Below are 144179 nucleotides of genomic sequence, written 5' to 3'. Positions count from 1 at the left end.
GGAGTTTCTCTGTGGACAATATTAAAAACATCACGCATTTAAGATAGCGCTAAATTAAGAGAGCCACAATGAGTAATTTTATCAACACAGTAAAAACTAATATTTCGTTACAATATGAGATAAGAAAATCACACAGAGCGTCGCTAAGTGTTCATTTCTGACAGTCAGTTCCCGATTTATCTGGATCGCACTGTCGTCGACTTTGCCACTCCGATTGTGAAGTTAACTCCCTGTAAGAGTTCTGGCCCACCATGCCTGCGATCATTGTGGGGTAGTTAAACAGACAGCACAGTCTCCTAACAGGTAAGCATAGCTAAGAAAGTGGTTTGTACCTCTTTTTTTAATAATTTCTCAGAAATTCCTTAACATATTTGTGAAATTTCGTATCAGATCCTATTTTACGAGCCTAAGTCTCTTGGCTGCACATTCAGTGGAGATGGGTCTAGATTCTAATGGCTCCGTATTTTATCTCACCGTATACGAATTTGCTTTTTTTGGAACCTTTTACTCTTAGATGGAGTAGGAGACGGGGAAGTGTGAAATATCGTTGGGCTCAGGAATTGTTTAGTCCAGGATTATTACCATTTTTAATTTTGTATCAGGCTAATAAATTTTTGTGCGTTGGTATGGATGGTGCAAAGAGGATTCTTATCCATTGCAGCTTTTGCAATTTTATGTAAATTTAGCAGCTTTCCTCAACCTAGGAACACCCACATTTTATTTCACTTAAACAGCGAAGAAATAGCCTAAATGAAAGTTATAGCACGCGTTCTACTGATATAAAATAATAGGTTGTTAAGAAGTAGTCGCAACATGTTGTAATTCTTACCAGACATTATTGACGGATGTTCACAGTATTTCATGACCTCAATATAATCGTTCCGCATCTGTATCAGATTCCCTCAGAAAGACGGAAGGCGTCAGCATGTCATCTTTGATTATGTCTCTTAAGGACCGCCCTATGACACAGCTGATGTCATCTCTTGTGTAGTCTACAGCTCGTGGTTTAGCTGCTAGCATTGCTGCCTCTAGATCATGGGGTACTGGGTTCGATCACTGGCTGGATCGGGGATTTTCTCCACCAAGGGACTGGGTGTTTGTCTTGTCCTCATCATTTCATCAACCTTCGAGAAATTGCCGAGACTGCAGTGAAAAGGTCGGGACTTTGTACGGGCGCTGATAATCGCACAGTTGACCACCCCACAAAAAAATACCATCGTCATTGTTGTCATCTTGTTCCAAACCACTTCAAACACAACAATAAGGGCTACAGAGAGGTGAGTTAACTGTAGTCCTATTAAAGCTGAACAGGAGCAGATATGATTAGTGAACAAGTAATACAGCAAACAGAAGGTTTACTCCAGGAGGGTAGGACGTCAAACGGGCCGACTTAAAGCAAGAGAGGCACTACAGGGCATTTTATTTTCCACTGTCTATAATTTAACAAATACAATTCATAAAACTTTGTCAGGATGACCAGGAAGGATTCAGGATTCAACTCATAGCAGTGAAAGTCCAGAAACATAACAAAATAAACAAAATTTTAATGTGAAATTTCATCCTTTTTTCACTTGCTGCTGGCTGCACTTGTTGCTATAGGTGCACTTTTCTTTATAGCTAAGAGAGATTCTTCGATGAATTTTACACAGCATACAAACTATAGTTACAGGTGTATGTAACTCTATAACTTATGCAATTTATGCAATTTATAAAAAAATGAATGAGCTGTTACATTTTAAACTTCATATTTAGAAAAAAATCTCTAACTTTATTGTTAATTATCTCAATTTTTACCACAGTTTTTAGTATATTTGGAAAATTCTAGAGTTTTATACAACTGTAAGTATGGTTTGAATTCTGTGCATAATGCATCGAAGAATCTCTCTTATTTAAGAAGATAAGTGTACCACCGGCAACAAATGTAGCCAATAGTAAGTGAAAAGTGGTGAAATTTCACGTGTAAAAAAAAATTATTTTGTTGTTTTTGAACTCCCACTGCTATGACTGTGAATCCTGAATTCCTCAGCCGGCCATTGTGGCCGAGCGGTTCTGGGCCCTTCAGTCCGAAACCGCGCTGCTGCTACGGTCGCAGGTTCGAATCCTGCCTATGGCATGGATGTATGTGACGTCCTTAGGTTAGTTAGGTTTAAGTAGTTCTAAGTCTAGGGGACTGATGAGCTCAGATGTTAAGTCTCATAGTACTCAGAGCTATTTGAACCTGAATCCTTCCTGGTCATGCTCACAAAGTTTTACTAATTTGTTTGTGAAAGTATAGACAGTGGAAATTAAAATGTCCTGTGGTGCCTCTGTTGCTCCAAGTCGGCCCGTTTGACGTCCTACACCCCTTAAGTTGCATTTCACACAATGAAGGCATTCACGACCCGATGGTACTGTTGTTGATAATTCTTCCGGGTTATATGGGCGTGGTCCATGGAATTCTTCTGTTCCTAATATTTCGTCCAGTATTACGTTGGACATCCTCAGAGGTATGGCTGGTCCTGCTGAGTCCTGCCGACTGACTAGTCGGGCGTCGGAGAGCGGCCTAAATACCGAGGAAAGTGGGCGTGGTCTAGCTTGCACGTAGCAGCAGAGAGAAAACTAGTCAAAGATAAAATGTAACTATCGATAATAGTCCGACATAGATAAAAATCGCTTATCGATTCTGTAACGCCACTGTCCATATGTCGCTTAATTTCAAGGCCTCTTCTTTTCTATTAAAATTATCTTCCTGTTTATAAATTTCAATAGCCTCCCTCTGCAGTCGTGGATAATAGTTCGTGGTAGCACTTCAAACTGTAGTATCAGAAAACTTAACTACATGGTCACCTGACTGAAGTGCATGTTCGGCAACGGCCGATTTATCTATTTTTCCCAGTCGGCAAAGACTTTTATGCTCCTTTACCCTCGTATTCACACTTCTTTACGAAGAACCAATATAGACCTTGCCACAAGTACACGGAATTTTATGCACACCGCTAGATGATAATGGTGGCCAATCTTTAACAGAACGAAGTACTTGTCCTATTTTTCTGGTAGGTTTGAATACCGGTTTCACTTTGTTTCAGCAAAATTTTGCCGATTCGACCTGTAACCTTAAGTTCCATTTCTCCAACCATACGAAGACTCAGTACAAAGACTGCATAAAGAAACAGAGTCCAGCTATTACAACAGCAACGATTATGGTGACAGAGACATCACTAGGTGGCTTCTGCATGGCTTCCTGTAGTGAAGTGGCTCCGAACGCGAGCGAACTGAGTCACTGCCCCAGCTGTGCTATATCGCGGAAGCAGAGGGTGCTGGAGGTACTTAGCTGCTAAAGTGTGGCTCAGCGGGTGTGCCCCACTGGGTCAGCTGGATACTGCACGACGAGCACTGCCGTCCTATGGAAACTTGCAATTCCGTTGCTATGACGCCCATGGGGCGGTATCGATACGTGATACCACTTCTCTTCTTTTGTACCAAGTGCTACAAAGAAGTTTCTTCATTTTGGTGAACAGGTTTTAATCATAACGACTCATATTGGGTGAAGCGGTGGATGTGCCATTATCTCCCATCCTCAAGTACACAGGAGCTCCTGCATGGGGTTCCCCTTGTGGCGTGGTGCATCGACATGCAGGATGGTGGGATGCAGTGTCGGAAGTTGCCATCACTTTCTTCTGATGACGGGGTGAAGGTGATGTCGCAAGATATGAGGCTTTACCCTCGTGTCTCACAATGAGACTTAAAAATGTTAGAGGTTTCTCAAAGGTGCATCGAGAATTTAACAATCTGCAAACGGTGCAAACAGAACAGCTGTGACACCCATTGAGGGTGGACAATAATTTTACTAAGAAGCGCACAATGTGGTGTGTGAGAGGGAAGTTCCCTGTTTTTATGGAACAATTTACCTGATAGAAATCCACCCTCGTGTAGTTTATTTGCACATCCGAGTGGTATTAGGCCAGCGAGTAGACTGATAGACGTCATTGTTCGTAAATGGAAACCAATCAGATCGGCTCAGTTTTAATTGGAAAACATTGTATGCATCCGAAATATGGCCTGAATAAATATCTCAGGGGGTTACGGACCCTTAATTGAAAAGTAATTGACGAATGGGCTTTAATTACTCCTGCCCGCTGCAAACCTAACCTACGTTGTGCTGCAACCTGTCGTAATCGCAACGTGAATGATTAAGAGACAAGGTAGTGGCTTGATTCAATAACGGGACTGACACAACAGAAAGATTTAAATAATCTTTATCGGCCAGATATATTGACAACTACGAAACTTACATTTACGCAGTTTGAGGTCCAAATGACGAAAGGCGATGACACAGAAGGAACATAAAAGAGCAGCGATCCTTCATTTATGCAATGTGTCTTTGCAGTCACCAGTTTTAGAACTTCCCGAAACTCTGGTATGTTAAAAGCAGTCTTTGAACTTGCACGGAGGTCACAAAACTCATGGGATAGCGATATACAAATATACAGAAGGTGGTAGCATTGTGTATACAACGTATAAAAGGGCACGTGATTCATGTGGAAAAGGTTTCTACCTAATTATGACTGCACGACGGGAATTAACAGCCTTTGAACGCAGAATGGTAGTTGGAGGTAGACACAAGGGACATTCCAGTTCGGAAAACGTTAGGGAATTCAATATTTCGAGATCCAAAGTATCAAGAGTGTGCCAAGAATGCCAAATTTTAGGCATTACTGAAGTGATGTCAGGTGTTCCCGAGGGAAGCGTCCTGGGACCTCTGCTGTTCCTGATCTATATAAATGACCTGGGTGACAATCTGAGCAGTTCTCTTAGGTTGTTCGCAGATGATGCTGTAATTTACCGCCTAGTAAGGTCATCCGAAGACCAGTATCAGTTGCAAAGCGATTTAGAGAAGATTGCTGTATGGTGTGGCAGTGGAAGTCATTAAAGCAAAGACGTTTTTCGTCGCGGCGAGATCTATTTACGAAATTTCAGTCACCAACTTTCTCTTCCGAATGCGAAAATATTTTTTTGAGCCCAACCTACATAGGTAGGAATGATCATCAAAATAAAATAAGAGAAATCAGAGCTCTAACAGAAAGGTTTAGGTGTTCGTTTTTCCCGCGCGCTGTTCGGGAGTGGAATGGTAGAGAGATAGTATGATTGTGGCTCGATGAACCCTCCGCCAAGCATTTAAATGTGAATTAAAGAATAGTCATGTAGATGTAGATGTCGATTACGTCTCACTCCAGACAACGCAGCGGCCAACGGACTACACTTAACGAGCGAGAACAGCGGCCTTTGTGTGGAGTTGTCAGTTCTAAGAGACAAGCAACACTGGGTGAAGTAACTGCAGAACTCAAAACGTGCTACATACGACAAACGTATCCCTTAGGACAGTTTTGAGTGTGTGGGTTTTATTTTTTCAAGATGCGCAATGGATTGATCCAACAAGTACCCATTGGCTCCTGCAAGAAAAAATTTCCACCTCATACTACTACAGAAGTCAGACAGACACTCCTAATGTACTGCTTGATAAACATCCAGTAACAAATCTCTTCTGGAGTCGTCCGCTGTAAGGAAACGACACAAAAATATTCTATGTATTCTTACGTAACTAGTGGATTACTTGGGTACTGGAGTATTGCTAGTTAGTGTAACAAAAACATTAAACCAACGAAAAATATCATTTATTGCAAAGCAATTCTGAGAAATCAAGTGAAACTTTTTCTTATAAATTAATAAATTTCCGGGTTCTTTTCGGAACAGTAGATTGCCTCTTATGGATATGAATGCTATTAATTTACAAAGTACAGAAAGGTTCTTTTCTCCCTTTTCTTTCAGAACGTTATTTACTCGGCAGAATGGCTGAGAGTTGCACCTACACAACTTGAATAACTTTTCTAGGTACAGTTAAGGCTATCCTGTGAGAAATGCAATGGAGTGTACTGTTATGGAGGAGAGATGGGGCTTGCATACATACGCTGTTGCGGACAAACCATCAGCTGCGAGGACTGCTGCCTGGACTTTCTATCAGGATTGACCTTTGCCGCGGGCCGTAGTAGCCGAGCGGTTCTAGGCGCTTCAGTCTGGAGCCGCGCGACCGCTACGGTCGGAGGTTCGAATCCTGCCTCGGGCATGGATGTGTGTGATGTCCTTAGGTTTAAAAAAATGGTTCAAATGGCTCTGAGCACTATGGGACTCAACTGCTGTGGTCATCAGTCCCCTAGAACTTAGAACTACTTAAACCTAACTAACCTAAGGACGTCACACACATCCATGCCCGAGGCGGGATTCGAACCTGCGACCGCAGCAGTCGCATGGTTCCGGACTGCGCGCCTAGAACCGCGAGACCACCGCTGCCGGCTGTCCTTAGGTTAGTTAGGTTTAAGTAGTTCTAAGTTCTAGGGGACTGATGACCTCTGATGTTAAGTCCCAGTGTACTCACAGCCATTTGAACCGTTGACCTTCGCCAATCAAACTCTCCCTACGCCTTGATGAAGTCAAGGACTCCCTTCCACCCCTAGGCTAACTATTGGCGTGGTACACCGGTCAGATATCCAGTCCACTGTGATGCGACTCAATATTCGCTCGCAGGCGTTTAACTAGTGCTCTGTCCGTGTTCACACTGCGCAATAAGTGTGACAGCGAACACAGTGAACAACGCTTAATCGAGAGCGACTCAATATAATCACTCCGATTCGCTAACGACAGAGGTACTCTCCCATTGAAGTACTGAGGAGAGACTTCGTTCCTCGCTCTTTACGTACACGTACGAGCACACTCGCTCTCGTTACATGTTCCTGATCCGAGAGTGACAACAGTACAGCCCCTTTTTCTGGAAAAGTTGCAAGGGTACATCATTCGCTGTCTTCCCTCACTCATTTGGCTCTTTGCGTCAGAAATATTCTACCAATCAGCATTGCTCTTTTAAACAGGAGACTGACGTTTCGTTTAAGACGACCAATGCGGAAAGATGAAGCATCTCCATTTTGCGTATACTGTCCTCCTGTTAGAATTCCGTAACGAAGCAGTCGGTCCGTCGAAAAATGCGTGTTCTCAGCGTTCCCACAGAATGTAGCGAAATTTACTTTTAAGTCGAACACGGGAGTTGTTGTCCTATCGCTCTGGCAAAATATGTCCTCTCTCTGGACGGTCTTTCTGGCCGAAGTAGGTGTACACTGACCCACCCCTCTGAAGGGACGGGTCTCACAGCACGCCAGCCGCATCTCTAGAACGAAAATTCCTGTGGCCATCATGTTGCGTACGCCAGCCTCGGTTTTTTCAACATCGTTGCGCTCTTGTGTTTTACTTATTAGATTTGCATTTCGCTTACACGGATTCATACAAAGTTTACTCTACCTTATCGAGTTTGGGTTCGAATGAAGCGTCTTGATGTGCAGAATACGACTGTGAGGACAGAATATGTAAGAACTGAAGGTCAGGAGACCACGAAACCTTACCACAGTGTGGCGAGATTTGGTGTTAATATGCTTTGCCAGCAGACGATAGAAACGAGTGCCTTTGCTAACAGCACGACATCACCTGCAACGCCTCTCCCGGGCTCTTGACCGTATCCGTTGGGTCCTAGACGACTAGATAATCGTGTCCTGGTCAGGTTTCAGTTGGTAAGAGCCGATGGTAGAGTTCGAGTGTGGCGCAGACCCCAGGAAGCTATGGACCAAAGTTGTCAACAACGTGCTATTAAAGCTAGTGGTGCGCCCATAATTGTGTAGGCTGTGCTCACATACTGCGAACTGGGTCCTCCGATCCAACTGGACCTGTAAACGGTTATGTTCGGCTACTTGGAGACCATTTGCAGCCATTCATGGCTATCATGTTCCCAAGCAACGATGGATTTTTTGTTGATGACAATGCAACATACCACACGGGCACAGCTGTTGGGTGTCAAGAACATTCAGGACAGTTTGAGCGAATGATTTGGCCACTCACATCGCCCGACATGGTTCCCATCGAAAATTTGTGTGATATAATCAAGACGTCTGTTGGTCTCAAAATCCTGCGCCGGTAACACTGATAAGGAGAAGGGACAGGATGATAGGACATCTATTAAGACATGAGGGAATGACTTCCATTGTACTAGAGGGAGCTGAAGAGGGCAAGAAACTGTAGAGGAATACAGAGATTGGACTACATCCAGCAAATAACTGATGACGTAGGTTGCAAGTGCTACTCTGAGATGAAGAGGTTGGCACAGGAGAGGAATTCGTGGCCTACCGCATAAAACCAGTCAGAAGACGTGTGACTCAAAAAAAAAAAAAAAAAAAAAAAAAAAAAAAAATCTCTCCACCCACAACGCGGAGGCCGACAGTCTTCATTTAACAACCAAGAGCAGGGGCGCTTTGAGTAGAGTTGTCAGTTCTAACACACAAGCAACATTGCGTGAAATAACCGTATAAATCAATGTGGGACGTACAATGAATGTATGCGTTAAGACAGTGCGGCTAAATTTAGTGTTAATGTGCTATGACAGCAACGACCAACCCAAGTGCCTTCGCTAGCAGTACGAAATCGCGTGCAGCGTCTCTCCTCAGTTCGTGACAGTATCAGCTGGACCCTAGAAGACTGGAAATTCGTGGCCTTGTCAGATGAGTCTGGATGTCAGTTGTTAAGAACTGATGGTAAGGTTCGAGTGTGGCCTAGTAACCACGAAGTAATGGACCCAAGTTGTCAACAAGGCACTGTGCAAGCTGGTGGTAATTCCATAACGGTTTGGACTGTGATTACATTATTAAGAGTTAGTCCTCTGGTACAACTGAAGGGACCGTTGACTGAAAATGGTTGTGTTCGGTTACTCGCAGACCATCTGCAGCCGTTGATGGACTTCATGTTGCCGAACAACGATGTACCACGTCACCGGACCACAACTGTTTTGAAGAACACTCTTAACAGTTCGAGAGAATGATTTGGCCACCTACATCGCCCGACGTGAATCCCATCGAAAATTTGTGTGACATAATGACGAGGTCAGTTCGTGCACAAAATACTGCACCGACGACACTTCCAAAATTATGGACGGCTGTAGGAGTAGCATGGCTCAGTATTTCTGCAAAGGACTTCCAAATTCTTGTTGAGACAATGCCACGTGGAGCTGCTGCAGTACGCCAAGCAAGAGAAGGTCCGACATCATATTAAGAGGTATCCCTTGATTTTTGTCACGTCAGTATATAGCGTTTACGTTTTTCACAAACATATCTATTACAAATGAGATAAGCCATTACTATTATACATTACATTACCAATTGAAGGGAAGGCAGTAAGGTGGAATGAGTATATAGAGGGTTTATACAAGGGCGATGTACTTGAGGACAATATTATGGAAATGGAAGAGGATGTAGATGAAAACGAAATGGGAGATAAGATACTGCGTGAAGAGTTTGACAGAGCACTGAAAGACCTGAGTCGAAACAAGGCCCCTGGAGTAGATAACATTCCTTTAGAACTACTGACGGCCCTGGGAGTGCCAGTCATGACAAAACTGTACCATCTGGTGAGCAAGATGTATGAGACAGGCGAAATACCCTAAGACTTCAAGAAGAATATAACAATTCCAATCCCAAAGAAAGCAGGTGCTGACAGATGTGAAAATTACCGAACTATCAGTTTAATAAGTCACAGCTGCAAAATACTAACGCGAATTCTTTACAGACGAATGGAAAAACTGGTAGAAGTGGACCTCGGGGAAGATCAGTTTGGATTCCGTAGAAATACAGGAACACGTGAGGCAATACTGACCTTACGACTTATCTTAGAAGAAAGATTAAGGAAAGGCAAACCTACATTTCTAGCATTTGTAGACTTAGAGAAAGCTTTTGACAATGTTGATTGGAATACTCTCTTTGAAATTCTGAAGGTGGCAGGGCTAAAATACAGGGAGCGAACGGCTATTTACAATTTGTACAGAAACCAGATGGCAGTTATAAGGGTCGAGGGGCATGAAAGGGAAGCAGTGGTTGGGAAGGGAGTGAGACAGGGTTGTAGCCTCTCCCCGATGTTATTCAATCTGTATATTGAGCAAGCAGTAAAGAAAACAAAAGAAAAGTTTGGAGTAGGTATTAAAATTCATGGAGAAGAAATAAAAACTTTGAGGTTCACCGATGACATTGTAATTCTGTCAGAGACAGCAAAGGACTTGCAAGAGCAGTTGAACGGAATGGACAGTGTCTTGGAAGGAGGATATAAGATGAACATCAACAAAAGCAAATCGAGGATAATGGAATGTAGTCAAATTAAATCGGGTGATGCTGAGGAATTAGATTAGGAAATGAGACACTTAAAGTAGTAAAGGAGTTTTGCTATTTGGGGAGCAAATTAACTGATGATGGTCGAAGTAGAGAGGATATAAAATGTAGACTGGCAATGGCAAGGAAAGCGTTTCTGAAGAAGAGTAATTTGTTAACATCGAGTATAGATTTAAATGTCAGGAAGCCGTTTCTGAAAGTATTTGTCTGGAGTGTATCCATGTATGGAAGTGAAACATGGACGATAAATAGTTTGGACAAGAAGAGAATAGAAGATTTTGAAATGTGGCGTTACAGAAGAATGCTGAATATTAGATGGGTAGATCACATAACTAATGAGGAGGCATTGAATAGAATTGGGGAGAAGAGAAGTTTGTGGCACAACTTGAAGAAAAGAAGGGACCGGTTGGTAGGACATGTTTTGAGGCATCAAGGGATTGGAGGGCAGCGTGGAGGGTAAAAACCGTAGGGGGAGACCAAGAGATGAATACACTAAGCAGATTCAGAGGGATGTAGGTTGCAGTAAGTACTGGGAGATGAAAAAGTTTGCACAGGATAGAGTAGCATGGAGAGCTGCATCAAACCAGGCTCAGGTCTGAAGACCGCAACAACAAACCAATTGAACAAAAATTATGCAAGAAAGAGAAACGATAATACAAAACGCTTTAAACTACAGTATTAGGCTGCAGTAACCATCTTCCGCTGCCGTACAACATTATGTAGGATTAACCCATGGATACCGTAAACCGCAGTACCCATCGCATTGGAACCAACTGGTTCACGGCGCACGCTCTGTGGCTCGAAGAATCAGGGCATTTCCTTCTCATTGCATGGCAGCGTTAGTCGTGGTTCATAGCATCGAGTTGACGATGCCTCCATCCAAGTCTACTAAATGCTATTTCAATATTTGAAAAATAGTCCAGTTACGATTTGAATTACCAAACATAACCCCTACAGCCTCTCGGTGGCAGCAATTGACGAATTCCTCTCCAAGTACATAACAACACCATTGTCGCACCTCGCTCATTGCGTGCGACACTCAACGCGAAAGACGGTTTGTTGTTTGTGATTGTCATTCTATTTGGTCGCAGGTACTGTGCAAGGCCTTCAGCCGCTATTGTCTGTTTTACGTTTATTATATGACCTTCAGCCGAACTTTATGACAACTATTTTAAAGATTAGGCCTTCATTCGTGTTTTATTTGAAATTCTTGTTGCTCTGTTTTTAGACCTTCCGCAGCATTTGTTGCAGGATCTGTGATTTTAATATGTAACTCCTTGTCTGCAAGGTTTCTCTTTAATTATCTTGAATTCTTGAAACGGCCTTCAGCCGTGTTCTGTAAATGTTTATCTTAAGGTGGTCATTAATTATTCGTGACCAATTGTTTGGGCCTTCAGCCGACAAAATGCTTCAAGTTTTCTTAAGAATTTTTCTGTTGTACTGTGTAAAAGCTTATCTTTAAAGCCTCTCTTTTATTATGCAAAAATCTTTTTATTGGGCTTTCAGCCGAAGAATTAATTTGAATTTTCCTTAATATGACATTAGCCGAAATTTGTAAATGCTTTTAAAAAATTTCCTTAGCTGATCTGAAATATTACTCCGGGCTTTAGCCCAGAAGATATTGCAACTATTCTTAAATAAGGCCTTCAGCCGTTACTCTAAATCCTGCTATTTTAAAAGGAATCATTTAAACTCATTCTGCAGAAGTTACTTAGGCCCTCAGCCGTGAATTGATCTTTGTTGGTTTAAGGAATAAAGTTGTGTGTGTTTTTGTATAACTAACAGTAACTGACCTTGGCCCCTTTCCGCAACCTGATCCGCTCTGTGCTGCAAAACCAAATTTCACAGAACTATTACATATGTCACATCGGTTAATCCAGATACGAAAATTCCTGGTGGTTTAACTATGTGCCCTGAAATAGTACCCGATCCCGGATGTTTCAAGTCTGTGCACACTCGGCTACAGAGTGAAAATTCATTCAGGAAACAATCCTATAGGGAATTTTTTTTGGCGGTATCTATTCTTCCAGGAATGCCAGCCCCTCAGGGTACCGTATACAGGAGAACTTGTGTGAAGTTTAGTATTCAGGAGAACATGCTGCAACATCTCAAGAACGTCAGGGTGTTGCTGTTTGTAACAACCTGACATTTCGTATGGGCGTTGCAGGTGTACACATAAACGTCAGGCACACAACGCTAGGGTTCTGTTTGCTCAACTTACATATTGCAAAGAAGGGTCGGCCAGGGCGTGCCAAAACGCACGCAAGCACTGTGACTTGCACGTGTATGATTCGAGGCTCGAGAACCTCGGCTTTTTTCGGTTCTTCTCGGTACTACTCGGTAAATCACAACATTTGATGTAGGATTCCGATGCGGCATTCTTCTGTCAGCATAACATTGTCCAGTTCGGTAAAATCGTGGCGTCAGCACTATTCACTCTTTGCGTGTTGTTCGTGGTATAAAAGAATTTCAGTAAGTGCACTAAAAGAGGCAATATAGCAAATTATCTTCACAAGCCTATAAAAATGAAAGAGAATGACAGAAGAGGAGAATTGTCAATATCTAATACGCAGTCGCATAATCGACGGATACCACAAATTTGCTATTAATCATTACAACAGGGCATTACAACACCCTGGACAGAGAATTTTAAGATTTAATTGATGATGAAAGAGCAAAAACTTATAATGACTGATTTATTGTTCTGTTCACCAAGGAACACTTTGTCCTAAGTTTGAGGGCATGGGACTTCATGAAATTATTGGTATGAGTAGCAAATTTTTTGTAGTAGGACGCATTATTCCCGTAAGTTACAACGGTTTGCGGTGGAGCTGAACGAATACAATGAATACTTGAGGTAGGTTCCAAATTTTAAATTGACAAAGCAGAATAACTCTAATAATAAGCTCCACACGAAAAAATGTGTAGAAACCAAAGTTGCTTATTTTCGAGAGGGACATCTGCTGGTGCTAAAATTAGCCCCTAGGTGTGGGGCGGGAGGAAACTTTAAAATTTCAAATGGCAACCTCCACTTTTTATTGCAGAATCAGATTCTACATAAAAAGCTACGTACATTTGGTCTTAAACATTTGTTTTGATTCTTGGTAGCTGGCGCTGTAATTCAAGAAAATGAATGTTTTCATTTTTGGATGGAAAATGGTTACGGTTAAATAAAAAAAACATTTACTTCGTAAATTTTGATTCGCTAAAACTAAAACTCTCCCTCTCTCCCCATTGGGCGGGGTTTGAGAGACAGGAATTAGAGTTTAGAAATGTTGACCGAATCTGCGGAAAATATTAATATGTGGGTCAACATTTTTAAAACTCTAATTCCTCTCACTCAACCCTCACCCTATGGGAAGAGAGGGAGAGTTTTAGTCTTGGCGAATCAAAATTTATGAAGTAAATAAGTATTTCTTATTTACCCGTAACCATTTTCCAAGCAAAAATGAGAATATTGATTTTCTTGTACTGCAGCGCCAACTACCAAGAATCAAAACAAATGTTTAAGACAAAATGCACATAGTTTTTATGTAGAATCTGATTCTGCAATAAAAAGTGTGGGTTCCCATTTGAAATTTTAAAGTTGTCTCCCGCCCCAACCCCAGGGGGATCGGTTGGCGGCCTAACGTTAGCACCGACAGGTGTCCCCCTCGAAAATAATCAACTTTCGATTCTACACATTTTTTCGTGTGAAGCTTATTTTTTCCACTTATTCCGGTTTGTCAACTTAAAATTTACACCCTGTATATTACTCCATGGCACAATGGTTGAGTAAAGTTCCATACATAGGAAGATACTAAGATTTGAAACCGGCTACGTTTGAGTTTGCGAAGGGACAAGGAAAGTAGGACTGAAAATTACAACATTCGGAATGGATTGCAGATCTCGCATTTGAAGTGGACTTCACTGCACACTGTCCACGGTAAGTCACTGCGAGGTATGAACCAAATTATTTTTAATTTGATGTGGATGCATTGTAAAAGGGACGCATTCCAACAAGCTCTGTTCACTTCCCTAAGCTCACTGACATTTAAGAAAACGCAAGGTTTCCAGAATTCATTGTGGGCTTGAAAGAATTCCAAGGATAGTTTTCTAAACGTTTAGAGGACACTACCAATCTTACATCTATTCCCGAGGCCATTTTGTGCTTCAGTTGAAAGCACTGCTGCGCGTGTGCAGCTCGAACTGATTGATCTTCAGTGTAATTCCCGTGTGAAAGGCAAATTCTTTTACGTTGAAACTGTAGATGAGTTCTACAGTGTTTTCCTCAGGAAGAGTTTCCTAGTCTTCGCAATGAGGTTGCAAACGTGATAAAATATTTCAATCAACAAATATGTGCGAAACGCTTCCTCCAACCATAAAACTAAATAAGTCACGATTAGGTGGGAACCTGAGTGCGAAAATCTGTGAAATTATCTGACTCTCTTCTTTATGCCTACACTTAGTACCAGATGAAAATTATGTTATGACTTCAGTGCGCCAAAAATGGTTGAATAATACCGAAAATTTGTTTTGTTGGTGATCTATGTTGTTGAGAAGTATGAAATATGAAACGAAGTCATACGCAGTGCCGCTGAATTGCTATCTAAATGCAGTATATACGCAGTTTTCCCCTTTCCCTCCTCCCCACATTCTGACAGCAAGTGTGGTGGTGGGGGTGTGCAACCAGGGCGGGAAAGTTATGGCATGCTGTAACAAGCACTGCTCTTTACTGTCCGTGTTCTAAAGGTTTGTACTTCCTGGGGAATATCTCGCATGGTCGTGGCTACAATTATGATTTGACTCTGTTAATCTGTTACAGGATTGTGCAGGTCCACGTTCCAGTAATACGCGCATAATTTTTATGGGATGCCAGGAATTTATTTCGTGATTGCAGTGCTTGATACAACACTTATCACAATTGCTGGTGCAGTCACAATTAGAAGCTGCTGCACATTTACATTTGGTTGGTGATGAGCTATTGTACAACATTACAATTTGCACCAGAATAATCAACCATAAATATTAGGAAGGAAGTAAAACTGTGTATGTAGGTTGTGTGTCATGCCTAGACAGCTCAATGTGTGTCGTGTTTCATGTCTTAATTTTATTATGTATACATTTTAGTTAACGATAGTTCGGACACATTACCTTCACCTGTAACTAATTCGTACAAATCACTGTTATAGTTAACATAAATATCACATATACACTTTTTGACAACACATGTGAATGTCTTATTTAAAGATAACTTGAATTCTTTCACAGTTGTTAAAATTCTACTGTTTAATTTCTTTTATTTACATCTAAAACTAGTTCAAAGTATATATGAGCACATAATAGACATATACATATAAATACATACAAGGTTGTTGTAGTTTAGGTGCAGCTCTTCACAGTGAGGGATGTCATTATCGTATGGAAGCCAGACTTGGTAGATAGAATAATGTGTTAATGAGAAATCGATTTTTTTTCTGGAAAAAAATTAATTCCAATTTTGGCCACTCACTGCGAATGTGGAGCTTTGCAAAAATATCGTCGACGTCTCCGTTGCTCATACTGAACAAATTACGCAAATGGCGATTAATAATAACATCAACTTCATGCCTTTCTCACTTGCTTGACCTTGTTTTGGCCCACGCCCTGTTGCTAATCCACTACGCATGGAAAAATTTCTATATGTCTCTCTTGCTTTCACAGAGCCAAAGCTACACCTGGCTGCTAAATTGGAACACATTTTTTCCAGCGTAAATCGGTTATGCATTACTGCACATGAATATCTACCATGTTTCACAGCCATATCTTTATTACAACCCAGACTGGGCCTCTCTGAGTAGCTATAGTGTAATTTTAACCATCTAGTTTATATAATTCTTGTGGATACAAAATTTACAGTGCTATTAACTCTTTCTTACTTTGTGTAAAGAGCCCGAAATCTCTGTTACTAGTGTTAAAGCTTTGCATTCACATCTCTTTGATACTGTAGTTTACTATAATCCATTGCAATAAAGCTTTTTTTGTTGAAAGAAGTTCCTGTCTGGCACACAGTTTTTGCATACCATTAAGTTTCAAATCAGTGCACACTCTGCTGCTACGTGAAAAATCACTTTGGATAATATTATTCTTAAATTCTTGCATACATTCTACGTGTTTTGGCACTCTGATTTTACTGGTTTTTAACTTTTAACCTCTTACCTTCTATTTTACAGGCTCCCACTGCTCAATGATCGCCTGCTGTCCTATCAGGGGCAGCACATCGCCTTCCGCGACGACTTTAGTGCACAGTTTGAGGAGCAACAGCCAGAGGCATCAGTAACGATCGGTCTCACAGACACGCTGTACGCATTCTATCGTCGCCACTGGTCCAAGGAACTGCGGACGTACTTCCCTTATTATAAATATGGAGAGTATGGCGCGTTACTCTCACAACGACGTCATCTTGTCCTTATAAGTAAGTTTAATAGTGGGCCTCATCCACTGCAAGTTTATGAACTTGCGACTGTCGATTGTATTTAACTGTAACAGTGAGGTTCAAAAACTCCTCTGCATATCCAGGTTCAGTTTTTCCGAGATTGTCTGTGTCTCGCTACATAATTGCTAGCATTCATTCTCAATTTTTGTCTTGCTGGCTTCTCTCCATACATATCTGTTACAAGCTAACTACTTCATTTCAAAGTGTTATTGACTTCTGGTCTATTCTGTATGTAAAAAAATACCTACACTATATTTTGGTGGTTTTAGGGGAGATCTAAGAAAAACTTTTCTATGTGACGAAAATTGCAGTGCTTCCGCTCTAAGGGTCCGTGAAGGTTCTGGCGCTACTGATATTGCCAGATTGTGTTCAAATTTCCGTATAATGTACATTGTGGTGTGTTTACTGCTGAAAATGTCGTCGGTTTAAATCAGTGTCCAATTGACATGACTGTCTAACGTGCTCAAAAGAAATACACGATTCACGAAAAAAGGCTAGCGATTCAGCTCTTCTGGAATGTCTATCGTTATCCCACATGCCAAAACCTTCGTCTCCTGCCATTAAAGAAACCCATAGGAGATCAGCAACACATCTAAAGTAATATTCATCAACAGCAGTTTCAACATTAATGACGTCCAAACCTCCATGGATCGCTAATGGGAAAAGGGACACCTGTGACGTTTCTGACATGTAAAGGAAGTGTCTCTTCTTATCTCTTCGAAACACTCTAAAACTATATATAGGCAGTTTCATCACAGTCTGTAGCCCTTCCTCTTGCTCTATTATTTGGTTGGGACTGTGGTGCATGAACCGATATAACTCTTTCTGAGCATATGTGCTTCTACTTTCTGATTATTGTTTACTTGTATTATTTAAGATAACCCCTCCATGTTTGCTGATGCTTTTGCTACGAGTAATTTACTAACATTGGCCTGATTTGACTAATTAATTACTGATACAAAATGAGTTTCATAATCTCAGTTATTAAATACTCAACAGATAACGCTCCCTGGAGTTATCATTAACGAGCGCAAGTCAGTACATAGGCAGTAGTGGATTGTTCGAATCCACAAACTAACTAATAACAACTCATCTCCCATTATTAGTTTCATTTACAGGTTCTGTTGATTCGATACTGATTCCTAGTTGAGATTTCTTTGGACATCAGAAGTTGCGTCACACTATAAGGTAGCAGGAAGGTTCTATTGTATGTGATTTCATATCATGAAATAACTTCGCATTCACTTCGCAGGAAGGTGTACAAACTATGGCTCAACAGCTACTGTACTAGTTATTATTGAAATAAGTAAACGTTGGGAGGTGTCAGTCAACAAAAAACGTTACACACTGGTATTAAGGGACAGCCAAATGAATTTAGCCTCCAGCAGACATGTCAAACAAGTCGCGTAAATACGGGTAGTGGCTATAAGATCAGTGTTGTGGAGTATTTTCATTTGCTTAAAGCTAGTAACAGAAATTACCTGAATTGTTACTTCAAATATGGCAGACCCTGTGGCACTCTGCAAAATTAATTAGGAGTAAATCGTGTCTCAGTTAAAATTAGAGAAACTGCCACCATATCATCAAGATTTTATCGAGGTCCAAACCAGTTACAATCAAGGAAAATTCTTCCTACATAAATGATTTTATAGCGAACTGTATAACTAAAATATTCATTACAAATCAATCAAGCAATGCTCACTGACCTTGTGTTTGCCTTGGAAATTGTTATCATTGTAAATGTAGTAATATGAATTTAATATAAAGTAAGCAAGCAAAATCAAAGAATGTAAATACAAAACAAAAAAGATCATGCACATTAAGCAATTATACGAAATCAATAGGTTCATTACTCACAAAAGTCTGGTTTTATTCTATAAAATGTATTTACGAGATTATTAATAGGTTGGTGGTGGCTTGTCATTTCTCCTAGAGCTATGTAGGAACACTATACAACTTAATTAGATTACACTGAGTCAGATATTGTTCCAAAGCCACGCAGAATCTGTTTATTAACCGAGCTTTATGTAACCTAACAAACAACTCACACAGCAATCTAACAAACAACACCGACATAGATGAGATCCACATGGACTGAACAGAGTTTTTCCAAAGAGGTATGTTCATGTGGATGATTACAGAAATGGCTATCACCACATATGGACGCTGTAGATGAAGTTCCACTCCAAGGGCCCTTCCCCAGATGGCGTTGGTCAAGGTCTATCTACATCTACTCTTTCCTGTCTTCTTTTATTCTTGTATTAAATTATACCATCAATTTATAATTTCCTATTTCCAAATTCGTGTATTTTTCTTTAAAAAGTAAGTGTAATTGCTATAAGTTAATAAGAGATAACAGCAAAGTGCAGGCGAATTAACAGTTCACAAAATGGTTCAAATGGCTCTAAGCACTAAGGGGCTTAACATCTGAGGTCATCACTCCCCTAGACGTAGAACTACTTAAATGTAACTAATCTTAGGACATCACACACTGCCATGCCCGAGGCAGGATTCGAACCTGCTACCGTAGCATGAACGCGGTTCCAGGCTGAAACGCCTAGAACTGCTCTGCCACAGCTGGGCAACAGTGCCTGTGGTCCTTTGGTCTCAACTGCATAGCTCAATTTTGTTGCGTGGTGGTGGCCATGGGTTTTGGCGAAGAGATTTGTGTGTAGTACTACAGCCAGCATAAAGTAATAGGATGGCAAGCCTTAGTAGTCATAATGCAATTTTTAAAAAAATCTGTTAAACGTTTAAGAAACACACACGCTAAACCGTAATTACTTATCCCTACGTGCTACTTCCGGAAACTGGCGCCAAACATATGGATACAGGTAAACTACAAAGAAAACGACACTAAACACAGAAAACATCATACAACAGACGCTTTAACTCAGTCTAAACACCCTATAGCAAGATTAGAAGAACTATAAACCCGCGTAGTATAATAAATTTCTGTACCTCACTTACGCAATTGGCGCGATCCTTTTCATCACCAAATCACCAATAAATGCCACAGAATTCCGAAAAAGTCCTAACAAACTTACTGTTACTGATAGCAATCACTAAATATCGAGAAACAAGCGCGAACTTTGTATTTCGCTTGCTTAAGACTCACTTACTTACACCTTCATCGCGTACTTGCGCTCGGCGCGAAGACACGAGAAATGACCATAAAAATCAAATGAAATTCACACAAACTGTACATAGAAATACAATATACCATCTGTTCTCTCAACTGAGCAGATTTTAAATACTAACATTCGCAAACAGAGGAGCTAAACTTATGACCAAAACAAAGTTGTAGCGGTTTGTAACCACATTTACTGCAATCTCATTTAATTTGTCAAAACTACCTTCTACCAACCTCTGATTAGTTTTACTACGCAGAACTCTCATGGAGGGTAAACAGGGCATGTAAGATGTGTGACAAATAAAGAATAAAACACGGTTGCACGATTCACAGATCCAGTGGCCATGGCATGTGAAAATTAAGTCGACTAACTTTTCCTTTAGCTATGCACAACTGCGATGATGAACACAGTCATCCTCTTATGATATAAGCCGGCAAGGCTTAAATGGAGTGTACTAACAGTACCGTTTCAACCCTAAATGTGGCTTGTTGTAAAAATGACGGAGTGTGTGATACAACTTTTTGATAATATGGTAACTGGTGGAGTGTTCTAAATTTTTGATACGTGAGCTGCATATAATGTTTATCATATTTCTTACTTACAAATTTCCACAGATGTTCTAGAAGTATTGCACACAACTGGAATTTCTTGAGCGTTTCCTTGGCACTGTCGCACTAAATAAATAAACTCGTGTTGAATGTGCTATGTCACTTGCCTTAATTCAGCGTAATGAGATAACTAGACTGGCAAACTAAAACTTAATTATTGGGAGATGGAACATTCAGAAACTACACTCGTTCACGCAGCCCACCTGAAAAGTCCTCGAACCACTTGACCAAAATAGAATATTTTATGTTGCAGCATTTAGATATAAAATACAATCCTGGAAATGGAAAAAAGAACACATTGACACCGGTGTGTCAGACCCACCATACTTGCTCCGGACACTGCGAGAGGGCTGTACAAGCAATGATCACACGCACGGCACAGCGGACACACCAGGAACCGCGGTGTTGGCCGTCGAATGGCGCTAGCTGCGCAGCATTTGTACACCGCCGCCGTCAGTGTCAGCCAGTTTGCCGTGGCATACGGAGCTCCATCGCAGTCTTTAACACTGGTAGCATGCCGCGACAGCGTGGACGTGAACCGTATGTGCAGTTGACGGACTTTGAGCGAGGGCGTACAGTGGGCATGCGGGAGGCCGGGTGGACGTACCGCCGAATTGCTCAACACGTGGGGCGTGAGGTCTCCACAGTACATCGATGTTGTCGCCAGTGGTCGGCGGAAGGTGCACGTGCCCGTCGACCTGGGACCGGACCGCAGCGACGCACGGATGCACGCCAAGACCGTAGGATCCTACGCAGTGCCGTAGGGGACCGCACCGCCACTTTCCAGCAAATTAGGGACACTGTTGCTCCTGGGGTATCGGTGAGGACCATTCGCAACCGTCTCCATGAAGCTGGGCTACGGTCCCGCACACCGTTAGGCCGTCTTCCGTTCACGTCCCAACATCGTGCAGCCCGCCTCCAGTGGTGTCGCGACAGGCGTGAATGGAGGGATGAATGGAGACGTGTCGTCTTCAGCGATGAGAGTTCTTCTGCCTTGGTGCCAATGATGGTCGTATGCGTGTTTGGCGCCGTGCAGGTGAGCGCCACAATCAGGACTACATACGACCGAGGCACAAAGGGCCAACACCCGGCATCATGGTGTGGGGAGCGATCTCCTACACTGGCCGTACACCTCTGGTGATCGTCGAGGGGACACTGAATAGTGCACGGTACATCCAAACCGTCATCGAACCCATCGTTCTACCATTCCTAGACCGGCAAGGGAACTTGCTGTTCCAACAGGACAATGCACGTCCGCATGTATCCCGTGCCACCCCACGTGCTCTAGAAGGTGTAAGTCAACTACCCTGGCCAGCAAGATCTCCGGATCTGTCCCCCATTGAGCATGTTTGGGACTGGATGAAGCGTCGTCTCACGCGGTCTGCACGTCCAGCACGAACGCTGGTCCAACTGAGGCGCCAGGGGGAAATGGCAAGGCGAGCAATTCCACAGGACTACATCCAGCATCTCTACGATCGTCTCCATGGGAGAATAGCAGCCTGCCTTGCTGCGAAAGGTGGATATACACTGTACTAGTGCCGACATTGTGCATGCTCTGTTGCCTGTGTCTATGTGCCTGTGGTTCTGTCAGTGTGATCATGTGATGTATCTGACCCCAGGAATGTGTCAATAAAGTTTCCCCTTCCTGGGACAATGAATTCACGGTGTTCTTATTTCAATTTCCAGGAGTGTACATACATCCAGGGGATCTGTACGTGGACTGTCGTACCTTTCAAACAAATCTCAGAGATGTATTTGTCTCTATTAGAGATCCGAAGTGGAGTCAGTGACAGTCCAATGTTTCTTTCTAAATTTTCTAACCTTTTTGCCAGATTAAGGGATCTGACATTCCTCGCTCCGATCGGTAGTGGGAGTTATTGAAGTTCAGTAGCTGGACGAACACGAGTTCTGTTCGGGTGAATACATGGTTATAAATGCAAAATCAAATAGAGATAATCCAGGAGTAGGTTTAATAATGAATAAGAAAATACGAACGCGGATAACCCGCTATGAACAGCATGGTGAACCCATTATTGTAGCCAAGACAGACTCGAATCTCACACCCATCACAGTAGTACAAGTTTATATGTCATCTAGCTCCACAAATGATGAAGAGATTGAAGAAATGCATGATGAGAAAAATAAATTATTTACATAGTTAAGGAAGACGAAAATTTAATAGTCATGGGGGACTGGAATGCGACTATAGGAAAAGGAAGGGAAGGAAAGGTAGTAGGTGAATGTGCACTGGGTGTAAGGAATGAAAGGGGAAGCCACCAGGTAGAATTTTACACAAAGCAAAACTTAATCATAGCTAACACTTGGTTTAAGACTCATTAAATAAGTCTGGGTACATGGAAGAGGCCTGGAGACACTGGAAGGTTTCAGATAGATTACATAATTGTAAGACAGAGATTTAGGAACGAGGTTTTAAATTGTAAGAACATTTCCAGGGGCAGATGTGGAGTCTGACCACAATTTGTTGGTTATGAGCTGGACGTTAAAAGTGAAGAAACTGGGACGTTAAGGAGATGGGACCTGGACGAACTGAAAGAAGCACAGGTTCTAGAGAGTTTCAAAGGGGGCACTGGGCAACGATTGACAAGTACAGGCGAACGGAATACAGTAGAAGAAGAGTGGGGAGGTTAGAGGTGAGACAATGAATGGAGCAGAGGATCAAGTGGGTAAAAAAATGAGGACTAGTAGAAATCTACATCTACATTTATAATCCGCAAGCCACCCAACGGTGTGTGGTGGAGGGCACTTTTCGTGCCACTGTCATTACCACCCTTTCCGGTTCCAGTCGCGTATGGTTCGCAGGAAGAACGACTGCCGGAAAGCCTCCGTGCGGGGTCGAATCTCTCTGATTTTACATTCGTGATCTCCTCGGGAGGTATAAGTAGGGGGAAGCAATATATTCGATACCTCACCCAGAAACGCACCCTCTCGAAACCTGGACAGCAAGCTACACCGCGATGCAGAGCGCCTCTCTTGCAGAGTCTGCCACTCGAGTTTGCTAAACATCTCCGAAACGCTATCACGCTTACCAAATAAACCTGTGACGAAACGCACCGCTCTTCTTCGGATCTTCTCTATCTCCTCCGTCAACCCGACATGGTACGGATCCCACACTGATTAGCAATACTCAAGTATAGGTCGAACGAGTGTTTTGTAAGCCACCTCCTTTGTTGATGGACTACATTTTCTAAGAACTCTCCCAATGAACCTCAACCTGCTACCCGCCTTACTAACAATTAATTTTATATGATCATTCCACTTCAAATCGTTCCGCACGCATACTCCCAGATAGTTTACAGAAGTAACTGCTACCAGTGTTTGTTCCGCTATCATATAATCATACAATAAAGAATCCGTCTTTCTATGTATTCGCAGTACATTACCTTTGTCTATGTTAAGGGTCAGTTGCCATTGCCTGCACCAAGTGCCTATCCGCTGCAGATCTTCCTGCACTTCGCTACAATTTGCTAATGCTGCAACGTATCTGTATACTACAGCATCATCCGCGAAAAGCCCCATGGAACTTCCGACACTATCTACTAGGTCATTTATATATATTGTGAAAAGCAGTGGTCCCATAACTCTCCCCTCTGGCACGCCAGAGGTTACTTTAGAAATCTGGCAAAGAGAGTCAATCTAGAGTCTCCGACTGTGGTATCCAAGCTGTAATCTCCACGATTGTTCCCTTCAAAGGTTTGTCTTCATTGGACACCGCTCTAAACCAAGTGAACAGTTGTCGACCTAGAATTTTGCGGATTTTACGAGATGATCTGAGACCGACATTGTAATACACGGGCTCATTTCTACTTTTATTAATTTTTATTTGCAGTCGTGGGCCAGTGTATCCATGACAGACACTACCTGTGCTGCAGATATCAGGAAAGCGTTGGCTCACACAAAGACCACCTGTGTGAATTTCCCCGTAACCAGAGGTTTCGTCACAGTCCTTGGCCAAGTTAAGAAAACAATGTAATGCACATGTCTCTTGCACCCAAAGGATTTAATTCTTCGAGAATATCAGTACTGACAGGATATTGTTCAGGCTGACGAAGTACAAAAACATGACGGAAATGTGAATAATGTTTATTGGCCTACGTGTAGGGAGTACAGCCAACTTTCACGTCACAACATCGATATTTAGGGGGGTGTAGTATAAATGTTTTCTAGGTACAAAAGTCAGTACTGCTTTTTGAAACATTTTAAATATGTTTTCGTGGCATAATTTGTACCTTATCTTCAAATGCTTACCAAAAGAGGTTTTCAATATTTCCGTGATGCTCTTCCTTGAGGCAAACTAGCCTGTGACATTAATCCTACGACTTGAACTGAAGGGTGCTTAAACCATATATGCGAGGACTGACGTTCCCTATGCTTGGGGGTCGATGAAAATAAGTTATCGTCCCCCCATTCAATGATGCCACAAATCCATCTTCTGGAAGTCACCATTGTTATTTGATGAATTGAACTGGCTGTAATCAATTTGGTGTATCTGGTTTTTGCAGCTATGTGTCATTAAATACAATAAGATAAAAATTTCTTCATTGCACAATATATACTCAATCAATGTTTCTGAAAACAAATTGTTTGTAACATTTGAAATGCGACATGTTTTCGCACTGTACCCAACCTACATCTGGATGGCATTCATAGCAATTAAAAGTAATGCAGCTCTCTGTGAACTGCCTTTTGGACCTCTCTGACATATATTTACAGACATGCCTTTCCTCGCCAGGAATGTGAGATCCCAAAAACCAAGCAAGAACATATACTGAATAACAGACATAAACAGCTTCAAAGTGAGCTCTATTTTCATTTATGTTAGTATTAACTTAAGAAGTTATTGCTTTGCGCATTTGTTTGAATGTGTTACAATGGTAGGACACAGACATGAGTTCACTACTTTCACTAGTCTTTCCACAACACTGTTTGCGCCTTAAAAAAATTGAATGATTGTATTTCTTTCGCGAAATTTTAAATAACTGAGAACTGACTTAAAAAGTGTCCCATCTTAAAGGGATTTTCGTGCTGATTCCAATAATGGTCTTATAGTTTGTAAGTCTGTAATATTTCTGAATTTGTGAAAAATTTAGTATTACGTTTTATATTTCAGTAATATTAATTCAGGTGATGTATTTGGGTTGAAGCTGAGTCCGCAGCTCGTGGTCGTGCGGTAGCGTTCTCGCTTCCCACGCCCGAGTTCCCGGGCTCGATTCCCGGCGGGGTTAGGGATTTTCTCTGCCTCGTGATGACTGGGTGTTGTGTGATGTCCTTAGGTTTAAGTAGCACTAAGTTGTAGGGGACTGATGACCATAGATGTTAAGTCCCATAATGCTCAGAGCCATTTGAACCATTTCGGTTGAAGTTGCGTTTGCAAACATTTTATTTTGTGCTCCAGCGTATGTACCCACAGATTTCTTTGTAATTGCGTGATACACAACAAAGTAATTTATCCAGAGTAGGTGGGACAGGATGAAATCTGGATTACCAAAAATCTGGATAATCCAGAAACTACTAAATGCAGAAATTATAATATATACCGCAATATACACACAAACCTTACATTTTGTCACTAACAGCAAACACCTTTTTACCATTTAATTCATGTGCCTACTGTTGTCTCGTCATGTTCATTTACTGAAATGGTGTGTAAGCTTCTTTTGTTTCAGACGTGTGCGGTGTGTGAGAGCACCACGACTGAGCAGACACTTCACCAGCATCAGTTTGATGGGAGTTGTTTCCAACTGATATTCTAGATAAACCGTATGTTTTTCCTTGTGTGCCTCCTAAAACGCCACTTCTATTTTTCATCCTTTTCTGTGTCTTCTAATTTGAAAGGTAGTGTTTTACTGGGTAGCACCAGATAAAAAATGTCCAAATTCATCTCTACTCTAAATATGTTGTAGGGTTACGTTTTCGGAGGATAAACTTCTTCAGATTCTTTTTAGAAGTTTTCTGCTGCCACTTTACGCCCTGACAAACTTTCACCTGTCACTTACAACGGCCATGTCCCACGATGAGCTTTCCATATTTCCATCTTTCCAACCATCTTTCTCTGACTGTGAGTTAGGATCGCCATCAGGTAGGTCGCTGTTTAAGTTTAGCACCTTTTCCTGCTGGTTTGCACTGGGTACTGGAAAATAGTGCTCTCTTTTCTCGCTGAACTAAACGAATAACACTCCATCCAGTGTTATATTTCTTGCTTTTTTATTGTGCTGCGGTTCTGCTGACTGTTTTTACTCATTATTTTGAAGCAGAAGTCTTCACTGCAGTCTGGAACAGTAGAAATCTCTTCATCATATTCTGCAGGTATCTTTCAGCAGTTCCCCTTTGCTACTCCTTTTAGTGTTTCTAGTTTTTGTCTATCGAAACAACCAATTCCTTTTATTCTAAAACCATTTCAGTCATGAGCACCCAGAATTCAGAACAAAAGAACAATATTGATAGGCGCAGCTTCTTAATTCTGTACACAACAGTTCCACACGGATCACAGTAATGTTAGCTGGAAGCATAGGGCCAGCGACCTCTTTGCTAGCTGTGGTTCTAAAATAACAACTGTACATATACTGTACCATATCAGCTTTGTATTTACACATTGCCATATTCAAAAAATGGACACAAAAAATAAATATGGACAAATCAGTAATCTGGATTAATGAGGGCTGGATGAATGAAGTTCTTGAGAACAATTTTGGAAATAGCTAAATCAGTAGGTCCCCTACAAACCCTTTTCCTTGTTATGGTATTAGTTATTATAATCCTGAATTCATGGTAAGAAAATACTGTGTGATGAATTAAGCATGTTTCAACATTCAAAACATGAATAGGTTTAAGGAAATGCAAAAATAAAATTTCAGAAGGATTATTTGTTATCTATGCAATCAGGAAGCAAATATTGTGCTGTTGCTGTAAACGTGTCTTGTATTTGAGAAAAATGGAATTCATGTGATAGAAATGTAGATGAGGCTGTAAAAGTTTGTTGCTAACCTTCCTGACTGTGCTTTGATAATCCCCCTGGCATTGGACACTCAGTGATGAAGTATGTGTAGAATTCTTTTGATAGGCTAATATACGAGGGTCAGTCAAAAAGTAATGCCTCCTATTTTTTTTCTACGTTTAATTGTCAGGAAATTTAAATGCAATTACATAGGTTGAAAACCACAACATTGAGGATCATTTTGTCATTTTTCAATGTAATCTGCGCCCATCTCTACAGTTTTGGTCCATCTTTGAACAAGGGCATGTATCCCAGCACGGTAAAAATCACAGCTCTGCTTCCTAAGCCATTGACGCACGGATGTTTTGACGGCCTCCTCATCTTCAAAATGAATCCCACGATGAGCTTCTTTTAGTGGCCCGAACAGATGGAAGTCTGATGGTGCCAGGTCAGGGCTGTATGGGGGATGAGGCAAAACTTCCCATCCAATTTTGACAATTTCGTCAGAGGTGTGACGACTGGTGTGTGGTCTTGCATTGTCATGCAAAAGAAGAACATCTGCCATTGATTTTGTTGGGCGAACTCGCTGAAGACGTGCTTTAAGTTTTTTGAGGGTTGTGACGTATTGAACAGAATTTATTGTGCATCCCTGCTCCAAAAAATCAACCAGAATCACACCCTCTGTATCCCAGAAAACTGTTGCCATAACTTTCCCTGCCGACCGCACAGTTTTGAATTTTTTCTTCCTCGGCGAGCTTGTGTGACGCCACTCCATTGACTGCCTCTTTGATTCGGGTTCAAAAAAATGCACCCATGTTTCGTCCCCGGTCACAATTTTTTTCAGAAACTCATCTCCCTCCAAACGGAAGCGCTGCAAGTGTTGGGAGGCTATTGTTTTCCTTGCCTCTTTATTCTGATCGGTTAACATTCTTGGAACCCACCGTGCACAAACTTTTGAGTACCCCAATTGTTTAATAATCGTGATCACACTGCCTTTACTAAGAGAAATAATGCGACACACTTCATCTGCAGTCACCCGACGGTCACCACGAATGATGTCATCAACTTGCTGAATGTTGTGTGGAGTCACTGCACTCACCGGCCTGCCGCTCCGCTTTTCGTCAGTCAACGGTGTTTGCCCTTCAGCTTCCTTACAACGACGAACCCATCGTCTAACAGTGCTGACATCCACTGTCACAACACCATACACCTTCTTCAGTCTTTCATGAATGCGTATGGGCGTTTCACCTTCTGCATTCAAGAATTCAATCACACAACGCTGTCTCAAACGAACATCGATGTCGGCCATCTTACAAACTTCTGCTGTGCTGCCACCTGTTGACACAGAAAGTTACTACTGCAGTGGATTGCAGAAGAAGGTTGGAGGAATGGCGCCAAATTGAAATTTTTCACTTAACTTAATTTTTTTAAGTAGAAAAAAAATGGGAGGCATTACTTTTTGACCGACCCTCGTAATTTCATTTAAGAAATTATAGATCCACACACACACACACACACAGAGATATATATATATATATATATATATATTTTGTAATTCTCTCTTGTGTTATCTCAAGATGAAAAAGAAATTTAATAGTTTTTTGCTGGATTATATGGACATAAATATAATTAATGTGCATTCAAGCTAAATATTATTATAAGCTGGAGCATACAAGATTCTGGAAACTAAACTTTAATGATGTGTAAAGTCTACATTATATCTATTGTGTAACACTGTATTATTGGATTCTCACTATGTGTTAATAGTCCCATCTTGTTCTGTGAGCTCACTCTGTAGCACATACATTTCCTTACTTGGACTATTTTCAAGTTTGGTTTTTCTTAGAAAACAAAAGTGGCTTTCACTAACAAGTCAATAGTGGCACCAACATAAAATTCAGAGTAAGCCTATGTCTTTTAAAAGCATCAAAGAGTGAATGAGGCAATATAACAAACTGATTGTCAAGAAAGAAATTCTTTTTTTATTATTATTTTAGTTGGCTTCAAGAATACAGTGACAGCTTAAGGCCTAGACAACTCTCTCTGGTTGTGCTGCAGAGTAGATTTTACAGGTTTCCTTGTATGAAAAACAGAAATGTCATAAATACTCACAATGTAATATAAAACGACATGTGTATTTGACATTTAATTGAAAAATAATGATAGGATTAATTAGCAAAATGTAGTGAATAATTGGTACCATACACATAAATTTTGGATTTATCTTTCAACTATGTTTCAGTTCACAATAGTGGCTTCTTTATTTTAATGTACAGGTTTGCTAATCTAAGAAACATAGTTGTTCTTTTTTTATTTGATCCCTGATGATGCACTTGTAAAATACATACTTTAACTACGAATATTAGACAATACTCAACATGCAATATTATTTTTATTCATATACAAACAACAATGGATATTTGTTTGGTTTTACTAATACTGAGCAAACCATTTCTCGTAAAGAGCATTCATTTGTTAACTGCTGTAGTCCTCATTACTTGTTTCACATACAATATAATATAATCTGATCAATTAGATAATGTGAGAAAGTAAACAACTCATGTTTTGATAAGTAAGGCCTCTTTATATGGCTTTAACTCAGTAATGTTTTGGAGCTTAAATGGTATTTTAGATTTGGGATATACAATTCTATATGCATAGGCATATAAGTATCCTAAGATTACAAACGTTCCAATGTACAGAAATTTTGTGAATTTTGTAGTCATCTGTAATGACTTTTCTCGAGCTTTTATAATTAATGGATGTTTGTTATTATTGTATTATGGCTTGTTATAGTGATAGTAGATTTTCCATAATGTTTTTTACTTTTGTTTCCCCGTCTTCACTTGACATGGAAGTGTATCGAGAGAAGTCAGGTAATTGTAAAATAAAATTATTGGATTGCTTGTTGAGGACAATTTGAAATAAAAGCATAACTCTGGAGATATTTAGGGATTGGATCTCTTCAACCCATAAACTCATAACAAATGTCCTCTAGTTTCGAAGATCAGACGCAAAATCATTGGCTATTACACACTTTCAAATACTTCGTGACTGTTTTGAGTGGTTTCTCAGGTTTCCATCACACACTGATGTAGAGTTTTGGCATGTGGATGATATGCTGAATAGACAAATTGTTTAAGCTGCCCAGATAAAATAATCCAAAGTCAAGGGAAACGTGCAGGCCACATGTCATGATATATATCACCCACTGCATCCTGAACACTGAGACTGAAAAGTAGTTGGGCTCCAGCAGGCATAAACCACATGTTTCTTGACGAAATAAATCTCGGGTGAACAGCCTGGTATAAGTGTGCATAGGACACAATATTTCCGCAATCGACCACGTTGCCATCATCAGGTGCGCTGATGTACTGACTGGCGGTGCACCAGCCCTGATGATGGCAGCGTGGTCGATTGCCGAAATATTGTGTTCTGTGCACACTCATACCAGGTTGTTCACCCGAGACTTATTTCGTAATAAAATACGCTTGGAGAACTTGAAGAATCACATCACATGTTTCTTCTTATTTCAAGGGGTACATCTTTTGGAGGGTGTTTTGAATAAAGTCCCTCTAGACAGCAACTGTAAGAACTGCTGGCAAACGTATTGCCCTACCAGATAGCCACCTACAATTCCACTTCACACAGTGATCTTAAAATGATGCTCATTTCTATCCTATGCTGGAATATGAGGATTTTGCGATAAGGCCATATGTGTTGGTTGTTTAGTTTCTTATTCAATTTTTTACTAAGTGATGAGGTAAACAATGGATTGGCAGTTTATGCAACAAATCATTTGTAAACGTTCTCCTGTGGGGGTGACTGGCAGGTGTAAGCTCCTGTACACATTGAAGATGATGCAGGTACATCAGTTGTTCATGACATAGCCTCTTTGATGAACTTGAAGATGTGCCGCATACCAGGGCCACTTCCCTTGCACTGATATCTGGCCCTTCTTCGACAACCTGTAGTGTGTGCTGTTCTCGGTCTCCAGTAGTCTGTGGTGCTATCCTGCCTAGGAAATGCGACGACACACAGCACTGAAGGTTGGATGACTCGACTGTCTTTGGTCTGGAAATACTGTCTGATGAGGTCGTGCAGCGTCAGGTTCAGTTCCATTCAAGTGGAACATAAAAATCGTGTGTACCTGCTCAAGAAGTGAATATCCTGCCATGTGTGAATGGAGCAGGTAACTCACTACCTGTTACCACATGTACACGATGGCCACAATGAATGACGGATGGAAACGATTTTCTCTAGCAACGCAAACAGACTGGTGCACAGATAACTGAAGTGGTTGGAGTGTACCTGGAAAGCTGTTGAATGTCAGCGTTAATTATTTACTCAAAAGCGAAGGATTTTTCAGACATAGCAACAGCAACTTCTTCAACAATTTGTAGCGCTATAGGCTGCCGGCCTCTCGCAGAAGCAATTCCCAAAGCGTCAATTAAGTCGAACTTCCGCGTCTTTTTCTTCAACTCCGTTGTGGAAAGATGTCTTCTCCGTGTTCCTTTAATGCGTCGATAATCACGAACAGCATCAGCACTAGTGCAGCTGTTTTGAGGGGAAACAGCTTTAGGAGTAAAGACATGATCACCTCATCCAGGCTCATGATGACTGTCTGCAATCGTAATACAAACTAATGCCTGTGTTTCAACGACACGTCGCCGTACCAGAACCGCCCCTAACGGCGAGACCAAATGAGAAGCTGGTGGAACAAAGAAGGAGCGGAATCACCAGGATTAATTTATTGACTGGTGGCATTGGCCATATGTCCAACGATCATAGGTCGCTCCTCGTATTGCTTACGAAGCAACTAAAATATTGGCTGCTCATGGCAACAGAGGGGGGTGAGGGAGGGGGGGGGGCTGGAGGTACCGAAAGGAACAAAATGGAATTTCGCAGAGTGAGATAGAGGTGACAGATGAAATATTAGTGTTTTTGCAAGATGAGTAAGTGGAATGTGTGGTGTCGTATACGCTAGACTGAGCGGACAATGTACATGAAGAGTGCAGTGGTGCTGATACGAGCTTAGCAAGTGAAAGCGATAATGAAACAGGTGTCGAACCGTACAGTTCATCACCCTTGTAGGACAAGGAGCCAAAGATCCCTTCTCTAATGAAATGTATTAAAGGACGATCGTTATCCAAGGACTGGCTACTAAATTTTTTTTTTTTTTTTTTTTTTTTTTTTTTTTTTTTTTTTTTTCATGTGACTAGGGTCTCCCGTCGGGTAACCGTTTGCCTGGTGCAAGTCTTTCGATTTGACGCCACTTCGCTGACTTGCGCGTCGATGGGGATGAAATGATGATGATTAAGACAAAACACAAATCTTCGACCCAGCCGGGAATCGAACCCGGGCCCTTAGGATTTACGTTCTGTCGCGCTGACCACTTTTTTTTTTTATTATCAGATTGACTTGGTATATTTCACGAGAATTCAGACAACCATAGTCAAATCATCATTTAATATTAGCTGCAAAAAGAAAATCAACAAATTAGGTGAAACACAAATAAAACATTTCTTCTGAAGGGGAAGACCAACCCGTTACCCCACCCGTATGAATTTTGGGTGTATATATATACATGCAAAATAGAGAGAGAAAAAAAAATTACGAAAAAATACAACAAGGGAGGGGACTCGAGCTCAGGGAAGAAACAGGAATCACAGGGGAACTTAACCAACCCCTTGACGGTTAAACACAAGAAAAAGCATATTCGCAAAAAGCGTTCGGTATTGTGGTAACCGCTGCCATTTCCAATGCGCAGTTGAGAAATAATGGTGAAAAACGCGGGGATCTGGGTCATTACCGCCTTCAATGACGTAATGGACATAGTAACCCAAGAGCCAAACAATCGTGTTCGTTTTCGTCTGAGGAAAATAAGAGATGTCCGGATGTAAGAAGATGTCGTCTGGGAATGCGGTTTCAGGCCCTCTAGTAAGAAAAGCTAATTGACGGCGGACCCAGAGCCAATGATCCCGTCCGCAAGCAACTAGCCTCTGAAGTAAGGTGTCAGTTTGATGACATTCCTCACACTGATCAGTCGGACGAAGGCCAATACGAAAAAGACGATCACCAGTAGGTATCAGACGGTAAATGACCTTATACCACGTTGAAACAATCTCCATCGGCAAAATGGGAAGACTAAGATGAGACCAGACCGTTTTCCATGACGTTGACGGGGAAGCAAGTTCAACAGAAGAAGGGAAACATGCTGTACCCCAACGGATTTGTAGCATGTTGGTAGTTATATGCGTCATAGAAAGTATATCAGCACCCAGAATACCGACAAGTACAAAGTATTCACGAATGTGCCGCAATTTAGGATTAATCCGTCCAACATCAACAGGAGGGGTCAGACTGGCCGGCCGGAGGCGGGAAAGTAAACGAGAGGTGACTGAATGCGGAGCCCGCGTACAGGTTAAAACATTGCGGCGGGCAAATAAGATGGACGTCTTCACTTTGATATCTGAAAGACCCAATCCTCCAAGCTTCCGAGGCCTGGCCACAACTTCATATCGGACACGGAAGACATGGCGGCGCCACAGAAATCGACTAGACAGCTGTTTCAGCCTGCGGGCCATCATCGCGGGAAGCGGGAAGACCTGCGCAACGTAGTATATTTTACTGAAGACATAGGTCTCTAAAACCCGTGCCTTGTGAAGGAGGCTAAGGGAACGGCGGTCATGTTCAAGGATCGCCCCGTGAACACGACTCGTAACCTCACGCCAATTTAGTGCCGCCATTTTGATCGGATTACGATCCACTATGATCCCCAAGGTCTTATGGCGATCGACAACCGTCGCCCAAGGAATGACGACATGATCAAAGCCTCTCAACGGCAGGAACGTGCATTTGCGATCATTAATGCGAGCACCAGCAAGACCACAAAATGAATCCAAGGTATCCTTAAGTCGCGGTATATCCTCGGCATGTCGTACTAAAACCATGACGTCATCGGCGTATGCACGGACTGCAAAAATTTCCCCCAATATATTCCAGCCACGTAAGTGCATGGTGAGATGGCGAAGTAAGGGCTCTAAGGACAGAACAAAAAGTGACATGGATAAGGGGCTTCCCTGGGGTAACCCCCGTCTGATCGATATCCGGGGGGTAGGGTGACCGTTCACAATCACCGAGACACTGATACCGGTAAAAAGATTAGTTAAGACTTGTCGAGCATCATTATTAAAGCCGACAGCGGTGAGCACTCTCGATAAAAAATCATGGCTGACGCGATCGAACGCTTTTTGGAAATCTAGAAAAAGCAAAGCCCCTGGGATATTAGCGGCAGCCGCCACCGAGATTACATCGCGACATTCGAGAACGGAAGTCAGTATCGTGCGTCCAGGCACACAGCTTTGGTGGGCGGCAATAATGGTATCGAGCAGCTTAGAGAGACGGATATTAATTGCTCGAGCGACAAGTTTATAATCAAAGTTAAGGAGAGTAATAGGACGGAGGGAATCAATTGCAGGTCGACCTGTGGATTTCGGGAGGAGGACCATTCTGCCTTCCTGAAAAGGAGCAGGAAGTGAGACTCCCCGCATCACTTCATTTACCATTGACGTTAAGGTGTCACCAATGAGCGGCCAAAATTGAACATAGAACTCCTTAGGAATACCATCTAATCCAGGCGACTTGCGGGACTGCGATCCTGCAACAACATCATATATGTCATCCTTCTGAAAGGGACACAGAAAGGCGTCGTTTAATTGAGGAGTGACGACGCGAGGCAGCAAGGAGGTAAAGTCGTCAAGAGAGGTTTCCGCCGGGACATGAGTATCGTACAGATCAGTAAAATAGGTGTAAACGAAGTCAGAAATGTCGCGGTGAGAGGTGAACACGCGGCCGTCAGCGGTTGTGAGGGAGGCAAGGCACCCACGTTTCCGGCGCGACCGTAAACGGACTAGATGGTAGAGTGACGTCAGTTCCTCTTGTAGAAGGGAACGTGGTTGAGACCTCGTCCGCAGGCCCTCCATTTGAATGCGTTTGAGCTGCAGCAATTTGGCTTTGATGCGCTGTATATCAGTAACCCGGAGGGGAGCATGCGTAGCACTATCGTACAGTTGACGTAAGACAGAATAGTAAAATTCTTGCGTTCGTCGATCTTCTGCCACCTTCGCAGCCCCAAAACGCATGAGAGCCCTACGGATGTGAGGTTTTGCATACAGTGTCCACCATGCCACGATAGACGGGTACCGGTCCATAGTACGAGAACAACGTGTCCAAATGTCCTCCAGGACGATACCAAGGGAGGTATCTTGCAAATACGCGATATTGAGCATCCAAGGAGGACGAAACAATTTTACCGGTTGTCGCTCGTAATTAAACGTAACGGCTACAGCGCAGTGATCAGTAAAACAGGCTGGTATCACATCAACAGCCAGAAGTTGCCCACACAAGGAATCGGAAAGGTAAAAGCGATCGAGGCGACTGCTAGACGTGGGAGTAAAGTAGGTATGTCGCACAAGTGTAGGATAGCGAGAAACCCACACGTCACGCAGGTGCAAGGAGCGCACAAGGTCGTCGAGTTCTTTACTGAAATTAAAATTAGGAGACTGATCTACCGGCCGTAGAACACAATTGAAGTCCCCACCTAAAATTATCTTTGTCGGGGATTTACGAAGCAGGTAAATGACTTCTTCTTTATAGAAACTCGAGCGTGCGGTAGTACAACCCGAACCAGAAGGGGCATAAAGAAGGAGTAAACTGAGATCATAAAACGTGCACCCGATCCCCCTTCCACTGTCAAGTACTTCGAAATTCATCAACGGAATGCCTTCTCTATAAAACAAGGCAGTGCCCGTAGAAAGTTCGGAAGCGACATTAAAAAACGTCGAGAACCCAGGAATGGAAAACTGGTCGAATAGGACTTCCTGTAAAAAAACAACATCTGCCCCAGACTGATAGATAAACTGTCGCAAAGCGGCGAGCCGAAGCTCAGAACGTATTCTGTTAATATTCAGAGTAAGAAATGTATATGCTTGCATGGAACTTCAACCTACAAAGAAAAACAAAGATCGGTAGAGAGCCGTCAGCTGACGGAGCAGCATACAAGTAATCATACCAGAAACAAGCGCTGAACCACAGAGAGAAAAACTACGAAACAGAACCCTCATCTTCCCACTGCTTTTTCTTCGGCCGTGACGCGGCTCTCCGTGGCTGTTTACGGATTCGACTGCGGCTCCGCGGTGCCGACGCTGCAGCGTTCGGCTGCGTAGGAGCATCATGTAGACATTCCGTGTCAGATTGCGAGAGAGAGGCCTCTACATCCCACTCGTCCGCAGACATGGGTTCACGGTGGGACAGGTGGTGAATAACAACGGGATCCACTGGCTCTGGAGAATCAATCAGTTGTTTGATGGGAGGAGGCTGTGACCCAGAGGGGGCGACAGAAATTCCAGAAGGGGGATGCGAAACAGAGTCAATAGGAGAAGTGTCAGAGAGCACCGGAGAAGACACGTGGCAACCAGAAGCAGGTTCCGTCACGGGCGTCTCCGAAGAGGCTGCCGCGGTAGTAGGAACAACGTCAGATAAGGTGTCAGGGAGCTTCTGCAAAGGCGTGATAGCACCTGTGGCTTCCTCATCCACAATTTCCGACTGAGAAAGAGAGTCCTTTACCGGAGGCCCATCGGAAGGGCGAGCCAATAAGGAAGATTCATCAGCCGCATCATCCTGTGTTCGCCGACGCTTGTTGTGAGAAATCAGCGCGGGAACATCGGAATTATGGGCAGCAACATCCCTACTCAAGGACAACGGGGGAAAATCACGGCCGTTGTCGGGTAACGGATCACTGCGTCCCTCAGTAACAGTGAGCGATTCAGTCCGAGATCCTTGCGGGAGAAGATCAGCTAAAGTCAATTTTTTACGCTGTTCGTATGTAGGTTTTAATACCACCACACGCCGCGGACAATTAGTACGGAAATGACCAGTTTCATTACAATAATAACATGTTCCTTCCTGGCCACTGTACGTGATATGGACCCTATAACCACATACCTGTAGGTGAGAAGGAATAGGTTTTTTGACCACCATTTCCACCGACCGAATACCACTATATACCTGTAAGCGGTGCTGAGCAGACCAGCGTTCCTTTCGAATATGGCGTACGTCCCCATAAGGAAGCAAAACGGACTTCAGAAAAGAGTCGTCAACCTCGGGCGGAAGGTTAAATACCCGAACATTCGTATATACCACTTCTGCATTTGCCAAGAGAACCATACTAGTGGAACCATCACGGTGCGTAAAGGGTACCTGAGAACCATGACGAGAAAGTAGCCTATCAACCTGGAGCGGGTCAAGAAACTTAACAAAAAACACATATAATTCGCTGTCGAAATATGCGGTATGCACCTGATCAGTAGTGACCTTAACTGTATCGACTAACCAGTCATGTATCTCCAAAGAACCGGGCTGGACGTGACGCGTGGATTTGTCAAAGGTAAAACTGACTGTACCTGTACGCGGAACTTTCGTGGGAACCATGGTGGACATCACGGCGAGAGACGACGCCGCGACAGGAAGGGCCGCACGAACACCAAACACCAGCCGACAACCAGCGATGCGACGCGCACGGAGACCAACACGGCACTAAACTGACAGGAGGAAAACACGCTGCGCTACGGTAGAGGCGGAACTAAGAGCACGACCTAGTCGACCGACGCGCGAAGCGAGAATAACCACTCAGCTACCGGGGACGGACACTAAACATTATTATGTACATCGATGACCAACGATAGCATAGACAAAAAAAACAATTTCGAATAAGCTCACAGGAATATTACCGTGTAGTGCGGAAGAAAAGCTACCGATATTAAAAGGACGACAAGGCACACTTTTCACAAAGAAATGGTGTGTATGCATTTGAAGGGTGTTCGATGCAATTTACGTGATGTGCGTGATGGTGACCTACTAATTTATGTACATGATGTTGTGCGCGACATACTTCACAGTGATTGGAATGGGTAGCAGTGGATGGTTGTTTAACTTCAGACAGTGCTACAGATGTAAGATAGGGAAATTTCAAGTAAAGCGTCAACTTGACGATACGCTGCGAACTGTGGAATCACATCGTTCACAAAGGAATTTGAGATATGAAGAGGAAACGCATATGATAGGAACTTTGGAAATTTCTGGTACCAAGAGAGTTGTGTCGAGGTCAACTAACGTCAGTGCCTTAACGCATACGTATACAATTAAATCCGACTGTTAATCTGGATGGTAAATTGCCCGGGAAGTTATTTATTGTACTTCCGTAAGTTGGATGTGCTCTGCCCTTACGATTTTTAGTCGTGTACGTGATCTTGCAAAGGCAGTAGGGAATATTTACGTCACAGCAAGCAAGAGTGGGAATATGGCCGCAAGAGATGTACAGCTACGGTAAGAGCGCTGATTGGGGGCCGATAGTTGCTCAAAATGACTTGATTTTGCCCGATTCATGGTCTACATATAAAAAAATACTTCTTTAGAGCAACGTATTCCTCCATAAAAGTTTGTGATACTGCAGTTCATATCACTGGACAAATTAAGCCTCGGAATGTATGTTTCTCCATGCCTATAAAACATGTTACTGTACTATCTGCAGCTACGCTTGAAAGGATAGCCACCATCATGATAAGCTCCACAACAGACTGTTCCGTATTCGGTTGCATGCCATCACAATCTATCAGTTCTCATCATCCCGTTACACTAATATGATTCAATATGCATTCTTTAAGTATGGGTATCTAGCTAAACGTCTTGGACAGATTTTAACATCAAGAAGTTCGCCTTCGATTTTGTTGGGACGAACGTTTCTGCCACTATGGCGCCATTTTTCATTCGGTGGTCATGGTGCAAGATAATGGTTTGGTTTGAACATTTCATCAACGTCGACGATGTGTATTTTGTGAAGTGTAATACGTGCATCCCATAGAAAATTGATCCGTGCACCTCTAAACACTCATTTCCTGTCGGCCTCATGATGCACATGGCGAGTCTTTATCAGCTAATATTTTTCTGTCATAATTGTTAACACATGACTCTTACTAAAGACTGAACTTGGGTTCTCAAGAGTCAAGGGATTCGTCGTGAGACTAGTTTTGAAATCTTCATGAAAATTACAGGATGGTAATAGTTCACTTTCTCTATTAGAGACAGTGTAGATGGGAAACTATTTACCATATGGGTACCCAACTTTATAAGCGTGCGGTTCAGTGCATATGCAGCAGGTTTTGCTTTGTTAGTTGTGTTACTGTGATGACTCGCCTTTAGGCTGACAAGATTGCTTACAAGGTTGTGGAAATAATAGTCAACTCAAGTACAGCCATATCAATATGCATTCAAACAGATTAAATATCAAAGAAACAACTTAAAAAAGTTGGTACTAATTGAAACTGAAACCGCTTTAGTCTTCAGTCAGCTTATTTCTATTACTGAATATATGGTTTTATTTGGATTTTGAGACCTCACATTCGTTATCCTTTGTGTCCCAACAATACGAAATAAGTCAGCTTTATTATAATAGAAAGCAATGCATGCGAGAAGAAGTACTGAAGAAGTAAACAGTATATATATAATTTGGCCAAAATTTGCCCAAAATTAGCCTTGTGTGAAGCATAATTCATAAAAGAATGAAGTATACGCTTAATTTGTTTGATTTTTGTGCCTATTAGCGATAAAGTATGAGTTATGTAATGGTTTATACTTATTTACTACAAAATATTGAGAAAGCCCACATGTTCGCAACATAAATATTAACTTATTGTCAAGCAAACGTATCACGATTCTCTGCAGTCCATTCTCATTCTACCCTCTGCATTTATTTTAAGAAAAAATCAGAAAAAAACCGGAAATCTATTAGAGTTTTAAGACCTGGAATTTTTTGTGTCTCCTGAAAAGTCAGCTTTTTCGAAATGTGGGGTTTCTCTATAGTCCCATTCGTTTAGAAATTCTGAGAGTTGTTTCCTTCATAAGATCATATACGAGAGTATCACCCCCTTTCTGAAACCAACATGACGGTTTTTCTTCTTGCATTCTGAAGGGCTGCTTCTTGAAATTTTCCACTGAAAAATTCGCTACAACTGCACTCAGTGGGTTTCTCATATCCACACCGTGAATTTTCTCGTATAATTTATTGTCCCATATTCAAAATAAATTGTTGGGAGGCAATGTTCTCAAAAATATTTCCCAACTGTGATATCACCTCATTAACAGGAACCGTAGTAAACTGTCCTTAATATCACTTGTAATCAACCTGAATGTTCTTAATTTTTTGGGGGTTCGGGCGGCTCCTCCGTCGTAGGTTCGAGTCTTCCCTCGGGCATAGGTGTGTGTGCTGTTCTTAGAGTAAGTTGGTTTAAGTTAGAAGGTGAAGTAGTGTGTAAGCCTAGGCACCGGTGGCCTCAGCAGTGTGGTCCCGTAGGAACTTACCACAAAATGGTTTGGGTAAAATTAGCAGAATTTTTAATATGAGAGTCAGTTTTTCCTAAACTTTAATGTAGGAGAGTGGCTGGACAGGTGCGCCAACGATTCGTCTTAACAGAACGCAGTGTTTGTGAATTTCTGGTAAACTATACTGTCTTCGTTGATCTGATGTGACGTTTCCTCTCAAAGGGAGAAATCTAAGAGGCCTTTATTGGCTTATTTAATATCCTAAGAAAGAAGTTATGGGATCCCCGTTAAGTTCTCGTTATTCTAACAAGTATCAGTTAATAGATAGAAGGAGCAATTCGATAGATTTCCTACTTTCAGATATGAGTCATGCTATTATTGATAATTTTCACAGGGTTCTATTTATGCTGCGACGTGCCTGCCAAAGAAGGAAACTAAGTGGTTGCACCTTCTAGAGGGTGAACTGTAGGGACGGATTCCTGACGGGAAATGAAGCAAAAAAAGTCATAAAAAAGTATCCACAAATTGATGGTGTGCATGCAACGACAGCATGTTATCCTGAGACAAGTACATCGCATCTACGTCACAGACGATGTTCAAAGTGGGATGCAATACACGCATTCACACGTCGCATCATGCATTGCCGCATTCTTTTGCAAGTTCCGGCTTCTCTCCCACAGCGTCACAGGGGTTGTGAACATGCTGTTGAAGGACCTGCACATCAGGTACTGGTTCAGCATACAAAACGCTTTTCAGATGCCCCCACACTTAAAAATCCCGGGCTTCAAGACCGGCAGTCTAGCAGCCCTTGCCACGTGGCCTCAAGCCATATCCAACGTCCAGGGAAGATGTTGAGGTGTCGGCGAACAGTAATTCGGAAGTGGGGTGGTGGTGCTCCTTCATGCAGAAACCACATAACTTGTACCACCAAAGGCACATTCTCATGCTCTCAGTAGAAGTTTAGGAACGTTCCTCCGTCGACGCATTGTGGAATAGAAAACGACTCAAATATGAGAAGACCAAGAGCCCCATCGCAGATACTGATACTTAACGGATGCTGACGAGACGACTCAAACATTCTAATGTTTCTGAATTTTATTAGGATTGGGTGCGCTTCTACGTTACTCATGTTGGCAGCTGTTCTCCATTCGAATTCTGGAATATTTACTTCGTCTTCTTTTGTGAAGGTGTTTCGGAATGCTGTGTTTAGTAAATCTGCTTTGGCAGCACTGTCTTCAATAGTATCTCCATTGTTATCGCGCAGAGAAGGCATTGATTGTTTTTTGCCGCTAACATAGTTCACATACGACCAGAATCTCTTTGGATTTTCTTCCAGGTTTCGAGATAAAGTTTCATTTTGGGAACTTTTATAGGCAACTCGCATTGAACTCCGCGCTAAAATTCGAACTTCTGTAAAAGATCGCCACTCTTGGGAATTTTGTGTCTGTTTAAATTTGGAATGTTTGTTTCGTTGTTTCTGCAACAGTGTTCTAACCCGTTTTGTGTACCACGGAGGATCAGATCCGTCGTTTGTCAGTTTATTTGGTAAGAATCTCTCAATTGCTGACGATACTATTTCTTTGAATTCAAGCCACATGTGGTCTACACTCAATTTATTAATTTGGAATGAGTGGAGATTGTGTCTCAGGAAGGCGTCAAGTGAATTTTTATCTGCTTTTTTAAATAGGTATACCGTCTGGGCAAGATGCCTTCCTGGCGTCTAAGGAACTTAACTGTTTTACAATCCCAGATACACTAAACACTATGTCAGCCATCCTTGCGTTTGTTCGATAAATGAAAGGGGCGAATGGTGCTGCAGTCCTCTACCGTAAACGAGTTTTTGAAATCTAGGTTTAGAATTTCGGCCTGTTTATCATCTGCCGTTACATTACCCGTACTTTCAGCAAGAAAAGGTATTGAATTATTTGTTTGACTCTGGTATGGCGGCATGCACAGAATAGTTTTTCCCTCGCTCTATTTGCGAGTGGAAAAGAAATGACTAGTGGAGCTACAAGGTACTCTCTGCCACTCACCGTACGGTGGCTTGCGGAGTATGTATGTAGATGAAAATGTAGATGTCTTAAGGAACACAAGAGAACTTGTCACCTGTGCAATATGGATGAATCAGCAGTAGCAATCGTTGGCTCAGACCAGAGTACCATCAAATTCGTTTCTGTGATACTGTGGTTTTTGCAAAAGTAATCATTATTATGCAAGGATGTGTGGAAAGAGACCAAACAAACAGTTCCTACACTCTCCCACTGATATATTCGTAATATACAGGGGATAGGCAAAATAATGTGAACACCTGTACTTATTTGGGGATGGTTTATCGACAAGGGGTTGGACCACCATTTGCCCCTAATATAGCTGCGATTCATCTTGGAACATTGGCATATAATGATTGTATAATCTCCAGTTGAATCTTGTGCCACTCTTTGATCGGAACCTCTTCGAACTCCTGTAGTGACGAAGGAGGCGGAAATTTTCTCCGGAGTCTGCACTCCAATACTGCCCTCGACGATTCGATAATGTTGAAGTCCGGGGACTGCGCCGGACAGGGAATACGGTGCAGTTCAGTTGCGTGCTCCTCATACCACGATTGTACTGTATGAATGGATGCATTATAGCCCTGAAATATGGCATCATTGTTGGGGAACAACATTTGAATCATGGGGTGCACCTGATCACCTAAAATGTTCACATAATCATTGTCTGTATCACGGCCTTTGAGGCTAATGATGGGAGAATACCATGATATGGCTGCCCTCACCATCACACTACCATCTCCATGCTTAACCGCTGGAATCAAGCGATCAGGACTGTAGGCGTCTTTTGGCGTTCTCCAGAAGTAACCTTGGCCCGATGTTTGAAATAACGAAAACGTTGGCTCGTCGGACTGTATAACGTGTTCCCACTGATCAGCCGTTCAAGATTTAGGCTCCTGACACCATCTTTTAAGCATCCTTGCGTTGGTTTTGTCGTCACTAATAGTTACGATATAGCAGCTCGTCCAAGAATATTCGCTTTATGGAGTTCTCGGCGGACAGTGTCGATAGATACGAGTTCTCGACAATCGCTATTGAGCTCTGCAGTCGCTTTAACAGCCGTAGTTTTTGTGTTGTTTTGACAGAATTCGTGTTAGCGTTCGACGATCTCTGTCATTTAGTACTGATTGGTGCCGACTATTATTACGATGATGTTTTCCCATGTTTTGTGTAGGCTGTCATGACTATTGAAGCAGTTGCTCTTTCGACATTTAGTAAGTTGGCTGTCTTGGTTACTGATGCTCCAGCTAATAGGGCCACCACAATCTACCCTCTTTGGAACTCTTTTAGGTCTTTCATTGACTGTGGCCGTGAGGTTATAGGCGCTTCTGTCCGGAACCACGCCGCTGCTACAGTCGCAGGTTCGAATCCTGACTCGGGTATGGATGTGTGTGATGTCCTAAGGTTAGTTACGTTTAAGTAGTTCTAAGTCTAGGGGACTCATGAGCTCAGATGTTAAGTCCCATAGTGCTTGGAGTCATTTGAAATCTCTCATCGAACGTCGACGTCGGCCTCTGAATGCAAATACGAAGTGTGCACTATTCGTAAACAACGTGCCCTGATGCTTGGTCCGTACAGTCCAGTGCGACACCTGCCTTACTGTGTTGTTAACCGCCAGACACAACCAGCACATTATTTTACCTATTCCCTGTATGTCAGCCTGATTCCACCATCTTAGGCAGCTGTCTGATGAAGCCACGAACCAGCCGTTACGTTGATATGTACAAACAGGTCGGTTTCCGACTTTGACCACAGCCTCGTGCCCATAAAATGAAAGTTACTAATCTGCCAGTGGTCAATGTAGCTTAAGTCAGTTCGTTTCCCCATTTTCAATACTTACTGTTGCTAGATTAGATCTCCATTCGTGTCCGCTCCGCTTGTTGGGGTTCCATACCACAGTCGGGGATCATTTTGCTGTCCGTCTGTCTGTATGTCTTTCTGAATGACTGTTAAAAACTCTTTTTCTCGGGAACGTACCAAATTGAAATTTATGTCACATACTGTCTATGGTCCCTTGGTAGTGTAACAAAGTAAAGCTTGTAAGACAATGGAATCAACAGATACGGCAATAGAAGTAACATATTTTGATACGTGCAAACTCATTATTTAAAACCAATATAGTGCTTTCCGTCGACCCCGAATTATGAAATTTGGCAAGAAGGAAAATTACACAGTGCAAGAAAAGGAAAAAAAAGAAAGTTTCTAATACTTAATTATATAATAAGAAAAAAAATATCACTCTCCACGTTTCATACCTGCTGATGTAGCCTTGTCTAGTACTAATTTTATTTTATTAGTTTTGTTTATTAATAGAAACTGTTATGTGGGTATGCTATTCCTATTTTGTATTAAAGGTTTTCCTGTTTGCTCTATTGTTATCTATGTACTGTTCAATTTTTACTTTTTTATTGCATTACCACCACACTCTCAAAGATGTTACTGATGGAATGTTTCTACTTCAGTCTGGACGTGTTACTTCTCTTCCAATTTTGTTTGCAAACATTGTAACTTCTTTGGTGATAGTACTCAGTAAATGTCTGAAGATGGCCTTGTAAGCCGAAAACTGGTTAACAATAAAAGTAATATTGTGTAACAAAAGGAAACTGGTGCTTTTCATTTATTACAAAAATATTTCTTTCGTCAAAACCAGTATCTTGTCTCCCACCATCCAAACTTCACAGAAGCTCTCCGGCGAAACTTTCAGGACTAGCACTCCAGGAAGAAAGGATATTACGGAGACATGTCTTAGCCACAGCCTGAGGGATGTTTCCAGAGTGAAATTTTAGCTCTGCAGCGGAGTGTGTGCTGATATGAAACTTCGTGGCAGATAAAAACTGTGTCCCCGGATGGAGACTCGAAATCGGGACTTTTGCCTTTCGTGGGTTCAAAATGGTTCAAATGGCTCTGAGTACTATGGGACTTAACATCTGAGGTCATCAGTCCACTAGAACTTAGAAATACTTAAACCTAGCTAACCTAAGGACGTCATACAAATCCATGCCCGAGGCAGGATTCGAACCTGCGACCGTAGCGGTCGCGCGGTTCCTGACTGAAGCGCGTAGAACCGCTCCACCATTCCGGCCGCACCTTTCGTGGGAAAGTGCCGTATCGACAGTGCACTTGCCCACTAAAGTAAAGGTCCTGAGTTCGAGTCTCCGTTCGGGACACAGTTTTAATCTCACACGAAGTTTCACATCAGCGTTCATTCTGCCACAGAGCTAAAATTTCATTCCGGATTTCTTTTCGCATTTATTATCCGACTTCAGACTTTAAACTAAAATTTTCTGGAAAGTCGCGGAATTCCCGGGACCTACATCAGTAAAGACGCCAATAACAAGCAAAAACCGTCGGGATTCTCCTCTCCCGGTATGGGTCAACTGTCTATACATCTAATTGTGGGTAACGCACAGAGCTCATGTAATATTCGCATCTGGGCACTTTTTGTTTATTTTTACAACAATAGCTATTACCACCCTGTCTCTCATTTCCTAATTCGGAACCAATGAGTAGCAATCGTGCAGATTTTTTGTGCCGGAATACAGTATTAAGCCATCGCTCCTAGACATAACCCACTAGTCTGTAAGGTGGCTATAATTCCGCACCTTACAGGCACTCATCCACATACTTTGCTGTGATCTATAACCACAATTAGATGTTGTTTGATAGGTTGTACATCGTATATATGCATATTTAAAGGAGACTGACACTGTCACGTACGCCTTGTAAATATTTGTTAACGTTTATTGCATGAAAGGTGACGGAGTGTCCATATTATCAGAACGGCATAATGAATGATTGCCTATACTAGTAGAGGTTGGAATGCCAATGGAGATGAAACAGCAGGTGAAACTCAAGCTCTGGGTGGAAGGTCCTCACAGGTATTGGTCCCGCTTAAAAACAGGAAGTAGCTGGACAGATGTCATGGCACCTGAGCTCTGGAGCACAATAGAGTGGCGGCCAGCCGCTAATGTAAGTTAGAGGAACAAAAAAGCGGCGCCTCGGATTATTACTCAGAAGCACACCATTGTACGAGTACAGGTTTTTCCTCGCAAACATTCCGCACTGGACGACAAAAGACTAAAATATGGTTGGTCGGCGTTCGGAAGAACTGTAGAGAGGGAAAATATTCCGTGGTTTTGGGAATATAATTCGTTTTCGGAATTACGAGGGTGGGGAGCCGAGCCTTGCTGGTAAGCCAGCGGTGGAGAGACGAAGTCTTCCGTTGTGAGCGCCTGTGTGTGACCGTCGCTCGGTATCAGCTTTATTGGTACGGACGGACTTGCTGTCTTTGCTCTCAGGAGAGTTAATAGTTAGAACAGTCGTGCACTGTAATGTTGCGAACCTATACGATTCTGGACTTCACCTCAGGGTTGGAAGTCGTCGTTGAGTACGCAGTGTTCAGTGATTGAGAGCACTTCTTCTGCCTATACTTATGTTGAGACGTTATCTGCTCCGTCTTTGTGGCTCGGACATAGCGTTTCTCGTCTGTAGAACACAGAGAGGAGAAGACAGTATTAGACTATATTTGTGAGAGGACCGCCTTCTACCGTCCTAGTGTTTGAAGGAGTTTATTTTGCGGCTGGATTTCTTCTATCGTCGCAGTCGAGTACGAGAACCATCACTTCGATGCATCAGATGCAGTACATTCGGTTATGTCGCAACTTGCTTCGGCTTATTAGAGCTATAAAGCTAAACAGCTGTGATCACGTTAGTTTATTTGCACTGAGGTTCCACACCACCGTAGATCATCTTTGAAAGTAGTGTCTTCTAGTGTTTGGTACGTAGATAATGTCAATCATTACGCATTATTTATGTTATATCGTGTGGCCATAAAAAAGGGCAGAGTTGGGCAATTGATTAGTAATTTTACTTAGGAAATATTGACATTTGTAATAAAGGGTGTTTTTTCAATCTATAATACATGTATGATAAGAAACAACGTTTATCATGTAGTAGTGATAGTTGCCTTAATCATTCATTTATGTTTAGATTCTAATTTATATGATAAAAAGAATTAAGAGTTCCTACGATCTTTATTATTATTTTCAGCCATAATGTTATACACACAACACAAGATGGCGAACTGTAGAATGTGAGTCTGTACGATTATCGAGGTTTGTGGACTGTGATTGTGTGGGATAATTATTTATTTCAAGTTTCTGCTAACAGGCACTTTTTATTTTATTTTATGGTTACTCTAACATAATGCAACGCTTTTCGAACATGTTCTGTTCATTTTCAAGCGTTAATACATATATACATACATACATACATAGAGAAATATTACTTAAAACTAAACAGTCTTCAACTAGATTAGTCTGGAACACTTTGTCCATTGTTTTTTTAATTTTTTATTGTAGCTGCTGGTGTGGCATTTGGGAGCGGGGGGGGGGGGGGGGGGGGGAGGGGGGGGGAGTGTATATCTAGAAATCGAAATCAGTGATGTCTTCTGCTGGTTTCCTTCTTTGTGGTTGAGTATGTATATCACAGCCTGTATCGGAGGCAGATAGATTTGCATCAGTTGTGTGTTACGAAAATAGTGTGAAAGGCTTTTATATGACAGTTGATCACTTACAATTTCATAATCTTGCTTCTTCACTCGCATCACTGGTGTAATGGCGGAGCTGTTGATTGACATTACACTATTGCACATTATATTTCGTCACTGACTGCCACTGCACAAATTGCTTCGATGTTATGGACACAACAAAAGATGGCGAACTGTGGCATGTGAGTCTGTACGATTATCGAGGTTTTGTATCGATATTCTTGGTTCTAGTCAAATATTTACTTTGACATTTCTTGAATCTATTGACTTAGAATTGGCTAAAAACTGTTGAAGACTTTTCAGGCCGGCCGCTGTGGTCTAGCGGTTAAAGCGCTCAGTCCTGAACCGCGCTACCGCTACGGTCGCAGGTTCGAATCCTGCCTCGGGCATGGATGTGTGTGATGTCCTTAGGTTAGTTAGGTTTAAGTAGTTCTAAGTTCTAGGGGACTGATGACCACAGATGTTAAGTCCCATAGTGCTCAGAGCCATTTGAACCATTTTTGAACTTTTCAGTTTTTGAATATGGTTATTTCATTTAGAATGTTATCTTCAAGCTTTGTGTTATGCATGAAAATTTCCATTTCTTCCATGATATCCATTCTTTTACTTTTTCCCACTTTGTGTAAAATTTCGAGGTTGCGTTCGATTTTCAAAGGGTAGCCTGTGTCCTTAATTTGAGTTGGTACTGCTGATTTGTTACATTTATCAAGCCTGTAGCAGTCTAAGTGATCTTTGAATCGGATTCTGAAATTTCTGCCTGTTTGGCCGATATAATATTTATTACATTGGCTACAGGTAATTTTGTAAATGCTAGATGCATCAAGACTTGTATCGGGTGGTTTTATATTGTGAATAAGCTTCCTACTTAGGTTGTTGTTGGTGCTGAAGCTAATTTTTACTTCTGTGTTTTTGGAATAGTTTTGCTAATTTGTCGCCGGCCGCGGTGGTCTAGCGGTTCAGGCGCTCAGTCCTGAACCGTGCGACTTCTATGGTGCCAGGTTCGAATCCTGCCTCGGGCATGGATGTGTGTGATGTCCTTAGGCTATTTAGGTTTAATTAGTTATGAGTTCTAGGGGACTGATGACCACAGATGTTAAGTCTCATAGTGCTCAGAGCCATTTGAACCATTTTTTGCTAATTTGTCAGAGACTGTTCCAAGATACGGCATTTTTACATATTTGACTGCTGGGGCACTGTCAGTTGTGAGTGTAGTTTGAAGTTGTTTGTTCAGCTTATTTTTTCTGTTGTCATGGTATTAATTAGAGAAGGGTCATATCCATTCTTTATTGCAGTATATGTTATGGTTTCTACTGTATTTCTTGTTGGAGTTCTGTATGTTGAAGCGGAAATTTGTGTGCTCGGTACAGCATTGATCTATAAGCAGCTTTTTTGTGGGAGGAGGGATGTGTTGAGGAGTTTGGTGTAGTGGTGTCAGTGCCAGTAGGTTTTCTGTAAACATTTAAAGCTACCTTTTGGTTCTGTTTTGATATTTTTATGTCAAAAATAGGTATGGTCTTCTTGCTGTTCAAGGGTGATGTGAATATTTTTATGTAGGCTATTGATTTTGTTAAAGATATGCTTCAGGGGGTAGACAGACAGGGCCAAATCATCATTGTAGCGTTTATCGTTTTCCGTTGCGCACAGTAATTTTACACCTGCTTGGAGTAGCATCTTGGAACTGTTTCAGTGGATCTCGCTGTAGAAAACGTGCGGCAGAAAAACGCATAAAACGGAGTATTTTCCTGTAACGTCCCTGAGCTGGCAACTGGTCTCTCTGACAGGAAAGAGGCTCCGGAATGGAGACATCACACTTCCTGTGGTCCCGCTCATCCTGCGGAAAAGACGTCCGCTTCGCGTTTCCTTATACCGGAGCCTGGCTCCCAGCAGTGGCCACTGTGCGTGTTTCCACCTCAGCCTCGAAGTCTTACGATGCATCCAGCCGGCGTCGCTACGTCGCTGCTGGCCATACTGGCTGCAAATGGCACGGCAGTACTCGACTGCGTGTGTACCCACGTCCAGCGCCGCTACGATCACTACGGCTACGTTGGACAACTAATATACGGAACCTACTGTCGAGAGTTCAGTGAGTACTCATTCGTCCAGTACGTGTTCACACTACGTTATCCACCTTGCTGTTCTGAACAACTGAGAGGTAGCTATAAAATAACGGGACAGGTGGTGTGAACGACTGATAGAACATCAAAGCTACAGTCGCTGTGCCTGCAATTCAGTGTACATATAGTTTGATCCGTGACGATTTACAAACAATAGCAGGAAATTTAAGGGGGGGAGTCACTACTGTGAATGGTAAAATACCAGTGGTTACAGGTGTTGGAGCAGCACCTTTTTTTTAGGACAGGTAAGACAGAAAGATGTCAAGTTCTACGAGAGGTCAGGTTTAGGAAAGAAACTAAACAGCACAATTCTAGCACATTGAATCACCAATCACAGCTGTCAATTATAAATTTTCACCAATCACCAGAAATTTTATCTCCACCAAGTTGTATCTCAGTCCTAGGTAATTGCATTGATGAATTAAAGTCGCCCAACCCAGTTGACATAATCTGCCTCTCTGAACACCATGTGACCACTGGTATAGGAACTAGGCCTAAGCACAATGAGAAACTCAGACAGGAGAGTACTGCAAATGTTAGAATAAGGAAAGGTTCTCATAAAAGTAAATTAAAAATAATGTAAGCATATTTCATCAAGATATTGGGAGTTTAAAGAATAAAATAGATGAGCTTCTGGTTTGTTTAGAAGATTTAGAAGCTCAGGATGAAATAGATATACTATGCCTTTCTAAGCATCACATTGTTACTGATGTGGACAAGGTAAATGTAAGTGGATATAAGCTCTCTGTGCATGTAATTAGAAAAAATATGGAGAAAGGAGGAGTTCACATATATGTCAAAAGCTATCATTGTGCAAAAAGTATAGCAAAAAAAAGTTCTGTGTAGAGAAACAGATAGAAGGATGTGCCTGTGAGCTTAAATTAAATAAAGGTACATTTATAATTGTAGCTGTATATAGGTCCCCATTGGGAAAGTTTCATATATTTCTGAAAAATTTGGACTCCTCGTTGTGCTATCTGTCAGACAGGGGGAAGCAAATTATTATTTGTGGGGACTTCAATGTAGATTCTCTAAAGAGGGTAACAGGAAAAATGACCTTAAACTATTACTCGGTTCTTTCAATTTGACACCCATTACTGATTTTCCTACTCGGTTGGTAAAGGATAGCAGCTCACTGATAGATAACTTCTTTATAGGCCAAGATAATTTTAACCAAATAAATGCGGAGCCTGCTGAGAATGGTCATTCTGATCATGGTGCACAGCTAGTTACAATATATGACACAGCTCCATTCAGCAGTACTAAACAGTTCTCCAAAGTAGTACCTTCAGTCAACGATTTAACAATTGCAAATTTCAGGGAAAGCCTACAGCAGTTAGACTGGGATGATGTGTACCGTGAACCCGATGCCAATTGAAAACATAATTTATTTCATGACACTTTTGTAAATGGATTTGAAAACTGCTTCCCGAAGAAAATAGTTAAATATACTCGTAAGAAAGCGTGTATCAAACCATGGCTCACTAAGGGTATAAAAATATCTTGTAACCGGAAAAGGGAAATGTATCTAACAGCAAGAAAGAGTAGTAACCCAGAAACTATCAAACATTATAAAAACTGCTGCGCTATATTAAGAAAAGTTATTAAAAATCCAGAAGTATGTGTATCATTTATGAAATCAGCAACTCTGAAAATAAAATTAAAACAATTTGGAATATTCTTAAAAGAGAAAAAGGTCAACCAAGAGCACAGGAAGACAGTTGTACCAACAAATTGAATGAAAGCTTTACGAACAAAAAGTCAGAAGTTGAAAATATTTTTAATAATCATTTTTTAATGTTGTGGATATAGTAGGATCCAGGTGTTCATTAGAAGATGCTAGGCTGTTAATGGTAGGGGCCATACATATGCAATTTGATACAATTGAAATCTCACCCACTTCTCCCTCTGAAATTAGGAAAATAATAAACTTGCTTAAAAGCAAAAACTCACATGGAATTGCTGGCATTTTCAGCAAAATACTAAAAGCTTGTTCTCAACAGATAAGTAAGATTCTCAGCCACCTGTGTAATAGCTCTCTGGAACAGGGCATTTTGCCTGATATTTTGAAATATGCTATTGTTATACCTTTGCATAAAAAAGGGGATAGATTTGATGTCAACGATTACCATCCAATCTCCCTTCTAGCAGATTTATCCAAAAATTTTGAGAAAGTAATTTATTCAAGAATAGCCTTACGTATCTGTAAAAATGAATTACTAACAAAATGTCAGTTTGGTTTCCAGAAAGGTTTTTCAACAGAAAATGCCATATATGCTTTCACCAATCAAATTTTGAATGATCTGAATAACCGGACACCACCCATTTGGATTTTTTGTGATCTCTCAAAGGCTTTTGATTGAGTAAATCATGAAATTCTGCTAGACAAGCTCAAGTATTGTGGTATGAGTAGGACAGTGCACAAATGGTTTAATTCGTACCTAACTGGAAGAGTGCAGAAAGTTGAAATAAGCAGTTCTCATAATATGCAAAGATGGGCACATTCCTCAAACTGGGGAACTATCAAGAATAGGGTTCCACAAGGGTCGGTCTTGGGTCCTTTGTTGTTCTTAATATATATCAATGTCTTGCCATTCTATATTCATGAAGAGGCATCTTTGCTGATGATACAGGCATAGTAATCACACTTGACAAACAAGAATTAACTGATGAAATTGTCAATAATGTCTTTCAGAAAACTATTGAGTAGTTTCTTGTAAATGGACTCTCACTGAATTTTGATAAGACACAGTACATACAGTTCTGTACAGAAAATGGTATGACGCCATTAATAAATATAGATCTTAATCAGAAGCATATAGCTGAGGTAGAATATTCAAAATTTTTATGTATGTCCATTGATGAGAGATTAAATTGGAAGAAACACACTGATGATCTGCTGAAACGTTTGAGTTCAGCTACTTATGCAATAAGGGTCATTGCAAATTTTGGTGATAAACATCTTAGTAAATTAGCTTACTGCGCCTATTTTCATTCATTGTTTGCATATGGCATCATATTTTGGGGTAATTCACCACTGAGGAATAAAGTATTTATTGACAAAACCGTGTAATCAGAATAATAGCTAGAGTCCACCCAAGATCATCCTGCAGACATCCTGCAGACATTTATTTAAGGATCTAGGGATATTCACAGTAGTGTCTCAGTATATATATACTATCTTATGAAATTTGTTATTAACAACCAAACCCAATTCAAAAGTAATAGCAGTGTGCATAACTACAATACTAGGAGAAAGGACGATCTTTACTATTCAAGATTAAATCTAACTTTGGCACAGAAAGGGGTGAATTATATTTCCACTAAAGTCTTTGGTCACTTACAAAATAGTATCAAAAGTCTGACAGATAACCAACAAGTATTTAAGAAGAAATTAAAAGAATTTCTGAATGACAACTACATCTACTCCATAGAGGAATTTTTAGATATAAATTAAGAAAAAAAGAAAAAACCAAACAAAATTTTTTAAAAAAACAATAAAAAATAAAAAATTAAAAGTTGTTATACTAATTATGTTGTTAAATTAACTTAATTATGTCATGTATTGGAAAATTTGACTCGTTCCACATCATTACGAAATATCGTATTCATGATCCATGGAACTAGTATTAAACTAATCTAATCTAATCTAATCAAAAATTCAAGGATGGAGGAGACGGATAAATGTATCAATTTGAGTCAAGGGTCCTTGGCTCGGAAACGAACGAGTCGAAAGTTACAAGCGAAAACCGTTCTGATACCTCTGACAGTGGAATACATGATCGGCACTGTTCTTGCTAAGACTGTAGGGCAGGCAACTTTCAGAGCGGCAGTATGGACTAAAAGAAAGAAAAATGGCCTTTAAAATGCATCCGTGAGGAGCCATGAGCACATGTTCACCTTCGCTACTGTGAAACAGTGTCCTCTATTGAACAAGTGCTCATAGCCCTTAAGGTATGCATGTTAGAACCCATGTTTACTGTATATTTTTGCTTTTTTGATCCTTACCACTTCGCTGAAAGTTGCCTTACCACCAACAACAATGCCGGTGCATGTATTCCATTGTCAGAGGTATCATAACGGTTTTCGCTTGTAACTTCCCACTCCTTCATTTCCTGTAGAGGTATTCTTACCTCAAATTGATACATTCATCCTTCTCCATCATGGGCTCCGACGTAAAACTTCATGTATTAAGTCCCCGCTGCAACATCGAGAAGTGTGTAACATGAAGTGTGAAACACCTACTTACACAGGAAGAAATTATCATCACGATAAAATAAGAGAAATCAGGGCTCCCACAGAAAAATTTAAGTGCTCGTTTTTGCCGCGTGCCTTTCGGGAGTGGAACGGTAGAGAGACAGCTTGAAGGTGGTTCATTGAACCCTCTGCCAGGCACTTTATTGTGAATAGCAGAGTAATCACGTAGATCTAGATCTATGGAGTGAACATAGCCTACTGCGTGTGTTCTCAACATCAAACCGGGCTACTTATGTGATTCTGGGTCAACGTTGCTTGTCTTCAATTTGCGGTGAAAGCGAAACTTGAACATTGCTTTGACTGACACGTTTCTGCACCTCTGAGTTTTAGTAACAAGCTATGATGCAGTCTTGTTGTTGTTATGAATATAAAGAGAAGTACGTGAAAGGACGAACAGCTACTTCTCATAGGTATGTACAACAAATGTATAATTGTAAATGTCATATTGAGATGAGTCACTTTACATGTTGAAAAATATCGAGGCAAGGTACTATAAAGTCTTGTAGTCTACAGACAATTTCTGCGACCTTATGGCCATACGTTTACGAGACAGGTGCTAGATGAATTTGCAAGTGTGTTTGGTAAACTGCCAGGCAGTGTACACATTTTGGTGCTATGTTCATACGCAGATAAAATTTATACGTGACAGTCTAATTAATTACCTTCGATTTACGCAGGTTCTCAAAGCCTTGTGTGTAACAAAATATTTCTTAATGAGACACTACCATATACAGTGCCATTATAATTTAATTAAATAAAACACAGTCAGCAATATTAATCAGTGCAGTAGAAAACCTAAAACGACGTTGTTGGCTGTCACTTCTTTTATTGTTCCAAAATTCGGGCACTGATCTTTTTTTCTGCTTAGTGTATGGTTTCACTTTACTGATGAGGTGGCGAAAAAATGTTGCAGAAATTTTACTTGTCTATGACACATAGAACGTTAAATATAGAAAAACTAAAAATAAAAATAGACAAGCATGTGGAGCAAATCGGTTGTTGTATGTACAGTGACAATTTCATAGTTCCAAAAGTAATGTTTTTTCGTAACACTTTGGTGCCGTGTACATACGCTTTGCCACGGAGTATGGGACCTCATCATCATCATCACAGTGTCACTACAATGTAATCAATCAGAGGTTCGACAATATGAATAAGTGCAATGGTAAACGTAAAAAATATTGTTGTGTATCACTTTTTTCTATTACCGAAAAAACATGCATAAAGTGGAATATGGGCAATGATATTGTGGCGAAGAAGTACAATGCCATTGCTCTTCACATCTTTAAGCCAAGTTGAGTTCCTGGCACCAAATTGTTAAACTGTCTGTGAAACGCTATACGGGCTAAAATGAGCCGCCCAAATACCACGTGACTTGACCTGAAGAGATGTTGAGTTCTGCTCATTCGAGTGCTCACCCCGTAAATACCATATTCATGCTCTACGAGCGTGAAGCCTTTTTAGTTGAACTTCGCACCTCTGTTGTAAGTAGACAAATCACTGTGACGGTGGCCCTCGTTTTTGTAGGCGCTGTTATTTTGTTTTGGCGGAATAATGTTAAGTGAAATAATAAGGCAGCGAATTGTCGTAAGGTTCCACATAAGACACGCAAAAACCTCTACTGAAGCCTGCTATTAAAAGAAGTGTGCAGCGAAGATTGTTTATCACGTACGTGAGTTCTTGAGTCGTTGAAGCCTTTGCAAGGTGGACTAGAAGTCGTTGAAGATGACTCACGCCCGGGACGCCCTTCATCATAAAGAACGGTTGTAAATGTCAATGAAGTACATAATCTGATTCTATCGATAGGTGAAAGTGTAGGAATTGCAAAGGATTCATAAAGCAAATTTTACAAAACCAATTTAACACGACAAAAGCGCGATACAACAAAAAGAAGCCCCTTGAAAACGTTTGTATTGACATTTTTAATATAATGAAAATAATCCTAATTTATTGGAAAGAGTGATAAAATGTGACCAGTCTTGGTTTTTCACATTTGATCCGCAAACTAAGCGCCAGCACACGCACTGGAAGCAACGAACTTCACCGAGAGCGAAAAGAGCTCGAATGAGCAAATCAAGGTTCAAAGCCAAAACGATTGTTTTTCTTTTCACAGTTCAGAAATTTTGTATCTTCACTGGGTTCTTGAAGATCAGACTCTTAATAAACAATTATACCTTCAGGTTGTTGCTCAGCTCCGTCAGAAAAAAGGAAGAAACGACCCGAATTGTGGAAAAACAGGTCATGGTTCCGCATGAAGACAACGTACCGGCTCACCCCGCGTTGTCTGTTACGAGGTTTTTAACGAAGTGCAGCATCTCAGTGTTAGACCACCCACCTTACGCGCCTGACCTAGCACTACTCCCCAAGGTCAAATTTGCATCAAAAGTAATGAGACAACAACGTAAATATTGCAACATGTAATGGAGTTGCAATATTTTCGTTGTTAAAAGCAGTGTCCGAAGAAACAGTTGTATCGAGTGGCAAAAGAACAATAGTACACCGCATAAAAAAGGAGAAACATGGTGAACGGTGTGAAAAAGATCAGAACTCAAAGTTGTATATGTCGATAATTAAGTGGTAGTGCAACCACCAGGCCAGATGAGAGGAAGCGCAGATCAGCAAATCGTAAGTAATTACTTTTTTTACATAAAGAATCGCGACGTGAACTGTTCGATAATCTAAAAATAACAAAACTGTATCGTTATACATCCCACTGATGATACCTTAGAACAAGAGAAAGGCGAAACGGGTCTGGGAAAATAAATTAAGTGGTAGCAGGAACATGCGATTTTATTTACAAAACAAGTATTTCTATGCTTGCTGCGGAGGATGTCCACGCAAAAACAAACTTGTTACAGGAGGCATAAACTGAAGCTCTATACAGGGTGCCCCTTTTATCTTGATCACCCTAAAGAACTGTTTGTCCGGATGAAAATTACAAAATGTTTCAAGCAAATGTTCTTTTGCCGTCAGGGGGACATCAGTCAACATGATTGCCTCCATTGCCTCCTTTGTAGCTTTGTTTTTTACAAAGATATGAACAGCGGTATGACTTTTTTAAATGGCCCCCTGTATTTTTTTATTCGGTAATTCATTTCCTCTCCTTAATAACTATTCAAAAATGTATCATAGTGCAGCATTAACTGAAACATAACGTTATTAATTACATAACACAACACTGACAGGAAACAAATGAAAACCAAGTAAAAACTTAACACAAAATTGACTCTGACTGTCCTGTACCATTGCCCAGGAATAGAACATTCCAAGGTGCTCAAATTGGTGATCCTGGCAGGATACCTTCCGTTCAGAACACGACGTGCACGCAAGGCATTACGTGCTGGAAATCCATCGTGTTGATACCACAAAAACATTCTGGTTCTTAGCGGCACTTCATCCATAGGAATTTGGCATACGCTGTGTCGTTTAGACTACCATTGATGAAATAAGGACCAGTTAATGTAGTACCAAGCATCCCACAGCAGACGTTAACTTTCCATTGACGCTGATGTTAAATCTGTCTAAGCCATTGGACCAATAGGTCTAATGCATGTTCCTTGTATTTACCTGTCCTCTGTTTTAGAAGGAATATTCATCGGTATATAGAACATTGAAGTTCGGGTTGGCGAGGATTTGCTGCTGTGCCCACTGACAGAACTGAACACGATCTGGAAATCACTCCCATGGAATTCTTGATGTAGATGTACATTGTAAGAATGGAACCGGCGACGTGTAAGAATACGATGTGGACTGATTTGAGGAATGTCAATCTCGAGTTCAAGCTGTCGTGTGCTCACATGTGGATTCATAGCAACGGAAACGAGAACAGTAATTTCGGCAGCTTCGTCTGTGCGAGTGCTACGACGATTGCCTTGTCGTGGGTTGAAACTTCCTGTTTCCTGAAGCGTCGCAACAAGACGAGAAAACATCCGTCTGAAAGGCGAGTTCTTGTCAGGATATCGCTCTCTGTACAGTTCCGCTGCCTGTGTAGCATTTCGCCTATCTTCAACAACAACAATAAAGGAAACGTTACGTGGATGCAATTTGTAGGTTCAAAAATGGTTCAAATGGCTCTGAGCACTATGGGACTAAACACCTGAGGTCATCAGTCTACTGACTGGTTTGATGGGGCCCGCCACGAATTCCTTTCCTGTGCTAACCTCTTCATCTCAGCGTAGCACTTCCAACCTACGTCCTCAATTATTTGCTGAATGTATTCCAATCTGTCTGCCTCTACAGTTTTTGCCCTCTACAGCTACCTCTAGTACCATGGAAGTCATTCCCTCACGTCTTAGCAGATGTCCTATCATCCTGTCCCTTCTCCTTATCAGTGTTTTCCACATACTCCTTTCCTCTCCGATTCTGCGTATAACCTCCTCATTGCTTACCTTATCAGTCCACCTAATTTTTAACATTCGTCTATAGCACCACATCTCAAATGCTTCGATTCTCTTCTGTTCCGGTTTTCCCACAGTCCATGTTTCACTACCATACAATGCTGTACTCCAGACGTACATCCTCCGAAATTTCTTCCTCAAATTAAGGCCGGTATTTGATATTAGTAGACTTCTCTTGGCCAGAAATGCCTTTTTTGCCATAGCGAGTCTGCTTTTGATGTCTTCCTTGCTCCGTCCGTCATTGGTTATTTTACTGCCTAGGTAGCAGAATTCCTTAACTTCACTCTTCGTGACCATCAATCCTGATGCTAAGTTTCTCGCTGTTCTCATTTCTACTACTTCTCATTACCTTCGTCTTTCTCCTATTTACTCTCAAACCATACTCTGTACTCATTAGACTGTTCATTCCGTTCAGCAGATCATTTAATTCTTCTTCACTTTCACTCAGAATAGCAATGTCATTAGCGAATCGTATCACTGATATCCTTTCACCTTGTATTTTAATTCCACTCCTGAACCTTTCTTTTATATCCATCATTGCTTCCTCGATGTACAGATTGAAGAGTAGGGGCGAAAGGCTACAGCCTTGTCTTACACCCTTCTTAATACGAGCACTTCGTTCCTGATCGTCCACTTTTATTATTCCCTCTTGGTTGTTGTACATACTTTATATGACCCGTCTTTCCCTATAGCTTACACCTGCTTTTTTCAGAATCTCGAACAGCTGCACCATTTTATATTGTCGAACGCTTTTTCCAGGTCGACAAATCCTATGAACGTGTCTTGATTTTTCTTTAGCCTTGCTTCCATTATTAGCCGTAACGTCAGAATTGCCTCTCTCGTGCCTTTATTTTTCCTAAAGCCAACCTGATCGTCACCTAGCGCATTCTCAATTTTCTTTTCCATTCTTCTGTATATTATTCTTGTAAGCAGCTTCGATGCATGAGCTGTTAAGCTGATTGTGCGATAATTCTCGCACTTGTCAGCTCTTGCCGTCTTCGGAATTGTGTGGATGATGCTTTTCCGAAAGTCAGATGGTATGTCGCCAGACTCATATATTCTACACTCCAACGTGAATAGTCGTTTTGTTGCCACTTCCGCCAATGATTTTAGACATTCTGATGGAATGTTATCTATCCCTTCTGCCTTATTTGACCGTAAGTCCTCTAAAGCTCTTTTAAATTCCGATTCTAATACTGGATCTCCTATCTCTTCTAAATCGTCTCCTGTTTCTTCTTCTATCACATCAGACAAATCTTCACCCTCATAGAGGCTTTCAATGTATTCTTTCCAACTATCTGCTCTCTCCTCTGCATTTAACACTGGAACTCCCGTTGCACTCTTAATGTTACCACCGTTGCTTTTAATGTCACCAAAGGTTGTTTTGACTTTCCTGTATGCTGAGTCTGTCCTTCCTACAATCATATCTTTTTCGAAGTCTTCACATTTTTCCTGCAGCCATTTCGTCTTAGCTTCCCTGCTCTTCCTATTTATTTCATTCCTCAGCGGCTTCTATTTCTGTATTCCTGATTTTCCCGGAACATGTTTGTACTCCCTCCTTTCATCAATCAACTGACCATGATGTAATCTAATTGAAATCTTCCCGTATATCCCGGCCTTTTCCAAGTATACCTCCTCCTCTTGTGATTCTTGAACAGGGTATTCGCTATTACTAGCTGAAACTTGTTACAGAACTCAATTAGTCTTTCTCCTCTTTCATTCCTTGTCCCAAGCCCATATTCTCCTGTAACCTTTTCTTCTACTCCCCCTACAACTGCATTCCAGTCGCCCATGACTATTAGATTTTCGTCCCCCTTTACATACTGCATTACCCTTTCAATATCCTCATACACTTTCTCTATCCGTTCATCTTCAGCTTGCGACGTCGGCGTGTATACCTGAACTATGGTTGTAACACACCTTCTGCCCTACCTTCCTATTCATAATGAATCCTACACCTTTTATACCATTTTCTGCTGCTGTTGATATTACCCAATACTCATCTGACCAGAAATCCTTGTCTTCCTTCCACTTCACTTCACTGACCCCTACTATATCCCCCTACCACGTTCCAGCTTCTGACATTCCACGCCCCGACTCGTAGAACGTTATCCTTTCGTTGATTATTCAATCTTCTTCTCATCGTAACCTCCCCCTTGGCAGTCCCCTCCCAGAGATCCGAGTGGGGGACTATTCCGGAATCTTTTGCCAATGGAGAGATCATCATGACACTTCAACTACAGGCCACATGTCCTGTGGATACACGTTACGTCTTTAATGCAGTGGTTTCCATTGCCTTCTGCATCCTCATGTCGTTGATCATTGCTGATTCTTCCGCCTTTAGGGGCAATTTCCCACCCCTAGGACAAGAGAGTGCCCTGAACCTCTATCTGCTCCTCCGCCCTCTTTGATAAGGCCGTTGGCAGAATGAGGCTGACTTCTTATGCCGGAAGTCTTCGGCCGTCAATGCTGATTATTTATCAAAATTTAGGCAGGGGCGGGGATCGAACCCGGGACCGAAAACGTTTTGATTATGAATCAAAAACGCTACCCCTAGACCACGGGTTCGATCCCTAGAAATTAGAACTACTTAAACGTAACTAACCTAAGGACATCACACACGTCCATGCCCGAGGCAGGATTCGAACCTGCGACCGTAGCAGTCACGCGGATCCGGACTGAGCGCCTTAACCGCGAGAACACCGCGGCCGGCGCAATTTGTAGGAAGGACAGGCTTTACTGTATGCCTACTCTACACAACAGCATTTTAAAGGACTGAACTACTGTGCTACATGTACCCGTACATAAGAAAACAGTATTGCAATTACTGTTCTGCTAACTTACATTCCCCACAAATGAGTGGCATTTCTACCTTCTCTTCGTTGGTGTACGTTCTGCTCACACAACTCTTCAACTGACGATGGTTGATGGATTGACGGGTGTGCAATCTACTTATGTTTACGTTCGTCCTCTGCCAATGTCAGCACGTGAATGTGTGTCATTACCCAGAGTATCTGCACTAAGGCCGGCCGGTGTGGACGTGCGGTTCTAGGCGCTATAGTCTGGAGTAGAGCGACCGCTACGATCGCAGGTTCGAATCCTGCCTCAGTCATGGATGTGTGTGATGCCCTTAGGTTAGTTAGGTTTAATTAGTTCTAAGTTCTAGGCGACTGATGACCTCAGAAGTCAAGTCGCATAGTGCTCAGAGCCATTTGAACCTGCACTAAGAGCTGGGAGCATCAACGTCAGTCTTGTGTTGTGTAATTAATAACGTTGTGTTTCAGACAATAGTACACTGGCATACGTATTTGAATACGTCTTTAGGAGAGGAAATGAATTACTGAATAAAAAATAATGGGTGCCATTTAAAAAAGTCATACCGCTGTTCATATCTTTGTAAAAAACAAAGCTACAACGAAGGCAATTATACTGATTGATGTCCCCCTGACGCCTAAAGAACATTTGCTTGAAACATTTTCTAATTTGCATCTGGACAAACAGTTATTTAGGGTGAAACTTCCTGGCAGATTAAAACTGTGTGCTCGACCGAGACTCGAACTCAGGACCTTTGCCTTTCGCGGGCAAGTGCTCTACCATCTGAGCAACCGGGCGTGAGTCGTGAGTCGTGCTTCGGTAGCTCAGATGGTAGAGCACTTGCCCGCAAAATGCAAAGGTCCCGAGTTCGATTCTCGGTTGGGCGCACAGTTTCAATCTCCCAGGAAGTTTCATATCAGTGCACACTCCGCTGCAGAGTGAAAATCTCATTCTGGAAACATCCCCCAGGCTGTAGCTAAGCCATGTCTCCACTATATCCTTCCTTTCGAGAGTGCTAGTTCTCCAAGGTTTGCAGGAGAGCTTCTGTAAAGTTTGGAAGGTAGGAGACGAGATACTGGCAGAAGTAAACCGGTGAGTAGCGGACGGGAGTCGTGCTTCGGTAGCGCAGATGGTAGAGCACTTGCCCGCGAAAGGCAAAGGTCCCGAGTTCGAGTCTCGGTCGGGCACACAGTTTTAATCTGCCATGAAGTTTCATATCAGCGCATACTCCGCTGCAGAGTGAAAATCTCATTCTGGAGTTATTTAGGGTGGTCAAGATAAATGGGACACCCCGTATAACCAGTCGATCGACGATGGAGTGTCGATGTAACATTACTAGCTACACTGTAGCGAGGTCTTTGCGGGTTTACTGAAGAAAGATAAGTATTCCGTGATTTCTAGACGTTACAGCTATTTTTTAAATTAAATTCTTCGCCAAACTGTTTCTTACATCACCGAGTCTCAAAGAGACTCCAGAATTTCGACACATTTAAACCGTACAGAGTGTCGAGTATGGGTGCAGTGCTCTGTCATAGCCGATTTACTGGGCTGTAAGAGCCGTGTCTATACTACGGTGTCCCATGCATCTTTCCTGGACTGCACGAGAAAGGAGTAAGTTTAGAAGTCCAAAAATGGTTCAAATGGCTCTGAGCACTATGGGACTCAACTGCTGTGGTCATCAGTCCCCTAGAACTTAGAGCTACTTAAACCTAACTAACTTAAGGACATCACACACATCCATGCCCGAGGCAGGATTCGAACCTGCGACCGTAGCAGTCGCACGGTTCCGGACTGCGCGCCTAGAACCGTGAGACCACCGCGGCCGGCTAAGTTTAGAAGTCATGCACCCCGTGCACCTTAAACGAATCTGAGAGGAAGAAACTTTGTATGTTCACGGTAAATGATAACAGCCAGACAGTTGCAGGGTAAAGATTTATTGAAATCCTTGACCACGGTTTCGGTATATCTACATATACCTTCATCAGAAGCAAAAATGCACCTGAACAGCAAGACACCTTCATTAGCAAAAAACTTAGCACCACAATTGAGATAGAAGAAAAAACAAAACAATAAAAAAACACGGTTACTTATAGATTTAAGTAACCGTGAAAATTGCCAAGGTATTACAAGCACAAAAAGTTATAGTCGCTTACTAAAATCACATCCTGCCGTGGAGATACGTAAAACAATAGTGTCAAAGGCGTCGTCAGTAGTTAAAATTAAAATATCACCTCCATCTGTAAAGTATAAGTATGAAGAGAAGGTCGATGCGAACACGGCATATTATCAATACTTAGCCTGTGAACTAGCGTGAAGAGGGTGTGGAAGCCCTAAGGCAGCCAGTTTCACCGAGAGAAAGCACTTGTGGTATGCGCGAGACACTCGTGCAGACTAAACCCAGGGATACATACTCATGCGCATCAAAATTTTAAAGGTTATGTTAATTCAAACCCTCTGTCTTAATAAATGAAATATATCAGAACCATTTAAAACACCTACATACAATAGAAAATACGAAACCAATTTGCCTGTGTTCTAATGCCAAGTAGGTGAAGCTTACGCTAAGGAACACATCTAACGAGAGAAGGCACCAGTGTTAATGCGCGAGAATCTCGCGCAAATTAAAGACTAGTGTACATACTAGCGAAAACGAACAAAATGTTGTAGTAAATCGAAACCATCTGTCGTTGTGAATAAAAAACATAACAGAATAATTTAAACCACACATACACATCGGAAACCGGGAACAAGAAGTATAAAAAATACGCAAAATCGCAACAAGACAGTAAAGCAGCATCTCACCAGCATCAACAGACAAGAAAACTAGCTTCTAGTCAGCCAGACTATATTGCGTTAGATCAAGGATGGGTTTGTCATCTTAGAAACAATAGTATCTTTAGCAAATCACAGTTTGGGTTTCAGAAGGGTTGCTCTACTGAGAATGCCATTTGCATGTTCACTCACCAGATTCTACAAGCATTAAACAATACAGTCGCACCGACTGGTATTTTCTGCGACCTATCTAAGACATTTGACTGTATGAATCACGGTATTCTGCTGGATAAATTAAAGTTTTATGTTATTGACGGTAAATCGAACCAATGGACATTGTCATATTTAACCTTAAGAATGCTGAAAGCTTTACTTAGTAATTCTAGCAACAAAAATCAGGAATATGAGTCTGACGAATGAGGTCCCTCAAGCTTCAGTCTTAGGTCCACTACTGTTCCTCCAACATGTAATCAAGCTTCCATCTATATACAACAAACAGAGTAAGTTCTTTTTGCAGATAACACTAGTAATGTAATCAATTCAAGAACACCTACACAAACAGTAGAAATTGTAAACAAGGTTCAATAAAGTATCATCAACTAGTTTTCCACAAATGATTTCACCCTCAGTTTTATGTAAAAAGACACATCTACAGTTCTTCTCGTCTAGGGATACTATGCCAATGACTAGTGTAAGACGTGGTGAGGAAATAATTAATGTGAATCACCTAATGTAACTGAGTTACAGTGACAGAAGCCTCCTCAGCGTGTCAGGCACCATTCACGTCATCCAAATGATGCAAAATCTGAAGATGACTCGTAATTAAAAGGCCGCCGATCAGGAGTTAACATCGGCTGCGATCAAGACTGTCTTTAAATAATTTTATAATAGCTTTTCTGTATTTTTATATCACATATCTCTGACAATATTCGCATTGCAAATAAAAAATTGTGAAGGAACTTATAAAGTTCTGTGATTTGCTCCTCCAAACTGAATTTATCGTCAAGCTGTAATCCCAATAACTGAACACCCTCAGCTTCTTCTGGATACTTGTCGTCATATTTTGTGCATTAATGGCAGGAAATCTCTTACAACTTCAGAACTGCATATAGTGTATCTTTACAAAGTTTAGTGTCAGACTTGGCTACTAAACATTTACGAATGTTTGTAAGAATTTCATGAAGCGATCGTTCTAAGACCATAATTGATCTGTGATACTATACTATTGGGCATTAAAATAGCAACACCACGAAGATTACGTGCTACAGACGCGAAGTTTAACCGACAGGTAGAAGATGCTGTGATAGGCAAATGATTAGCTTTTCAGAGCAAGGTTGGCGCCGGTGACGACACCTACAACGTGCTGACATGAAGAAAGTCTCCAACCGATTTCTCAGACACAAACACCAGTTGAACGGCGTTGCCTGGTGAATCGTTGTTGTGATGCCTTGTGTAAGGAGGAGAACTGCGTAGCAACACGTTTCCGACTTTGGTAAAGGTCTGATTGTAGCCTATCGCGATTGCGGTTTATCGTATCAAGACATTGGTGCCCGCGTTGGTCGAGATCCAAAGACTGTTAGCAGAATATGGAATCAGTGGGTAAAGGAGGGTAATACGAAACGCCGTGCTGGATTCCAACGGCCTCGTACCACTAGCAGTCGAGATGACAGGCATCTTATCCGCATGTCTGTAACGGATCGTGCAGCCACGTCTCGATCCCTGACTCAGCAGATGGGGACTTTTGCAAGACAACAACCATCTGCACGAACAGTTCGGCGACGTTTGCAGCAGCAGGGACTATCACCTCCGAGACCATGGCTGCGGTTACCCTTGACGCTGCATCACAGACAGGAGTGCTTGCGATGGTGTACTCAACGACGAACCTAGGTGCATAAATGGCAAAACGTCATTTTTTCGGATGAATTCAGGTTCTGTTTACAGCATCATGATGGTCACATCCGTGTTTGGCAACATCGCGGTGAACGCACATTAGAAGCGTGTATTCGTCATTGCCATACTGTCATATTAGCCGACGTGATGTTATGTAGTGCCATTGGTTACACGTCTCGGTCACCTCTTGTTCGCACTGACGGCACTTTGAACAGTGGACGTTACATTTAAGATGTGTTACGACCCGTGGCTCTACCCTTCATTCGATCCCTGCGAAACCCTACATTTCAGCATGATAATGCACGACCGCATGTTGCAGGTCCTGTATGGGCCTTTATGGATACAGAAAATGTTCGACTGCTTCCCTGGCCAGAACATTCTCCAGATCTCTCATCAATTGAAAACGTCTGGTCAATGGTGGCCGAGCAACTGCCTCTTCACAATACGCCAGTCACTACTCTTGATGAACTGTGGTATTGTGTTGAAGCTGAATGGGCACTTGTACCTGCGCACGCCATCCAACCTCTGTTTGGCCTAATGCCCATGCGTATCAAGGGCGTTATTATGGCCAGAGGTGGTTGTTCTTGGTACGGATTTCTCAGGATCTATGCACCCAAATTGCATGAAAATGTAATCACATGTCAGTCCTAGTATAATATATTTGTCCAATGAATACGCGTTTATCATCTGCATTTCTTCTTGGTGTAACAATTTTAATGACCAGTATTGTATTTTATTAATGTTAGGTCTTGTGAACTTCGCTGTCCTTAATGATGGGTTCCTAATTACTCAACTAGCCACAAATACTTTTTAAATGTTTTATTTTAGTGACATAGTCATTTTGAACTACCCTGCCCAACTTCAGATGCATATTTTCGGCAGAGCGATGTTTTTTGAAATAGGCGACATGCTGTTGACCAAGCCATCTATGTAACGAAAATATTAGCCATCTGAAGACGCAAATGGTATCCTGGAACTGGTTATGGCACTAAAATAAAACATTTAAAAAGTGTTTGTGGCTGGTTCCTTCATTCACCAACTATAATTGATTTGCTATTTACTGTAGTGTTGATTTCAGATGCAAACAAATTAAATTTGGAATCTGGTAATGTTACAGATGAAAGAAAAAAGAAGAGACCTAAAATGGAAACTTGTGGAACACCACATGTAATTTTGTTTTAAGTTGGGTCACGCCCTTGCCTTCCCTTTGTTTCCTATCAGAGTTATAGGATTTGAACTATTTTGCAGATTTTCCTTTACACCTTCATTCCATATTGACGTTTGTTGGTTGCCACCATCACGGTGTTTCAGCGTCAGTGGCTAGTTGTGTCGATGTAGACGGAATTTCTTACTAAAAGCTAGTCTGAACAGTGTATAAAACCTCAATATGACTGAAAGAACCTTTTGCAGGACAGTTTGACGTTTCTCTAAAGTGCGAGACCCTCCAGCAGCCGTCCATCGCGGTGAAAGCTTTGCTGCGTGTTTTACCAAGCTGGACGTTGGGACAGCAACGTCTCGGCTTCGGGGAGTGCGTCGATGCACTGGCGGCGATTCGCGGACTTACCAACGACACGGCAGAGCCACAGTTCAGCAGAGACCTCTGGTGCTTCATCGCTGACGACTGTATTGATTCCTGTTCTGTGCCGGGGTATGTACGCCACGGAAGGCACCAGCCACCTATCTTATGTTGTTGTTGTTGTCTTCAGTCCTGAGACTGGTTTGATGCAGCTCTCCATGCTACTCTATCCTGTGCAAGCCGCTTCATCTCCCAGTACCTACTGCAACCTACATCCTTCTGAATCTGCTTAGTGTACTCATCTCTCGGTCTCCCTCTACGATTTTTACCCTCCACGCTGCCCTCCAATGCTAAATTTGTGATCCCTTGATGCCTCAAAACATGTCCTACCAACCGATCCCTTCTTCTAGTCAAGTTGTGCCACAAACTTCTCTTCTCTCCAATCCTATTCAATACCTCCTCATTAGTTATGTGATCTACCCATCTAATCTTCAGCATTCTTCTGTAGCACCACATTTCAAAAGCTTCTATTCTCTTCTTGTCCAAACCAGTTATCGTCCATGTTTCACTTCCATACATGGCTACACTCCAAACAAATACTTTCAGAAACGACTTCCTGATACATAAATCTATATTCGATGTTAACAAATTTCTCTTCTTCAGAAACGCTTTCCTTGCCATTGCCAGTCTACATTTTATATCCTCTCTACTTCGACCATCATCAGTTATTTTACTTCCTAAATAGCAAAACTCCTTCACTACTTTAAGTGTCTCATTTCCTAATCTAATTCCCTCAGCATCACCCGATTTAATTTGACTACATTCCATTATCCTAGTTTTGCTTTTGTTGATGTTCATCTTATATCCTCTTTTCAAGACACTGTCCATTCCGTTTAACTGCTCTTCCAAATCCTTTGCCGTCTCTGACAGAATTACAATTTCATCGGCGAACCTCAAAGTTTTTACTTCTTCTCCATGAATTTTAATACCTCCTCCAAATGTTTCTTTCCTTTCCTTTACTGCTTGCTCAATATACAGATTGAATAACATCGGGGAGAGGCTACAACCCTGTCTCACTCCTTTCCCAACCACTGCTTCCCTTTCATGCCTCTCGACTTTAATAACTGCCATCTGGTTTCTGTTCAAATTGTAAATAGCCTTTCGCTCCCTGTATTTTACCCCTGCCACCTTTAGAATTTGAAAAAGAGTATTCCAGTCAACATTGTCAAAAGCTTTCTCTAAGTCTACAAATGCTAGAAACGTAGGTTTGCCTTTTCTTAATCTTTCTTCTAAGATAAGTCGTAAGGTCAGTAATTAATTACAAAACAGTGTACATAGCAAAGGCACAATTGTTACAAGGTAGCCCGTTTCGATCATCTTCAGACCTTCAAAGCCGTACTGATGGACGATGGCTAAGTTTTGACCAGGAACCTCTGAATGACGATAATGAACTCCTCTTTGGTTCAGTTGTTCCTGCTCCATGCACAGCCATTGTCCATCAATATGCTGTTGAAGGTTCGAAGATGATCATGTGATGATCGAAATCCGTCACCTCGTAATAAACGTCTTTGTGATCTAGTCTCCTTAACGTCCGGCCCCAGTAGCTGTAGGGTGAATCCTAAGGGCCTGGGTTCGATTCTCGGCTGGGTCGGATTTTCTCCGCTCACGGACTGGGTGTTGTGTTGTCCTAACCATCAGCAATTCATCCCCATTGACGCGCAAGTCACCGAAGTGGCGTCAAATCGAGAGACTTGCACCCGGCGAACGGTATACCCGACGGGAGGCCCTAGTCACACGTCGTTTACATTTTAGTCTCTTTTACGAGGGTCGTTCAATAAGTAATACCTCACTTTTCTTTTCTCAGAACCTACTTATCGTTAAGAGTCAGAATTTGGTGACAATATACCTCAACATGTCTATCTCTCCATCTCGTTCTATGGCCGTACGCCAACGTTGTGGAAGGGCAAGTATCTCCAGCTGCTAAAAGCTCTTGTCCTGTATCATAAACAATGTTTTCACTGCATGACTGACAGTCCCTTCATCTTCAAAGTGTATTCCTGTGTAGAGAATCTTTAAGCGGCCCAAGGAGATTCCGAGGGCCCCAGACAGAATTAGGTCGTCAGGCGTTGCTGCCAGATAAACTCCCACTCAGTGGTGGCCTTTTCTAACCAATATTCTTCCCACTAATCTGAGAACCAAAAGTGAAGAAGTGGAACTTCTCATAAGAACTCAGTTATAAAAAGCGTTTCACAGGCTGCAGTAACTGTGTGCCTGAAGTCATGAAGGGCCACTTTGGCTTGAAGTTCAGGCAATAGAAGATTTAGATACCACAGAGAAAGGGAAAGAACGATGGAATTAAGAGCCAACCCGGATGCCTATCTAACAGACGCATAAGTTTGCAGAGTTTGGTCTGCCACGTTGTGAATACTCAAAGCAAAACCGCATCCAAACGAAAAGGGTTGTAACGAAAGGTGCATGGGTCTGTGGTGTGACAGAAGAGACCGTGAGGCACGTTCTGGAGAACTATCCGCTCCAAGGTTTTAAACGTGGTGTGGAAGAGCACAACGTGACACTGATTGCCATGATCTGACGCTGTGGATACATTGTGTATGTACAGCGATCTGCCAGAACATTGTGACCACCGACCTACTGTCTAAAAAAAAAATACTTGTCCAGGCGACAGCAGCGTCACCTGGCCAGCCAGAAACGCACGATGCTTGTATGCTGTGAGCGTGCTGTCCATGTGTAGAACATTTTTCCAGCTGTCTCCATCGAGGTGTATCAACAACGCCTGTCGGCAGCTGAGGGTTTCAATTAATTATCATTTATTTCTAGAGAAGCTGCACGGTCATCAATGGTATCTGTTCTTTCGGGAAAAGTTACTATCTTCATATATAGTTGAAAGGCGACGGCCGGTGTGGCCGTGCGGTTCTAGGCGCTTCAGTCTGGAGCCGCGTGACCGCTACGGTCACAGGTTCGAATCCTGCCTGGGGCATGGGTGTGTGTGATGTTCTTAGTTAGGTTTAAGTAGTTCTAAATTCTACGGGACCGGTGACCCCAGATGTTAAGTCCCATAGTGCTCAGAGCCATTTGAACCATTTAGTTGAAAGGCTACCCTGCCCCATTGACCTTCGTGTGCGCGTACGCCCACAGGTTGCTCAAACTGTTACGGGAATCGTCACGTTAGTGTGCGCGAGCAATGAGTGGATGGACAAATGTCTATTAGGAACATTACGTATGTACGTTGTGGACAGTTGGGAATGCTGGTCTCATGGGGGGGGGGGGGGAGGGGGGGTCGTACGAGGGATAAGTCCCTGCAGTCGCGCTTTGCATCTGTGTCCTCGGTGGCTCAGATGGACAGAGCGTCTGCCATATAAGCAGGAGATCCCAGGTTCGAGTCCCGGTCAGGGCGCACATTTTCAGCTGTCCCCATCGAGGTATATCAACAACACCTGTCGACAGGTGACGATTTCAATTAATCATCATTTATTTCTAGAGATGCTGCACGGTCATCAATGATATCTGGTCATTCGGGAACAGTTACTATCTTCATATACACTATCTCAGTTTGACTGAGGGTAGATTGTGATGGCCTGGACGTTCGGTACGAGCATTTTAGGAACTGTACGACTTGTCATCGGGTGTTCGAGGAGTGTTGCGGTGTGTCGTCAAAATATGGCGAAACCAAGACGAGAGCACGTTCAGACGTCGTCGGGTTGGACTTCCACCCCTCGTTACAGATGTCGGACGTGGTAGGCTGGGCACACTGGTGAAACAGTACAGGCAGCGAACTGTGCCCGAACTAACAACAAACTTCCTGGGCAGAGTGCAGGTGTATCGGAACACACAGTGCACCGAACAATCCTAACGATGGGCCTCCGCAGCCGACGACTCACGGATGTGAGGATGTTAACAACACGACATCGGCAACTACGACTGAAATGGGCACGTGACCATCGGCACTGGACACTGGTGCAGTGGCAGAGCGTTGCATGGTCTGATGAACGCCAATACCTTCTTCATCATTCCGATAGGTGGCCACGAATCAGTCATCTTCCAGGGGAACATCTCCTTGACAGAATGAGATTTTCACTCTGCCAGCGGAGTGTGCACTGATAAGAAACTTCCTGGCAGATTATAAACTGTGTGCAGGACCGAGACTCGAACTCGGGACCTTTGTCTTTCGCGGGCAAGTCTAGGTTCGCAGAAGAGCTTCTGGGAAGTTAAGGTAGGAGACGAGATACTGGCAGAAGTAATGCTGTGATGACGGGGCGTGAGTCGTGCTTGGGTAGCTCAGACGGTAGAGCACTTGGCCGCGAAAGGCAAAGCTCCCGAGTTCGACTCTCGGTCCGGCACGCAGTTTTAAACTGCCAGGAACTGTTGGACGGAGACAAGAAGGCGGCGACTCAATTAAATTCTGCGTAGCATTCACGTGCGCATCTATGACTCCAGTGGAGCTACGTACATCCCTACGTGGCGACGTTTCCTCACGGCAAAAGGATTTTTCAGCAAGATAATGCTCCTTTTCACAAGGCCAGGAGTGTGGTGGAGTTGTTCGAGGAACACTGTGGCGAGTTCCAGTTGATGTACTCGAAGACCAATTCGCCAGATCTGAACCGTATCGAGCACATTTCGGATGTGCTTGAACGTGACGTCAAGCTCATCAACCCTCCCATCCCCTCCTCGGAATTTGCGGGAATTACGATACATGTGTCCGCAGATGTGGTGCCAGCTCTCTCCAGTGACCTACCACGCCCTCATTGCTTCCATGCCACGGCGTTTCAGCGTTGTCATCCATGCCGAAGCTAGACATACCAAGGTAGGTGGTCATAATGTTGTGGCTGATCAGTGTGTATGAGTTTGTCCTGGAAAACTATAAGATAGCAATTATGCTCCTGTGTTAGAGCGTCCGAGCATGTCATAGTTTTGGGCAGAAGTGTGCCCAGGCATACTTGCATTTCTACAGACATTGTTCGCTTTACCAAAATGTGGCAGCAGATACGCATACCACTTATAACTTAGAGCGCAATAACTCATTCTAATATCGTGATTCATTTCCAACTATCTATGCACGAGGAAACGAGAGAAGGGGTGAGTTGGATTTTGCTTTCACCATTCTGTTGCACAAAGGGTGAGTCAAATGAAAACCTTAATTTGTAATAACAAATCGAAATTTCGCGCCGTTATCCTGTAAGATGGTAAGCGTGCTACAAACGGCGTGCAGAATGGCCTGTAGGTGGCCGCATAGTTCAGATGCCCACATACCGTCGCAGTATCAGTATAAAGATGGCGGCCCCACTTGCGATTTGTCACCAGGGAAGAACAGCGTTCTGTTATTCGGTTTTTGCGTAGTGAAGGTGTGAAACCTATTGAAATTCATCGACGAATGAAGGTTCAGTACGGTGTTGCATTTTTATCACAGCAGCAAGTCTACGAATAGAGTAGGAAGTTCGCAAATGGTGTGACTTCAGTGGAAGATGATCCTCGTCCAGGTCAGGCACAACGAGTTGTGACTCCACACAACATTGCAGCAGTTGACGCCATAGAGAAGAAAAACCGCCGAGTGACACTGAATGACATTGCAGCATGTTTACAGATTAGTCATGGGTCAGAACACCACACTGTGCATGATGTGCTCCACTTTCACAAAATGTCTGCAAGATGGGTGCCACGGCAGCCGACTCCTGAAATGAGAGAACGGCGTGTTGGTGCTTGTGAAGAACTTCTTCGGCGGTTTGAACGAGAAGGCGATGGCTTCCTTGCAAGAATCGTTACTGGGGACGAAACCTGGGTACATTTCCACGAACCGGAAACGAAGAGAGCGAGCAAGGAATGGCGCCATTCCTCATCACCAAAACCAAAGCAGTTTCGAACAGAACCATCAGCAGGGAAGGTTAAGCTGACTCTCTTTTGGGACGCAAAAGGCATCATTTTGGAGCGTTACATGCCTAGAGGGACCACTGTCACCAGTGCATCATACACAGATCTCCTAAATAATCATCTGCGGCCTGCAGTCAAATCAAGGCGACGTGGATTGCTGTCAGCAGGTGTCCTTTTGCAACATGACAATGCAAGGCCCCACACTGCCCGTACAACAGTTGCAACAACCACAGACCTGCAATTTGAGTGACTTCCTCATCCACCACACTCACCATACCGCGCTCCAAGTGATTTCTATATGTTTGGACCACTCAAAGACGCAATGAGAGGAAAGAAGTTCCGTTCTGATGAAGAGGTACGCCACGCGGTGCATGAGTGGTTGCGCGGACTACCAAAAGAATTCTTTTCTAACGGAATTTATGCACTTTGTAAGCGCTGGAGGACTTACATTAAGCGTGAGGAGATTATGTTGAAAAGTGATACAGCTTTGTACTACTTCTGCACAATAATGATATTTAAAAAAAATTTAAGGTTTTCATTTGACTCACCCTCGTACAAAATATAATCAAGATTAAAAATATCATTTGCTACATCAGATGATTCTGTTGAATGTTAAAGATTGAACGGCACGGATTGGAACGTGGAAACCCTGGGAACTGATCACCTGAGGGAGCCCGTCCTCTCCCAGTTGCTGCACGCTGTTCGGCGCATCACGAAAGCCATAAAAACCAGGAGACGGTGTGCCGAGGGGCATCAGTGGAATTTTCTTCACCAGTACGTGAACAAAACTGGTGAGTGGCTTATTTGGGAGTATGTTCCTTGGAATTTCACGCTTTGTCGGCGAATTTCATTTAAGTAACCTTGTCGGTTTATCAGCGAAGATGATAAATAATACACTCATTTAAACGTTGAGACAATGTGACGCCATGATTCTCCTGATAACGCGAGAAGTTTTCACGTAGTATTGTTAAAGAAAGTGTAGTGTATACATAAGCCTCCTAGTACCACTGTGGTCAATATGACCCCACAAGCACAATGGAAAAATATAACACTCTTAATTTCTTAACTATTATTTTCAAAATATGTTACTTTTTTCCTTCTGAGTCAATTTTATCCAATATGTTAATTAGTACATTTACAACATAATAAAATTTGTTCACGGCTTTTGCACTAAGTTTCACTGGAGTCGATATTAACCCAAAATTAAACTGTTTGTTCTTTTTTATTTAACTTTTACGAAATTGAATGACATCTGTCACGTTGACCAGCTGTTATACTAAACACTTGGAGCATTCAGAATATTATTTTTGTACCCATTTTAGGGTATCTTTCCTCAGCTGTTGTATCATTCCTGGTACCAAAGGGGTCAATATAATCCCATAAACGCATTGGAACTCTGTATCTCCCTTGTTTTCAAAGCTATTAGTTTCCAAATATGTGACTTTCTCCCTCTGATTCGATTGTACCGAAGATGTTGATGATTAGTGGTTTGCCGGCCGGAGTGACCGAGCGGTTCTAGGCGCTACAGTTTGGAACCGCCCGACCACTACGGTCGCAGGTTCGAATCTTGCCTCAGGCATGGATATGTGTGATGTCCTTAGGTTAGTTAGGTTTAAGTAGTTCTAAGTTCTAGGGGACTGATGACCTCAGAAGTTAAGTCCCAAAGTGCTCAGAGCCATTTTTGATTGGTGGTTTAGTGCGCTAAAAGCGATGTAATTTTGAGAAATAAAAATTTGGCCCACAGAAGGTGACACATAGGTGTCGAAACATTTCAGGGTAAATATAAAAATAAACTAACTGTGTTTGTATAAGCTGATTTTCAAAATGACTCAGTTTATAATCGCAACTACGGAAGATCAAAAATAGGAGCTTCAAACCTTAATAAACTGATTTACAAAATCAGTCTAATCGCATAAAATGACCGAGTCAGTTTTATGACTTTTTAATTAATGATCAATCTGTTCTGAAATTATAACCAATAAACTCCAAATTTTGGAGACAATCCCTGTCCGTGGTTGTAAGTATGAAACTTATTTTATTTGGCCCTTTTTTCTGCAATACGCACGGACCTTGACGGACCCTCTAGCCGCACAATGCACGTATGTTTTCAAAAAGTATCCACGTTATGATGTCCTGAAAGCATCCCTTTAGCATCTTAACAGATATGCCTGCACTAAACCTTTTGTACTCCTCTGTTGCTGCCAATTTCTGCATAAAGCACCCAACAATTTCTAAACCGTTCAGATCCAATTTTGGTGCTGAAATGTATAGTTTGTAAGGTTAATGTGATACCAACGTTGCTAGTGTGGCCAATTTCAATCCCATCCAGTTTATATCTTATTTCCTGAAGCAGGAAAGCAAAAGTGAAATGTGAAAAGTTAGTTGGAATGTTGCTGCAGGACGCTCTTTATTTGTTTTCATGAATTTTCCCTCCAAGTATGGGCAACTGTTACTTGCAATGGTCAAAGAATTTTGGCGAGGAACGGTTATGTTCATCTCATAGTTGTTCACGAATGTTAAAGGCTTGTATGAGAAGTATTTCTGGAAAATGATTCATTGTCCAAATTTGACTGGAGTGGCTGTGTTCAGTGATGACTTAGTTCTTGAGTGGTTTGAAAGTTAAGAATTTAAAGAACTGAAGATCCTTCGGCGTTAAGACGTCATGTTTCCACCGTAACATGAGATTCTGTTATCTGCATATGCTGCTTTCATATCGCACAGCCTTACCACTTCAGATACAGTTGTATACGTTTTCTTACCCAGAAAGTCGACGAGCTGATTGTTTTGACCCATAATGCGCCACTTAAGATGCCCTAATATCTGAACAGTCACTGAGAGGTAACTGGCGTTGCTTGGGATCTCTAAAAAAAGTATCTTCTGGCCTGACTTTAGAGCAGAATCAGTGACGTGTATGATTTAGTTTGTCACTGAGAAATGAACGCATTGCGATAGAGAATCGTTCAATGATTTTGAAAGTAAGAGTTTGTCAACCGACCTGAGTAAAAACCCTAAGAGATTTTGGTCATATGTAAAATCAGTAAGTGGGTCAAAATCGACTATTCGTTCTCTCAGCGACCACACTGGCAACGAAACGAAAGATAACTGGGAGGAGGCCGAAATACCTAATTCAGTCTTCCGAAGTTGTTTCACGACGGAAGATCGTAACACTGTCCATCCTCTCAATCGTCGGGAGAACGTCGAAATGGCGGATATTGAGATAACCGATCGCGGAACTGAAAAGCAACTACAATCGCTTAGTAGTGGAAAGGCTTCAGGACCAGGTGAGATACCTATAAGACTCTAAAGAGATTATGCGAAAGAACTTGCTCTCCTTCTAGCAGAAAATTATCGTAGATCGCTGGAGCAACGAAAGGTAACTAACAACTGGAAAAAAGGGCAGGTCATTCCCGTTTTTAAGAAAGGCCGTAAGACAGATCCACACAATTATAGACCTCTATCGTTGACGTCAGTCTGTTGTAGAATTATGGAACATGTTTTATGCTCAAGAATTAAGACTGCTTCTGGAAAATGAACATCTCTATAAAAATCAACATGGATTCCACAAACAGAAGTCCTGCGAAACTCAGTTCGCTCTGTTCCTCCATGAGATCCACAGCGCAGTGGACAACGGCGCTCAGGTTGATGCCGTGTTCCTTGATTTCAGTAAGGCATTTGACACCGTCCCGCATCGACGTTTAATGAAGCAAATACGAGCTTACGTGGTATCGGAGCAGACCTGCGATTGGCTTCAAGACTTTCTTGCAGATAGAATTCAACACGTCGCTCTTAAAGGAACTAAATCGACAGGTGTATTGATAATATCTGGAGTACCACAGGGAAGTGTGATAGGAACGTTGCTGCTTACACTATATAGAAACGATCTAGTAGAAAATGTCATATACCCTCTAAGGCTATTTGCAGATGATAAAGTTGTTTACACCAAAGCAGCAATGCCAAAAGTTTGTAAGAATTTGTAGAACGACCTGCAGAGAATTGATGAATGGAACAGAATCTGACAGTTGACCCTGAACATAAATAAATGTAACATATTACGCATACATAGGTAAAGAAATCCACTACTGTACAGCTGTACTATTGATGACAAACAACTGTAGATAGCATCTGCCGTACGTAACTATCCTGAGCGACCTTGAGTGGAATGATCATGTAAAATAGGTAGTGGGAAAAGCAGACACCAGACTCAGATTCATCGGAAGAATCTTAAGGAAATGTAACTCATCCACGACAGAAGTGGCGTATTAGGCGGTTGTTCGCCCAATGCTTGAGTATTGTTCATCTATCTGGGATCCTTATCAGGTAGGACTGACAGAGGAGATAGAGAAGATCCAACGAAGAGCGGCGCGTTTTGTCACGGGATCGTTTATCTGGCGAGAAAGCGTTGCTAAACAAACTCCACTGGCAGACGTTACAAGAGAGGCGTCGTGCATCACGGAGAGAGTTACTATCGAAATTTCGGGACAGCACTTTTTAGGGGGTCAAGGAACATATTACTTCCCTCCACATACATCTCACGTATTGACCACGAGGAGAATACAGAGGCTTACCGACAATCATTCTTCCCACGCACTATTCACGAGTGGAACAGGGTTGGAGGGATCAGATAGTGGTACCGAAAGTATCCTCCGCCACACACCATTAGGTGGCCTGCGGAGTATGATGTAGATACAGATGTAGATTTTACTCAACATGATCGTTCTGCAGAATTTCATCATTTGAGAAACCTATTCACGATCCTATGGAATTTTCTTTTTTTAAGCCTATTCCTTCCTCAGTCGTTCTTACATCTGTTTTAACTACATAAAACTTCAAGCGCACCTCAAAATCTGGTACTGTCTGTTTCAAATATGCATTTAAATCACGAGTGTCGTACACGTTACGGGATTCTTGCATAACTTTACCACCTCATAGATGCAGATTGCAGTTCAGTGCTGTGATATTAGAAACAGTGTAGTACGTTTCTAATCCATTTAATACAACTCTCAGACCTCCTCTAGTCAGTTATGCTGGTAGAAAGTAACTCACACTTAGTACTGATGACTGATCTTTTAAAACTAAAGTATATGACATCACACCTCAACCTCACTGTAGAAATGTTGTGCATGAGTATAATTTCTATGTTTTCATCTTTGTAGCTGGCAGCATAAACAGGAGAGGTAGGTTCAAAATGGTTCAAATGGTTCTAAGCACTACGGGACTTCACATCTGAGGTCATCAGTCCCCTAGACTTAGAACTACTTAAACCTAACTAATCAAAGGACATCACACACATCCATGCCCGAAGCAGGATTCGAACCTGTGACAGTAGCAGCAGGGCGGTTCCGGACTGAAACGCCTAGAACAGCTCGACCACAGCGGCCGGCTAAGACATAGGTGTTGCGAGAGATGTGTAATGAACTTCTTGTAGCGTTGAATATCGTAGGATACATTGTTACCGACAAAGTAATGATGCAATTCTTCTTGTGTTTGTAAGTCACCAAATGAATCAGAATAATAAATACTACACTCCTGGAAATGGAAAAAAGAACACATTGACACCGGTGTGTCAGACCCACCATACTTGCTCCGGACATTGCGAGAGGGCTGTACAAGCAATGATCACACACACGGCACAGCGGATACACCAGGAACCGCGCTGTTGGCCGTCGAATGGCGCTAGCTGCGCAGCATTTGTGCACCGCCGCCGCCAGTGTGAGCCAGTTTGCCGTGGCATACGGAGCTCCATCGCAGTCTTTAACACTGGTAGCATGTCGCGACAGCGTGGACGTGAACCGTGTGTGCAGTTGACGGACTTTGAGCGAGGGCGTATAGTGGGCATGCGGGAGGCTGGGTGGACGTAAAGCCGAATTGCTCAACACGTGGGGCGTGAGGTCTCCACAGTACATCGATGTTGTCGCCAGTGGTCGGCGGAAGGTGCAAGTGCCCGTCGACCTGGAGCCGGACCGAAGCGACGCACGGATGCACGACAAGACCGTAGGATCCTACGCAGTGCCGTAGGGGACCGCACCGCCACTTCCCAGCAAATTAGGGACACTGTTGCTCCTGGGGTATCGGCGACGACCATTCGCAACCGTCTCCATGAAGCTGGGCTACGGTCCCGCACACCGTTAGGCCGTCTTCCGCTCACGCCCCAACATCGTGCAGCCCGCCTCCAGTGGTGTCGCGACAGGCGTGAATGGAGGGACGAATGGAGACGTGTCGTCTTCAGCGATGAGAGTCGCTTCTGCCTTGGTGCCAATGATGGTCGTATGCGTGTTTGGCGCCGTGCAGGTGAGCGCCACAATCAGGACTGCATACGACCGAGGCACACAGGGCCAACACCTGGCATCATGGTGTGGGGAGCGATCTCCTACACTGGCCGTACACCTCTGGTGATCGTCGAGGGGACACTGAATAGTGCACGGTACATCCAAACCGTCATCGAACCCATCGTTCTACCATTCCTAGACCGGCAAGGGAACTTGCTGTTCCAACAGGACAATGCACGTCCGCATGTATCCCGTGCCACCCAACGTGCTCTAGAAGGTCTAAGTCAACTACCCTGGCCAGCAAGATCTCCGGATCTGTCCCCCATTGAGCATGTTTGGGAATGGATGAAGCGTCGTCTCACGCGGTCTGCACGTCCAGCACGAACGCTGGTCCAACTGAGGCGCCAGGTGGAAATGGCATGGCAAGCCGTTCCACAGGACTACATCCAGCATCTCTACGATCGTCTCCATGGGAGAATAGCAGCCTGCATTGCTGCGAAAGGTGGATATACACTGTACTAGTGCCGACATTGTGCATGCTCTGTTGCCTGTGTCTATGTGCCTGTGGTTCTGTCAGTGTGATCATGTGATGTATCTGACCCCAGGAATGTGTCAATAAAGTTTCCCCTTCCTGGGACAATGAATTCACGGTGTTCTTATTTCAATTTCCAGGAGTGTATTTTGGATTCTTCTTCTGACATACGGCGCCTACTGAATTACTGGTCCTCCTACAATGTATAAATTTACAATTCCGCATTCACTGGATTTTCTCATTGTCATAGGTGAGCTGGTGCGTTGTTGGAGCCAATCGATTGTCATCCCGGTCGTTGTGAGTCGATTTTCGATGCCTGCTTGTCTTCTTCGCTTCTTTGGCGGACTGCTATTTAACTACGGTGGGCGCGCTCTGCAGGGGCTTGCGTTCGGGTATCAGCTGTGCGAGCGACAGTGAGGTGTGGCGCTGGCGAGTGGCCGAGTTGGTACGACGGACGAGCATGGGCAGCTGCTGCGGCGTGTTTGGCCGTCTGAATGCAAATCTGCTGCCGACAGTGATTGGGATTTCCTTGAGACTTGAAGGACAGATTTCCTTCGCGTGTGTTACATCTTACTCCAAGTTAATGAACTGGAATCGTCGAATTGTTCCTTGGTGGGTTCTGTTCATGTTAATTGTATATCGGAGTACACTGAAAACTATCTTGATTGTTTCATTTACTAGTCACTCTATTTGGTCTGCCTTCCTGATGCTATATACAGGGTATTACGAAAAGGTACGGCCAAACTTTCGGAAAACATTCCTCACACAGAAAGAAAGAAAATATGTTATGTGGACATGTGTCCGGAAACGCTTAATTCTCATGTTAGAGCTCATTTTAGTTTCGTCAGTATGTACTGTACTTCCTCGATTCACCGCCATGATTTCATACGGGATACTCTACCTGTGGTGCTAGAACATGTGCCTTTACAAGGATGACACAACACGTGTTCATGCACGATGGAGCTCCTGCACATTTCAGTTGAAGTGTTCGTACGCTTCTCAACAACAGATTCGGTGACCGATGGATAAATGCTCTGAGTAACCGGAAGTCACCCGTTGGTAGTTTTTATGATTCATCAAAGGCTTTTGATTATGTAAATCATGGAATACTTCTAGATAAGCTCAAGTACTGTGGTATGAATGGGACAGTGCTCAAATGGTTTAAATCATACCTAACTGGAAGAGTGCAGAAAGTTGAAATTATCAATTTACATAATATGCACAAAAAAACTGGTGATTTCTCAAACTGGGGAACAATCAAGAATGGGGTGCCGCAAGGTTCGGTCTTGGGTCGTCTGTTGTTCGTAATATATATTAATGACTTGCCATTCTATATTCACGAAGATGCTGAGCTGGTACTTTTTGCCGATGATACAAGTATAGCTATCACACCCAACAGACAAGAATTAACTGGTGGAATTGTAAACCAGGTTTATCAGAAAATCATTAAGTGGTTCTCTGCAAACGGGCTCTCATTAAACTTTGACAAAACACAGTATATACAATTCCACACAGTAAATGGAATGACACCATTAATAAATATAGACTTTGATCAGAAATTGGTAGCTAAGGTAGAATATTCAAAATTTCTGGGTGTCTGCATTGATGAGGGGTTGAACTGGAAAAAACACACTGAGGATCTGCTGAAACGTTTGAGTTCAGCTATTTATCCTATTAGGGTCATTGCAAATTTTGGCGATATACATCTGAGTAAATTAGCTTACCACGCCTATTTTCATTCTCTGCTTCCCTATGGCATCATATTCTGGGGTAACTCATCATTGAGTAAAAGAGCGTTCATTGCACAAAAGCGTGTAATCAGAATAATTTCTGGAGCTCATCCAAGATCATCCTGCAGACACTTATTTAAAGAGCTAGAGATCTTCACTGTAGCCTCACAATAAATATATTCACTTATGAAATTTGTTACGAACAATCCGATCGAATTCAAAAGTAATAGCAGTGTACATGGCTACAACACTAGGAGAAAGGATGATCTTCACTACTCAAGGTTAAATCTAACTTTGGCTCAGAAGTGGGTAAATTATGCTGCCACGAAAGTCTTTGGTCACTTACCTAATAGCATCAAAAGTCTGATAGCCATATAGCATTTAAAAGGAAATAAAAAAAAATTTCTTAACGGCAACTCCTTCTACTCATTAGATGAATTTTTGGATATAATAAATGGGCAATTTCCCCAAACCTCACAAAAAAAATTAAAAATGTTAAGTGTCATGTAATATTTTCTGTAATGTAATATCTTGTATAGACACCTTTTATTAACCTGACACGTTCCACATCATTATGAAGTGTCGTATTCATGATCAATGGAACAAGTACTAATCTAATCTAATCTGATATGTTGATGGGATTTAAGGGAGTGCTAGCTACGCACATCGATCAGACACGAAGCCCTGCTTAATGCATAGCTAGAGGTCATCCTACGTAGTACGTAGGTCTGTGCCTGACGTTCAAGAGTGGGTCCAAATAATTTTTGGTATTCATTATTTTATCTGTTTGTCTAGAGAATTGGCTAATAAAATTTTAAGAGCCGTTACTGGGCAAGTGGTCAGGTACGTTAGTTCTGCTTGGGTTCATTTGTGCAGTGTATAACTGGAGGTTTATTTATAACAAGTTAGGAAGAAATGTATTGTGTATCTGATGCGCCAGAATATTGTCTGCCGCTGATGTGTTTATGTTTCAGATAATTGGCAGTGGTCGACGATAGCAAACACCGCAAACATCTATCGCACTATCAATATAATGTTTATCGATATCACCACCAGTATTTTCTACTTCTTCTTCTTCTGCTCTTTATACCTACAAGAATCGTTTGACAGATCCTGCAACAGGTTTAAAAGTTTCTTTGAGTGACTGGTCTCTTTCCAAATGCCCTAACCTCGCCACACACCCTCCGCCACACAACGTCAGGTGGCTTGCGGAGTATGGATGTAGATGTAGATGTAGAATGGTAGTTTCCTCCGGAGAGTCTTGCAAACTTCAACGAGTTCACAATTTTCGTGTCAGTGTAGGAAGTTTTATATACATAAACTCCTGAAAGTTCTCCAATATCGACCATCACTCAGTTGCCTCGTTTTATCGATGACCAAAAATCTGTAGTGTGAATGATTTCCATAATCTCCAAAAAAATGGTTCAAATGCCTCTGAGCACTATGGGACTTAACTTCTGAGGTCATCAGTCCCCTAGAACTTAGAACTACTTAAACCTAACTAACCTAAAGACATCACACATATCCATGCCCGAGGCAGGATTCGAACCTGCGTCAGTAGCGGTCGCGCGGCTCCAGGCTGTAGCGCCTAGAACTGCTCGGCCACCCTGGCCGGCTACAATCTCCACATGAAGTTGTAATTTCTTCGAATGTCATTTAGATTCCTACAAGTGCCTCATAAATGTGTTCTAATTTCATTTTATCCCGTTTGAAAGCAGTCATAATTTTTACATTACCTCTTATCAGTTGCTTTGACATCCAAGAATATGTCTGACTTAGCTAGAAGACGTCAACCTCTCTATGTTTGCCAAAGCAGAAGTATTTTCGTATTTGATCTTGATTTTCCATTGTGACATTGTCGAATAAAAACACAGCATTAGGTTTTACCCTATCAGGTTGTGGTATATTGCCACTTTCGGCAATAGGTTTATATGTAATATTGTATTTGGCGTTGGGATTCCATGTTTTTGAAAAGAAATAAACATTTTTAAAGCAAACACCATCAGAATCCACTGGTCTGACACATTTGTCTGCCCACAACCCATCTGATCAGCAATTATAGTTCTGATGATGTGTGGCAACAGTGACCTATTTTTTCCATTCTGTTGTTCTCCCATATTCTTAGACTAATAGGTAACGTGGGTGTTACGTCCTACCATTCATGGTGATTACTACACGGCTACACTAGCATACATGAGTTTATACAGGAAAAAAGAAATCAAATGTCACCCCACCCCCACCCCCACCCCCACATACACACTTTATTTCTGTATATAGGCAGATACATACGTATGCACAAATAAGAATACAATTTTATGCCAACATGAAATGTTGTAATCCTGTACATAATTGTGGGCATTGATGAGCAATAGTCATCAGAATATTGAGCCACATCTCCCACAAGATTTGGACTTTCCTGCGACAGTTATAGCAAATTGGTCTGCAAGCTGTAAACGTAAGGCAGCCAGATCAATCTCATATGGAGTGCATGTTGAATAGCATACTTGGAGTACATTAAATTCTTCAGGGATTATTCCTGCATGTGAGTCGATTGTATTTCTTTAAAACGTTTGAACTTGTGAGCACCTGTACCACTGTAAGTGTTTGAGCATTTCGAGGAAACTTGCCACAAATCACAACTGAGTTATCAAACAGTCTACATCACTCTGTGGGAGACAATATTACTTGAATGCCTCAATAAGATGGGTTTTCAAGAATCTCAACATGACTGAATCCGCCATCAGACGGCATTACAATCATGACATTACTTGAGCTTGACTGAAGATGAAAACTGTATTGTAAATTGTTATATGATGCTGCTGAGACGTCTTCCACAATGGGTACTCGACAACATTATCTGGAAAAAGAAAACTAGTTAAATCATGCACACATAGCACACTATGTGCGCACAAATACAGAAGTACAGTGACGAGACTTACAGCATGGTGGCCTTTTAGTCTGACAGTTCATGGTGGCAAAGTTACCTCTTCGATCACACATTGCTTATTGGTGGTATTACACTATTTTTGCAATGCAGTGTGGGTAACATCATAAAAGTAGTGTGTGGTCATTGTACTGCATTTAGCTGTGTAGAAAATACTGTTTGAATCTTTGGTGGTACAGAAGGTCTAAGGTATGCATATGTGGAATGAACCTGCTACCACATCTCTTTGTGGTACCTACCATGTTTACTACCTCGACCACAAAGTTGTAGAATCTGCAATAAAGGAGCATCGCTATGATTTCTACGCGGTGGTCTTAACGCTCTTTTCACATCAGCGAACGAATAAACATTCTTGAGCAATGCGTTAATGAGATGTTTTAATTCTGCATCAAGCAACTCTGGGTTACAGATTTTTGTTGCTCTATCCGCCAACGTTTTTATGATGCCTCGTTTTTGTTGTAAGTGATGGTTCGGATCCCGGTGTATGTAACGGCCTGTGTGCGTGGTCTAACAACCCCACCACAACAAAGGTCAAAATTTTAATAATGATTGTGGTGTTGCTCACGCTGCTAAATACTGCATTTTCGGGCAACAACAAAGTAATTATTTGGCAGGTGTCATTAGAGCACAGATAATAAAGCCATTTCATGTAAGAATGAATAAACTAGGAATTCATCTTTTCGTGTTTCCCACGCTGGTCTCGTTGTAAAATCATGGCTCAATCGTCGAAAATTTAGATGGTGATGATTCCAAGCTCGGATGCAAAGAGGCCTAGGTTTTATTCTGCGATATTCAAAAGTTTTGTGGATGCGCTTCACAAACCATTCTTGAAGATTAAACTTTTGCAAGTTAGGACAATGGTGATGTAAAAAAGTAATCAGCACTCCGAATTTAAGTTACACTTCTTTTTTATTACTTTCGCTGCAATATCATGTAATAAGCAAAACATCACTTCACAATACATAACATACTTGAAAACATCTTCCTCACTGTTAAAGTTCACATTTTATAAACTGGCTACAATCTGCATCTTTCCAACATGACGTCCAAGACTTGACTTTCTCAAGGTCCGACTCTCTAACTAACTGCTTACGCGCCCAAAAATCAGAGTTACAAGTACGACAAAGATCACAGTGCCAAAAGAAGGAATACACATAAGAATAATATCATTGCAATACAAACACATCGATGTATCAAAGTACCTCTATATTAATGAAATCAAATCTGAATTTTGTCTCAGAAATACGTCAACTACTTTACAGAAACACATTAGAATATTGCTGGTATTGAAAGGTTGAGTTGAGGTGCCGTAATGGTTACGTAATTCAAGTGCCATTACAGTGAGTTTCAGGTAACCCGTGTGGCCCAAGCTACCATCTTCTTTCTTGAAAACTAGCACAACAAGGAAATTTGATGTTCCGCCTGGCTCCTCCTCCTTGGTAAACTGAATCTTCGGATTGATCCCGTTCAGATGTTTTTGAAAACGATCGAGTTCCTCCCTGCTGCGCTGCCACAAAGCAAACGTATCATCCACGTAATGGAACCAAATATTCGATTTCTTGTTCACAGTTTCTAACGTCTGCTCCTCGAAGTTTTCGGTAAAGACGTTCGCTATAACGGAGCTTAAGTGGCTCCCGATAGCGACACCATCCGTTTGTTCATATAACTCTTCGTTCCATTTGAAAAACGTGGCAGTATTTAAAAATTTCTGCCAAGGATACTCGCCAACCGCTCCTAAAAGCTGGAATTTATAGGATTCCGTGAAGTTGTTGGCCGGTCTACATGGGTACTAACTACAAAAAAACTCTCAAACAAACACTCTGAGAGCACGAGGGAAATTCCAGAAGAGGGCAGAGTGACAGATCAGCTGTTGAGGAACATGCTTCACAGTCAGGAGACCAATAAATTCATTTTGATAGGACCCAAGTACTGGCAGCCACAAGCGGGTATCACGAAAGGCTACACAGAGAAGCCATAGAGATTGACCAATTGAGCATGCTTATTCAAAACATGTGACATGACGCCATTGTGCAGGAGCTCGAGGTAGCGGAATTTTGTCCCTTTGAGAAAGCCCTCCGCAGACGGGGACGAAACGTCGGGTTTTAAGGTGAAATGCCTTCGAACACGGCATGAGGGCCCGGAATATTTCATTAACTGTGACAATTCCGACCTTGAATGTTTACATTTTACAATGAAACTACTCTCCACAAAGATCAGGTACACTCCACAGGCATAGAAATACTGGAGACTGAGTTCCGTAACGTTTGGGTAAGCTGTCCATACTGTAACTCTTACTATATATATCCTACTTACGTACAATCTTTAAGCTGATGGAGGTAGAAAGTGAAAATTGCACTTCTACAGAAACCTGATGCATTGTGTTGTTCACTAGTACGTAGTCTGTCTTGATGTCCAGAATTCCAGGCCGAGGTGCCACTCTACCTGGAACACCTGTCCAGCTACACTCGAGACGCCGTGCAGTTGCTCTCACTGGGTGTGACGCGTCTATCACAACTGTTCATACCACTGGCATTCAAACTCATGGTAAGTGACATTACATTTCCTTTATTTATCTGTGTCGTATGCAGGAGGGATGAGAAAATAACACACATACAGCGTCGCGTGGTCAGTTCACAAAGTCTGTTTCCTGGTACACTACGTGATCAAAGGTATCCGACACCTGGCTGAAAGTTCGTAGCGCCCTCCATCGGCACAGCTGCAATCCAATATGGTGTTGGCTCATCCTTAGCCTTGATGACAGCTTCCACTCTCGCAGGCATACGTTCAGCCAGGCACTGGAAGGTTTCTTGGGGAATGACAGCACATTCTTCACAGAGTGCTGCACTGAGGAGAGGTCTCGATGTCGGTCGGCGAGGCCTGGCACGAAGTCGGCGTTCCAAAACATCCCAAAGATGTTCTATAGGATTCAATCAGGACTCCGTGCAGGCCAGTCCATTACAGGGATGTTAGTGTATCCGCTCTGCCACAGGCGGTGTATTATGAACAGGTGCTCGATCGTGTTGAAAGGTGCAGTCGCCATCCCCGAATTGCTCTTCAACAGTGGAAAGCAGGAAGGTGCTTAAAACATCAATGTAGGCCTGTGCTGTGATAGTTCCACGCAAAACAACAAGGGGTGCAAGCCCCCTCCATGAAAAACACGACCACACCATAACACAACCGCCTTCGAATTTTACTGTTGGCACTACACACGCTGGCAGATGGCGTTCGCTATAACCTCACCCTCCCATCCGATCGCCACATTGTTTACCTTGATTAGTCACTCCACACAACGTTTTTCCACTGTTCAGTCGTCCAATGTTCACGCTCCTTTCACCGAGCCAGGCGTCGTTTGGCATTTACCGTCGCGATGTATGGCTTATGAGCAGCCGCTCGACCATGAAATCCAAGTTTTCTCACCTTCCGCTTAACTGTCCTTGTACTTTCAGTGCTTCCTGATGGAGTTTGGAATTCCTACGTGATGGTCTGGATAGATGTCTGCCTCTTACACAATAAGACCCTCTTCAGCTGTTGGCGGTGTCTATCAGCCAACGGACGAATTCGGCCTGTACGCTTTTGTGCTGTACGTGTCCCTTCACGTTTCCACTTCACTACCACATCGGAAACAGTGGACCTAGGGATGTTTAAGAGTGTGGAAATCTCACATACAGTCGTATGGCACATGTGACAATCAATCGCTTCACCATGTTCGTAGACCGTGAGTTCCATGGAGCGCTCCATTCTTCTCTCTGACGATGTCTAATAACTACTGAGGTCACTGATGTGGAGTATCTGGCAGTACGTGGCAGTACAATGTACCTATTATGAAAAACGTATGTTTTTGGGGGTGTCCGGATACTTTTCATCACATAGTGTATACCTGTCTCACACCGTTGTTATCTTTCCTTATGAGATTGCAATGCTACCTCACTGCAGGACTTCTGGCCAATCAGTACGTCTTGTGGGGTTATTAGATTGAGAGCACAAGATTGCAAGGGATAAGGATAGAGGATACAATTGTTTGTGTCTTTATTTCTCGTACTTTCGCAGAATTTGCCAAACAGATTTACGAAACTTAGCAGTAGACCCTATTGTGAAAGCACAAACCTCTTGGCTACTTAATCATTGGAAATACGTCGACGTACTACTGTGTCGTATTTTATCTGACCATTTACGTATTATCTTATTTGGAATCTGTTACTACGTCGGACTGGAGGAGCAGGGTCAGAGATTATATTCCCGGCATAATTATAGTGTTTGATTATGTACGTGGCGAGTAAATTTTTGTGTGATAGTGTAGTTGTTGTAAAGAGTGTTCTAAACCATCATTCCTTTTGTGAAACAAACACTAACAAAGAGATAGAGGGGCTGGCCAGTACTTACCTCAGCTCAGTACAGCCAATAGGTACAAAAAACAGAACAGAAAATTTACATACCCTAACTTTCGGAACTCTGTTCCTTCGTCAGGGAGGAGAGAGGGGAAAAGGGGGATGAAGGGGAAGTGGATTCAGTTACTCACAACCCAGGTTATGAAGTAACAGGGGAAAGGTAAACAAGGAGGGTAGCAAAGATGCAGGCATGGGTGTCAGAGGGAAGCCAAAGATATTCTACTGTAAGTACTGTGCCAGCTACGAACCGAAGAGGATGCACACAGAAGTAAAGAGGTGTATAGTATAAAGATAAACACACGCATCTTTTGATCCTACATTGTTGTATTTATCTTTATCTTTATACTATATACCTCTTCACTTCTGTATGCATCCTCTTTGGTTCGAAGCCGGCACATTACTTACAGTAGAATATCTTTGGCTTCCCTCTGACACCCATGCCTGCATCTTTGCTACCCTCCCTGTTTACCTTTCCCCTGTTGCTTCATAACCTCGGTTGTGAGTAACTGAATCTACTTTCCCTTCTTCCCTATTTCCCTTCTCTCCTCCCTGACCCAGGAACAAAGTTCCGAAAGCTAGGATACGCAAATTTTCTGTCCTGTTTTGCGTATCTAACGGCTGTACTGAGCTGAGGTTAAGTACTGGCCAGCCCCTCTATCTCTTTGTTAGTATTTGTTTCACACCTTTATATGAGATTTTCCATTAACCATCATTACTTTTCTAATGTAATATTAATTCATTTGCTACGGAAAATGTTGGAACACTCCCTTTCTGTTTTAGTTAAACTGCCCAGAAATAGTCTAAATTCACGAAATGCATCTGGTTTACTGGTAGGAACCGCTCTATTGATATCAAATAATTCAGCTCTTTATTGTCATGAAAAATTCTCCTTTGAAGAAAGTATACTATTGCTGTTGTTGTGGTATTCAGTCGTGAGACTGGTTTGATGCAGCTCTCCATGCTACTCCGTCCTGTGCTAGCTTATTCATCCCCGAGTAACTACTGCAACTTACATCCTTCTGAATTTTTTTAATGTATTCATCTCTTGGTCTTTCTCTACGATTTTTGCCCTCCACGCTGTCCTCCAATACTAAAATGATGATCCCTTGATACCTCAGAACGTGTCCTACTAACTTATCCCTTCTTCTAGTCAAGTTGTGCCACAAATTCCTCTTCTCCCCAATTATATTCAGTACCTTCCCATTAGTTACGTGATTTACCCACCTAATCTTCAGCATTCTTCGGTAGCACCACATTTCGTAAGCCTCTATTTTCTTCTTGTCTAAACTACTTATCGTCCATTTTTTACTTCCATACATGGCTACACTCTATATAAATACTTTCAGAAAATAGTAGACTATTATATGGTCTTAAAATTGATGGGAAAATACTTGAGAAATGACTATTCCTTAGTAAACGGTAACTACTTTTCAGAATAATTTAATAACTTTATTTACTTTTTCCTGGATATAAATTATTTTAAAAAATAATTCTGATTGTGTTGGTTACCTGTATCAGTTTCACTGTTCATAGAATAAAATTCAGAGACATAATTCACACAAATATACCTGCTCCCACCATAGTTCCTTTACCACAGTGTCATAATGTCACAATAACTAAAGATTGAAACACACAGCTGCAGGTGTTTATTCATATCCTAGGTATGATTACTCGTCTACAAACACCAATACAGAATAACACCGAAAGACTTACGTTGCCCAGTCTGAAACTCGTGCGATCAATAAACTGTGCTACATTCCGTCAAATATTTAGTCGAGACATGTTTAGAACGTTCAAAAGTTCAAATTAATATTTCCGGTCTCCCAGTAACGGCAGCTGCCTTTACGTGTACAACTTCAACTGCGCTGTGAATCGTAGAACATAATATTCAGGCTTCTTACCTCGACAGCATGCATTCATACATTCAAACGTTTGTATTGTGACTACCTAGAAATAACAGCAGCTATCTTGTCTGTTCTTATAGGCTGAGAATTGTGTGTGTTCCCTAAGACATCGCTTGAGACTACTTTGAGTTAGTGTCGTAATGTCTGCGTAAAACTGTATGTGTAGTCATGCGCCCGCATTAATTTAAATGCTATGTGATTGCGGTACCTGTAATTATAAGTTAAGATTTGCTGCTGCTTGTGAATATTATGGAAGTAAATCGAATTATTTTCTGTGTGTCGCAGGATAAACAGACTAATGACCACCAGCTCCAAGGGTGGATTAATAACATGGAACATCTGAGAGACATGCTGGACACACAATTATGGGGCTGGGTACAGGATATGGAACATATCAGCGAGCAGATGGCGAACTACAAGGTGGAAGAGGACGTGGACAAGCCTGGGATGTATATAATAAGGTATAAGCCAGTTTGTATTGAAACATTTGTCCAATCCATAATGATTCGCTAACGTTTATTTACTATTAGGCGAACTACTGAAATTATTTAATTGAGGACGACGTAATCAAATGTGAAGGATTGACAACAGCAAGGCCTGGGATGTATATAATAAGGCATAAATCAGTTTGTATTGAAACATTTGTCCAATCCATAATGATTCGCGACCGTTTATTTACTATTAGGTGAACTACTGAAATTATTTAATGGAGGACGAGGTAATCAAATGTGAAGGATTGACAACAGCAGAGGAGACGGTTACAGCAATTAGTCGTTTGGAGATTACGATTAGTTTTCAGTTTCTGTGCTTGTCTTTTGTCTCAAAATGGGCTAAATATTACGCAGCGGCTGAGTAGAGCCACCCATTACAATGAGCGAGTGTTACTACTCGGGATAGCGAAAATACTACTATAATTTATATACATACTGATAACCTGTGAATGCTTGTGTTACCTGACAAGAAAGTTGAATATGTTGTCACCATAATATAACTGCACGGAACTACGCAAACGCAACGAAAATAAATAAATAAATTAGTAAATAAAATAAAGATAAAATAGTCACCTACGGGAGAAATCAATCTGATACCGTGTAATGTCGCTTATCACAAGTTGCGACATGGTCACGGGCTAAAACAGTGATCCAGGAAGAGTAGAAGGAATTTCATTTATTTTCTCCACTGATCACAAAACTTTTGGCCCTTAGTCTACCGGGTTCTGTCAGGAAAGACATTCTTCAGATATGTTTTATTACGTGTCGTTGGTTTTATTCCATTACAACATGTTATAAACCAGATCTGAAGATGGTCATTGCTGACCAAGACCGGTAGTCATAGGACCGAAATTTTTTTGGTCATTGGCTGAAATAAGAGAAATTCACCCTCAATCGCATATAGCCTATATGTTGTTGTTGTTGTGGTCTTCAGTCCTGAGACTGTTTGACGCAGCTCTCCATGCCACTCTATCCTGTGCAAGCATCCTCATCTCCCAGTACCTACTGCAACCTACATCCTTCTGAATCTGCTTAGTGTATTCACCTCTTGGTCTGCCTCTACGATTTTTATCCTCCACGCTGCCCCACAGTACTAAATTGGTGATCCCTTGATGCCTCAGAACATGTCCTACCAACCGATCCCTTCTTCTAGTCAAGTTGTGCCACAAACTTCTCTTCTCCCTAATCCTATTCAATACCTCCTCGTTAGTTATGTGATCTACCAATCTAATCTTCAGCATTCTTCTGTAGCACCACATTTCGAAAGCTTCTATTCTCTTCTTGTCCAAACTATTTATTGTCCATGTTTCACTTCCATACATGGCTACACTCCATACAAATACTTTCAGAAATGACTTCCTGACACTTAAATCTATACTCGATGTTAACAAATTTCTCTTCTTCAGAAACACTATCTTGCCATTGCCAGTCTACATTTTATATCCTCTCTACTTCGACCATCATCAGTTATAGCCTATATAACAGCATCATTTCAGTGAGGAAGAGCGTCCACAAGTCATGTGGGTATCAGTAAACGAATAAAAATGCTACGTAGCAAAAAAAAAAAAAAAAAAGATGTTCAAATGTGTGTGAAATTTTATGGGACTTAACGGCTAAGGTCATCAGTCCCTAAGCTTACACACTACTTAACCTAAATTATCCTAAGAACAAACACACACACCCACGCCCGAGGGAGGACTCGAATCTCCGCCAGGACCAGCCTCACAGTCCATGACTACAGCGCCTCTGATCGCTCGGCTATTCACGCTCGGCATTTACGTAGCGATGAAGATTAAACAACATTGGTTGTAGCCATAATTTTTTGTATCTTTAAATCCGTTCATAGCCTAGAGCTAAATACTATAAGTTGCGAGCATAGGGCAACAGATATGAGTGGCCACTGGAGGACTTATGGGGCCACGGAGTAATGAAGTGTGGAATCTCACTCTATGGTGAGTATATCTTGTGGGTAACAAGCGAAAAGTTTTGCTTTACTTGCATTTTCAGGGAGGAGCAGGTTGTTGGGAACGAGTGGGCGATGAGGGAAGAATTGTTGTTAATAAGTCAATACGAAGCCTTCCAGTCCCAAGTTGAGTTTGTGGGTCGTGTTGTATCGATTTTGGAGCATGTCTGTCGCCAGTGCTGGGATGTTTCGGCATTGAGGATATCGCGGTCTGCTACTACTGGTTTAGGGTTAGCGTTCTTGCCTCTAGATCCTGGACACTTGGGCATGATTCCCACCCAGATCATGGATTTTATCCTCCGGAGGACTTGGTGACTGTGTTGTCCTCACCATTTCATCTTATCATAATCGACGTGCAAGTCACTGAAGTGGCGTGACACAGAAAGTGGTCGAATTAGTCCAGATGGGGTCTGTTGGCCAATAATGCCATACGAACATTTCATTTTCATTTCAACGATATTGTGGATGTGTAATTGCCAGCGATGTGTTTGTGTGTCCAGTGATGCGTGTGAAGGAAATGGCAGGAGTGGCTGCAGGATTCTTAGTATGTTTCTGGAGCTTGTGACGTGCGGAGATGTCTGTGGGATTCATGGAATGTGTGTGTGTGTGTGTGTGTGTGTGTGTGTGTAAGAGAGAGAGAGAGAGAGAGAGAGAGAGAGAGAGAGAGAGAGAGAGAGAGAGAGAGAGAGCTTGCAGCTGCAGTAAAGTTATGTTGTAGGAAAGAAGTAGTGTTGGTGGTAACTTCATGGTCTGGAGGGTGGCAGGGTGACAAGTGATGTGAATATGGATAAAGTCCCAGTAAGCATCCCAGATTTTGTGGTGGAGTTCTTGGATTGTTTCAGGTGGGTTACTGTGGAGCAAGTGTGAAGGTGGGGTGACGAGGGTTATGGTTGACCATTGGAATGAGCTGTGATGGCTTCCATTTGGATAAAGGACTTCTGCATTTATGTATTTGAGGAGCTTTTTGGAGGTTTCACTTTGAAGATGGGTGAATCAAGGAAGTGGACTAGATATCGCAGAATGTAGATGAGCAACTGTTGAATTCGGCATGGGAACTGATGTACAGATTCTGATCAGCAACAATAGTATGTGGAGAAGGTCTGATGAGTGTGAATGAAGAAATTGTATGGACAGATATAGATAGTGGCACTGGCGACTATTAGGGTGGTAAAATACATTCTCAGCAAAGTTGAGACACATCAACCTAGGGTGGCTTAATAATTTCATTTCTGTTGTACCGATTTATGGAAATCTGACAACTGAGCCGATTTATAGAAATCTGTCCCCTAGTCTCATGGAGAATGATAACGTTTGTGAGGATCCGGACACTCATACACATCTAGTTTTGTTTCCTCTGTCTCTTTAGTTGTGTGTTTCCTTATTTAATGAGTTGCACACCACCACAATGGATGAGACATGGAACATCTGGAAATCCGTTTGCAGATGGCAGACATTTCCCTAGGGCGGGACGATTTCTACGTTGTGGAATGGGCAGTGCACTGATTGCATATCAGGCGGTAGGATCTGCCAGTAACGCCGCTCTCTCACAATATGCCGTGTCGTCCGATGAGGCTCCAGGTCCAAGTAATTATAGACTTGTCCAGCACAGCAGAGGCGAATTCCTAAAAAGCCCAGTTTGCGAGCAATGTCCCAAGTCTGGTCAATGCAAAACAAATTAGTTTATGAGCTGTTATCCCCGTTAATAAGAACCTCTTGATCGAGTGGTTTTCACCTTCCAGTAAAGATAGACGAAGCCATCTAGGCCAAAAGATAGCAATCTTGCTCTGTTCGCTTGGGAAACCTATGTAGCAGTTACTGTTAACGTTTTCCTCTTTTTTTTGGTGAGGGATGGCGCCATCTGGACGCAAAACCATATAAACTGCAAATCAATAATTTTAGATAGCAGCACCTCTTTGGGTGGCTTAAAAGGTATCTGCTAGGTAGGATGTTGGAGCTCCATTTCCAAAAATTTCAATGGGTAGTCTTTGGCTGAGGCTTCTCATTGGTGGAGTAAAGTTTGTGTGGGTTACTGTGGGAAACACTATGACAGAGAGGAGCATAAAATTTGGAAGATTTGTTTGGAGGATGTGGAGGAAGACATTCCATCGAAAGACCCAGATGAGCAGCAGAGAACTGCACTTGAGAATCACCTCGTCACCTGATGAGTGATAAGTTGTTGCTCTCAGCAGGCCACAGTGGAAGCAGGCTTTGCCGATTTGAACCTTCGATTCTGGTGAGAATAGCTTGAAATGTGGATTGTTGTGGTAGGAGAATTGTTCGATGTTTTCTACTACTTTTTTAAAACTTGATTAGACTACATGGCTTGATATTTCTTCTTGAAAAATTGGGTTCATCTATGACAAAGATAGTTTAAATATTTGCATGTGAAACCAAACCTTTGTTGCCTGGTATGACTGAAGCTATCATTATGCACTCAACAGCAGTTTATGTATTTCTGGGAGAAAAATTGTTGAGAGAGTCATCATACATAGGCCAACCAGTCAGCCAAACTCCTATGCTGAGCGCTCCTTTCCCATCCTGTTTGTGTGGGCCGTCTTGTCTATGGTCTGGGTGGGTTGGGTTGCTGGCGGACCTCTAACAGCTTACCCTGATCACTGCCTGCCATTCCACACTCCGCCTGTAGAGGAAAGTGTGGAGGTAGGGCCTGCCACACAGTCACAGGCAGTGTGTCCTCACACTGTTATAAGGGTTGGTGTCCTGCTCAGTGGGGAGAGGGGATTTTTATTTTTTTATTTATTTATTATTTATTTTTTGAGGGCGGCAGAGGGTCAGCCGATCAGCCTGGCTATGAATGGTTGGTTTAAGACTGAGTTACATGCTCCAATTTTCACTATTTCCTTTTTTGTCTTATTAGTCATTTCATTGTGTTTCCTTCATGTGTATGTCCTCCTAAAGAGTAAGTAAAACAGGGGTCATTCTGGACCAGTGACTTCAGTTCTGTAGATAGACCAACCTTAATTAATAATCATTAATAATTTTGTAACAACAGGGACCCAGAACTCATTCAGAATGGCCATTCTTTCCTCATATGCAATCAGTTGACAAATTCAGTTACGTACCTGAGTTAATGGGGAGTAATCTGAGTCTCGTTTGGTCCATCCAGAGTAGATCACAAAAGAAACAAGGTTCTTTAGCTCGATTCAGGGTCTTTCAAAGTGTTCAGCAGGATGTCTGAACAGAGTTTTGGCCATGTGGGGGTGTTTCTGGCGTGGGGCGACTGTGTAGGGTTAGTGGTCCACTACTCCACATATGGCATTGCTACTGTGTGTGGGGGTTATTGGTTTGCTATAGGTTATTGGAGACAAGCAGACAGTGTGGTGCAGTAAAACCATGGATAGTCTGCTGGGTGAGCATGTTGGTGAGCTGGACGTTTCTGGAACAGATGTTTGGTAAAGGATAATGAACTGATACACTGGCATTTGGGTTGAGGTAGCATTCCTTGATAAGCTGTAGAATGTGCAATTGATTGTGGGTGAAGGTGGTGGTTACTTTGAGGTGGAATACTGACTGGACTGGGCAACTGGGGTGAACTGGTGTAGGATTTGGGGAAGTTCAATAGGGTGAATGTTTCTGAGGACTGTGGTGACAAGTCCGACTAAAACTTTGGATGGTAGGAGAGTCTTTGTGGAAGTGTATGGCCATCTTGCAGATGAGCTTTCGATGGTTTGACTTAATAATGTTGGAAACAAGCGAAAGCTCTGTTTTTTGACTGTTTGTTGCTCCTAGTGGATTCTGAGAAAATATGTACTAAATTAATGGTACTGTGGATGTTATGGCTGTGGACAATGGCTGATATATATATATATATAATGTGTGTGTGTGTGTGTGCTGGCGTTGATTTTGTGCAAGACCTCCTCCACTGTGATCTGAAGATTGGCACCGAAGATCTCGATAGTAAGTGTGATATTGCATTGCCTGTGTTATTCCGAATTACGATGCGCATGGTTTAAGACGTACGAAAGTTTGGATCTGGCCGTGAGTCCCGCTCAGATAGCTAAACGATAAGGCGACCACTCGCGACAAGCGGGAAACTGGGGGTCGAGTTCCAGTCTGGCACAAATTTTCCATGTCGTCTTTCCATTATGCAGCTGATGGTAGTCCATATTCACAACTGAGAATACATTTCATGCATTAGATGGTAAGTGCTGGTGAGTGGTGTAGATCGTGTCATCTGAGGAGATGATGGGACATTGTGTTGAGGCTGACGCTGGAATCAAAGGCTGAAGACCTGCAGAGTAGGTGGGTGTAGAAATGGGGCGATGGACATTTATGTATTTTGTAAATATTTTTGGATTTACTGTAATAGGGTTCTGAAATTTATGTACCGTCAAGACAGCACGAAGATTACAAGCTGGGGGAGGTGAACTGAAAAGTACAGGTGGATATACTGGAAAACAACAGCGGTTTGTACTGGCTTCATGTTTGTGAATCCAGTAAATTCCTTTATTTTATTTTAGGCTTATAGTTTATCTGCGCTATTTCGTCTGTGTGGTCGTTTGACTGCGTCGATCAGATTTGTGGGAATGTAGGCGGCACTAGTTGGCTGTAGGCAGGGACATTAACGGAAGCTTGTGGTCGTGATGGTCGGTGCAATGGTGCCGAATACGGTTGCAACTGCAGGCGTAGGCAATGGAGCTGACGATGGGCGAGTCGTGGTGCTGGGACTGGAGATGGTTTTGGTGATGGAGCTGGCGATGCCGGTGGTGATGGTTACTGCTGGTTGGACCTCGGTGAGAAGTCGCAGATTGTAGGACTATCAGGAGCTGCTGAATTCTAGTGGAAACGGTGGAGTTTTGGTAACGTCCTTCTAGTTCATGTGGGACAGCATTATTCGCAACGTGTATGGCTGTAATGTCACCATTTACAGTAGGTCATCCGAAAACTCCACCAGTCCACATAATTACTGCGGTTGCATTATATCTGTAGCAATGACTTCAGGGCAACAGAAACAGTGGGCCGCACACTGACCCCCAGGACAGCCCTGGTGCATCACTAACGACGACTGCCTGCCATGGTAATAATCTTCCAGACATTTGTACAGAGACTCTGGGCACTCCAATTTCCTCTGGCGAGTAAAGGAGTACAGTCACCAGAGGTTGTGTAAGGCATTTATAACGACAATAATCAGTGAAAATCGCATTATTTATTTCGTCCTCTGTCGACACATTGTTCCGTGCACCAATGCACGTGCAGCGAGACTGTGTATGGTAGTCAGTATTCTATCGTTACTGGTATGTAGTAAGCTGGTAAATTGTTCATTAGTTTCTAACCTTTTCCTTATGCTTTTATTCACTGGAAATTACATACTCACCTCCTTCCTGCACTGAAATGTATTCTTCGCTTACCTTAGGGAAAGAATCCGTTGCATCACATCAATAGCATCCACCTCCTGATCTCCGTCCCCAAACAGACCTCCCTGTAATCGTGACCTAGATCATCTGGGTCATGCAAGAACGAATAGGATTTATCATGGCAAAGGCTTCTAAATGTGCCTAGCTCTTAAGTGGAGTTGAAATAGAACTGTACTTCCTAGCACAATGGCCAGCACCGGAATCATTGCAATAAAATGATCTATTAATGTCCTAGAAAGGATTACTTTCTGGTGAAATGGGAGACTCAGAAATCTAACTGTATCCGTTATCAGGCACCTTCGCCCTTTAACTGAGAGTGTGGTTCCCAAGTAACGTTGACATCCAAAGACCGCTCTATTCAGCGTGCGAGTTCTTTGCGTTTTAATTGGCCATATTTAAAATTTCCATCATTCATAGGGTTATGGGGAATGCAGGCGCAGTTAGAAACGAACTCAGACTGCAGTTACTAGTATGTACTCTTCATCTTCTTACACCACCATCATCAGATGTACTCCGTACCAAACGTCGAATCCATGTGCTGTACACTCGTCTTAGGACCATAGCTTATGAACCTGAATTGTTCTGTGATAACTTGCACTGTCAAACGTGAGAACCACAGCACCACTCACGAACAAACAGTCCAGCGATTGGTTGCAGAACTATGTACACGAACATTTGTATGCAGTAGTGATGTGTTATTTTGTCATGTTTTATGCCATGAAACCTATAGTGCTCCAAATCAAGGTACAAATAGGCGAAAACGGGCAGTGCGAAAAGCAGGGATTTCTGACAAATGTGCATGCAGACGACACGTGCGGATATGAGCAGAAACCAAACGAAAATGCAACCAGTGACAATTGTTTCAGTGAGTAAAACCAAACGTGAATGTTAAAAGAAATACACGTTTCAGTGGTTGTAAAGGAGGACTTAAAGTACCTTTCCCCTTTCAGTAATTCTTTTTCATGTCTGGAATAAGAATTTTGTAATTTTGTTTTCAAAGACAAGCTTTTTCATATAGCAGAAACCAAAATTGGACTATCCAAAACCAAGTTATGGATTGTCAACTAAAGGGGATACTGTGACTTAAAGGTACAATGTTTAACAGTTTTCAGATTTTCTTATTCTGTAGTTTTAAAATCTAGAATTACTGTGACATCTGCTCTTAGATAATATACTTGTAAAATATTTACGAACATTTATTAGAAAAAACTGTACAAAAGTGGAATGGTGCTGGTGAAATTGTATTTTCACGTAAAGTTTACTTCCTATGGAACTATAGATAGTACATGTACCCGCTTGCAATTTGTACAAATATGGAGATCGCATTTGGTGCACTGTATGTGCTTTGCACCAGGATTTTTGTATCTAGTTGCTGATTTCTGTTGATCAAAGCATGGTAATTGATTCACAGGGTCATATCAGACGTCCTCGAGCGGTTTCAGTTCATTTCTTCGTTCTTCATGCACAGATACTTCTGTTGCTTTATTTGAGGATCTGCTTCTCTTCTTTATAGTCCGTTTTCGTGCCAGAATTCGCGATTCTGCGATATACTTGTTCAGCAGCGCATTCTTTCCATGACTTCAGACAAAGTAGGTTCTTCCAAAATGTAATTGTTAGAAAGTAGGGCCTATATCAAAATAACGCTCACCGTCATGATTGTCTTCATCTAAATCCTCCTTAAGGTAGTCCATTGTCTGGGAAAGTTCAATATTGCCTGTAGCCACTGAAGAAAAATTGTTATCATCTTCAGATATATCACTATTTTCCTGAATTAGTAAAATCTCTTCTACACTGAGCTTTTCTTTATAATTCATTGTTGAAGTAACAACAAGTAATTAATAATAAAAAACTACTGTAGAAATGAAGTCAAATACACACAAAGCAGCACACAAACAAAATGTAGATTGTGGTTGGCAAGAAGAGATGAGGATGACGACAGATACTTTGTCCACCGTCGTTGACGGTTTACAATTGTTTGAAACTTTGCCATGACAACTGCAATTTTAGTGGCTTATAATTATAACTAGTTTTTAAGTTATGGAAACCAGAATTTCATTGAACGCTTAGAAAAAAGTTAGCAATATAGTAAAAGCTAAGTAGTTGCACTCAGCCACAATCATTGCGTGCCTTAGAAGTTAAAACATCGTCAACAGATGGAGCCTTGTAGAAGAAAACGTGCAGTACAAAGTAAGCTATCCCCAGTGGACTACGAAGCCTTTATAACGAGTACATAGACTGAAAATAAAATCATCCACTACATTTGACAAATACACCGAAAGGGTTACGTGATCAAACATTGTTGTCGTCAGCTGCATTAACTGCAATGGGCTGGGCAAGTGCAAATATTCGACGGTCCATTAACACTTATTGGTAAGATGTCATCCTTCTTAAATAGTTCTACCTTCAGCACCCTTAGGAAACAGAATTATTGCAGCTGTCCCATCAGTTAATCCAAATAAGGTACTTCCTTGCAGTTTAAATCTCTTTACTTGACTGTAACTAGGTCCCGGAAGTTTCAAATCAGTGCACTCTCTGCTACAGTCAGGAAACAATGCTATAGCCCATTTATGTGTAGCGTTATTACTTACAGGAGTGCTAGACCTTCAAGGTATGTACGAGAACTGTGAAATCTGGAAAGTAGGCAAAGAGGAAATATTGTTACGGCACTGAATTTTATTTTTTATTTTTTTGGTCATCAGTCTACTGACTGGTTTGATGCGGCCCGCCACGAATTCCTTTCCTGTGCTAACCTCTTTATCTCAAAGTAGCACTTGCAACCTACGTCGTCAATTATTTGCTTGACGTATTCAAGTCTCTGTTTTCCTCTACAGTTTTTGCCCTCTACAGTTCCCTCTAGTGCCATGGAAGTCATTCCCTCATGTCTTAGCAGATGTCCTATCACCCCGTCCCTTCTCCTTATCAGTGTTTTCCACATATTCCTTTCCTCTCCGATTCTGCGTATAGCCTCCTCATTCCTTACCTTATCAGTCCACCTAATTTTCAACATTCGTCTATAGCACCACATCTCAAATGCTTCGATTCTCTTCTGTTCCGGTTTTCCCACAGTCCATGTTTCACTACCATAGAATGCTGTACTCCAGACGTACATCCTCAGAAATTTCTTCCTCAAATTAAGGTCGGTATTTGATATAAGTAAACTTCTCTTGGCCAGAAATCCCTTTTCTGCCATAGCGAGTCTGCTTTTGATGTCTTCCTTGCTCCGTCCGTCATTGTTTATTTTACTGCCTAGGTAGCAGTATTCCTTAACTTCATTGACTTCGTGACCACCAATCCTGATGTTAAGTTTGTCGCTGTTCTCATTTCTACAACTTCTCATTACCTTCGTCTTTCTCCGATTTACTCTCAAACCATACTGTGTACTCATAGACTGTTCATTCCGTTCAGATCATTTAATTCTTCTTCCCTTTCACTCAGGATAGCAATGTCATTAGCGAATCGTATCATTGATATCCTTTCACCTTGTATTTTAATTCCACTCCTGAACCTTTCTATTATTTCCATCATTGCTTCCTCGATGTACAGATTGAAGAGTAGGGGCAAAAGGCTACAACCTTGTCTTACTCCCTTCTTAATACGAGCACTTCGTTCTTCATCGTCCACTCTTATTATTCCCTCCTGATTGTTGTACATATTGTATATGAGCCGGCTCTCCCTATAGCTTACTCCTACTTTTTTCAGTATCTCGAACAGCTTGCACCATTTTATATTGTCGAACGCTTTTTCCAGGTCGACAAATCCTATGAACGTGTCTTGATTTTTCTTTAGCCTTGCTTCCATTATTAGCCGTAACGTCAGAATTGCCTTTACTTTTCCTAAAGCCAAACTGATCGTCACCTAGCGCATTCTCAATTTTCTTTTCCATTCCTCTGTATGTTATTCTTGTAAGCAGCTTCGATGCATGAGCTGTTTAGCTGATTGTGCGATAATTCTCGCACTTGTCAGCTCTTGCCGTCTTCGGAATTGTATGGATGATGCTGTTCCTAAAGTCACACAACGTGAATAGTCGTTTTCTTGCCACTTCGCCTAATGATTTTAGAAATTCTAATGGAATGTTATCTATCCCTTCTGCCTTATTTGACCGTAAGTCCTCCAAAGCTCTTTTAAATTCCGATTCTAATACTGGATCCCCTATTTCTTCTAAATCGACTCCTGTTTCTTCTTCTATCACATCAGACAAATCTTCACCCTCATACAGGCTTTCAATGTATTCTTTCCACCTATCTGCTCTCTCCTCTGCATTTAACAGTGGAATTCCCGTTGCACTCTTAATGTTACCACCGTTGCTTTTAATGTCACCAAAGGTTGTTTTGACTTTCCGGTATGCTGAGTTTGTCCTTCCGACAATCATATCTTTTTCGATGTCTTCACATTTTTCCTGCAGCCATTTCGCCTTAGCTTCCCTGCTCTTCCTATTTATTTCATTCCTCAGCGGCTTGTATTTCCGTATTCCTGATTTTCCCGGAACATGTTTGTACTCCCTCCTTTCATCAATCAACTGAAGTATTTCTCCTGTTACCCATGGTTTCTTCGCAGCTACTTTCTTTGTACCTATGTTTTCCTTCCCTACTTCTGTGATGGCCCTTTTTAGACATGTCCATTCCTATTCAACTATACTGCCTACTGCGCTATTCCTTATTGCTGTATCTATAGAGTTAGAGAACTTCAAACGTATCTCGTCGTTCCTTAGAACTTCCGTATCCCACTTCTTAGCGTATTGATTCTTCCTGACTACTGTCTTGAACTTCAGCCTACTCTTCATCACTACTATATTGTGATCTGAGTCTATATCTGCTCCTGGGTACTCTTTACAATCCAGTATCCAATTTCAGAATCTCTGTCTGTCCATGATGTAATCTAATTGAAAACTTCCCGTATCTCCCGGCCTTTTCCATGTATACCTCCTCCTCTTGTGATTCTTGAACAGGGTATTCTCTATTACTAGCTGAAACTTGTTACAGAACTCAGTTAGTCTTTCTCCTCTTTCATTCCTTGTTCCAAGCCCATACTCTCCTGTAACCTTTTCTTCTACTCCTTCCCCTACAACTGCATTCCAGTCGCCCATGACTTTAGATTTTCGTCCCCCTTTACATATTGCATTGCCCTTTCAATATCCTCATACACTTTCTCTATCTGTTCATCTTCAGCCTGCGACGTCGGCATGTATATCTGAACTATCGTTGTCGGTGTTGGTCTACTGTCGATTCTGATTAGAACAACTCGGTCACCGAACTGTTCACAGCAACACACCCTCTGCCCTACATTCCTATTCATAACGAATCCTACACCTGTTACACCATTTTCTGCTGCTGTTGATATTACCCGATACTCATCCGACCAGAAATCTTTGTCTTCCTTCCACTTCACTTCACTGACCCCTAGTATATCTAGATTGAGCGTTTGCATTTCCCTTTTCAGATTTTCTAGTTTCCCTACCACGTTCAAACTTCTGACATTCCACGCCCCGACTCGTAGAACATTATCATTTTGTTGATTATTCAATCTTTTTCTCATGGTAACCTCCCCCTTGGAAGTCCCCTCCCGGAGATCCGAATGGGGGACTATTCCGGAATCTTTTGCCAATGGAGATATCATCATGACACTTCTGCAACTACTGGCCACATGTCCTGTGGATACACGTTACGTCTTTAATGCAGTCGTTTCCATTGCCTTCTGCATCCTCATGTCGTTGATCATTGCTGATTCTTCCGCCTTTAGAGGCAATTTCCCACCCCTAGGACAAGAGAATGCCCTGAACCTCTATCCGCTCCTCCGCCCTCTTTGACAAGGCCGTTGGCAGAATGAGGCTGACTTCTTATGCCGGAAGTCTTCGGTCGCCAATGCTGACTATTTATCAAAATTTAGGCAGTGGTGTGGATCTAACCCGGGACTGAAAACGTTTTGATTGTGAATCAAAGACGCTACCCCTAGACCATGGGATTACACTGAATAGTAAGGGGTAAAAATTAGGAAACTGTATTAAACCTCATCACATTGCCACGATCAAGCTGAAGTCATGTCAGGGAGCAGAGGAGGAACTAGGAAGCTAGCTAGTATGTTGCAAGTGGGTCTATCTCTTTCACAAGAGCATGCAGCAAGGAAGTGTTACAGCAGTTAACATCCAGTTTTAAACGAATATAACAGAATAAGGACGACAAAAAAAAATGGTTCAATTGGCTCTGAGCATTATGGGACTTAACTTCTGACGTCATCAGTCCCCTAGAACGTAGAAGTACTGAAACCTAAGAACATCACACAGATCCATGCCCGAGGCAGGATTCGAACCTGCGACCTTAGCGGTCGCGCGGTTCCAGACTGTAGTGCCTAGAACCACTCGGCCACCCCGGCTGGCTTACAAGGACGACATATGGAGTCATTACGAAGTGAGCCTCATGTCATAGCGTCAGGTCAGCTCCCTTTAAATACCCCAGCTGTGGCCATGAATTGATCATGGGGTCATTAGCATTCACAGTAATAGCACTTGATTACATTATTACGATACTGTAGAGAATCTACGTACTAGATGCCCTATCACAGTCTACAAACTAGCCAAAGATGTACTTCATGTGATGAACTTCATGCTGCTCGCCACCTAACATACTGTTGGAGGAACTACATGTACATCTATGAGCCGTAATAAAAATTGCTGTTTTGAAGAGCGCGCCGCAGCGCGTAGTGTAAAGTATTCACCTTCAATTTCTGGCAGTGACGCCGCTGTGGCAATCACATCTTTGTTGTCTCCCTCTGGTGGGAAAGGGGTAGTAGCCTGTTCACGTGCATTTAAGGGGCGCTATGAGCTCCACAGTCCAGGCGATCATTGTAGGCAAAACCACCCCTTCCTTCCACCTCCTTGATTTCTATCTCACCGTCTATGGGCGTCCTATCGCCCTCACTCCCACCCTCAAGTGTCTTGGCGTCACCCTCGACCGTCGCCTCTCCTGGACCCCCCATCTCCGGACAATCCAAGCCAAGGCACACTCCCGACTCCATCTCCTCAAGCTCCTTTCGGGCCGTACGTGGGGTCTGGACCTCTCCATCATCCTCCACACCTGTAAATCTCTCATCCGCCCTATCCTTTGCTACGCCCCCCCCCCCCCCCCCTACATTTTATAAATCCCTCCGAATCGTTGAACGCCATGCTCTCCGCCTCGCCTATCGCATCCGTCTCCCCTCCCCCACGCGGATCCTGTACGATCTGATTCTGTTCCCCCACCTCCTCCTTTTCCTTGAAAGGATACAGATCCTGTACACCTCCCACAAACACGACGCTCCTCACCCGCTTATCTCGCCCCTCCTCTTCCACCCCCACCCGCTGCCGTGCCTGTATTCCCACATCCCACCAGGTCTCCATCTCTCCACCCTCCTTACCCTCTCCCAAGGTGGCTTCTGCCAGCTCCCCCTCCCTGATGATGTCCTTCTCCCCTCCTTCTATCCCTCCTACCAACTTTGATCCTTTCCGCCCCCACTTCCTGTGTCCTTTCCTTTCGGCACCCTCCCTCCCTTCCCTTCTCTTTCCTTTTCCCCCATCCCCCTTCCTCTGCCCCTCTTCCCCCAGGCTCCCCCCTTCCACCCTCCCCATATCCCCCCAGCCCATGGCATCTGCCCTCCCTCTCCCTCTCCCATTCCCTTTCCTCCTCCTCCTCCTCTCTGGGCAGGTCCCGGACACGTACACGCTCAGTGAACATTCGCGCGCCGGAGATCATCACCAACAGTGTCTCGTGTGTGTGCTTTCTTTTTTTTGTGTTCTTCGCCGTCACGCCACCACTGTTCACGTGTGCCGTCGCCGTCATCCATGTCATCCATGTTATGTGCGCCGTCTCAACTAGTGTTAGTGATATTTCTCGTCTAGCGTGAACGGCTCCATGTTTTTTGTTTTTTAGTGTCTACTATTTTTGGCCGCCGTTTTGATTGTTTTTCTCTGTACCTCCTATATGTACTACTTTTTGTCAAACTCAAGGCTGAAGAGCGGCGTACTCGGCTGCTGACAGCCCGCCTTGTATAAGGTGATAAAAATATCAATAAAGAAAAAAAACAAAAACAAAAAAACTCCGCAGTCGGTCAGTCTGTCAGTCTGAGTCGGTCAGTGCAGTCTGTCAATCTGGGCGAGTCTAGTCAGTTGGTCAGCCAAGTTAGTCTGGGTCTGTCTCTCGTCCGCGTTGGTGAGGCGGTTAGTATCTGTCTGTCGTCCGGAGTGCTAGTATGATAGTCTGCTCGAGTGTGCTCGGGCAACGGTCATTGGCGGTTGGATTGGTCGGTTGGTTGGTCGCGCACTGAGACACGAGATGACTTGTCCGCCTTGAGCGTCGGCGCATGTGAGTTCCCCGCGTTAGTCCAGTGGGCAGCGTCGTATAGAAAGGGGTAGTGGCTTCGCGGCCGACAAGAGAGCAACAGAGGCCAACCCACGACATCGGTCTGGCCGCGGCGAGCTGTGACGCCGTGAGACGAGAGATCGGCGCGCCTTCCTGTGTCCGTTGAAGCGGCTGGCAGCGGACGGTTCGGGAGAGCGTTTCGGGAGTGCTGCGCCAGGTCTTTGCCAGCAATCGCAGTTTATTACAAGTGATTGGAGATATGTTGTTTCATTTACTTGTTAAATTCTACTTGTTTTCTTGATGAGGTCACCAGCCGCTTTGTTTTGGGGTCGTTCCGTCATTCTTCTCCGTTTGCCCACGCGCGGGAAGGTGGTTATTGTGAATTGGGTGGTCTGTTTTTTTCCCTTGTGCGAGGTCAGAGCAATCTTCGGTTCGGGTTGTTTAGTATCCCCCCTCCCTCCGCCCCTCCGGTCAATCTGCCATAGGTTAATAGCTGCCTCTGTCGTGTTTGTCGGATTCGGTGTTAACGAATTTATAGAATTAAGGCCGAATTCCTGAAATATGTTTTTATCTTGCCTATCATCTTGCGAGGCAGTATATGTGTAATGTAGAGCATGTTGTTCATTTTATGTAAGTCTGAATTTCATGGGTTTTATTTAAATAGTCATTTTTATAAAGTTTACACCCTTCTACCGTAAGAGCCCTTTTAAAAACAAATTGCACTTTTGGTGGAAAATAAGTTCTTAGTGTGAGTGTTTGTACCATTTCCATCCCTCGTACGGGCTGCATAGTTAATGTGTTTGTGTGAGTTGTTAAAATTTTTAGTTTAAAGTAATCTGGTGTGTTGCAGATTTACACCAGTGTAGTTTTTCAGAGGTCGTTGTGAGCGGTAGTGACTACGACCGCGTTGAAAGGGGGAGGAAGTTTCTCAGCCCGAACGCTCCTACTGTAACAAAAAAAAAAAAAAAAAAAAAAAAAAAAAAAAAAAAAAAAAAAAAAAAAAATCTGCCTCTGAATAATTGTAGCTTGATATTTCGAGGGTGCTTTTATGCTTATAATTTTAAATATGTTTTGAAAAAGCTTTTAGGAATAAAATTCACATTAACGGACTGGTATCTGGTTCCTGGTTCACGCCAGATGAAAACCCAGGTAGAATAACTGTCCACAGTATACCTGGACTCGTCCGTGAACATAACCAGGGACCACTGTTCCAATGACCATGTACTGTGTTCTTGACACCTGGCTTTACGGGCTCTCCTGTGACCAGGGGTCAGTGGAATGCACATTGCAGGTCTCCGGGCGAATAAACCATGTCTGTTCAGTCGTCTGTAGACCGTGTCTCCGGAGACAACTGTTCCAGTGGCTGCAGTAAGGTCTCCAGCAAGGCTACCTGCAGTACTCCGTGGCCGTTTGCAGCCACTAATGGTGAGATATCGGTCTTCTTGTGGTGCTGTACACTGTGGACGTCCCGTACTGTAGTTCCTGGACACGTTTCCTGTCTGCTGGAATCGTTGACACGATCTTGAGATCACACTTTGAGGCACATGGAGGGCCAGTGCTACGACCTGCTGTGTTTGACCAGCCTCCAGTCGCCCTAATATTCTACCCCTCATAACGTCTTCAATATGTGTCGTTTGAGCCATTTTCAACACACAGTCACCATTAGCACGTCTGAAAACGTCTGCACACTTACTCGCTGCACCGTTCTCTGACATGCACCAACACACCTCTGCGTATGTGGACTGCTGCCAGTGCCACCGTGCGACGACCGCAGGTCAAATGCACCGCATGCTCAAAACCTCGAGGTGATTTAAACCCGCAAACCGCCCACCAGAGCGTTGTTTCACCATGTATCAGCATTATCCTTAATTTATGAGCATGAGTGTACATCAGGCAGACATTGCCAAAATCTGTGATTGCTTACCTTGCGACTTGTCAAGTTATATCTACCTCGCAGAAAATTTCACACAGTGCATCTGTTACAGGATTGTGCAGGTCTACTTTTTTTGTAATGAGTGCGTTATTTTTAAAGTACGCCAGGAATGTATCCCACGGTTGCAATGCCTGACACAACACTCGCCACAGTTCCTGATACAGTCGCAATTAAAACCTACTACGTACTTCCATTAGAACGTTACTCCACTACTGCACAACGTCGTAGCTTCCACCAGAGCAATCAGCCATAAATATTTCAAGGGACCTTGAATTATGCCCTTGAGCTATGCCTGGCTAGCTCAGTGTGTGTTGTACGCTTGTTCCATCTTAATTTTATTAAGTATAGAGTTTAGTTAACACGAATTTGGATAAATTACCTTCATCTATGACAAAACCCAACAAATCACTCATGTCATGAATATAAATATGAAATGTTCACTTTCTTGCATCGTACATGAGATTTTTATTTAAAGGAAACACCAACATTTGTTTGCTTTGCACCAAAATTTGTGTAACTTTAGTTCATTATAGTTCATCACAATAAAATATCGTTCATTAAAAAAGGCAAAGGTCCCAGATTCGAGTCCTTGTCAAGGAAATAGTTTTAACACGTTAGTTTTCTCGAAACCAGCGCACACTCTGCTACTGGGTGAAAAATTCCTGCATGTTTTCACATTCTTGCGTATACTGTAAATGATTTCTTTAAAAATATTAACCGTACAGCTTGTATGTTACAGGCTTCCGCTGTTGAATGATCGCCTGCTGTTCTATCACGGGAAATACCTCTCCTTCCGTGACGAATTTACTGCACAATGCAAGGAGCAGCAGCCAGAGGCATCAGTAATGTTCGGTCTCGCCGACGCGCTGTACGGCTTCTATCGTCGATTCTGGTTCGACGAACTACAGAGATTTCTCCCATATTATGAACATCCCTTCAGCCTGAACTACCCACAACGGCATTACGCGCGTCATATCGACATTATAGGTAAGTTTAGAACTGGGACCTACCCACGTCATGTTTATGCACTGATCTGATGGCTACCATCTGTATTCTGATACGAGGAATGATGTTCGAAACGACGCCCCCCCCCCCCCTATTAATCCAGTTTACGTCTCCTGTGATTTTCTACGTCAAGCAAGCAAGTAGCTGATGTTATTTTCATCTTCAGTTTTTCGATTGGTTGGTTGTTTGTTTGATTTGGGTGGGAATGGACCAAGAAGCGAGGTCATCGGTCCAATCGGATTAGGAAAGGATGAAGAAGGAAGTCGGCCGTGTCCTTTCAAAGGAACCATTGCGGCATTTGCGTCATGCCATTTAGGGAAATCACGGAAAAGCTAAATCAGGATGGCGAGATGTTGGTGTGAACCGTTTTCCTTCCGAATGCGAGTCCAGTGTGCTAACCACTGCACTGCCTCGCTCGGTTTTTGGTTGATTGGCAGGTATCCATCTACACATATTAAGATCTAACAACTATTTTCTGAGTGTTATTGACTCCTGGACAATACAGTGTGCAAGACACGGAGTACGGAAGGATTTAGTATTATTATAGGAGACAAAAATAAACATTATTTTATGTCCAAAAAATAATATCTGCTAGTGATCCATGAAGGTTTTGACGATGTGTTCAAACTGATGTATGATAAATATTGTTCTAGATATGTTGCTCAGAATGTCGAGGGGGAAAAATGAAGAAAATACGTAGGACAGCAACATCTCTAAAACAATATTCATCACAAGACAGTTTAAACTTCATTGCCGAACATGACTAACATCAAAACCTCCATCGGCCCCTAGGTCCTTGCAGGGAACGCAGCACTTCCGACATATATGTCACATAGAGAAAATGGTTGCTTTTATCTTCTCTAAATGCTATAAAATATTGTATACGCAGATTTTTACTCTGTTTATATGGCTCGTTTGAAAAACGACAATTGACATCTGTAACACAACAGTTGCAGTTGTTAATTAATTTTTCTTTTTTGCAGTGTTTTAAATTTCTCTTTCAGGAGCTGCGTTTTACACTTTTTGAATTTTCTGTTTCTCTTTCATTCATTCATTCATGAATGTTCTGTCCTAGGACAGGTTTTCACATCTAGCTCTCCATGCACAGCTGTGTTTTGGTACTGTACTGTCTTTATACTTTCCACCATCTTCTTCTTCCATTCGCCGTTCCTTTCATAGCATCCTACAGTAAACAAACTTTTCTCGATAGTTGTGCAAGCCACTTGTATTTCCTCTTCCTGAGTACCTTTAAAATTTCTCTCTCTTGTCAACACCTCTTAATTTCTCACTTTATTTATCCAATTTATCCCTTCCATCTTCCCCTATGTCCACAGCTCAAATCCTTTTGTTGTTCTTTCTCCTTCTGTCCTCAGTGTACATGTCCCAGTTCCGTACAATCCCATTCTCCATGTAAGGCATTTCTTCAGTCTCTTTCTTAGGCCCTTATCCATGCACCCACACAGAAAATTATGCTTGCCAGATAAGTGAAAATACAAACTTGTTCTACATTTTCCTCTCCAAACTTCGTAGTTGCTCTTACTTTTCTTATCACAGGACATCCCATACCGTTACTCACTGTCAGTGATAAAATCCGCTACAGTTGTAAAAATTATTTATTTCTAAAAAGGGAAGCACTACCCAGTTTCAGAGCATGTTTCATCTTCAGGTATATTTGTAAAATTTTGAAAGGAATAACAATACCTATCTTCATGCTTTCTCTTTGCCTAGCTTTGATAAACCGTTTGGACAGGCGGAAGAATCAGCAATGATCAACAACATGAGGATGCAGAAGGCAATGGAAACCACTGCATTAAAGACACGTGACGTGTATCCACAAGACATGTGGCCTGTAGTTGAAGAAGTGTCATGATGATCTCTCCATTGGCAAAAGATTCCGGAATAGTCCCCCATTCGGATCTCCGGGAGGGGACTGCCAAGTGGGAGGTTACCATGAAAAAAAGATAGAATAATCAACGAAAGGATAACGTTCTACGAGTCGGGGCGTGGAATGTCAGAAGCTTGAACGTGGTAGGGAAACTATAAAATCTGAAAAAGGAAATGCAAAGGCTCAGTCTAGATACAGTAGGGGTCAGTGAAGTGAAGTGGAAAGAAGACAAGGATTTATCGTCAGATGAGTATAGGGAAATATCAACAGCAGCAGAAAATGGTATAACGGGAGTAGGATTCGTTATGAATAGGAAGGTAGGACAGAGAATGTGTTATTGCGGACAGGTCGTAAGCGTACTGTCATATTGCTGGCTTAGTTGCGGAGTATCTCTGCGAGGAGCCGCGTCTGTGAGAGTCGAGCATGGGACACGGAACTGTTATGTTGTGTTCTGGGTAGCTCTGCATGTAAGAAGCATTGTTATTATGGAAGTTAAAGTGTTGCTGCAAGTGCTGTTGCAGTAAAGCGGTGAAATATGGAAGTGAATCAGAGGAAAGTGCGTAATGATGTAATTAAAAGTGAGCAGTTCCGTATTTATGTATTCTGTCGTTGCTCGTCGGACCGTTCATCAATCATCCGCGCCGTGGTCTGTCTCCAAGAATAAACCAACGTGAATCAGTAATACTATTTACCACAAAAGAGAGTATAAGTGCCAGTGTCTTGTAGCGAACGTGAGGAGGTGAATTCGATCATCGCGTTCCGCATCATCAACAATCAACCGCGCTGCAACGGTTACGCGCACGCTCGTACAATTGAGAACTGTGAACTGTAAACTAAACTTTGTGAACAGTGTTAAAATTTATTATTAGTGTCAAGAAGGACTGGTACCAAAAGAAATCTGTGTGTGCGTGTCGAGCGTAGGAACCTTCGTTCGATTCATCATGGGATGATTCTTCGTTCGATTATTCCGCTTTCGCATCATCAACAATCATCCACATCGTGTCGGATACACGTACGCTCGTCTGAGTGATATTGTGGACATATAAACATCAAGATCGTTAATTGGATAAACATTTACGACTTGGAGTGTAAAGAGTGCCACCTGTGATTCCTTATCGTCTCGGAATATAGATGTTCATACCAGACATAGGACAGTGTTGTGCTTGGCGCTGAGTGGCTCCCCTAAACCCGCTTGCATATTTCGATAGATAATTTCAGGCAAGCCAGCAGCACTGTGGAGCAGAACAATAGGACCGCCGCGGGATTATCAGGTACTTGGTAGGGGCAAGGCGCACGGTCCGAAGTGAAAAAGAAAAAAAAACTGTTTAAGGATCCTCCGCCATTTTTACTCCCAGGCGTGTTACAAGGTCAGTGATAGGGTTGTTCTTATCAAAATCGACAGCAAACCAACACCGACAACGATAGTTCAGGTATACATGCCGACGTCTCAAGCTGAAGATGAAGAGATACAGAAACTATATGAGTATATTGAAAGGGTAATACAGTACATAAAGGAAGGTGAAAGTCTAATAGTCATTGGGGACTGGAATGCAGTCGTAGGGGAAGGAATGGGAGAAAAGCTTACAGGACAATACGGGCTTGAGACAAGGTATGAGAGAGGAGAAAGACTAATGGAGTCCTATAATAAATGTCAGCTAGTAATAGCGAATACTCTGTTCAAGAATCACAAGAGGAGGAGGTATACTTAGAAAAGGCCGGGAGATACGAGAAGATTTCCGTTAGATTACATCATAGCCAGACAGAGATTCCAAAATCAGACACTGGATTGTAAGGCGTCCCAGGAGCAAATCTAGACTCAGATCACAATATAGTAGTGATGAAAGTAGGCTGAAGCTTAAGACATTAGTCAGGAAGAATCAATATGCAAAGAAGTGGGATACGGAATGACGAGATATGCTTTAAGTTCTCTATATAGATACAGCAATAACGAATTGCTCAGGAGGTAGTACAGATGAACAGTAGTGAATATCTCTAAAAAGGGCCATCACAGGAGTTGGAAAGAAAACCATAGGTACAAAGAAGGTAAATGCGAAGAAACCATGGGTAACAGAAAAAATACTTCAAATGATCGTTGAAAGGAGGAAGTACAAAAATGTTCAGGGACACTTGGTAAAATTAAAAGCAAGGCTGGTACCATTAAGAGTGCACAGGGAATCCCATTGTTATATGCAGAGGGGACAGCGGATAGATGGGAAGAATACATTGAAAGGTTCTTTGTGGGGAAAGATTTGTCTGAGGTGATAAAAGAAGAAACATGAGTCTATTTAGGATAGGGGATACAGTATTACAATGTGAGTTTAAAAGACCTTTGAGGGACTTAATATCAAATAAGGCAGAAGGGATAGATAACATTCCATTAGAATTTCTAAAATCACTGTGGGGAAGTGGCAACAAGATGACTTTTTCCGTTGGCATGTAGAATGTACATTCCTGGAAATTGAAATAAGAACACTGTGAATTCATTGTCCCAGGAAGGGGAAACTTCATTGACACATTCCTGGGGTCAGATACATCACATGATCACACTGACAGAACCACAGGCACATAGACACAGGCAACAGAGCATGCACAATGTCGGCACTAGTACAGTGTATATCCACCTTTCGCAGCAATGCAGGCTGCTATTCTACCATGGAGACGATCGTAGAGATGCTGGATGTAGTCCTGTGGGACGGCTTGCCATGCCATTTCCACCTGGCGCCTTAGTTGGACCAGCGTTCGTGCTGGACGTGCAGACCGCGTGAGACGACGCTTCATCCAGTCCCAAACATGCTCAATGGGGGACAGATCCGGAGATCTTGCTGGCCAGGGTAGTTGACTTACACCTTCTAGAGCACGTTGGGTGCCACGGGATACATGCGGACGTGCATTGTCCTGTTGGAACAGCAAGTTCCCTTGCCGGTCTAGGAATGGTAGAACGATGGGTTCGTTGACGGTTTGGATGTACCGTGCACTATTCAGTGTACCCTCGACGATCACCAGAGGTGTACGGCCAGTGTAGGAGATCGCTCTCCACACCATGATGCCGGGTGTTGGCCCTGTGTGCCTCGGTCGTATGCAGTCCTGATTGTGGCGCTCACCTGCACGGCGCCAAACACGCATACGACCATCATTGGCACCAAGGCAGAAGCGACTCTCATCGCTGAAGACGACACGTCTCCATTCGTCCCTCCATTCACGCCTGTCGCGACACCACAGGAGGCGGGCTGCACGATGTTGGGGCATGAGCGGAAGACGGCCTAACGGTGTGCGGGACCGTAGCCCAGCTTCATGGAGACGGTTGCGAATGGTCCTCGCCGATACCCCAGGAGCAACAGTGTCCCTAATTTGCTGGGAAGTGGCGGTGCGGTCCCCTACGGCACTGCGTAGGATCCTACGGTCTTGGCGTACATCCGTGCGTCGCTGCGGTCCGGTCCCAGGTCGACGGGCACGTGCACCTTCCGCCGACCACTGGAGACAACATCGATGTACTGTGGAGACCTCACGCCCCACGTGTTGAGCAATTTGGCGGTACGTCCACCCGGCCTCCCGCATGCCCACTATACGCCCTCGCTCAAAGTCCGTCAACTGCACATACGGTTCACGTCCACACTGTCGCGGCATGCTAGCAGTGTTAAAGACTACGATGGAGCTCCGTATGCCACGGCAAACTGGCTGACACTGACGGCGGCGGTGCACAAATGCTGCGCAGCTAGCGCCATTCGACGGCCAACACCGCGGTTCCTGGTGTGTCCGCTGTGCCGTGCGTGTGATCATTGCTTGTACAGCCCTCTCGCAGTGTCCGGAGCAAGTATGGTGGGTCTGACACACCGGTGTCAATGTGTTCTTTTTTCCATTTCCAGCAGTTTATGAGTCTGGCGACTTACCATCTGACTTTCGGAAAAATATCATGCAGAAAGTTTCGAAGACTGCAACAGCTGACAAGTACCAGAATCGTTACACGATCAGCTTAACAGCTCATGGATCCAAGTTGTTGACATGAATAATATACAGAAAAATGGAAAATGGAGAGTATGCTAGATGACGATCAGTTTGGCTTTAGGTAAGGTAAAGGCACGAGAGAGGCAACACTCCTAAGCATCCCTAGCTCCACTGTTTCCGATGCGTACAGACAGACCCCGTGTATTGACTGGCACAGACCGACGACAGTTGAAGAGGGTCACAATGTGTGGAAATCTCGCGTACGGACGTATAACACAAGTGACAACCAATCAACTGACCAAGTTATAAGTCCGTGAGTTCCGCGGAGAGCCGCATTCTGCTCTTTCACGATATATGATGACTACTGAGGTCGCTGATGTGGAGCACATGGCAGTAGGTGGCAGCACAGTGCACCTAATATGAAAAACATATGTTCTTAGGTGTGTCCGGTTACTTTTGATCACATAGCGTCTGTGCTGAACAATTGTATTTCTTCGATTCTTTGCATTTTTTTTAAAATTAGTTTTTGCTTGTTTTCTCATTACAAGACTCCTTCATCCCTTACTTGATCGTTCCATCTCCCTACAGTATACCAATCATGGATTGAGCTTCGTAACTGTTTCATAACTTGTCTCTTGGTAAAGTGTCAGTCCATTCAAATGAAGGCAGGCGAGTGCTTTCAGCTTGTGCCCAGTATGTGGGAAAATTAATTGTTGCTACTGGTCTCAGCTTTGACCACTTGAGGCAGCCAAGTTCGCCCCCACTGACAGGCCGCTGTAAACTGATTAACTGATAAACTGAGGAGGGGAGCGGTTGTTAACATACACTTAGAACAAAGCTATCATCAGAGGAGTCTTGTAATAGAACAAGGATCTTTTCAACAGCCTAGAACTGCCATCACAAAACGTCTGTATGGATACTCTGCAAATCACATTTAAGTGCCTGGCAGATGGTTATCGAACCACCTTCGCAATTCTCTATTATTCCAATTTCGTATAGCGTGCGGAAAGAATGAACACCTATATCTTTCCGTACGGGCTCTGATTTCCCTTATTTTATTGTGGTGATTATTCCTCCCTGTGTAGGGTGGTGTCAACAAAATATTTTCGCATCCGGAGGAGAAAGCTGGTGATTGGAATTTCGTGAGAAGATTCCGTCGCAAAGAAGAACGCCTTTCTTTTAATGATTTCCAGCCCAAATCCTGTATCATTTCTGTGGCACTCTCTTTCACATTTCGCGATAATACAAAACTTGCTGTACTTCTTTGAAAGGATCCCACACAGCGCAGCAGAAAAAAAAAACCAAGCGCAGTGTAGGCAGTCTCCTTAAGAGGCCTGTTTCATTTTCTAAGCTAATAAAACGCAGTCTTTCGTTAGCCTTCCCCACAACATTTTCTGTATGTTCCTTCCAATTTAAGTTGTCCGTAATTGTAATACCTAAGTATTTAGTTCAATTTACGGCTTTTAGATTAACTAATTTATCGTGTAACCGAAGTTTCACGAGTTCCTTTTAGCACTCATGTTGATGACCGCACACTTTTCGTTATTTACGGTCAACTGCCAATTTTCACACCATTGAGATATCTTTTCTAGTTTTGTAGTTTGTTTTGATCTTCTGGTGACTTTATTAGTCGATAAACGTCAGCGTCATCTGCAAAAAAACCGAAGACGGCTGCTGAGATTGTCTCCCAAATCGTTTATATAGGTAAAGAACAGCGAAGGGAATATAACACTACCTTGGGGAACCTGCGGAACAGTTGCTGCTAGTAACTCACTGCATACAATCATACAGGTAACACTGATACATAAATGCTTCAAATGGCTCTGAGCACTATGCGACTTAACTTCTGAGGTCATCAGTCGCCTAGAACTTAGAACTTATTAAACCTAACTAACCTAAGGACATCACACACATCCATTCCCGAGGCAGGATTCGAACCTGCGACCGTAGCGGTTGCTTGGCTCCAGACTGTAGCGCCTAGAACCGCACGGCCACTCCGGCCCGCACACTGATACATAATTCCGGGTCATTACCATTGGGTACATCTTTATTGTGAACTATTTTAACCACTGATGATGGATGACTTACTTATACCACACCTAGTCTTACAGGCCACAGGTGTTTGTGACTTCGGCTACTTTCAGTGTGTGAGCACCACTACCACCTACTTGCTGTGATTGTTTTGCAGGTGAAGAGTGGCAGCTGGAAGACAAAAGCAACGCTACCATCTCTGTGGACGCTGGCTGCCTGGAGCTGTTGGTGAACGCTGTGGACCACCCCACGTGTCCACTGGAAGACCTGCCACCGGAAACTATTGATCAGCGCGAGCAGTGCCGCGTGCAGCTGTGGAACGACCTGGTTCAGGGGTCGACCTACGTACCTGAGACCAACCGCCGCAGGGCGAACGTCAGCCTCTGCCTCTTGGCCTGGATGACAGCCAAGTCGTCCGGCATTTGTCAGCACGTCCCTTTTAGTATGATTCTGTCCGTGCATGACGCTCGCTGCGTTTTCGATAGTCCTAACGACCCATCTTGTCCGAAATCGAACACTACAGATGCCATATGCTCTGTTTCCAGAGCTATTCTGTTGCTGAAGTGTCGTGATTCCTCTTCACACACGTCTTTCGCGGTATGTGGCGCGTCCATGGACCACCGTGGGTGGTACTCACCAACGAGGGGAAAAGACTGGGAAAGGAACATGCAGCCAAAAGAAATTTTACTGAGTTACAAACACGATGTAAACAATGGCACCTTGAAATAAAAGGATTTTGAAATAAACAGTGTGAAATCTTCATAAATATCATCGAAATTAAACACATAACCAGTCTGTAGTTGCCACACTGTTCTTTATTACAAATGTATTGCTCTTATCAAATTAACAGTAGCAACGATTATAGAAAGCTGCTTGCTTTGTACAGGGTGTTACAAAAGGGTACGGCAAAACTTTCAGGAAACGTTCCTCACACGCAAATAAATAATAGATGTTATGTGGTCATGTGTCTGGAAACGCTTAATTTCCATGTTAGAGCTCATTTTAGTTTCGTCAGTATGTACTGTACTTCCTCGATTCACCGCCAGTTGGACTAATTTAAGGAAGGTAATGTTGACTTCGGTGCTTGTGTTGACATGCGACTCATTGCTCTACAGTACTAGCATCAAGCACATCAGTACGTATCATCAACTGGTTAGTGTTCATCACGAACGTGGTTTTACAGTCAGTGCAATGTTTACAAATGCGGAGTTGGCAGATGCCCATTTGATGTATGGATTAGCACGGGGCAACAGCCGTGGCGCGGTACGTTTGTATCGTGACAGATTTCCAGAACGAAGGTGTCCCGACAGGAAGACGTTCGAAGCAATTGATCGGCGTCTTAGGGAGCACGAAGCATTCCAGCCTATGACTCGCGACTGGGGAAGACCTAGAACGACGAGGACACCTGCAATGGACGAGGCAATTCTTCGTGCAGTTGACCATAACACTAATGTCTGCGACAGAGAAGTTACTGCTGTACAAGGTAACGTATGGAGAGTGCTACAGGAGAACCAGTTGTTTCCGTACCACGTACAGCGTGTGCAGGCACTATCAGCAGCTGATTGGCCTCCACGGGTACACTTCTGCGAATGGTTCATCCAACAATGTGTCAATCTTCATTTCAGTGGAAATGTTCTCTTTATAGATGAGGCTTCATTCCAACGTGATCAAATTGTAAAATTTCGCAATCGACATGTGTGGGCTGACGAGAATCCGCACGCAATTGTGCAATCAACACAGATTTTCTGTGAACGTTTCTGCAGGCATTGTTGGTGATGCCTCGATTGGGCCCCATGTTCTTCCACCTACGCTCAGTGGAGCACGTTATAATGATTTCATACGGGATACTCTACCTGTGCTGCTAGAACATGTGCCTTTACAAGAACGACACAACATGTGATTCATGCACGATGGAGTTCCTTCACATTTCAGTCGAAATGTTCGTACACTTCTCAACAACAGATTCGGTGACCGATGGAATGGTAGAGTCGGACCAATTCCATGGCATCCACGCTCTCCTGACCTCAACCCTCTTGACTTTCATTTACGGGGGCATATGAAAGCTTTGCTCATTTCAGTCGAAGTGTTCGTACACAACAGATTCGGTGACCGATGGAATGGTAGAGGCGGACCAATTTCATGGCATCCACGCTCTCCTGACCTCAATCCTCTTGGCTTTCATTTACGGGGGCATTTGAAAGCTCTTGTCTACGCAACCCCGGTACCAAATGTAGAGACTCTACGTGCTCGTATTGTGGACGGCTCTGATACAATACGCCATTCTCCAGGCTGCATCAGCGCATCGGGGATTCCATGCGACGGAGGGTGGATGCATGTATCCTCGCGAACGGAGGACATTTTGAACATTTTCCGTAACAAAGTGTTTGAAGTGACGCTGGTACGTTCTGTTGCTGTGTGTTTCCATTCCATGATAATGTGATTTGAAGAGAAGTAATAAAATGAGCTCTAACATGGAAAGTAAGCGTTTCCGGACACATGTCCACATAACATATTTTCTTTCTTTGTGTGTGAGGAATGTATACTAAAATTTTGGCTGTACCTTTTTGTAACACTCTGTATAACCACATATTTTTCAAAATTGTTTCAACCAAATTTCATTAATTAAAAGAATGTTCATAAAAGCATCATCAATCAAATATGACTGAGTGAACTAAATCACACAAACTTCATGACTTAGATGGAACAGTTTTACACATGAAACTTCCTGGCAGATTAAAACTGTGTGCCCGACCGAGACTCGAACTCGGGACCTTTGCCTTTCGCGGGCAAGTGCTCTACCAACTGAGCTACCGAAGCACGACTCACGTCCGCTACTCACAGCTTTACTTCTGCCAGTATCCGTCTCCTACCTTCCAAACTTTACAGAAGCTCTTCTGCGAAACTTGCAGAACTAGCACTCCTGAAAGAAAGGATACTGCGGAGACATGGCTTAGCCACAGCCTGGGGGATGTTTCCAGAATGAGAATTCTGGAAACATCCCCCAGGCTGTGGCTAAGCCATGTCTCCGCAGTATCCTTTCTTTCAGGAGTGCTAGTTCTGCAAGTTTCGCAGAAGAGCTTCTGTAAAGTTTGGAAGGTAGGAGACGGATACTGGCAGAAGTAAAGCTGTGAGTAGCGGACGTGAGTCGTGCTTCGGTAGCTCAGTTGGTAGAGCACTTGCCCGCGAAAGGCAAAGGTCCCGAGTTCGAGTCTCGGTCGGGCACACAGTTTTAATCTGCCAGGAAGTTTCATATCAGCGCACACTCCGCTGCAGAGTGAAAATCTCATTCCAGTTTTACGTCAGAACTCTGACTACTTCCAACAGCTATAGCATGCATGAGGTCCAACAAACTCAAATTTGCATAATTTGCTTAACCAAGTTTCATTAAATAAAACAATATCCCAAAACCACCATCATCATCAGTTAAGACTGATTATGGCTTTCAGTGTTCAGTCTGGAGCATAGGCCCTCTTATAAAATTCCTCCATGATCCCCTATTCAGTGCTAACATTGGTGCCTCTTCTGATGTTAAGCCTATTACTTCAAAATCATTCTTAACCGAATCTAGGTACCTTCTCCTTGGTCTGTCCCGACTCCTCCTACCCTCTACTGCTGAACCCATGAGTCTATTTGGTGACCTTGTTTCTCCCATGCGTGTAACATGACCCCATCATCTAAGCCTGTTCGCCCTGACTCTTACATCTATAGAGTTCATTCACAGTTTTTCTTTGATTTCCTCATTGTGGACACCCTCCTGCCATTTTTCCCATCTACTAGTACCTGCAATCATCCTAGCTACTTTCATATGCGTAACCTCAACCTTGTTGATAAGGTAACCTGAATCCACCCAGCTTTCGCTCCCATACAACAAAGTTGGTCGAAAGATTGAACGGTGCACAGATAACTTAGTCTTGGTACTGACTTCCTTCTTGCAGAAGAGAGTAGATCGTAGCTGAGCGCTCACTGCATTGGCTTTGCTACACCTTGCTTCCAGTTCTTTCACTATATTGCCATCCTGTGAGAATATGCATCCTAAATACTTGAAACCGTCCACCTGTTTTAACTTTGTTCCTCCTATTTGGCACTCAATCCGTTTATATCTCTTTTCCACTGACATTACTTTCGTTTTGGTGATGCTAATCTTCATACTATAGTCCTTACATTTCTGATCTAGATCTGAAATATTACTTTGCAAACTTTCAAACGAATCTGCCATCACAACTAAGTCATCCACATATACAAGACTGCTTATTTTGTTCTCACATATCTTAATCTCACCCAGCCAGTCTATTGTTTTCAACATATGATCCATAAATAATATGAACAACAGTGGAGACAGGTTGCAGCCTAGTCTTACCCCTGAAACTACTCTGAACCATGAACTCAATTTACCGTCAACTCTAACTGCTGCCTGACTATCCATGTAAAGACCTTTAACTGCTTGCAAAAGCTTGCCTCCTATTCCATAATCTGATAGAACAGACAATAACTTCCTCCTAGGAACCCAGTCATATGCCTTTTCTAGATCTATAAAGCATAGATGCAATTCCCTGTTCCACTCATAACACTTCTCCATTATTTGCCGTAAGCTAAAGAGCTGGTGCTGACAACCTCTAAGAGGCCTAAACCCACACTGATTTTCATCCAATTGGTCCTCAACTAATACTCGCACTTTCCTTTCAACAATACGGAGAAGATTTTACTCACCACGCTGATTAAAGAGATACCTCTGTAGTTGTTACAATCTTTTCTGTTTCCATGTTTAAAAATTGGTGTGATTACTGCTTTCGTCCAGTCTCATGGAACCTGTCTCGACTCCCAGGCCATTTCAATTATCCTGTGTAGCCATTTAAGTCCTGACGTTCCACTGTATTTGATGAGTTCCGACTTAATTTCATCCACCCCAGTTGCTTTATTGCACTGCACTCTGTTGAGCATTTTCTCCGCTTCCTCAAATGTGGTCCTATTTCCATCATCATTCCTATCCCATTCTACCTCGATATCTGAAACATTACTGATCGTATTTCCACCTACATTGAGCAACTCTTTAAAATATTTCCTCCATCTACCCAAGGAATCCACAGGATTCACCATCAGTTTTCCTGACCTGTCCAAAATACTTGTCATTTCCTTCTTGCCTCCCTTTCGAAGACTGCTAATTACACTCCAGAATGTTTTTCCAGCAGCCTGACCCAAAGTCTCCAACCTGTTTCCAAAGTCTACGCAAGATTGCTTCTTCGATGCTGTAATTATGTGTTTGGCTTTGTTTCTTTCTTCAACATAACTTTCTCTGTCTACCTGAGTTCTAGTATGTAGCCACTTTTGATACGCCTTGTTTTTCCTTTTATAGTCTGCCTTGACTGTGTCATCCACCAAGGTGTTTGCTTCATCCTACCTTTACACACTACTGTTCCAAGACATTCTTTAGCCACTTCTAGTACTGTGTCCCTGTACCTTGTCCATTCCTTTGCCAATGACTGTAATTGACTACATTCAACTAACTGGTACCTTTCTGAGATCATTGTTATGTACTTGTGCCTGATTTCCTTATCCTGAAGTTTCTCCATTCTTATCCTCCTACATATGGACCTGACCTCCTGCACTTTCGGCCTCACAATCCCAATTTCACTGCAGATTAAATAATGATCAGTGTCATCAAAGAATCCCCTGAATACACGTGTGTCCCTCACAGCCTTCGTGAATTTCTGATCTGTTTATTATATAGTCAATGACAGATCTGGTTGCCCTGCCTTCCCAAGTATACCGGTGAATGTTCTTATGTTTAAAAAAGGAGTTTGTGATTACTAAGCCCATACTGGGACAGATATCCAAGAGTTGTTTCGCGTTCCTGTTGGTCTCCATATCCTCTCCAAATTTACCCTTAACCTTTTCATACCCTTGTGTTCGATTTCCAATCTCGGCGTTAAAATCACCCATGATCAGAACACTGTCCTTGTCCTTTACTCTAACAACTACATCACTGAGTGCTTCATAAAAACAATTCATCTTATCCTGATCTGTCCCTTCACAATGCGAATATACTGACACAATCCTAATTTTCTTGCTAGACACTGTCAAATCTATCCACATCAGTCGTTCGTTTACATACCTTACTGCAACTACGCTGGGTTCCATTTCTTTCCTGATGTAAAGCCCTACACCCCATTGTGCTATTCCTGCTTTGACTCCTGATAGGTAGACCTTGTATTCTCCCTTCTTCCCATAGTAGCCCCCATTGATATTAATAGCTCCCCATCTCATAACCATTTGTTTGCCAAGTCGTATCTTAGGAGTCCCTGGTTTGTCAGTTAGAAGCGGGACTCCGTCACTTCCAAAGGTCCGAGGCATTTTGCTCTGTTACTAGAATCATACTTAAAGTATGACTCATAAAACCATTATTAATCAAATATAACTGTCATTACTAAAACTCACAAGCTTCATAACTTGCATTGAAACTGTTTTTCATATAATTCAGATCAAAACTCGAAAACCATTTCCACAATTAAGGGGGTGCATTAGTCCAACAAATATAAATCTTTTGGAATTTGGTTAGCCAACTTTCATTAATTAAAACAATATTCATAAAACCACAATTAATCAAATCTCAAACATGCTTCAACTAACATAGAAACTGGTTTTCATGTAACTCAGGCCGCACTGTTTTAGCCGTGCGGTCTAGGGCGCTGCAGTCATGGACTGTGTGGCTGGTCCCGGCGAAGGTTCGAGTCCTCCCTCGGGCATGGGTGTATGTCTTTGTCCTTAGGATAATTTAGGTTAAGTACTGTGTAAGCTTAGGGACTAATGACCTCAGCAGTTAAGTCCCATAAGATTTCACACACATTTGAACAGTTTTTTTTTGTAACTCAGGACCCGGCTAAGAATATTAATCCTCTTAAGTCCAATAAGCTCAGGTCTTTCCACAATTAGTCTCAAAATTTCTGACAATTTAACACGATTGTAATACATTCAATATAATAATAACATATGAAATCGTGTTAACATGGGAGCGCCTCAACTTTACGAGAAATTGGTGGCAGACGCGAGCAAACCGAAGGGTTCTAACAGATACAGGAGATGCAGGGACCAGAATGTGAAATAAAAATATGCTCAACTCTGATCTACAAGTAAGCTTTCGGAAAACAACATCGCTCCACCGGCAAGATGGAATTACCGCACGTTAACAACGTAATCATAGACACCGATCCAGGTTCTCAAATTTCACTCTTCCACCGTCATACACCAATCGGAGCTTGTTCGGCGCGTCGACCACCGCCAATTATCTGAAACATAAACACACTAGCGGTAGACAACATTCTGACGCAACAGATACACAAGGATATTAACCCAGCCAGTTATCAATAAACCTTTGCTTGTACGCGGCACAAATGAACCTCAATCAGACTTAACATACGTGACAGTGGGTCTTAAGATTTGATTAGACAACCTCTAAAACAACAAATGAAATAATAAAATAGAAAAGGAATTAGGAAGAACATTTCGGCGTGCTTCTGAACGAGGGGCACAAACTTACGCACTACTTGGTATGCATTAAACACGTGTAACGTATTGTCTTTACGACGTTTCTCATCGAGCCATATACGTTATCTCGCATTTCTAGCTGCTTCTCTCACACAAATAATGAGATTCAGGGTCGCCACCAGCCCAAGCCCTTCCTAACCATTTAGAAAAAAAGAAGCTGTAAAATTATTAGTTTAATTACTTTAAAAATTTAATTACAAGTATGCAAATTTCTTAAAGTAACCAGATAAATAGCACTCCATGTCGTTCATAAAGCAGCTTGATTAATTCAGGATTGGAAATCGGATTAAGTGGGTAAGATCAACAAAACTGAATTTGTCTTTCACGTAGATTATTTATTGTATCTAATTATTTAGTTACACACCCTAACTACACTTAACTGGTGCCTGACTAGAAATATTTACGCAAGAATTACGTGAGAGTGTAACAGAGCACAATTTAACTACAGCATGAAGATACACAGAAGACGGGGGTGGGAGACCATTATACTATCATCTTCTTTGGATTAATACCAAAAAAATACCTCAGTGAGATTTGCATTACGATTCTACGCATGCACTATTCTGGACAGAGGTTTAAACAATACACAAGGCTGTGCGGTCATTATTTAACATACTAACTGCGTCTGCTACTTGCAAACGGCCGAACATGGTCCATTCTGACTCAAACTGTTGTCCTCCTTTGTAGAAAGCACACGGAAGAACAGATATTCTTGCAGAAATTGTAGCTCACTAAACAAGCAAACTGTTAAAATAAGGCGTATTGCGGTGCAGTGGTGGACCAGAAGGGTCATTGATTACCAAACACGTGGCACAAAATCGACATACAAAGACAAAAGCCATTTCCAAAAAATATAAGATTAAGAATCATTAACAAAAACTCGCTTCACACGCTTCAATTTAGCTGAAGTTCTTAGGTATTTCACCAGTTAAACGTAACGAAGTCCTAACTCAACATGATTCCTATCACCTGAAACCCCCTTTAAGAGCTACGATCCGTACTCACCAAGCGTTCACGGAAGAGTGCCGCTTTCTCTTTCGAGATTACCTAGCTCCCCGTGCAGCGGAAGCTACCAGAGGGGTAGCCGTCCGTCACCAACCTCACACACAAAAACAACCTTCGACTAAGATGGGTAAACCTCTCTGTTCAGGTATTAGAAACCGTTGGTCATCCTGTGCTCTCCTTCGAACGAGAAGCAACATCGTCTGCTCCCAGCAGAGGATGACCAACTCAGCCTTTCCCACAAAACAAAACCGAAAGCCCACACCAAAACACACATATAATATTCAATAGGCCTTATCTGAGAGCTCAGTCTTTCTGGAAAAGTTCATGAATTGAGCTAAAATCAGGTAGTAAACTGAATAAACTGTACCGAATTCGACAAGCGTCTTATGAAACGACTTTACAGAGATATTTCACAGGGCTTCATGCCTATTGGTTGTGCGCCACTAGCACTCCCTCAAATGCCGTCAACGTATCAGGCAGCAAGATCAAAGGTCACCGAAACAGCCAAGATAGTTTTCAGCCCACTGTGGTATTCAATTATCATGAACAAAAGAAAAAAAATGGTTCAAACTGCTCTGAGCACTATGCGACTTAACTTCTGAGGTCATCAGTCCCGTAGAACTTAGAACTTATTAAACCTAACTAACCTAAGGACATCACACACATCCCTGCCCGCAGCAGGATTCGAATTTGCGAACGTAGCGGTCGCTCGGCTCCAGACTGTAGCGCCTAGAACCCCACGGCCACTCCGGCCGGCTATCATGAGCCCACCGACGAACATTTCGACGACTCCGGTTCACTGACCAAACACCATTAGGTGGCTTCCTTAGTATGATCTGGGTGTGGATGATATAACACAATTTTTTTTATGATGTGCATTATTGAAAAAGAAGAGAAGAGAATAGAAGCTTTCGAAATGTGTTGCTACAGAAGAATGCTGAAGATAAGGTGGATAGATCATGTAACTAATGAGGAGGTATTGAATAGGATTGGGGTGAAGAGAAGTTTGTGGCACAACTTGACTAGAAGAAGGGATCGGTTGGTAGGACATGTTTTGAGGCATCAAGGGAGCACAAATTTAGCATTGGAGGGCAGCGTGGAGGGTAAAAATCGTAGAGGGAGACCAAGAGATGAATACACTAAGCAGATTTAGAAGGATGTAGGTTGCACTAGGTACTGGGAGATGAAGAAGCTTGCACAGGATAGAGTAGCATGGAGAGCTGCATCAAACCAGTGTAAGGACTGAGGACAACAACAATATTGAAAAATATCAAATATAAAACCAAGTCATGTGTAATGTGACTGAATTCTTATCTAGATGTGGTACATTCATAGCCGGCCGCGGTGGTCTCGCGGTTCTAGGCGCGCAGTCCGGAACCGTGCGACTGCTACGGTCGCAGGTTCGAATCCTGCCTCGGGCATGGATGTGTGTGATGTCCTTAGGTTAGTTAGGTTTAAGTAGTTCTAAGTTCTAGGGGACTAATGACCACAGCAGTTGAGTCCCATAGTGCTCAGAGCCATTTGAACCATTTTTGGTACATTCATAGTTTCGCCCTCCAACCCTTTCCTGATGCTCAGACAGCAAGCTGCGTTAGGGGGGAGGCGGTGGGGGGTGGAGGGCGGGGGGAACATGCAGTCAAGTGAGAGAGCTATGGCATGTGTGCCAGTGCACTGCATGTGTGCTGAATTTTTGGCCGTCCTTGCACGGAAACTGACTTTTACATAAGTTTCACTTCTGGCAACATTTTGTGTACCTTGAAATTAACCTGTTGTACCTCATTAAACTCCAGGTTGAGACCCAATTACTCTCTGTATGGTTATTTAACGACAAACACAATTTTTCGGTTTATGTTATCTAAAATAACTGAAATTTGTATGTGTCTATAAAAGTGTTGTAGATTAAGTTTTCTAATTTGTGCACAGAGAAATTAATTCTAATATAAAATCAGAGGTACAGGGATGTGGAAACAGTTGAAGTGTCTCGAGGACCGAGCAAAAGCATTTGTTGCGCTGGTCAGTGGTTCGATTCGTGTGAAAGACACCAAAAGTAATAGTAAAAGTCAGTACTAATTAATTATGAGTGTAGATGTGTTTTGAAGTAGAAGCTTAGGGTTGAAGGAGAGAGAGGGGGAATGAAAACGCGAAGGAGACATGTCGAGTGGGAGAGGCAGGAAGGTGCTTCAGAAGACGTAAAAACATTAGCTATCTTTGTAGAACATACTTTAAAGCAAGTCTTCTCTGCTGGAGTTCCAAGTGTATGTTGGAAAAGAACTACTAAAAAGCGTGTGTGTCTTGCGTGCTGCCCAAAAGCTCTGTGACAACTTATTATTATACCACAGGCAATCAAGAGTAGTGACTGGCGTACTGTGACGAGCCAGTTGCTCGGTCAACATTGACCAGACGTTTTTAGTTGGTGAGAGATCTGTAGAATGTGCTGGCCACGGCTGCAGTCGGACATTTTCTGTATCCAGAAAGGCCCGTACAGGACCTGCAACATGCGGTCGTCTATTATCCTGCTGAAATGTAGGGTTTTGCAGGAATCTAATGAAGGGTAGAGCCACGGGTCGTAACACATCTGAAATGTACGTCCACTGTTCAAAGTGCCGTCAATGCGAAGAAGAGGTGACCGAGATGTGTAACCAGTGCCACACCATACCATCACGCCGGGTGATACGCCAGTATGGCGATAAAGAATACTCGCATGCAATGTGCGTTCACCGCGAGGTCGCCAAACACGGATGCGACGATCATGATGCTGTAAACAGAACCTGGATTCATCCGTAGAAATGATGTTTTGCCATTAGTGCACCCAGGTTCGTCGTTGAATACACCATCGCAGGCGCTGCTGTCTGCGATGCAGCGTCAAGGGTAACAGCAGCCATGGTCTCAAAGATAATAGTCCATGCTGCTGCAAACGTCGTCGAACTGTTAGTGCAGATGGTTGTTATCTTGCAAACGTCCGCATCTGTTGAGTCAGGGGTAGAGACGTGCCTGCACGATCCGTTACAGCCATCTCGACTGCTAGTGATACGAGGTCGTTGGGATCCAGCACTGCGTTCCGTATTACCCTCCTGAACCCACCGATTTCATATTGTACTAACAGTCATTGGATCTCGACCAACGCGAGCAACAGTGCCGGAATACGATAAACCGCAATCACTACAGGCTACAATCAGACCTTTATCAAAGTCGGATACGCGATGCTACGCATTTCTCCTCCTTACACGAGGCATCACAACAACGTTTCACCAGGAAACGCCGGTCAACTGCTGTTTGTGTATGAGAAATCGGTTGGAAACTTTCCTCATGTCAGCACGTTGTAGGTGTCCCCACCGGCGCCAAGCTTTTGTGAATGCTCTGAAAAGCTAATCATTTGCATATCACAGCATCTTATTCCTTTCAGTTAAATATCGCGTCTGTAGCGCGTCATCTTCGTGGTGTAGCGATTTTAATGGCCAGTAGTGTATTTTGGTGACAAGAGTCGTGGAATACTTCCTAACGTCGTCTGGGACCTCCTTTTGTCCAGTGTATTGCAACAGCTCGACGTGGCGTGGACTCAACAAGTCGTTGGAAGTCCCCTTGCGCAATATTGAGCGACACTGCCTCTATAGCCGTCCATAAATGCGAAAGTGATGCCAGTGGAGGATTTTGCGCGCTATCTGATCTCTCAGTCATTTCCTATAAATGTTCGATCAGTGGCGAAATCATTCTCTCGAACTGCCCAGAGTGTTCTCCAAAACAGTCGCTAAGAATTGTCTCCTGGTGACATGGCGCATTGCCATCCATAAAAGTTCCACTGTTATTTGAGAATGAAGTCCACGAATGGGTGCAAACGATCTCCAAATAATCAGATAGATCACAAAACTAATGAGGAGGTATTGAATAGAATTAGGGGAAGAGAAATTTGTGGCACACTAGAAGAAGGAATCTGTTGGTATGTTCTGAGGCATCACGGGATCACCAGTTTAGTATTGGAGGGCAGCGTGGAGGATAAAAATCGTAAAGGGAGACCAAGAGGTGAATACACTAAGCAGATTCAGAAGGATGTAGGTTGCAGCAGGTACTGGGAGATGAAGAAGCTTGCACAGGATAAAGTAGCATGGAGAGCTGCATCAAACTAGTCTCTGGACCGAAGACCACAACAGCAACAATCATTTACTGCCAGTGGTCGGTTCAGTTGAGCCATAGGACACAGTTCATTCCACGTAAATATAGCCCACGCCATTCTAGAGTCACCACGAGCTTGCACAGTGCCTTGTTGACAACTTGCGACTATGGCTTCGTGGGTTCTGCATTACTCACGAGCACTGTCACCAACTGTCACCAGCTGATATCGGGGTGCATATGTCCAGGCGACTCTTTTCCAGGCTCCAGCTGATACGGTCACGATGTCGTGCTGTTAGCAAAGCCACTCTGCTGCCGTAGCCGATTAAGGCCATATTCGCCGCTCTGTCCTGATGGCTACGTTCGTCGTGTGTCCCACATTGATTTCTGCAGTTACTTCACGCAGTGTTACTTGTCTGTTAGCACTGAGAACCCTTCGTTAACACCACTGCTCTCGGTAGTTAAACGAAGGCCGTCGGCCACTGCTTTGTCTGTGGGGAGAGATAATGGCTGAAATGTGGGATTCTCGGCACACTGTTCATACCGTGGCTCTTGCAATAACAAATTCCCTAACGACTTCCGATATGGAACGTCCCATGCCTCCAACTACCATTTCGCATTCAGAGTCTGTTAATTTCCGTCGTGCGACCATTATTGTATCAGAAAGCTTTTCACATGGAACACTTAGATACAAAAGTCACCTTCGCCAATGCACCACCCTTCTGTACCTTGGGTATGTGTTACTGCCGCCTTCTGTATACATGCATATAGCAGTCCCTTGACTTTTGTTACCTTAATGCGTATCACTTTACAGAATATACGAGGGCTGTTCGGAAAGTAAGGAACGATAGGTCGCGAAATGGAAAGCACAGTGAAAATCAAAACTGTTTTATTCGCAACAGTTAGCTACACCTTCCCGCTACTTCTCCACACAATCGCCGCTCAGACATACAAGGGGAAGGCCTCAGACCCGGCCAACCGATTCGGCTCAAATTTGGCAGGTCGCGCTTGTGTACAACCTAAAACGAAGGACTCTAAGATATTTTGGGTCAGCTCTACTTCGACCATCATCTGTTATTTTGCTCCCCAATAGCAAAACTCCTTTACTACTTTAAGAGTCTCATTTCCTAATCTAATTCCCTCAGCATCACCAGACTTAATTCGACTACATTCCTCTACCGTCGTTTTGCTTTTGTTGATGTTCATCTTATATCCTCCTTTCAAGACACTGTCCATTCCAAGTCCTTTGCTGTGTCGGACAGAATTACAATGTCATTGGCGAACTTCAAAGTTTTTATTTCTTCTCCATCGATTTTAATACCTACTCCGAATTTTTCTTTTGTTTCCTTTACTGCTTGCTCAATACTGCTTACTCAACAACAAAGAAAATAGTAGAATTTCTGAAAAAAATGCGTGATTTATTCGAGAGAAAGTGCAGATTGAGCAAGTGAATAATGCGGTGGGCCACCTTTAGAAGTTATGCAAGCAGTTATTCGGTTTGGAATTGATCGACAGAGATGTTAGTCGTCCTCCTGAGGGATAGCGTGACAAATTCAGCGCAATTGGCGTGACAGATCGTCAGAATCCCAATTGGGGAGAGATCCAGCAACCTTGCTGGCATAGATAGTGTTTGGCAGGCATGAAGACAAGCAGTTAGACAAACTCGTCATGTATGGTCGGTCATTATCTTGCTGAAACGTAAGCCCAGGATGGCTTGTCATAATGGGCATCAAAGCGGGCTGTGGAATATCGTCAACAAGTCACTGTGCTGTAAGGGTGCTGTGGGCGACAACCAAAGGGCTCCTGATACGAAATTAAGTGACACTTTAAACCATCACTCCTGGTTGTCTGGTCGTATGGCCAGCGACAGTCAGACACGATTTCTCTGGGCATCGGGGCTTGGACTCTCGTTGACTGGAGCAGAACTGTCATCAGTGACGAATCCCTCTTCGATCTGAGCCCTGATGACCAATGAAGACATGTTTGGAGACATCCCAGACAGTGATGGCACTCCAACCTCACTGTCGACCGCCATGAGGTCCGAAAACCAGGGGTGATGTTCTTGGGTGCCATTTCTTTTCATAGCATGACCCTTTTGGTTCTCATCCCCTTCTTGTCTTCGTTCTTTCCAAACCCTACCTCACAGCCAGCAAGGTCGCCACAGTCGAGAAAGTACAGAGCATTACAGGCAGGGCCCTCGAACCATCTCGGGATTTTAATGATCTAACACAGCAATTTGACAGTATTTTTACGATATCCCTCAGGAGGACATCCAACGACACTATCAATCAATACTAATCCGAATAACAGCTTGCATAAGGGCCAGAGGTGGACCAAGGTGTTATTGACCTGCTCAATTTGTGAAGCTCTTTTAGTCAAATAAATCATTTTTTTTTAAATTTGCGACTGATGGCTAATCCATGTCTTCTGTCACCTCCTTGTATGTTGTGCTAATGGATTACTGTAAGTGTACGATGTCTGAAGTAACTCCATGATCCGAACATCGTGACCTATCCTTGTTAGTGCTACCTGTACGGAGCTGGCCGGGGTTGTTTTTCTCCACCGCATTTCTCGTCTCCCCAGTCCTCCGTGTTCAATCTACTGGCTTTCCCCTGCCTTGTCTCACTTCTCGAGCACACAAATCAAAGTTCCAAATTACTTCCGGCCCAGCGGGAACAAATCTCTTCTCCTCCTGTCTCATTTTCCCTCCTCCCACATTGTCTCCCTCACGTGTTTCTTTCGTTCGCAGTAAATCTGGGAGCACCTGAGACGACGTCGTCAGAAGTTGTAAGATTTTTTCTTCCTATACACCTTTTGGTGGTCATATGTTTTGTTTTCCAATGTCGCTGGCGTCTTTTCAGGTCGTTGAAGAAGTCAGCTCTTATCCTGTCTCAATTTGATCCTCCTTCTAGTTCCATCTTTACGTGGGCAGCATGCAACTGTGAGTGATGTACTATATGTCCGTCGAAATAGTTGCACATGTTTTCAGTTACAGTCATTAAAGTAAGCTCATCGGACAATATGCTAGTCACCTGGTAGTGCCTAACTTCAATGGCCTTTGCCTCCTGTTTAACTGCAATCATTAAGTGGCTGGGTGCATGTGACTGCTGATGTACAACAGGGGTGAATATTAGGTCTACTATTTTTGACAGTTCCTATCCGGTCTTACTGAGATATGCCAACAGAATAAAAGACAGTTGGATGATTCACTAAATTAACCCTTTGAGTACCAACGGTTTCTGTGTGGAACCACCATTTCATTAATTTTATTTTGAACGCGAAGTGCTTTCAGCTTGAAACCACCGATGAGATTGTTGTAGTGCATTGTAGCAGCCGCTTATAGCCTTCGAAGCAACAATTGGCGTGGAGATACTACTGCGTGATTGAAGAAGATTACGAGATGCTACTTTTTTATACTGGTCGTATTGAGGATATCATTGAGAGTGAAAGTAAGTGAACAGGATAATCGGGAGTTAAGGAAGACAGGAAGGACCGGGCCCACGAATCAACTCGTTATTATTTCATGCAAATAACAATTTATTGACTACTTAAAATTTAACTTAAAATAAAAAATACTGAAATTTGAATCTTAAAACCACATTTTAAAAGAAATATAACACGTTTTTAATAATAATAAAAATGGGACAACTACGGAAAAGTTCAGGTGAAATTTGCAATTTACTTCTTAACGTTACAGTTTAGATCAATATAACAAGCTGTTAATAATATTAATAAGAAAAGAGCCAGATATGTAAAAGTTCAGGTGAATCTTGCAATTTAAATCTTAAGGCTACAGTTTGGAGATATATAACATGCTTCTAATAATAATAAGGAGAAGGAAAGGACCAGCTACCCAAAGTTCAGGTGAAATTTACAGTGTAAATCTTAAGGCCACAGTTTGGAAAAATGTGCCCACAATTATTCTCTTTTCAGACTAAAGCAGTCAAATGAAGCCATACTTAATATGCATCTTGTGTAAGGCGTCGGCGCTGCATGGATCCAAGAGGTGCCTTGAGATGGTAGTTTTTAAACGAACAGTTTGGTGGCGTATCCGGCAGATCGATCCAAGATGGAGCAGACCAACCAGCAACGAGAAGCGGCTGTCCATATAACCCGATGAATTGCGGCGTCACTAATAAACTATTGGACGGCCACAGTGTTGCCCCTTTCCACAGCCGGAGGCCCGCACTAGCTGGAGGACGCGAGGAAGACAGAGCTCACTTACAGACCGACACGCCTCACACACCACTCGTCCAACAGCCAACATCCCGTGTCGGACGGATGCCGCTTCCGCATCCCAACTTGGCTCAAACAGCCCAACTCAGCTTTCACATTGGAACCCGATGTCACAAAACAACTCCGCTCTAACCGTGCAAGCCGGCTGGCTCAGACCAACTGCCTTGCCACCCAGAAATTCACCGCACAGCCAGCACTGCCTCCTAGACCGACTTCGACCAAAGATCCCTACTGAACAAATAGCAAATCGATAGCAAACTCGAGCCAGTGGCGACAGACAGGGACCAAGCGAAATATAATATGGCGCCAAGGCTCAGTAAATATATCTAAATAAATTTGGGTTTGTTCCACTGCTATTATATGTGATTTCGAAAAGAAATCACTGAGGCAGTACATCGTTTTGATAAAAATATATTAAACTTTTAAACCATTTTTGCTTGTTATTTAGGACTATAATTTGTTCTATGCGGTACGAGTTTATCGAAGCTTCGAGATGTGGGATTGTGGCTAGGAGACATGCTAATTTGCTTTCAAATATACCACATGAAATAATAGGTCGTTGAAAGCTGTATGACCTAGAGGTTCGATAGTGAAGCCACGCCGTTAAAACAATTGAAATTTCTTCTTGTATTCGTTGCTTACTACGATAATACATATTAATTAAGTGAAAAATCAATACTGAGATAACGATGTGCACGTCAGGTGTCCCGCAGGAGACTCTTGAGCAGACTGACCAGTTTTACTGCATTGCAAGTAGATGGAAGATGGATGAGCGAAAGGGTTTGCTAAAAAATTCCAAAAATATGAACTCTGGGACCAGGACAAGGTTGATAAAAAGCTATGTTTGTAACACGCTTCTTAAAGATTTTGAAATGTGTGCAATGTGGAGGACAGTAACGAAGCGATGAGAAATCTTTTCAGTCCGAAGTTGCAGGAGAGTGGATACTGTCGATTACCAAATTTATTGATCAAGTTCCAAGATGTTACTCCAGGTGGGTGTAAAATTACTTTGCGCAACGGAAAGTAATAAATGTTAAAATGATTTCGGCCTGTCTGAAGCAGATCTTAGGATCTCTTAATTCTTTAAATTACAATCTAAACATAAATGAATGATGAAGGCAACTAATCCTACTACATGAGAGACGTTGTTCCTGCTTATATATTTATTGTACATTAAAAAAAACCGTTATATTACAAAGTCTACATTTCCTATGTAAAATTGTTAATCAATTGCCAGCTCTGCCCCTTATTGTTACTGCGCGGTCTAATATCAATAACGCGAAATGACTGACATAAGCTACGCACAAAACACTAGAAGACACTACTTTCTACGGTGGTGTGGAACCTCAGTGGAAATAAAGTAACGTGATCACAGCTGTTTAGGTTTTATAGCCCAAATAAGCCGAAGCAATTTGCGGTATCACCGTCTGTACTGCGTCCGGTGCGTCGGAGTGATGGTTCTCGTACTCGCCTGCGTCGATGGAAGAACCCCAGCCACAAAATAAACTCTTTCAAACACTAGGACGGTAGAAGGCGGTCCTCTGACTATTAAATTCTAATACCGTCTTCTCCTCTCTGTGTTCTACAGACGAGAAACGCGATCTTCCAGCCACAAGGACGGAGTTTAGATAATTTCTCAACGTAAGTATGGGTGGAAGAAGTGCTCTCAATTACTGAACTCTGCATACTCAACGATGACATCCATCCTGGAGGTGAAGTCCAGAACCGTACAGGTTCGCAACAGTACAGTGCCAAACTCTTCTAACTCTCCTGAGGGCAAAGACAGCAAGTCCGTCTGAACCAACAAAGCTGATATCGAGCGACCGCCACACACGGGCGCTCACAACGGAAGACTTCTCTCCACCGCTGGCTTTCCATCAGGGCTCGTCTCCCCACGCTCGTAATTCCGAAAACGAATCATATTCCCGAAACGACGGAATATTCTCTCTACAGATTCTTCCGAACGCCGACTAACCAAATTTTAGTCTTTTGCCGTCCAGCGGGGAAAGTTTGCGAGGAAAAACCTATTCTCGAACAATGGTACACTTCTGAGTAAAAATCCTTGGAAATAACCCAGCCTGCGTGGTTTCCGAGGTGCCGATTCTTCGTTCCTCTCACCTGCATTCCAGATTTTCTTAGTTTCCGAAATATAATCCTTTTGCTTAGGCTACAAAATCGGCCGGTCGCGACTCTATTGTGCTCCAGCACTTACGTGCTACGACGTCCGTCTTGCTACGTCCTGTGCTTAAGCAAGACCAACACACCTGTGTGGCCCTTCCACCCAGAGCTTGAGTTCTGCCTGCCGTTTCATTTCCACTTTCGTTCCAACATCTACTAGTATGATAATAAAGACACTCCGCCACCTTTCATGCAGTAAGTGTTGACAATTACTTACAAGACGTACGTCACAATGTCAGTCTCCTTTAAACAATTATATGTGCGATTTACTAGCTATCAAATAGTACCTAATGTGTTTGTAGATCATGACAAAGTATGTGGATGAGTGCTTACAAGGTGCGAAATTAAAACCTCCTTACGAAGTCAGCAAGGAACAACACCTACTAAAGACCCCACAGCTGGCAGTTCAGGCGAAGAAGAATAGATATCTCCATGAAGAACAGTCACAGAAGTTGGACAGACAAGTTCACCTTCAAGGAAGGCAACTGCGAGGAAACCGAGGGTAGCGTATGAAATACCTAAACTGATCAACGAAAGATGGACGTCTGAACAGGGAAACAGCAATCTTGAGGTCATGCTGAAAAGTAACACTTCTAAATTTTTTTATTGGGTTCTCAGTATCGGTTGTGGCACTGCATGCCATGCGTATTACTAGATCGACACGAGAGGCCTCTGAATTGCAAAGTGTAACACGGCGGTGTGTGAGAGACCCTCATAAAACTGAGAGCATGAATTCAGAGAGTTCGTCCAGACATGGAGTACCCTCTGCTTCAGCATAACAATGCCAGACCACACGCGAGCGCTGCGACACCTGGAACAATGCGAAGCCCCAGATTATCTGTCATCATCCCTAACCGATTGTCATCTGCTTCCAAAACTTAAAAAAACACCTTCGAGGACTTCACTTTGTTACTGACGAAGCGGTGTAATCAAAGGTGACGATTTAGCTCTGTTCACAAAGTGAAACATTCAACAGTGACGGTCTCAGCAAACTGATGTCTCGTTGGGATAAAAATGTTCGTCGCCAGGATGCCTAAGCTGAGATACAAAAACTGTACAAATGAAGAGTAAACATGTAGAATGTTAATAAACCTGGTTTTATTTTAAAAGTTTTCAGAGCTTTCGTATAAAAAATTCGGAGGCATTGCATTTCAACATGCCTTCTTAAGACACTTAGGAATAATATAAGTAGGAAAACTGTAGGGAAGCCAAGGCGAAATGGCGGGATGAGAGATGGGAAGAACTCGAAATGGAAACGATCTGCCGACGGACAGATTAAGTCAAAACAGTGACATTAAAAGCATCGACATCAGTATTAAAAGTACAGCAGGTATTCCACCATTATGTGCAGAGAGGGCAGATGGGTGGAAACAGGCCCCGAGTTCGAGTCTCGGTCGGGCACACTGTTTTAATCTGCCAGGAAGTTTCAGGTGGAAAGAGTATTCTGTGCCCTCTACAAGGGGCGGAACTGACGGACAAAGAACAGGGTGTCGGTATTGACGACACGTGTAATCTAGTGTTAGTCAGAGTTTTACAAAGCTTTCGAAGACTTGCGAATCAAGCAGAAGTAATACACAACATTCCTCCTTAAAATCACTGAGGGAAACAGTAACCAAAGTGCGAGAATTACCAGGCAGTCACCTTAACAACTCACGCATCCAAGTTGCTGACAAGAATAGTATGCAGAAGAATGGAAAAGAAAGCTGAGTATTCCTTAGATGAATGTTAAGGCTCCAGAGAGGCAGTTGCGCCGTCGCGCTCGATAACGAAGTCAAGACGTTGACAATATCAAGAAACATTTATTAGATTTGTCCACCGAGAAGTAGCGTTCGACGAAGTAAAGTGTTGCCCTAGATTATATAGAGAAAACCATCGATTCTTTAAAGGGTAAAAAGTTTCAGACTACTGATTGCAAACGAGTTAATGCGTTTCATATTTGACGTTAAACACGTAACCGAGAAGAGCTGCAGAAAACATTTGAAAATACACTGCGAGCCAAAGATACTGGTACACCTGCCTAACATTGTGTAGGGACGTGGTATGGACTCGAATAATGTCTGAAGTAGTGCTGGAGGGAATGAACACCATGAGTCCTGGAGGGCTGTGCATAAATCCGTAAGGGTACGAGGGGGTTGTGATCCCTTCTGAATAGCACGTTGCAAGACTTCCAAGATACGCTCAATAATGATCATGTCCGGTGATTTTTGTGGCCAGCAGAAGTCTTTAAGTGCTCCTGGCGCCACTCAGTAGCAATTCTGGACGTGTGAGGTGTCACATCGTCCTTCTGGAATTGCCCAAGTCCATCGGACTGCACAACGGATATGAATGGATGCAGGTGATCAGACAGAATGCTTACGTACGTGTCACCGAGTCGTATCTAGACGTATCAGGGATCCCATATCACTCCAACTGCACATGCCCCAAGCCATTAGAGAGCCTCCACCAGCTTGAACAGTCCCTTGCTGACATGCAAGGTCCATGGATTCATGAGGTTCACCCCATACCCATACACTTCCATTCGCTCGATAAAATTTGAAACGAGACTCGTCCGACAAGGCAACATGTTTCCAGTCATCAACAGTCCAATGTCGGTGTTGGCGGGCCCGGGTGAGGCGTAAAGCTCTGTGTCGTGCAGTCATCAAGGATACACGAGTGGGCCTCCAGCTCCGAAAGGCCATACCGATGACGTCTCTTTGAATAGTTTGCACGCTGACACTTGTTGATGGCCCAGGATTGAAATCTGCAACCATTCGCGGAAGGTTTGCACTTCTGCCCCGTTGAACGATTCTCATCAGTCGTCATTGGTCCCGTTCTTGCAGGATCTTTTTCCGGCAGCAACGATGTCGGAGATTCGATGTTTTATCGGAGTCCTGATATTCACGGTACACTCGTGAAATGGTCGTACGGGAAAATCCCCACTTTGTCACCATCTCGGAGATGCTGTATTCCATCGCTCGTGCGCCGGCTTTAACACTACGTCCAAATTCACTTAAATCTTGATAAGCTGCCATTGTAGCAGCAGTAATCGATCTAACAACTGAGCCAGACACTTGTTGTATAGGCGTTGTCGACCGCAGCGCCGTACTCTGGTTGTTTACATAACGCTGTATTTGGATACGCATGTGTATATCAGTTTCTTTGGCGCTTTATTCTATGTCCTAGTTTGTTACAAGTCACTAAAAGTTCTCACACTGGATGATTACAGTCTGGGTAATTTATGCTCAATTTTAAGAAAAAGCTAGTGTTCTAATCATGTCAATGTTTATGGCGTCATATCTCTTGAACTATGAGTCGTATAATTATATAATTTTGCACGTAATTCAATGGTATATGTGGATACTGCCTGCAAAATGTGTTGCTAACAGAAGTAATAGTAAAAAAGTACTACAATAAAATGTCGAGTCTGATGAGGCAGGTTTAGTATACTATCAGTGAAAATGAATGAAGGGATAAAATTGATTCCTTTCATTATGTTGTGTTGGGGGAGGGTGTATGGAGAGGGGGGGTAGGGTGAGAGGAGGGGGCAGGAAAATTAAGTTTTGTAAAGGTTCGAAGTTATGCGAAAAGTTTGTTGCATGTTGCTAACTGAAAAATACCGGATGGGTATTATCTGGGTATTTGCTCGCTGTTAAACCGCCTCGAATTGTAAATACAGTTTCTTACTATAGCACTTGGCGTGCTGTGTCAACCATTAAATTAGAATGAATCTGTTACCCGGACGTTTACAGTAGGCAAGACTAATAACAAATTCCAATTTTTAAATAAATACGCAATAGCTAAACTTTTGAGGTGACACAAAAGCTTATATATCTCCAGAGATTCAATGGTTAGCCACTCAGTACAAGAACAAAAATTCTGTCTTCAGATTCCAAGAGTCCGCCCCCGAGTAGCGGACGCCTATGCCTCTAAAAGCGTAGTTTCAATTTAAAATTCGGTCAATTATAATTCGAAATGTTGAAAACTAAGTTGATGTTGTCCCTGGGACCCGTTAGACAGACAGCTTGCGACTGGGATAATGAACCTTGAAACCTGAACGGGACAGCTGTTTATAATACACACTACTGCCCATTGAAATGCTACACCAAGAATAAATGCAGAAGATAAACGGGTATTCATTGGACAAATATATTATACTAGAACTGATACGTCATTACATTTTCACGCAATTTGGGTGCATACATCCTCAGAAATCAACACCCGGAACAACCACCTCTGGCCGTAATAACGGCCTTTATACGCCTGAGCATTGAGTCAAACAGAGCTTAGATGGCGTTTATAGGTTAAGCTGCCCATGCAGCTTCAACACGATACCACAGTTCAAGACAGGTGTATTGTGATAAGCCTGTTGTTGGGCCACCATTGAACAGACGTTTTCTATTGGTGAGAGATCTGTAGAATGTGCTGGCCAGGGCAGCAGTCGAACATTTTCTGTATCCAGGAAGGCCCGTACAGGACCTGCAACATGCGGTCGTGTATTATCTTCCTGAAATGTAGGGTTTCGCAGGGATCGAATGAAGGGTAGAGCCACGGGCCGTAACACGTCTGAAATGTAACGTCCACTGTTCAAAGTGCCGTCAATGCGAACAAGAGGTGACCGGGACGTGTAACCAATGTCACCCCATACCATCACGCCGCGTGATACACCAGTATGGTGATGACGAATACACGCTTCCAACGTGCGTTCACCGCGATGTCGCCAAACACGGATGCGACCATCATGATGCTATAAACAGAACCTGAATTCATCCGAAAAAATGACGTTTTGCCATTCGTTCACCCAGGTTCGTCGTTGAGTATACAATTGCAGGCGCTCCTGTCTCCGATGCACCGTCAAGGGTAACCGCAGCCAGGGTCTCCGAGCTGATAGTCCATGCTGCTGCAAATGTCGTCGAACTGTTCGTGCAGATGGTTGTTGTCTTGCAAACGTCCCCATCTGTCGACTCAGGGATCACGACCCGTTACAGACATGCGGATAAGATGCCTGTCATCTCGACTGCTAGTGATCCGAGGCCGTTGGAATCGAGCACGGCGTTTCGCATTACCCTCCTGCACCGACTGATTCCATATTCTGCTAACAGTCATTGGATCTCGACCAACGCGAGGAGCAACGTCGCGATACGATAAACGGCAATCGCGATAGGCTACAAACCGACCTTTATCAAAGACGGAAACGTAATGGTACGCATTTCTCCTCCTTACACGAGGCATCACAACAACGTTTCACCAGGCAACGCTGGTCAATTGCTCTTTGTGTATGAGAAATCGGTTAAAAACTTTCTTCATGTCAGCACGCTGTAGGTGTCACCAGCGGCGCCAGCCTTGTGTAAATGCTCTGGAAAGCTAATCATTTGCATACCACAGCACCTTCTTCCTGTCGGTTAAATTTCGCGTCTGTAGCACGCCATCTTCGTGGTGTAGCAATTTTAATGGCCAGTAGTGTATAATATAGCTTATAGGAATATGTACAAAACTAAACAAAACGCAATAAAAATCATAGCGTCCTTTCGCGAACTTCATTAACCTTCCCCTGTATTGTGCTCAGTAATCAGTGTCGAAGAAAGACTGAATAGAAAGTATGGTTTAATCAGCCGTCTGTTTGGCGGTTGTAAACAGTGCATATTCCTTTCCCGTTGCATGAATAACAATAGCTCACTGACCGGGTCACAGAACTTACGCAGCACAGATCTGCTCCTCTTATCCAAGGACATTCAGTGCGTCGCCATCTGAATGCTGGCCAAAGAAGTTGGCGCTTGAGGTTCCTCCGGCATCCACTCAAGGATCGAGTAGCCGGTGTCGAAAGGGTTCAGTCTATTTCCAGAGCGGCTGCGACGAGGCAGGACCCATGTATTTTGGAGGTCAAAGAACTTAACATCTCAACCGGTTACACAACTTCACCGACGATGTTTGTCTCGCCTTCTTTGAACAGCAGCCAAATTACTCAGCGGCTGACCGTCTCGGAAGATATACTCGAGAGCAGCAGAATCCCCATGTTGAAATGACCTGTCCTATTTCCAGATTAGTGTGCGACAGAAGTGCCAAAATACCTTCTGTTCTTGCCGTCATAGGGACATGTAGCCGGAGGTAGAGGAGCACGCAATAAAAATCAATGAATATGATATTTCTTATCAGAGATATATTCACTGCGTCGTTGCAGAAGTGACAAAGAAATGATTTACATTTGAATGCATCCCACACTGATTGCTGTCCCTAGAAAACACCATTAGTTTATAAACACTCGGCGTATCTTTGCAATCCCTTAATGTTCAGAGCTCATCTTGTACATCACTGCCATATACATCCCTGAAAATGTCACTTTTGTGATAGATGCTAGAATAACAAATCATCATCACTGAAGCTAAGGCAATATCTCGTTCCTACACATGGCACTGTGTCACTGCTCTCTCTGATTGCACCTTCCACAGC

General features: G+C 42.8%; 1 protein-coding gene across 1 annotated transcript; it reads left to right on the top strand.

The window, feature by feature from the left end:
* The first annotated feature begins 50248 nt into the window (after positions 1 to 50248).
* On the top strand, positions 50249 to 119440 carry LOC126292152 (uncharacterized). Its single transcript, XM_049985991.1, has 7 exons — positions 50249 to 50427; positions 67999 to 68236; positions 74603 to 74775; positions 87873 to 88000; positions 92031 to 92206; positions 110571 to 110818; positions 118852 to 119440. The coding sequence occupies exons 1-7, from the start codon at positions 50274 to 50276 to the stop codon at positions 119421 to 119423; spliced, it is 1689 nt and encodes a 562-aa protein (XP_049841948.1). The 5' UTR covers positions 50249 to 50273; the 3' UTR covers positions 119424 to 119440.
* The last annotated feature ends 24739 nt before the right edge of the window (positions 119441 to 144179 follow it).

Source organism: Schistocerca gregaria, chromosome 9, assembly GCF_023897955.1.
Source record: "Schistocerca gregaria isolate iqSchGreg1 chromosome 9, iqSchGreg1.2, whole genome shotgun sequence".
In the NCBI taxonomy this organism is placed as follows: Eukaryota; Metazoa; Arthropoda; class Insecta; order Orthoptera; family Acrididae; genus Schistocerca; species Schistocerca gregaria.
This window is presented reverse-complemented; position numbering and strand designations above follow the sequence as displayed.

What these genes read in the sequence shown, in the direction of transcription:
- LOC126292152 (XM_049985991.1), top strand. Translation starts at nt 50,274, where the DNA reads ATGCATCCAGCCGGCGTCGCTACGTCGCTGCTGGCCATACTGGCTGCA. An exon ending in CCAGTACGTGAACAAAACTG is followed by an intron (nt 74,776 to 87,872) that starts GTGAGTGGCTTA and finishes CTTGATGTCCAG; the next exon opens with AATTCCAGGCCGAGGTGCCA. An exon ending in GCGTCATATCGACATTATAG is followed by an intron (nt 110,819 to 118,851) that starts GTAAGTTTAGAA and finishes ATTGTTTTGCAG; the next exon opens with GTGAAGAGTGGCAGCTGGAA.